This window comes from Heloderma suspectum, chromosome 6, assembly GCF_057233095.1.
Source record: "Heloderma suspectum isolate Gila_16-S chromosome 6, 16-S_ref, whole genome shotgun sequence".
Lineage (NCBI taxonomy): Eukaryota > Metazoa > Chordata > Lepidosauria > Squamata > Helodermatidae > Heloderma > Heloderma suspectum.
In genome coordinates, this window is record NC_139463.1 from 116,615,563 (window position 1) to 116,758,786 (window position 143,224).

Sequence of the window (143,224 nt, forward strand, 5' to 3'; positions counted from 1 at the left end):
CATTTGTGCTGCTTTGCGAATGGCGCCTGCCTCTGCGGCTGCCATTCACTTCCCCATTTAGGCCGTGATAGGCTACATAAGTACTTACGTAGCCTATTACGGCTAACGCAGGGACGCCATTTGAGTCCCTGCGGAGGCCATGATCAGCTACGTAAATATTTACGTAGCCTATCACAGAAAAAAAACCAGGGGCACAAATGGCATAGCGTCCACCATTTATGATTGTGTCTTTCGCCGTGATAGGTTACGTAAATATTTACGTAGCCTATCATGGCCAAAACCAGGAATGCAAACGGCAGCGCCATGGCCGCTGCCATTTGCATCCGCAGGCTCCACATGCTTGCGAATGCACCCAGCTGGCGGCTCTGCGGAGTTGCTGCGGAGCAGAGCTGGCCGAGTTAGGATTTCGGGGGGAGGTGCAGAGCACCTCCTCCCCACCGCAAAGCACCCCTGAGAAAAGGTAAGTGACTTTCATACATTCCTACTTGGATATTGTCATATTTTTGATTAGAAAACAATATTCAGTTTTCATTGAGAAAGAATTACAATATTTTCAAAAAAGTAGCACTCTAATATTACATCACTTTTGTTTTATGAAAATATAACAAAACAAGAAACTTTATTCCAACTACAACACAATCTAGAATGTGGGCAACCATCAAACAGTGAAGGAAAAACACACCCAGAGACAACTAGGAGGGATAGGAAGTGAGTTTCTTCAGGGTACGTTCACATACAAATCCTGCAACATTTTAGCTTGAGCTGAGTTAAAACTGGTGGCCAGTGCAACTGACACAACACTGGTTGGAGATCCTCCCCATCACCACTCCCACTTCCACAACCAACTTACCACATGGTGAAGTCGATGAGGGTTGTGTCAACCTGGTGCTGTTCATTCTGAATTCCCACCCCACCGTTTCACCAGAGCAGCCTTCATCTCCTTGTTCCTAAGTGTGTATATGACCGGGTTCAACAACGGGGTGACTGTGGTGTAGAACATGCTCACCACTCCATCTACTGAGCCTTGAGTAGCTGGCCTCAAGTAGTGATGAACCACAGGCAAGTAATATATGCCCACCACAGTAACGTGGGCAGTGCAAGCTGAGAAGGCCCGCCGCCGCCCTTCACTGCTGCTGATCCTCAGAATCGCTGAGATGATGTACACGTAGGAGATCAGGATCAGGAGGAAGCATGTCATGGCCACAAGGCCAATGTCAACAAAGACCACCATCTCATTGAGTTTTGTGTCAGCACAAGCCAGCTTTAAGATGGCAGGGATGTCACAGAAGATGTAGTCAACATGGTTTCTTTGTCCGTAGGGCAAGAGAAAGGTCATGGTTGTCTCCAACACTGAATTCAGGCAGCCTCCAATCACTGTCCCTAAGGAGAGGATGAGGCAGACTTTCCAGCTCATGAGGCTGCTATAATGGAGGGGCTTGCAAATGGCCAAGAAGCGGTCATAAGCCATCAAGGTGTAAAGCAGACTTTCTGCACATCCAAGAAAGTTGAGGAAGAATATCTGGGACACACATCCCACAAAAGAGATGACCTTTCCACCAGGAATGAATCCTGCAATCACTTTGGGAACAACCACAGAGGAGAAGGCCATGTCCAGAATGGACAGATGGCACAGGAACCAGTACATGGGCTTGTGCAACTGGAGGTCAGATGCCACCACCCAAAGGATCAAGGAATTCCCCAAAAGTGTCAGTATAAACATGAGGCAGAAGAAGAGGAACAATGGGACCTTCATCTCTCCTGGGTACGGTAACCCAGAGAGGACAAATACAGGGGGTGCTGTTTGATTTGGACACTCCATGGACAGAATATTGCTACGTTCAACCCACTTCTCAGAGTGGTGAGAAGTTTCAGTGGTGCAGCATTTATTTAGGTTTGGTTCCCTTTGGAAGGAGGGCATAGAAGTCTTATTGGCATTTTGTAATATTTGAGTTTATTTATGCAAATTGAGCATAGATGGAGGCATAGCTTAAACATTCAGTCAGATAGCTGAAGTCCATTGCTCCCACCTTCAGATCTCCAGGGAGACAGCCAGCACCCGAAGATGCTTTCAGAGCCCAAACTCAGCTTTCTGTGCCTTAAGTCATAAATAATCTCTCTCTTAACTGAAGCAGCAGTTTCTCTTCACATGCAGACACATAGATCACATCATCCTTGGGAGGTGGAGGGAGAGGTATCCCCTTGTCAGGTATTTCCTAGCCTTTCACAGCTATTGAAAGCAACTGGCCAATCTCCATAACAAAAGGAAGGTACTTGGCAACCTTGCTAGGACATTTAAGTCATCTTCTAGTAGTATATTTGGTTCCATTAATCCCCACCTGCCCAAACTTCCAAATTTGCAATAGTATTTGTATCAACAAGATAAAATCAGTGATCAGTTGGGTTAGTGAATGAAAAACAAAGCTGTATAAAACAGTGTTTCTCAAAGCATGGGGCAACTATACAGAGGAAGTGAAGTTCCAGGAAGGGTTAGGATCCAGAGAAGGAGGTAATGTTCTCTTCCCCCAACAGGGAAGATTTTCATAGATGACGTAATGAACCTTACAATGAATCATTACAGATTAGCACTAGATTTATGGGGGTGACCTCGTCCTCACCCTCCCAATGTGATTTAGTAAGAAGAGAGCTGAGAAGGAGATCCCATCTTTTCCTACTGTTTCCCCACATGTGGCTTTAGAGAGGGTGGGAGAGATTCTATTCTAATCTGTCTTTAAGTTGCAGTATGGAATATCCATCCTCATCCATATCAACTTGGGTAAAACAATAAGGGGTATGTACGTGATTTCTTACAAGGAAGGATCTCTACACATTCACCTGTAGACCTGGGGTTAGATCCAGATTTAGGCTGGGTCAACTGTGCTGGCAAAAATGAATGTCCCTGCCCCTTCCTTTTCACAGCAGCCCGTCCACACCCCTGGAAATGTTGCACAGGGAGTCAGGAGTGAGCTGCAGTGTGTGTGGAGAGGGGATCCCCCTTCCTCTCAAGAAAGGCAGACCCTGGATCCAACTCCCGAATATATGTGCCAGGGTTGGAGGCTCTGGAAGATAGCACAAATATGGAAGGGAGCCTGATATTTAAAAGTTTGCAAAATATTGGCAAGAATAAAAGCGAATCAATGCCAGATGAACTGACGGAAATCTGTTATCTCAGTAATCACCCTGAAAACACATTTCCCATCTAGTCAGGAACACTATTCATGGATATGGTGTTGCAGCAGATACCATTACACATGTCTCAGTTGGACATTATCTTGTAACAAAACAAGGAAGTCCCACTTTCCTCCATCCAAAGATTAGGAGAACCCCATCCCTGAAGTCCAGATTTCTATACCCTTTGCCTGAGCTTGTTAGACTTCAAATCAGGAAAAAGATTTCTGAAGATCAGAAATCATCCAGGAGAACATTACAATCAGCCTTTCACCCACATGATGTTTTTGCTCTGATCTGCCTCTTCAAAGGCTATTAGGACATATGTAAATGCATTTAGAAGGAGCTATACAATTCAGATTCCAACGTCCCTGAGAGTATGGACACTAATGCTAACTGGCGAAATGCATACAGGCGAAATGACGTCTTTGATGAGGAGAGGTGCCTGCTTCAGACTTTCTGATGAGACTGCTTGGAAGACTTGATACAGAACTGTTGATCAGTTTTTGGAATCACTTGGATGCTTAACAAGACATGATTAGCAAAAACTTGCAGAAGCTTTCTTGTTACCTTTATATCATTCCAACTTTTTTTTTCCATTCAGAAGATTGGTTTTCCTCATGGTAGATCTGCTTCCTCAATGACAGCAATGTCATCTGAGTGGCCCCAAACATACCTTTACCCAAACTTAGCATTGGCTAGATGTGCATGGAAAGAAGATCCCCAAACCCAGATTTCCTTCCAGGGAGAGAGCTGTGTGAATCTGTTGCAGGAAAATCAACCAAGGGTGTTGGACACTTGAAAAGGCCATCAGGTGAAATGTGGATTAAGCTGTTGTGGGCTGGAATACAGCAGGTCAGGTCTCCTTCCATTCATATTTGTTCTGTCTAACTTGCATTGAGATGTTTCTTTAGCCTTCCACATCTAGTATACCTAGAGATGTCATTTTGAGGACAATAACATTGCCACTTCTTTAATTCAGTCTCACTGTAGGGGATAATGTGTTGGCCCAATGTTCTTCACCAGCAGGGTCACATTTCCTTTCCCTCCCATGTCTTTATAACATCGTATCTCCTGTGAGTCCCACACCTCCTCCTTGCTCATTATTACCCCAGAGTTACAGACATGTGCACTCTTGAGAACATGTCTATGACCTATCTTTCCATCAAATTCCAGTGAATGTAATTAAAAAAGATTGTTTATTTGAAAGAAAGGTAATTATTGTTGCATGATTGATAATTATCGGGGACCAATACATGTAAACAGTGGTTTGGGTCCAAGACAAAGTTAAGTCCCATTGAAATCAATGAACCAACTTCTTTGAAGTCCCAGTGATTTCAATGGAAACTGAGTGCAGGTAACGGTATTAATTTCTATCAAGGGTGTGGAAGTTGGGCCCAGATGGCAGGCTAATCTGCTGTCTGGCAGGCACAAGATTTTTAAGGTGCTACCACACAGCTAGTGCTCACGTGAATCGGTCCAAAGCAAGTGGAGAATTTGCCTGCTTCCTTTAAAGCTCGTTGGTTAAAGGATGTGTCCAGAATCATAGACTAAGGATCCAGGCTGCACCCAGTCCTGTTCACCACTCACTCATCTTCTACTGAGATCAATGCTCTTAAATTTGTTCAGGAATGATCTGCAATTAGGGATGAGCCTTGAGAGAACCCAGTCTGCCGATGATGTCATAACAAATTATACAGAAGGGTGAAAACCCAGCAAGTGGGTTGAGAAGAGCTCCAAAACGATCTCTACAGACCAGGGCAACCAAATGGCAAATGGTGTTCAGTATAAGAGTACGGGAATGCACCTGGGGGAAAACATCCTGAGATTGAGCCAGTGTGGTGGAGCAGTTGGTGTGTTGGACTAGAGCAGGAGTGGGTCACTTGTGGTCCTCCAGAAGGACTGCAACTCCCATCATCCTTCCCCATTGACTATGCTGGCTAGGGCTGATGGGAGTTGCAGTGAAATAACACCTGGAGGCAAACAAGTTGCTCACCTCTGGAATAGAGTCCGAGAGAGCTGGGTTCAAATCCCCACTCATCCATGAAGCTCAGTGGGTGACCTTGGGCCACTTATTCACTGTCTCTCAGTGTACTCTACCACACAGGGCTGTTGTGAGGATAAAATGGAGGGAAAGGAACCATGCATGTGGTCTTGAGCACCTTGGAGAAAAGGTGGAGTATACATGCAGTAACTCAATCAATCACTCCACATTGACACTGAAAGGACCTTGAGTAACCAGGAGTGTGATCATGGTGGATCACTCAACTTCATCTTGGTGTGTGGAAACAGCGATGAAGACTCCTGATATGACAGAGATCCTGAGGGTGGGAGGTCTTAGACTTGGCTTGCTTGCCTGGTCTGGACACAGTATCACTACCTCTGCAGAAGCAAGTACATAAAGTCGGAAGCGACTGACCGAATAAAAAACAACGTGCTCTGAGATCCATCCATATCACTGGAGGCCCACCTGTGACCTTAGTGGCCCAGAGTGCTCATTACCAAATTCATTGGATTTGGCCCTTGGGCTGAAAGAGCTTCCACACATCTGCTTTATGGTCTGGTCGTGGGGGTGATTGGGTTGTCCCTTCCATTTGCACTCCTGAAATTATTACATCAAGGAAAAATGTGGAAGTCACGCGGCCATCTGAGGACTGTGCAGCAGACCCAGCAAAGACTTCTCAGAGTGCTTCCACATTTGCTCACTTTTAACAGGGCATCTAAACAATGCCATCATCCCATCATTGCCATCCTCCTGTGGGTCTTTTTTCTCCTGTGTGTCTCTTTTCTCAGACTGCAGGAAGTCTGACTCTTTTCAGAAGAACAGAGGAGCAGTGCAACCTCCACAGGTGCAGATGCCATCAGCAATACTCTTCTGCCTTTCTGAAAGGGTGGGGGTTTGCCATGGGCACAGAATGCTGCACTAGTAGACCCTTCTTCTGATCCAGCTCTTCTCATGTTCTTATGTCAATGGCATAGTCCTGAATGCTATATGCTATGTCCAATATAAGAGGCAGTATGCCTATGTACACCAGTTGTGTGTGTGTGTGGGGGGCATGGGTGGGTTGGTACTGTTCCACTCATGTCTGACAGGCAAGGAAGGCAATGAGCAAGTAGACAGTGGCATTCACTGATCCTCTTTCTCACCACCTTCATTGTCTGGGTCAGAGCGAGAGGCAGGTAAATAAGCAGATTGCTATGGCAAAGAGAAGGACTGACTCCAAAGGTCTCTTGTCAGTGGGCCCCTGCTGGGTGTGGGCCCTTGGCAGATGCCCAATCATGCACACCCTTGACTCTGTTCCTGGTTCTATCCATGCATTACAAAATGGGTGACAAGAGAAATTAAGCATAATGTAACTGATAGAGGCCTGAGCCGTGGGTAGCAGTGTGATATGTGCCATGAGCCAGGAGACAAGCTCGTAGGAAGGACTGAAGAGCAAGTCAGGACCAAAAGACAAACCACAAGGCAGGACTGAAGAACAAGCCAGAAGTGAGACTGAAGAACAAGCCAGAACCAGAGGAGAAACGGGGAGGCAGGATGTATTGTATGTATGTATCTATGTATGTATGTATGTATTTAATATCAAATTTAAAAATAGAATCTTGATTAAAACATAAAATCTAAGAGACTGAAAGCACAATTAAAAAAAGAACAATAAAAGACTTGAGCAGCACCAAACAAAATAAAGCTCTTCAGCCATAAATCAGCCTAAATGCCAAAGGCCTGCCTACATGGAAATGTCTTTGCCTGCCGCTGGAAGAACAGTGGGGAGGGAACAAGCTTAGCCACCCCCAGCAGGGTGTTCCAGAGTGTGGAAGCAGCCACATAGAAGGCTGTCCCTTGCATCTTTGCCAAGCGTACCTTGGACGGTGGTGGGTCTGAGACATCTTAGTCTGGATATCTTAAACCTGGACAGGCTTGTATGGGAGAAGGTGGTCTTTCAGGGAGCTGGGGGAAGGCAGTCTTTTGGGTAGCTGTATAGGGCCTTCTAGGTCATAACCAGCATTTTGGATTGTGCTCATAAAAGACCAGTGGCCAGTGAAGCTGTTGTAACAAAGGAGTTGTGTCTTCCCTGTAACTGGCCCCAGTCAACTGTCTGGCCACAGGGTTGAGGAGCAATATAGAAATCAGAACTGAAGAATAACCAGATACAGGAATATACCAGAGCCCAGGAAGGCTCAGCTGGAAGAGGAAGGCTTCTTGTATTCCTTCCTGTCCAGGAGCATCCAGTAGCCAACCCGGGTAGGCAGGGTCAGTTCAGCGCCTGAAGGTACTTCACTGAGAACCTGCTACTTGCATTCAGCGATTCACCGGATGGCGCAGCTGTCCACAGGTCCCAGCAGCTGCTGACAATAATATAACGTAACAATGGGGAGCAGGGATACTTTGGCACTTTGTGCTTCTCACGACCAGGGGCTCCTTCACACAGAGCTTTCATCCTGCTATTGAGATTGCTCACTCATGGAAGTGCGCGGGCCCTTTAGATGACATCGTGGACCTCCAGGAGCTCTCCTGCACTAAGTGGCCTTTATTCCATTTCTTAAAAGATCAGGGATAATGAGTCATCGAATTACAGAGCTTGAGTTGCTCCTGAGTTCCCTTGTGAAAAGAGGAAAAGTGGCAAGAAGAGGAGACAGACCAATGAAACATATGGAAGACTCAGATAAGGGGGAGGAGGAGGGGGAAAGGGGGGGGGAACGGAAGCATGTGTGATGGGAGTCCGCTGTGATCCTGCATTTAAAACGGAAGCAGAAAGCCCTGTTTTAAATGCAGGATTTTAGGCTAGTGTAGAGATGCTGCATGTTGCTCTCTGCAAAAATATCTCATCCTGAGTCCTATCAGCAGTATCCAGATTGACACTAGTGCTAATGTAAGTTACATCACACTAGTGTAAGGGACTTCAGGTGCAATCGCATTAGCATTAGCTGGCTTGACTCGTTTTCTGGGGAATCCCATCATGCCAGTTAATGTTACTGGTGCTGTGCTAGAGGTCCCTCATGCTATTGCAATGTATTTTATGTTAGTGCTTAGGTCAACCTGGATATTGCCCTATGTTTTATTCGAAACCAATCTTCAGTTTTCATTGAAAAAGAATTACCAAATATTTTCAAAGAAGTAGCACTCTAATATTATATGAAAATATAACAAAACAGCAAACTGTATATGCCAGCTACAACACAATCTAGAATGTGGGCAACCATCAAAGAGCGAAGGAAAGACACACCCAGAGACAACTGGAAGGGATAGGAAGTGGGTTTCTTCAGGGTACGTTGACATACAAGCCATCCAACAGTTTGATTTGAGCTGAGTCAAAAAGAGGCAGCCAGTGCAACTGACACAACACTGGTTGGAGATCCTCCCCGTCACCACTCCCACTTCCACAATCAACTCACCACATGGTGAAGTGGATGTGAGTTGACTTTTTGACCACAGCACAGGAGAAGAGGGTTGTGTCAACCTGGTGCTGTTCATTCTGAATTCCCACCCCACCGTTTCACTAGAGCAGCCTTCATCTCCTTGTTCCTAAGTGTGTATATGACCGGGTTCAACAACGGGGTGACTGTGGTGTAGAACATGCTCACCACTCCATCTACTGAGCCTTGAGTAGCTGGCCTCAAGTAGTGATGAACCACAGGCAAGTAATATATGCCCACCACAGTAACGTGGGCAGTGCAAGCTGAGAAGGCCCGCCGCCGCCCTTCACTGCTGCTGATCCTCAGAATCGCTGAGATGATGTACACGTAGGAGATCAGGATCAGGAGGAAGCATGTCATGGCCACAAGGCCAATGTCAACAAAGACCACCATCTCATTGAGTTTTGTGTCAGCACAAGCCAGCTTTAAGATGGCAGGGATGTCACAGAAGATGTAGTCAACATGGTTTCTTTGTCCGTAGGGCAAGAGAAAGGTCATGGTTGTCTCCAACACTGAATTCAGACAGCCTCCAATCACTGTCCCTAAGGAGAGGATGAGGCAGACTTTCCAGCTCATGAGGCTGCTATAATGGAGGGGCTTGCAAATGGCCAAGAAGCGGTCATAAGCCATCAAGGTGTAAAGCAGACTTTCTGCACATCCAAGAAATTGGAAGAAGAATATCTGGGATACACATCCCGCAAAAGAGGTGACCTTTCCACCAGGAATGAATCCTGCAATCACTTTGGGAACAACCACAGAGGTGAAGGCCATGTCCAGAATGGACAGATGGCACAGGAACCAGTACATGGGCTTGTGCAACTGGAGGTCAGATGCCAACACCCAGAGGATCAAGGAATTCCCCAAAAGCGTCAGTATAAACATGAGGCAGAAGAAGAGGAACAATGGGACCTTCATCTCTCCTGGGTATGGTAACCCAGAGAGGACAAATTCAGGAGGTGCTGTTTGATTCGGACACTCCATGGACAGAATATTGCTATGCTCAACCCACTTCTCAGAGTGGTGAGAAGTTTCAGTGTTGCAGCATTTATTTAGGTTTGGTTCCCTTTGGAAGGAGGGCATAGAAGTCTTATTGGCATTTTGTAATATATGTGTTTATTTATGCAAATTGAGCATAGATGGAGGCATAGCTTAAACATTCAGTCAGACAGCTGAAGTCCATTGCTTCAGATCTCCAGGGAAACAGCCAGCACCCAAAGATGCTTTCAGAGCCCAAACTCAACTTTCTGTGCTTTAAATCATAGATAATCACTCTCTTAACTGAAGCAGCAGTTTCTCTTCACATGCAGACACATAGATCACATCATCCTTGGCTGGGGTGGAGGGAGAGGTGTCCCGCTGTCAGGTATTTCCTAGCCGTTGGGAATGACAGTTGTAGAGAGCAATTGGTCAGTCTCTGTAACAGAGGGAAAGTAGTTGGCAACTTCGTTAGGACATTTAAGTTAGCCTCTACTAGTACATCTGGTTCCATTAATCCTCTCCTGCCCAACCTTCCAATTTTGCACAATTCTTTTTAACAGCAAGTAAAAACCAGTGATCAGTTGGGTTAGTGAATGAAAAACAAAGCTATATAAAACAATGTTTCTCAAAGCATGGGACACTTATACAGAGGAAGTGAAGTTCCAGGAAGGGATAGGATCCAGAGAAGGAGGTGATGTACTCTTCCTCCAACAAGGAAGATTTTCGTAGATGAAGTAATGAACCTTGCAATGGATCCTTCCTTACAGATCCGCACTAGATTTATGGGGGTGACCTCGTCCTCACCCTCACAATGTGATTTGGTAAGAAGGGAGCTGGCAAGGAGGCCACACCATTACCTACTGTTTCCCGATGTGTGGCTTTAGAGAGGGTGGGAGAGATTCTATTCTAATCCGTCTTTAAGTTGCAGTATGGAATATCCATCCTCATCTATATCAACTTGGATTAAACAGCAAGGGGTATGTACATGACTGCTTACAAGGATCTCTACACATTCACCTGTAGACCTGGGGTTAGATCCAGATTTATGCTGGGTCAACAGTGCTGGCAAAAGTGGACTTCCCTGTCCTCTCCTTCCCACAGCAGCCCCTCTATACCCCTCTACAATGCTGCACAGAGAGTCAGGAGCCACTGCTGAATGGAGTGAGCTGCAGTGTGTGTGGAGAGGGGATCCCAAAAATCCAGTTGAGTGACCTTCCAAGAACAAAGCCTTACCTCTTGAGGAAGGCTGCTTCCTCTCAAGAAAGGCAGACCTTGGATCCAACCCATGATTATTTGTGCCAGGGTTGGAAGCTCTGGAAGATGGCACAAGAATGGAAGGGAGCCTGATATTTAAAAGTTTGCAAAATATTGGCAAGAAAAGAAACCAAATCAATGCCAGGTGAACTGATGAAAATCTGTTATCTCAGTAGTCAACCTGAAAACACATGTCCCATCTAGTCAGAAACACTCTTCATGGATATGGTGTTGAAACAGATACCTCTACACGTGCCTCAACTGAACATTGTCTTGTAACAAAACATGACAGTCCCACTTTCCTCCATCCAAAGATTAGGAGAACCCTATCCCCAAAGTCCAGATTTCTACACCCTTTGCCCAAGCTTAATAGACTTCAGTGATAAACTGGAAAAAGATTTCTGAAGACACAAGAATCATCCAGGAGAACATTACAGTCAGCCTTTCAATGACGTAACATTTTTCTCTGATCTACCTCTTCAAAGATTATCACAACATCTCTAAATGCATTTAGAAGGAGCTATACAATCCAAATTCCCATGTCCCTGAGAGTATGAACACTAATGCTAACTGATAGATACTGGTGAAATGACCTCTTTGAAGAGGAGAGGTGCCTGCTTCAGACTTTCTGATGAGACTTGGAAGACTTTATTTGGAACTGTTGATCAGTTTTTGGAATCACTTGGATGCTTAACAAGACATGATTAGCAAAAACTTGCAGAAGCTTTCTTGTCACCTTTATATCATTCCAACTTTTTTTTTCCATTCAGAAGATTGGTTTTCCTCATGGTAGATCTGCTTCCTCAATGACAGCAATGTCATCTGAGTGGCCCCAAACATACCTTCACCCAAACTTAGCATTGGCTAGATGTGCATGGAAAGAAGATCCCCAACCCAGACTTCCTTCCAGGGAGAGAGCTGTGTGAATCTGTCACAGGAAAATCAACCAAGGGTGTTCAACACCTGAAAGGCCATCAGGTGAAATGTGGATTAAGCTGTTGTGGGCTGGAATACAGCAGGTCAGGTCTCCTTCCATTTGTATTTGTTCTTTCTAACTTGCATTGAGATGTTTCTTTAGCCTTCCACATCTAGTATACCTAGACATGTCATTTTGAGGACAATAACATCGCCACTTCTTTAATTCAGTCTCACTATAGGGGATAATGTGTTGGCCCAATGTTCTTCACCAGCAGGGTCACATTTCCTTTCCCTCCCATGTCTTTATAACATCGCATCTCCTGTGAGTCCCACAACTCCTCCTTGCTCATTATTACCCCAGAGTTACAGACATGTGCACTCTTGAGAACATGTCTATGACCTATCTTTCCATCAAATTCCAGTGAGTGTAATTAAAAAAGATTGTTTATTTGAAAGAAAGGTAATTATTGTTGCATGATTGATAATTATCGGGGACCAATACATGTAAACAGTGGTTTGGGTCCAGGACAAAGTTAAGTCCCATTGAAATCAATGAACCAACTTCTTTGAAGTCCCAGTGATTTCAATGGAAACTGAGTGCAGGTAACTGTACTCATTTCTATCAAGGGTGTGGAAGTTGGGCTCAGATGGCAGGCTAATCTGCTGTCTGGCAGGCACAAGATTTTTAAGGTGCTACCACACAGCTAGTGCTCACGTGAATCGGTCCAAAGCAAGTGGAGAATTTGCCCGCTTCCTTTAAAGCTCGTTGGTTAAAGGATGTGTCCAGAATCATAGACTAAGGATCCAGGCTGCACCCAATCCTGTTCACCACCCACTCATCTTCTACTGAGAACGGTGCTCTTAAATTTGTTCAGGAATGATCTGCAATTAGGGATGAGCCTTGAGAGAACCCAGTCTGCCGATGATGTCATAACAAATTATACAGAAGGGTGAAAACCCAGCAAGTGGGTTGAGAAGAGCTCCAAAACGATCTCTACAGACCAGGGCAACCAAATGGCAAATGGTGTTCAGTATAAGAGTACGGGAATGCACCTGGGGGAAAACATCCTGAGATTGAGCCAGTGTGGTGGAGCAGTTGGCGTGTTGGACTAGAGCAGGAGTGGGTCACTTGTGGTCCTCCAGAAGGACTGCAACTCCCATCATCCTTCCCCATTGACTATGCTGGCTAGGGCTGATGGGAGTTGCAGTGAAATAACACCTGGGGGCCAACAAGTTGCTCACCTCTGGAAGAGAGTCCAAGAGAGCTGGGTTCAAATCCCCACTCATCCATGAAGCTCAGTGGGTGACCTTGGGCCACTTATTCACTGTCTCTCAGTGTACTCTACCACACAGGGCTGTTGTGAGGATAAAATGGAGGGAAAGGAACCGTGCATGCGGTCTTGAGCTCCTTGGAGAAAAGGTGGAGTATAAATATAGTAAATAAATTAATCACTTCACATAGACCCTGAAGTGACCCTGAGTAACCAGGAGTGTGATCATGGTGGATCACTCAACATCATCTTGGTGTGTGGAAACAGCTACGAAGACTCCTGATATGACAGAGACCCTGAGGGTGGGTGGTACTCAGGTCTGAGAATTGGCTTGCTTGCCTGTTCATGACACAGTTGCACTACCTCTGCAGGAGCAGGTATATAGTTTTTTTGTTTGGGGTGGGTGCTCCGAGATCCATCTACATCACTGGAGGCCCACGTGTGACCTTAGTGGCCCAGAGTGCTCATTACCAAATTCATTGGATTTGGCCCTTGGGCTGAAAGAGCTTCCACACATCTGCTTTATGGTCTGGTCGTGGGGGTGATTGGGTTGTCCCATCCATTTTGACTTCTGAAATTATTACATCAAGGAAAAATGTGGAAGGCAAGCGGCCATCTGAGCACTGTGCAGCAGAACCAGCAAAGACTTCTCAGAGCACTTCCACATTCACTCACTTTGAACAGGGCATCGAAAGATGCCATCATCTTATCGTTGCCATCCTCCTGTGAGTCTTTTTTCTCAGACTCCAGAAAGTCTGACTTTTTCCAGAAGAACAGAGGAGCAGTGCAACCTCCACAGGTGCAGATGCCATCAGCAATACTCTTCTGCCTTTCTGAAAGGGTGGGAGTTTGCCATGGGCACAGAATGCTGGACTAGATGGACCCTTCGTCTGATCCAGCAAGGCTCTTCTCAAGTTCTTATGTCAATGGCATAGTCCTGATGGCTATATGCTACATCCAGTATCAGAGGCAGTATGCCTATGTTTACCAGTTGCGGGGGAACATGGGCGGGATGGTGCTGTTCCACTCATGTCTGACAGGCAAGGAAGGCAATGAGCAAGTAGACAGTGGCATTCACTGATCCTCTTTCTCAACACCTTCATTGTCTGGGTCAGAACGAGAGGCAGGTAAATAAGCAGGTTGCTATGGTAAAGAGAAGGACTGACTCTAAAGGTCTCTTGTCAGTGGGCCCCTGCTGGGTGTGGGCCCAATCAAGCCCATCCTTGATGCTGGTCCTGGTTCTATCCATGCATTACAAAATGGGTGACAAGAGAAATTAAGCATAATGTAACTGATAGAGGCCTGAGCTGTAGGTAGCAGTGTGAGATGTTCCAAGAGCCAGGAGACAAGCTCGTAGGAAGGACTGAAGAACAAGTCAGGACCAAAAGACAAACCACAAGGCAGGACTGAAGAACAAGCCAGCCCAGAAGTGAGACTGAAGAACAAGCCAGAACCCAAGGACGAACTGGGAGGCAGGATGTACTTTACTTACTGCCTTACTTACTTATTTAATATCCAGTTTGAAAATAGAATCTTCATTAAAACATAAAATTTGAGACTGAAAACACAATTAAAAACAGAACAGTAAAAGACATGAGCAGCACCAAACAAAATAAAGCTCTTCAACCATAAATCAGCCTAAATGCCAAAGGCCTGCCTACATGGAATTGTCTTTGCCTGCCGCTGGAAGAACAGTGGGGAGGAAGCACACTTAGCCACGCTCAGCAGGGTGTTCCAGAGTGTGGAAGCAGCCACATAGAAGGTCGTCCCTTACATCTCTGCCAAGCGTACCTTGGATGGTGGTGGGAATGAGAGAAGGGCCTGTGCTGGATATCTTAAAACCTGGACAGGCTTGTATGGGAGAAGGTGGTCTTTCAGGGAGCTGGGGGAAGGCAGTCTTTTGGGTAGCTGTATAGGGCCTTCTAGGTCATTACCAGCATTTTGGATTGTGCCCAGAAAAGGCCGGTGAAGCTGCTGTAACAAAGGAGTCGTGTCTTCCCTGTAACTGGCCCCAGTCAACTGTCTGGCTGCAGGGTTGAGGAGCAATATAGAAATCAGAACTGAAGAATAACCAGATACAGGAATATACCAGAGCCCAGGAAGGCTCAGCTGGAAGAGGAAGGCTTCTTGTATTCCTTCCTGTCCAGGAGCATCCAGTAGCCAACCCGGGTAGGCAGGGTCAGTTCAGCACCTGAAGGTACTTCACTGAGAACCTCCTACTTGCATTCAGCGATTCACCGGATGGCGCAGCTGTCCACAGGTCCCAGCAGCTCCTGACAATAATATAACGTAACAATGAGGAGCAGGGATACTTCGACACATTGTGCTTCTCACGACCAGGGGCTCCTTCACACAGAGCTTTCATCCTGCTATTGAGATTGCTCACTCATGGAAGTGCGCGGGCCCTTTAGATGACATCGTGGACCTCCAGGAGCTCTCCTGCACTAAGTGGCCTTTATTCCATTTCTTAAAAGATCAAGGATAATGAGTCATCGAATTACAGAGCTTGAGTTGCTCCTGAGTTCCCTTGTGAAAAGAGGAAAAGTGGCAAGAAGAGGAGACAGACCAATGAAACATATGGAAGACTCAGGTAAGGGGGAGGAGGAGGGGGAAAGGGGAGGGGGAATGGAAGCATGTGCGATGGGAGTCCGCTGTGATCCTGCATTTAAAACGGAAGCAGAAAGCCCTGTTTTAAATGCAGGATTTTAGGCTAGTGTAGAGATGCTGCATGTTGCTCTCTGCAAAAATATCTCATCCTGAGTCCTATCAGCAGTATCCAGATTGACACTAGTGTTAATGTAAGTTACATCACACTAGTGTAAGGGACTTCAGGTGCAATCGCATTAGCATTAGCTGGCTTGACTCGTTTTCTGGGGAATCCCATCATGCCAGTTAATGTTACTGGTGTTGTGCTAGAGGTCCCTCACGCTATTGCAATGTAATTCTTATTAGCTCTTAGGTCAACTTGGATATATGGATGTCAGAGAATTCCGCCATGGATCTCAGTGAGGCCGAATGCCAGTACATTCAGTCCCCCGAAATCTGTTGCGGAACGAAGCCCCCCGCTCCCCCCCACTAAAGGCACGCGAAACGGAGCACTTACCTGGTGCCATTTGTGCTGCTTTGCGAATGGCGCCTGCCTCTGCGGCTGCCATTCACTTCCCCATTTAGGCCGTGATAGGCTACATAAGTACTTACGTAGCCTATTACGGCTAACGCAGGGACGCCATTTGAGTCCCTGCGGAGGCCATGATCAGCTACGTAAATATTTACGTAGCCTATCACAGAAAAAAAACCAGGGGCACAAATGGCATAGCGTCCACCATTTATGATTGTGTCTTTCGCCGTGATAGGTTACGTAAATATTTACGTAGCCTATCATGGCCAAAACCAGGAATGCAAACGGCAGCGCCATGGCCGCTGCCATTTGCATCCGCAGGCTCCACATGCTTGCGAATGCACCCAGCTGGCGGCTCTGCGGAGTTGCTGCGGAGCAGAGCTGGCCGAGTTAGGATTTCGGGGGGAGGTGCAGAGCACCTCCTCCCCACCGCAAAGCACCCCTGAGAAAAGGTAAGTGACTTTCATACATTCCTACTTGGATATTGTCATATTTTTGATTAGAAAACAATATTCAGTTTTCATTGAGAAAGAATTACAATATTTTCAAAAAAGTAGCACTCTAATATTACATCACTTTTGTTTTATGAAAATATAACAAAACAAGAAACTTTATTCCAACTACAACACAATCTAGAATGTGGGCAACCATCAAACAGTGAAGGAAAAACACACCCAGAGACAACTAGGAGGGATAGGAAGTGAGTTTCTTCAGGGTACGTTCACATACAAATCCTGCAACATTTTAGCTTGAGCTGAGTTAAAACTGGTGGCCAGTGCAACTGACACAACACTGGTTGGAGATCCTCCCCATCACCACTCCCACTTCCACAACCAACTTACCACATGGTGAAGTCGATGAGGGTTGTGTCAACCTGGTGCTGTTCATTCTGAATTCCCACCCCACCGTTTCACCAGAGCAGCCTTCATCTCCTTGTTCCTAAGTGTGTATATGACCGGGTTCAACAACGGGGTGACTGTGGTGTAGAACATGCTCACCACTCCATCTACTGAGCCTTGAGTAGCTGGCCTCAAGTAGTGATGAACCACAGGCAAGTAATATATGCCCACCACAGTAACGTGGGCAGTGCAAGCTGAGAAGGCCCGCCGCCGCCCTTCACTGCTGCTGATCCTCAGAATCGCTGAGATGATGTACACGTAGGAGATCAGGATCAGGAGGAAGCATGTCATGGCCACAAGGCCAATGTCAACAAAGACCACCATCTCATTGAGTTTTGTGTCAGCACAAGCCAGCTTTAAGATGGCAGGGATGTCACAGAAGATGTAGTCAACATGGTTTCTTTGTCCGTAGGGCAAGAGAAAGGTCATGGTTGTCTCCAACACTGAATTCAGGCAGCCTCCAATCACTGTCCCTAAGGAGAGGATGAGGCAGACTTTCCAGCTCATGAGGCTGCTATAATGGAGGGGCTTGCAAATGGCCAAGAAGCGGTCATAAGCCATCAAGGTGTAAAGCAGACTTTCTGCACATCCAAGAAAGTTGAGGAAGAATATCTGGGACACACATCCCACAAAAGAGATGACCTTTCCACCAGGAATGAATCCTGCAATCACTTTGGGAACAACCACAGAGGAGAAGGCCATGTCCAGAATGGACAGATGGCACAGGAACCAGTACATGGGCTTGTGCAACTGGAGGTCAGATGCCACCACCCAAAGGATCAAGGAATTCCCCAAAAGTGTCAGTATAAACATGAGGCAGAAGAAGAGGAACAATGGGACCTTCATCTCTCCTGGGTACGGTAACCCAGAGAGGACAAATACAGGGGGTGCTGTTTGATTTGGACACTCCATGGACAGAATATTGCTACGTTCAACCCACTTCTCAGAGTGGTGAGAAGTTTCAGTGGTGCAGCATTTATTTAGGTTTGGTTCCCTTTGGAAGGAGGGCATAGAAGTCTTATTGGCATTTTGTAATATTTGAGTTTATTTATGCAAATTGAGCATAGATGGAGGCATAGCTTAAACATTCAGTCAGATAGCTGAAGTCCATTGCTCCCACCTTCAGATCTCCAGGGAGACAGCCAGCACCCGAAGATGCTTTCAGAGCCCAAACTCAGCTTTCTGTGCCTTAAGTCATAAATAATCTCTCTCTTAACTGAAGCAGCAGTTTCTCTTCACATGCAGACACATAGATCACATCATCCTTGGGAGGTGGAGGGAGAGGTATCCCCTTGTCAGGTATTTCCTAGCCTTTCACAGCTATTGAAAGCAACTGGCCAATCTCCATAACAAAAGGAAGGTACTTGGCAACCTTGCTAGGACATTTAAGTCATCTTCTAGTAGTATATTTGGTTCCATTAATCCCCACCTGCCCAAACTTCCAAATTTGCAATAGTATTTGTATCAACAAGATAAAATCAGTGATCAGTTGGGTTAGTGAATGAAAAACAAAGCTGTATAAAACAGTGTTTCTCAAAGCATGGGGCAACTATACAGAGGAAGTGAAGTTCCAGGAAGGGTTAGGATCCAGAGAAGGAGGTAATGTTCTCTTCCCCCAACAGGGAAGATTTTCATAGATGACGTAATGAACCTTACAATGAATCATTACAGATTAGCACTAGATTTATGGGGGTGACCTCGTCCTCACCCTCCCAATGTGATTTAGTAAGAAGAGAGCTGAGAAGGAGATCCCATCTTTTCCTACTGTTTCCCCACATGTGGCTTTAGAGAGGGTGGGAGAGATTCTATTCTAATCTGTCTTTAAGTTGCAGTATGGAATATCCATCCTCATCCATATCAACTTGGGTAAAACAATAAGGGGTATGTACGTGATTTCTTACAAGGAAGGATCTCTACACATTCACCTGTAGACCTGGGGTTAGATCCAGATTTAGGCTGGGTCAACTGTGCTGGCAAAAATGAATGTCCCTGCCCCTTCCTTTTCACAGCAGCCCGTCCACACCCCTGGAAATGTTGCACAGGGAGTCAGGAGTGAGCTGCAGTGTGTGTGGAGAGGGGATCCCCCTTCCTCTCAAGAAAGGCAGACCCTGGATCCAACTCCCGAATATATGTGCCAGGGTTGGAGGCTCTGGAAGATAGCACAAATATGGAAGGGAGCCTGATATTTAAAAGTTTGCAAAATATTGGCAAGAATAAAAGCGAATCAATGCCAGATGAACTGATGGAAATCTGTTATCTCAGTAATCACCCTGAAAACACATTTCCCATCTAGTCAGGAACACTATTCATGGATATGGTGTTGCAGCAGATACCATTACACATGTCTCAGTTGGACATTATCTTGTAACAAAACAAGGAAGTCCCACTTTCCTCCATCCAAAGATTAGGAGAACCCCATCCCTGAAGTCCAGATTTCTATACCCTTTGCCTGAGCTTGTTAGACTTCAAATCAGGAAAAAGATTTCTGAAGATCAGAAATCATCCAGGAGAACATTACAATCAGCCTTTCACCCACATGATGTTTTTGCTCTGATCTGCCTCTTCAAAGGCTATTAGGACATATGTAAATGCATTTAGAAGGAGCTATACAATTCAGATTCCAACGTCCCTGAGAGTATGGACACTAATGCTAACTGGCGAAATGCATACAGGCGAAATGACGTCTTTGATGAGGAGAGGTGCCTGCTTCAGACTTTCTGATGAGACTGCTTGGAAGACTTGATACAGAACTGTTGATCAGTTTTTGGAATCACTTGGATGCTTAACAAGACATGATTAGCAAAAACTTGCAGAAGCTTTCTTGTTACCTTTATATCATTCCAACTTTTTTTTTCCATTCAGAAGATTGGTTTTCCTCATGGTAGATCTGCTTCCTCAATGACAGCAATGTCATCTGAGTGGCCCCAAACATACCTTTACCCAAACTTAGCATTGGCTAGATGTGCATGGAAAGAAGATCCCCAAACCCAGATTTCCTTCCAGGGAGAGAGCTGTGTGAATCTGTTGCAGGAAAATCAACCAAGGGTGTTGGACACTTGAAAAGGCCATCAGGTGAAATGTGGATTAAGCTGTTGTGGGCTGGAATACAGCAGGTCAGGTCTCCTTCCATTCATATTTGTTCTGTCTAACTTGCATTGAGATGTTTCTTTAGCCTTCCACATCTAGTATACCTAGAGATGTCATTTTGAGGACAATAACATTGCCACTTCTTTAATTCAGTCTCACTGTAGGGGATAATGTGTTGGCCCAATGTTCTTCACCAGCAGGGTCACATTTCCTTTCCCTCCCATGTCTTTATAACATCGTATCTCCTGTGAGTCCCACACCTCCTCCTTGCTCATTATTACCCCAGAGTTACAGACATGTGCACTCTTGAGAACATGTCTATGACCTATCTTTCCATCAAATTCCAGTGAATGTAATTAAAAAAGATTGTTTATTTGAAAGAAAGGTAATTATTGTTGCATGATTGATAATTATCGGGGACCAATACATGTAAACAGTGGTTTGGGTCCAAGACAAAGTTAAGTCCCATTGAAATCAATGAACCAACTTCTTTGAAGTCCCAGTGATTTCAATGGAAACTGAGTGCAGGTAACGGTATTAATTTCTATCAAGGGTGTGGAAGTTGGGCCCAGATGGCAGGCTAATCTGCTGTCTGGCAGGCACAAGATTTTTAAGGTGCTACCACACAGCTAGTGCTCACGTGAATCGGTCCAAAGCAAGTGGAGAATTTGCCTGCTTCCTTTAAAGCTCGTTGGTTAAAGGATGTGTCCAGAATCATAGACTAAGGATCCAGGCTGCACCCAGTCCTGTTCACCACTCACTCATCTTCTACTGAGATCAATGCTCTTAAATTTGTTCAGGAATGATCTGCAATTAGGGATGAGCCTTGAGAGAACCCAGTCTGCCGATGATGTCATAACAAATTATACAGAAGGGTGAAAACCCAGCAAGTGGGTTGAGAAGAGCTCCAAAACGATCTCTACAGACCAGGGCAACCAAATGGCAAATGGTGTTCAGTATAAGAGTACGGGAATGCACCTGGGGGAAAACATCCTGAGATTGAGCCAGTGTGGTGGAGCAGTTGGTGTGTTGGACTAGAGCAGGAGTGGGTCACTTGTGGTCCTCCAGAAGGACTGCAACTCCCATCATCCTTCCCCATTGACTATGCTGGCTAGGGCTGATGGGAGTTGCAGTGAAATAACACCTGGAGGCAAACAAGTTGCTCACCTCTGGAATAGAGTCCGAGAGAGCTGGGTTCAAATCCCCACTCATCCATGAAGCTCAGTGGGTGACCTTGGGCCACTTATTCACTGTCTCTCAGTGTACTCTACCACACAGGGCTGTTGTGAGGATAAAATGGAGGGAAAGGAACCATGCATGTGGTCTTGAGCACCTTGGAGAAAAGGTGGAGTATACATGCAGTAACTCAATCAATCACTCCACATTGACACTGAAAGGACCTTGAGTAACCAGGAGTGTGATCATGGTGGATCACTCAACTTCATCTTGGTGTGTGGAAACAGCGATGAAGACTCCTGATATGACAGAGATCCTGAGGGTGGGAGGTCTTAGACTTGGCTTGCTTGCCTGGTCTGGACACAGTATCACTACCTCTGCAGAAGCAAGTACATAAAGTCGGAAGCGACTGACCGAATAAAAAACAACGTGCTCTGAGATCCATCCATATCACTGGAGGCCCACCTGTGACCTTAGTGGCCCAGAGTGCTCATTACCAAATTCATTGGATTTGGCCCTTGGGCTGAAAGAGCTTCCACACATCTGCTTTATGGTCTGGTCGTGGGGGTGATTGGGTTGTCCCTTCCATTTGCACTCCTGAAATTATTACATCAAGGAAAAATGTGGAAGTCACGCGGCCATCTGAGGACTGTGCAGCAGACCCAGCAAAGACTTCTCAGAGTGCTTCCACATTTGCTCACTTTTAACAGGGCATCTAAACAATGCCATCATCCCATCATTGCCATCCTCCTGTGGGTCTTTTTTCTCCTGTGTGTCTCTTTTCTCAGACTGCAGGAAGTCTGACTCTTTTCAGAAGAACAGAGGAGCAGTGCAACCTCCACAGGTGCAGATGCCATCAGCAATACTCTTCTGCCTTTCTGAAAGGGTGGGGGTTTGCCATGGGCACAGAATGCTGCACTAGTAGACCCTTCTTCTGATCCAGCTCTTCTCATGTTCTTATGTCAATGGCATAGTCCTGAATGCTATATGCTATGTCCAATATAAGAGGCAGTATGCCTATGTACACCAGTTGTGTGTGTGTGTGGGGGGCATGGGTGGGTTGGTACTGTTCCACTCATGTCTGACAGGCAAGGAAGGCAATGAGCAAGTAGACAGTGGCATTCACTGATCCTCTTTCTCACCACCTTCATTGTCTGGGTCAGAGCGAGAGGCAGGTAAATAAGCAGATTGCTATGGCAAAGAGAAGGACTGACTCCAAAGGTCTCTTGTCAGTGGGCCCCTGCTGGGTGTGGGCCCTTGGCAGATGCCCAATCATGCACACCCTTGACTCTGTTCCTGGTTCTATCCATGCATTACAAAATGGGTGACAAGAGAAATTAAGCATAATGTAACTGATAGAGGCCTGAGCCGTGGGTAGCAGTGTGATATGTGCCATGAGCCAGGAGACAAGCTCGTAGGAAGGACTGAAGAGCAAGTCAGGACCAAAAGACAAACCACAAGGCAGGACTGAAGAACAAGCCAGAAGTGAGACTGAAGAACAAGCCAGAACCAGAGGAGAAACGGGGAGGCAGGATGTATTGTATGTATGTATCTATGTATGTATGTATGTATTTAATATCAAATTTAAAAATAGAATCTTGATTAAAACATAAAATCTAAGAGACTGAAAGCACAATTAAAAAAAGAACAATAAAAGACTTGAGCAGCACCAAACAAAATAAAGCTCTTCAGCCATAAATCAGCCTAAATGCCAAAGGCCTGCCTACATGGAAATGTCTTTGCCTGCCGCTGGAAGAACAGTGGGGAGGGAACAAGCTTAGCCACCCCCAGCAGGGTGTTCCAGAGTGTGGAAGCAGCCACATAGAAGGCTGTCCCTTGCATCTTTGCCAAGCGTACCTTGGACGGTGGTGGGTCTGAGACATCTTAGTCTGGATATCTTAAACCTGGACAGGCTTGTATGGGAGAAGGTGGTCTTTCAGGGAGCTGGGGGAAGGCAGTCTTTTGGGTAGCTGTATAGGGCCTTCTAGGTCATAACCAGCATTTTGGATTGTGCTCATAAAAGACCAGTGGCCAGTGAAGCTGTTGTAACAAAGGAGTTGTGTCTTCCCTGTAACTGGCCCCAGTCAACTGTCTGGCCACAGGGTTGAGGAGCAATATAGAAATCAGAACTGAAGAATAACCAGATACAGGAATATACCAGAGCCCAGGAAGGCTCAGCTGGAAGAGGAAGGCTTCTTGTATTCCTTCCTGTCCAGGAGCATCCAGTAGCCAACCCGGGTAGGCAGGGTCAGTTCAGCGCCTGAAGGTACTTCACTGAGAACCTGCTACTTGCATTCAGCGATTCACCGGATGGCGCAGCTGTCCACAGGTCCCAGCAGCTGCTGACAATAATATAACGTAACAATGGGGAGCAGGGATACTTTGGCACTTTGTGCTTCTCACGACCAGGGGCTCCTTCACACAGAGCTTTCATCCTGCTATTGAGATTGCTCACTCATGGAAGTGCGCGGGCCCTTTAGATGACATCGTGGACCTCCAGGAGCTCTCCTGCACTAAGTGGCCTTTATTCCATTTCTTAAAAGATCAGGGATAATGAGTCATCGAATTACAGAGCTTGAGTTGCTCCTGAGTTCCCTTGTGAAAAGAGGAAAAGTGGCAAGAAGAGGAGACAGACCAATGAAACATATGGAAGACTCAGATAAGGGGGAGGAGGAGGGGGAAAGGGGGGGGGGAACGGAAGCATGTGTGATGGGAGTCCGCTGTGATCCTGCATTTAAAACGGAAGCAGAAAGCCCTGTTTTAAATGCAGGATTTTAGGCTAGTGTAGAGATGCTGCATGTTGCTCTCTGCAAAAATATCTCATCCTGAGTCCTATCAGCAGTATCCAGATTGACACTAGTGCTAATGTAAGTTACATCACACTAGTGTAAGGGACTTCAGGTGCAATCGCATTAGCATTAGCTGGCTTGACTCGTTTTCTGGGGAATCCCATCATGCCAGTTAATGTTACTGGTGCTGTGCTAGAGGTCCCTCATGCTATTGCAATGTATTTTATGTTAGTGCTTAGGTCAACCTGGATATTGCCCTATGTTTTATTCGAAACCAATCTTCAGTTTTCATTGAAAAAGAATTACCAAATATTTTCAAAGAAGTAGCACTCTAATATTATATGAAAATATAACAAAACAGCAAACTGTATATGCCAGCTACAACACAATCTAGAATGTGGGCAACCATCAAAGAGCGAAGGAAAGACACACCCAGAGACAACTGGAAGGGATAGGAAGTGGGTTTCTTCAGGGTACGTTGACATACAAGCCATCCAACAGTTTGATTTGAGCTGAGTCAAAAAGAGGCAGCCAGTGCAACTGACACAACACTGGTTGGAGATCCTCCCCGTCACCACTCCCACTTCCACAATCAACTCACCACATGGTGAAGTGGATGTGAGTTGACTTTTTGACCACAGCACAGGAGAAGAGGGTTGTGTCAACCTGGTGCTGTTCATTCTGAATTCCCACCCCACCTTTTCACTAGAGCAGCCTTCATCTCCTTGTTCCTAAGTGTGTATATGACCGGGTTCAACAACGGGGTGACTGTGGTGTAGAACATGCTCACCACTCCATCTACTGAGCTTTGAGTAGCTGGCCTCAAGTAGTGATGAACCACAGGCAAGTAATATATGCCCACCACAGTAACGTGGGCAGTGCAAGCTGAGAAGGCCCGCCGCCGCCCTTCACTGCTGCTGATCCTCAGAATCGCTGAGATGATGTACACGTAGGAGATCAGGATCAGGAGGAAGCATGTCATGGCCACAAGGCCAATGTCAACAAAGACCACCATCTCATTGAGTTTTGTGTCAGCACAAGCCAGCTTTAAGATGGCAGGGATGTCACAGAAGATGTAGTCAACATGGTTTCTTTGTCCGTAGGGCAAGAGAAAGGTCATGGTTGTCTCCAACACTGAATTCAGACAGCCTCCAATCACTGTCCCTAAGGAGAGGATGAGGCAGACTTTCCAGCTCATGAGGCTGCTATAATGGAGGGGCTTGCAAATGGCCAAGAAGTGGTCATAAGCCATCAAGGTGTAAAGCAGACTTTCTGCACATCCAAGAAATTGGAAGAAGAATATCTGGGATACACATCCCGCAAAAGAGGTGACCTTTCCACCAGGAATGAATCCTGCAATCACTTTGGGAACAACCACAGAGGTGAAGGCCATGTCCAGAATGGACAGATGGCACAGGAACCAGTACATGGGCTTGTGCAACTGGAGGTCAGATGCCAACACCCAGAGGATCAAGGAATTCCCCAAAAGTGTCAGTATAAACATGAGGCAGAAGAAGAGGAACAATGGGACCTTCATCTCTCCTGGGTATGGTAACCCAGAGAGGACAAATTCAGGAGGTGCTGTTTGATTCGGACACTCCATGGACAGAATATTGCTATGCTCAACCCACTTCTCAGAGTGGTGAGAAGTTTCAGTGTTGCAGCATTTATTTAGGTTTGGTTCCCTTTGGAAGGAGGGCATAGAAGTCTTATTGGTATTTTGTAATATATGTGTTTATTTATTCAAATTGAGCATAGGTGGAGGCATAGCTTAAACACTTGGTCAGATAGCTGAAGTTCATTGCTCCCACCTTCACATCTCCAGGGAGACAGCCAGCACCCTTTCAGAGCCCAAACTCAACTTTCTGTGCCTTAAATCATAGATAATCTCTCTCTTAACTGAAGCAGCAGTTTCTCTTCACATGCAGACACATAGATCACATCATCCTTGGCTGGGGTGGAGGGAGAGGTGTCCTGCCGTCAGGTATTTCCTAGCCCTTGGGAATGACAATTATAGAGAGCTCCATAACAATCTCCATAACAGAGGGAAGGTAGTTGGCAACTTCGTTAGGACATTTAAGGTAGCCTCTAGCAGTACATCTGGTTCCATTAATCCTCTCCTGCCCAACCTTCCAATTTTGCACAACTATTTATAACAGCAAGTAAAAATCAGTGATCAGTTGGGTTAGTGAATGAAAAACAAAGCTATATAAAAAAGTGTTTTTCGAAGCATGGGACACCGATAAGGAGGAAGTGATGTTCCAGGAAGGGATAGGATCCAGAGAAGGAGGTGATGTACTCTTCCTCCAACAAGGAAGATTTTCGTAGATGACGTAATGAACCTTGCAATGGATCCTTCCTTAGAGATCAGCACTAGATTTATGGGGGTGACCTCATCCTCACCCTCACAATGCGATTTGGTAAGAAGGGAGCTGGCAAGGAGACCACACCATTACCTACTGTTTCCTGATGTGTGGCTTTAGAGAGGGTGGGAGAGATTCTATTCTAATCTGTCTTTAAGTTGCAGTATGGAATATTCATCCTCATCCATATCAACTTGGGTTAAACAGCAAGGGGTATGTACCTGATTTCTTACACATTCACCAATAGACCTGGGCTTAGATCCAGATTTATGCTGGATCAACTGTGATGGCAAAAATGAATGTCCTTGCCCCTTTCTTCCCACAGCAGCCCCTGTACACCCTTAAAAATGCTGCACAGAGAGTCAGGAGCCACTGCTGAATGGAGTGAGCTGCAGTGTGTGTGGAGAGAGGATCCCAAAAATCAGGTGGAGTGACCTTCCATGAACAAAGCCTTACCTCTCGAGGAAGGCTGCTTCCTCTCAAGAAAAGCAGACCCTGGATCCAACCCTTGATTATTTGTGCCAGGGTTGGAGGCTCTGGAAGATGGCACAAGAATGGAAGGGAGCCTGATATTTAAAAGTTTGCACAATATTGGCAAGAAAAGAAACCGAATCAATGCCAGATGAACTGATGAAAATCTGTTATCTCAGTAATCAACCTGAAAAGACATTTCCCATCTAGTCAGGAACACTATTCATGGATATGGTGTTGAAGAAGATACCTCTACACATGCCTCAACTGAACATTGTCTTGTAACAAAACATGACAGTCCCACTTTCCTCCATCCAAAGATTAGGAGAACCCTATCCCCGAAGTCCAGATTTCTACACCCTTTGCCTGAGCTTATTAGACTTCAAATCTGGAAAAAGATTGTTGAAGACTCAGAAATCATCCAGGAGAACATTACAGTCAGCCTTTCACCCACATGATGTTTTTGCTCTGATCTGCCTCTTCGAAGACTATTATGATGTCTGTAAATGCATTTAGAAGGAGCTATACAATTCAGATTCCCACGTCCCTGAGAGTATGGACACTAATGCTAACTGGCGAAATGCATCCTGGCAAAATGACCTCCTTGATGCGGAGAGGTGCCTGCTTCAGACTTTCTGATGAGGCTGCTTGGAAGACTTGATACAGAACTGTTGATCAGTTTTTGGAATCACTTGGATGCTTAACAAGACATGATTAGCAAAAACTTGCAGAAGCTTTCTTGTTACCTTTATATCATTCCAACTTTTTTTTTCTATTCAGAAGATTGGTTTTCCTCATGGTAGATCTGCTTCCTCAATGACAGCAATGTCATCTGAGTGGCCCCAAACATACTTTCACCCAAACTTAGCATTGGCTAGATGTGCATGGAAAGAAGATCCCCAAACCAAGACTTCCTTCCAGGGAGAGAGCTGTGTGAATCTGTCATAGGAAAATCAACCAAAGGTGTTCGACACTTGAAAAGGCCATCAGGTGAAATGTGGATTAAGCTGTTCTGGGCTGGAATACAGCAGGTCAGGTCTCCTGCATTCATCTTTGTTTTTTCTAACTTGCACTGAGATGTTTCTTTAGCCTTCCACATCTAGTATACCTAGTCATTTCATTCTGAGGACAATAACATTTATTTTGAGGACAATAACATTGCCACTTCTTTAATTCAGTCTCACTGTAGGGGATAATGTGTTGGCCCAATGTTCTTCACCAGCAGGGTCACATTTCCTTTCCCTCCCATGTCTTTATAACATCGCATCTCCTGTGAGTCCCACAACTCCTCCTTGCTCATTTTTGTTCCCCCCAGAGTTACAGGCATGTGCACTCTTGAGAACATGTCTATGACCTATCTTTCCATCAAATTCCAGTGAGTGTAATTAAAAAGTTTGTTTATTTGAAAGAAAGGTAATTATTGTTGCAGGATTGATAATTATCAGGGACATGTAAACAGTGGTTTGGGTCCAGGACAAAGTTAAGTCCCATTGAAATCAATGAACCAACTTCTTCGAAGTCCCAGTGACTTCAATGGAAACTGAGTGCAGGTAACGGTATTAATTTCTATCGAGGGTGTGGAAGTTGGGCCCAGATGGCAGGCTAATCTGCTGTCTGGCAGGCACAAGATTTTTAAGGTGCTACCACACAGCTAGTGCTCACGTGAATCGGTCCAAAGCAAGTGGAGAATTTGCCTGCTTCCTTTAAAGCTTGTTGGTTAAAGGATGTGTCCAGAATCATAGACTAAGGATCCAGGCTGCACCCCGTCTTGTTCACCACTCACTCATCTTCTACTGAGAACAGTGCTCTTTAATTTGTTCAGGAATGATCTGCAATTAGGGATGAGCCTTGAGAGAATCCAGTCTGCCGATGATGTCATAACTCATAACAAATTATACAGAAGGGTGAAAACCCAGCAAGTGGGTTGAGAAGAGCTCCAAAACGACCTCTACAGACCAGGACAACCAAATGGCAAATGGTGTTCAGTATAAGAGTACGGGAATACACCTGGGGGAAAACATCCTGAGATTGAGCCAGTGTGGTGGAGCAGTTGGCGTGTTGGACTAGAGCAGGAGTGGGTCACTTGTGGTCCTCCAGAAGGACTGCAACTCCCATCATCCTCCACCACTGGTTATGCTGGCTAGGGCTGATGGGAGTTGCAGTGAAATAACACCTGGGGGCCAACAAGTTGCCCACCTCTGGAATAGAGTCTGAGAGAGCTGGGTTCAAATCCCCACTCATCCATGAAGCTCAGCAGGTGACCTTGGGCCACTTATTCACTGTCTCTCAGTGTACTGTACCTCACAGGGCTGTTGTGAGGATAAAATGGAGGGAAAGAAACCGTGCATGCGGTCTTGAGCACCTTGGAGGAAAGGTGGAGTATACATGCATTAACTTAATCAATCACTCCTAGGGATGTATGAAAGTCACTTACCTTTTTGAAGGGTGACATTTGAGGTGGGGGGGAGGCGCTCCATCCCTCCCCCCGAAATTCTCTCCGGCTGGCTCCATGGAGATTTCACAGAGTCGCTGGCCAGGGCCACCCACAGCCAGACATCCGGCTGCTGGGCACCCTGCAGGGACGCAAATGGTGGCTGCTGTAGCTGCTGTCATTTGCGTCCCTGTATTTTGCCATGATAGGCTACGTAAATATTTACGTAGCCTATCATGGCAACCCCCCCAAAAAACAGCAGACGCAAATGGCGGCGGCTATGGCAGCTGCCATTTGCGTTCCTTTTGTTTCCCGCCGTAATAGCCAATGTAAATATTTACGTAGGCTAAAACGGCAAAAAAAAGGGAATGCAAATGGTGGCCGCCATTTGCATCTGCTGTTTTTTTTTGGGGGGGAACGCAAATGGCATCCCTGTGTTAGCCGTGATAAGCTACATAATTATTTACGTAGCCTATCACAGCTATAATGAGGAAACGAATGGTGGCCGCATCTGCGGCCGCCATTCGCAAGTCAGCATGGACGGCAGCAGGTAAGTGCTCTGTTTCGCGTGCCTTTTGTGAGGTGGGTGGGCGGGGGGCTTCGTTCCGCCATGGATTTCGGGGAATGCATGAATGCACTGGCATTCGGCCTTACCGAGATCCATGGCGGAATTCTCTGACATCCCTAATCACTCCACATTGAAACTGAAAGGACTCTGAGTAACCAGGAGTGTGATCATGGTGGATAACTCAGCATCATCTTGGTGTGTGGAAACAGCTATAAAGGCTCCTGACATAATAGAGAGCATGTGGGTGGGTGGTACTCAGGTCTGAGGATTGGGTTGCTTGCCTGTTGTGGACACTGTGGACACAGTTGCACTACCTCTGCAGGAGCAGGTACATAGTTGTTTTTTTTTGAGGGGGGGGGTGCTCTGAGATTCATCCACATCACTAGAGGCCCACCTGTGACCTTAGTGGCCCAGAGTGCTCATTACCAACTTTGGGCAGTAACCAACGCTCCTACTGCCTTGTATCCTGTTTTCCCGCATCTTGCCTTGAGGTTGAACCCTACTGACCTTGGATTCCTTCTTAGCTCTGCTTCTGGGACCACATCATGTGTCTGACTGCTTATCTGTGTTTTGACTTTGGCTGCTCTTCAAACCAGTTTTGGATTTCTCCCTCTTGTCTGGCACAATTGCACTTTTGACCATTGCTTGCTGATTAACTTGATTTTGGGTTGCCTGTTAGTTTAACCTCAGCCTGATCCAGCCATAGCAGAACATTGGCATTCAGAGCCCTTAAGAATGTGAGACCAGGATACCTAGCTGACCACATTCCCCTCGGGACCAGGATGCCTAGCCGGCACGAAGTCGAGCCCTGAGATATTCAGAGCAGGTCGTAGTGGTCATGCCACAACCAACAGAACGTTGCCAGGTCATAGCAAGCAAGTGGGCCTTCTCTGTATTGATGCCCATCCTCAGGAACACTCTCCCGTGTGTGATCCAAGAGGCAGAAACTGTGGCAAGCTTCAAATGCCTGTTGAAAACCTATTTGCTTACCCAGATGTAGGGATGTTGGAGGATATCCGGTTGGGGCTTGAGGTGATGGATTTCTTGCCAGGTCGGCCCCCTGGATGCTAGTCTGTGGATCCTTGCACTTGCCCGATTCATCCTGAGTCAGGCAACTGCGGGGGACCCTGCTGACCCGTGAGTGGACTGGATTTTGCATACAAATCATGGATAAACTGCATACGGAAATCACAATCTCCACAAATTGGCAGCCATAAATACTGCCATTCATTAGGGCTGTGCAGGGCCTCCCCGAGCCTACTTGGAAGCTGCTTCGTGGCTTTGGAGGCGGGCCCTATTTGGCTCGGGCCGATTCAGGGCCCTCTGACTCGATTCGGCCCCGAACCCGAAGAGCCATCCAAATCCCCCTTCAGGCCCCCCTGATGCCCCCACACAACCTCAGCTCCTTCCCTTGCCGCCACTCCCCCTCCCCCTCCTCCATTGCCACAGCCTTCTCCTCTGCCTCCCCTGCCTCCACCTTCTCGTATCCACTACCTCTTCCTCCACCACCTCCTCCATTGCCACCACCATCATTGCTGCCCTCAGCACCTGAGGCCTGGACATGTGCTGGCTCTTATCTCAGGGAGTCACCATTTTTGAAAAGGCAACTTCCTGCAGTAAGCGCTGGTGCGTGTCCAGGCCTCAGGATCTGGCAGCACTGACGACGTCAGCGGCGAGAACGGCGGCACAGTGGTGGAAATGGCAGCAACGGTGGTAGTGACAGCCAGCGGTGGTGGCAATGGAGGCGGCAGTGGAGGCGGCGGTAGATGTGGTGACGGGTGGCTCAGGTAAGGATCTGGAGGCACCAAGGCACTGGGCCAGGGGTACCAAAATTCCAAAGTGCACCGAGGCACTTCGGAGAGCCCCCGACCCACTCCGGGTCACTTTGTGCCCCCTCCGCTTCACCTCGGAAGGGGCTCAAAGTGGCCCAAAGCAGACTGCTTTGACTCAGGCTTCAGGTCTCAGGCCAAAACGATGTCCAGCCTTACCGTTTTTGCAAAATTGCAGGCGTGAGTGGCCTAATTAGACCATTTCTACCTGTAATTTTTTGTAAATGGCGCTATTTGAAGCCACTATTTTGTGGAAATTGTGATTTATGTAGGTAGCTTACCCATGATTTCTAGGCAAAAGGGCCTCTTGCGGGAAGAAGAGGAATCCTGCTGCCCTCTGGGAACCTGCATACCATCTGGTGGCTTGCCCAACATGCCTCACAGGGTCAGGTAAGTAGCAGGGTTCCAACGAGTGGGGTGTGGGTGGGAATGGGGCGGGGTCACCCATCCCTACACAGCTGTTGCCTGCCTGTAATGGACAATGACACTGCTGCTCTGTTTTCTTTTGCTTTGCTGTTATGTTTTAAATCATTTTGTATTTAATATTGTTTTGATATATGGGGCAGAGGAATCCCACAAGTTCAAAATGTTCAAGCAGTTGTTGTGATAGTTCCACGCTCCATTCAGGCAATACATGTCACAGCAGAACAAAAGTCATGGTGAATGATTGCCACAAACCCGACGTCAACTAAGATCAGCACCTCATGGTTGGTTGCGCCCGTGCAAACGAGCTTCAGTCCAGATATTCCCCAAGAAGTATGGCAAATAGAGAGTGGGTTATTGCGGGTGACATCGAGATTTTAAACCACACCTCCAATGCTCAGAGGCAGTTTTAGGATATTTGGTGCCCAGCAACATCTTGACTCATGCACTTGCAAATTTAGCTGGAATGTGTCCCAGGTGGTTCTCACCCCTCTACTGTCCAGCAGAGAATGTTATACCCCTTCTTCTGGAGCAGCAAGGTTTGTTTGCTGTATTGAGCAAAGCACTGATTCCTCAAGATGGGTGATCACTGATATTTATTCCTCCTGTGGTTACAGTCAGTCAATCCAGTACTCACCTTGTATATGTAAAAAATGGGTCCATACCCTTCAGTGGAGTTGAGAGTGGTTCCGTCAGCTGAAGATATTGGTGAGGATAATAAATACATGAAACTAGGGCCGCGGTGGCTTAGTGGTTAAGATGCTGAACTGCAGACCGGAAGGTCAGCAGGACAGCAGTTCGAGACCCGAGTGCCGCGTGACAGAGTGAGCTCCCGTCTTCAGTCCCAGCTCCTGCCAACCTAGCAGTTCGAAAGCAGGAAATTGCAAGTAGATAAATAGGTACCGCTTCAGCGGGAAAGGTAACAGTGTTCTGTGCACCTCGGTGTACAGTCATGCTGGCCACATGACCACGGAAGTGTCTTTGGACAGCGCTGGCTCTTCAGCTTAGAAATGGAGATGAGCACCACATCCTAGAGTCGGACACGACTGGTTGGGGACACCTTTTGGAATACTTTTAAAAGAATCCAGTCTCCATTAGTTTCTCTATTCTCACTCCAGCATTTTTACACAAGAGATCTCATGTCCAGTTCTACTCCTTAGTTCTGTTCCCTGGACTGTCTTTTTATTCCTCAAAAGGTCCTTTCCCAACATTATGAAGCAAGGAAGAGATTGCTTTGCTAACAATAAACAAACAGGCACTGCATTGGGTTGCCAACAACTAAGCTATTATCTAAGGTCTGAGGTGTTCAAAGGAAGCACCCACCTGATAAAAAAAGGGAACTCTATTTTGGCAAGAGAATACTTCATCCTAGGAAGCAGTCTTTCTCCTGAACACTTGACCTCTATTGCTGGTCTATCTTTATACCTCATGCACATTCCTTTCTTTACCTTCCTCCTCTGTTCTCTCCTCATTCTGTGTCCCTCAGGACACAGGGACTTAAGTATGTGAGACTTGGGTTGTTCTTGAGTTAATGATGATAGTAGTTGAAACACCAGAGGGCATCATTAAGTCATTGCTTTCTTTGGGGTAACACAAGGAAACCATTCCAAGATGTAACCCTTTGTTCAGTTATGCACATTTCAGTCATATTCAGGAGAAGGCTATCCATGGCTGCTAATCCTGATGGCTATATGCTTCCTTCAGTTTCAGAGGTAGTATTCCTTTGTACACCAGGTGCTAGGGAACATGGGTGGGAGGATGCTGTTGCACTCATGTCCTGCTTGTGGGTTTCCTGTGGGCAGCTCGTTGGCCACTGTATGAACAAGATGCCAGACTAGATGGACCCTTTGGTCTGATCCAGCAGGGCTCTTATGTTCTTAGGGACACTTTATGGTACGGGTGGAGAACCTGTCCTTATAATCGTGTTCTCTGAATGCATGCACTGGTAAAACTGAATTGCATCAGCTGGACCACCTCTTCCTATACACCAGGGATGCTGAACTTCAGGCCAGGTACCAAATATGGCCTACCTGGGTTCCAATCTGTCCCCAGATGGCCAAGCCTCATTCTTCTGGTCCCTCCCCCATTGATATGTGTCCCCTAAGGCTTAGTTCTTGGCAGTAATAGCTTTAAGCTAAAATTTGCTGGTGTTTTTGGCATTTTGACTCCACTCCTTTGCCTTTGGTCCTGCCACATTTTGCCTTTGGCCCTGCCCAGGACTGGAATGCGGCCCACGAGAGCTTGCCCGAAATTGGATTTAGCCCTTGGGCTGAAAGAGCTTCCACACATCTCCTTTATGGTCTGGTTGTGGGGGTGATTGGGTTGTCCCATCCATTTTGACTCCTGAAATTATTATATCAAGGAAAAATGTGGAAGGCAAGCTTAGCCATCTGAGCACTGTGCAGCAGACCCAGCAAAGACTTCTCAGAGTGCTTCCACATTCGCTCACTTTGAACAGGATGTTTAAACGATGCCATCATCCCATCATTGTCATCCTGTATTTCTCCTGTGGGTCTTCCATTTTTTCTCAGACTGCAGAAAGTCTGACTTTTTCCAGAAGAACAGAGGAGCAGTGCAACCTCCACAGGTGCAGATGCCATCAGCAATACTCTTCTGCCTTTCTGAAAGGGTGGGGGTTTGACATGGGCACAGAATGCTGCACTAGATGGACCCTTCATCTGATCCAGCAAGGCTCTTCTCAAGTTCTTATATCAATGGCATAGTCCTGATGGCTATATGCTACATCCAGTATCAGAGGCAATATGCCTATGTTTACCAGTTGCGGGGGAACATGGGCGGGATGGTGCTGTTCCACTCATGTCTGACAGGCAAGGAAGGCAATGAGCAAATAGACAGTGGCATTCACTGATCCTCTTTCTCAACACCTTCATTGTCTGGGTCAGAACGAGAGGCAGGTAAATAAGCAGGTTGCTATGGTAAAGAGAAGGACCGACTCCAAAGGTCTCTTGTCAGTGGGCCCCTGCTGGGTGTGGGCCCTTGGCAGATGCCCAATCATGCCTACCCTTGACTCTGGTCCTGGTTCTATCCATGCATTACAAAATGGGTGACAAGAGAAAATTAACCATAATGAAACAGCCAGGGGCCTGGGCCATGGGTAGCAGTGTGAGATGTGCCAGGAGCCAGGAGACAAGCTAGTAGGCAGGACTGAAGAGCAAGTCAGGACCAAAAGACAGACCACAAGGCAGGACTGAAGAACAAGCCAGAACCAGAGGAGAAGCTGGGAGGCAGGATGTACTTTATTTATTTATATATTTATTTAATGTCCAATTTAAAAATGGAAACTTAATTAAAACATACAATCTAAGCGACTGAAAACACAATTAGAAACATAACAGTAAAAGACATGAGCAGCACCAAACAAAATAAAGCTCTTCAGCCATAAATCAGCCTAAATGCCAAAGGCCTGCCTACATGGAAATGGCTTTGCCTGCCACTGGAAGAACAGTGGGGAAGGCCCTGGGACGCCATACCACCCAGTGGCTTGCCCAACACGTTGAACAGGGTTGAGTAAGCGGTGGGGGTCAGGCGAGCAGTGTGTGGGGTGGGCACGTGGTGGGGGGTTTGCCCATCCCTATACAGCTGTTCCCTGGCCTGTAATGGACAATGACACCCCTCTGTTCTATTCTTGCTTTTGTTATAATGTTTTAAATAATTTCTTATTTAATATTGTTTGGTATATGGATTTTAGTGTGAGCCACTTAGAGATGTTATTATATTAAACAGTGTAGAAATATTCTAAAATAAATAAATAAATAAATAAATAAATAAATAAAGCAAGCAAGCAAGCAAGCAAGCCAAGGTCAAACACAGTGGAGCTATCCAAGGATAGGTGGGGTTCCAGAAGCAAGTTATTAGCTGGAGTCAGTCAGGGTAGGGAGCAGGGACAGGCCACCTGAGGACCTGTGTTGTTCCTGCAGCTAACAGACATCAGTTGGGAGGTTATAAAGCCTGGTTTCCCCAACCCTGTCCAGGTCCAGGCCTAGCTAAAACCAGTTAGCCTAGACTTAGAGGTTCCCTACTCCTGAGGGATCCTTTACTTCTGAGGAGCCTGGATCTTCTGGGCCTGGAGGTGCTGCTCCATCAGTGAGTGACTGCCTGCATCTGCACCTTCTGATGTTGGTGTTCCCTGAAGTTGGGAGGCAGGCTGACCTCCCTCTTGATTCTGCAGGGGAGACAGCTGTTGCTGGTGAGTGGGAAACCCCATCTGTGAGCTTCTCCATGTCCTTGGCTGCAAATGGGACTGGTGTAGCATGCCGTAGGTGTTTGGGCCAGAGGGCTCCACAGGGTCTTCAGATGTTGTAATACCAGGTTCTTCATCTGAGAAGGGGTCAGTCTGGCTCAGATCTGGGTCAGGCATGACACTGTCCCATAAAACTACAATTCCCAGCATCCTGTGGGAAGAGAGAATGACCACCTTAAGCCCATGGTGCAGAAATATCCCAAGATTATCACCTGCCCTGCACTGATAACAGCTGATAATGAGCCTTTATTCTGCTGGTTCAAATCTTGCTTGGTGCCTCAGTCTGTGCAGAGCAGCCTTCATCTCCTTGTTCCTCAGAGTGTAGATCAGTGGGTTCAGTAAAGGGGTGAGGATAGTATAAAAAACAGACACAATCCTATCAAGGGTGCTTTTCGAGTGGGGACGCATATAGGTGAAGACACAAGGGATGTAGAAGCACGCCACAGCTGTGAAATGGGATGCACAAGTGGAAAATGCATGGTATCTTCCTTCTGTATGACCAAGCTTCAAGATGACTCTCAAAATACTCCCATAGGAAAGCAGAATGAGGAGAAGGCAGACCAAGGCCACCACACCAATACTGAAGAAGATCATGGTTTCATTGACAGAGGTGTTCTCACATGCCAATTCCAAGAGGGCTGTTGGGTCACAGAAGAAATGGTCTATCTTCAGAAGTCCACAATAGGTTAGGTGGAATGTCAAGGATGTATGCAGGAGAGAATGGAGAAAACCCATGACCCATGTGACAACAACCAGACGGATGGACATCAACCTGTCCATGATGGAGCTGTAGTGCAGTGGTTGGCAGATGGCCAAATACCGGTCAAAGGACATGATTGTGTAGAGGAAACACTCAGTGCTTCCCAGCAGTTGGGAGAAATACAGCTGGACAAGACAACCCATGAAGGAAATGACTTTGCCTCCAGGTTCCAGGAAGCCCTGGACCATTTTAGGAAGGGTGACAGTGGAGAACCAGAAGTCAAGGAAAGAGAGGTTCCCTAAAAAGAAGTACATAGGTTTGTGTAGGCGGGAGTCAACACAGATGGCCACCAAAATCAGAGAGTTTCCCATTAAGGTAAAAAAGTAGATGATCAAAAACAGCAAAAAGAGAAAGGCCTTCATCTCTGGAACATGGGGAAGGCCCATCAGAATGAATTCAAACTTGGCAGTCCCGTTCTTGCTATCTACAAAGTCAGTTTCTGGGAAGCACATTGGGATGAACTCTGTTGTCATAGTCCAGTCATCCATGGCAGAAAGGGAGAAGCAAACAATTATGTTGTTAATTGCACACTGGTAACATTGTATGCTGGTGTTGCATGTGTGTGTGTGTGTGTGTGTGTGTGTCTACCTACCTACCTACCTATCTATCTCCATTAAATACATATATATTCATAGAACCATAGCATCACAGGGTTGGAAGGGGCCTACAAGACCATCGAGTCCAATCCCCTGCTCAATGCAGGAAGCCTGATTCCCAGGCGGTCTCCCATCCAAGTACTAACCAGGGCGGACCCTGCTTAGCTTCCAAGATCAGACAAGATCAGGCACATACCGTTAGCATTGTATACTGGCATTGCATATGTAATCAATATCTATGTATCATGAATACCAAGGGCAAAAACAAAGGAAATTAAGCCTAATAACAAAAGGTAGACAAGATGGGGTATGTAATATCAATAATAATAATAATAATGATGATGATGATGATGATGAATTTCACAAACACCTTACAAATTCTTATCAGTTTTTTTAATCTACAAAAACTAAAAGCAAGCAGCTTGATGCATCTCATGAATAAAGTTCAAATAAAAAATGACAAACAACAAATGTGTCTACCAAGCTCTGTTGATATCTGAGTTCCTAGTGGTGCTAGGAGTGTGGATATATAGGGCTGTGGTGGAATGGATAGAACGTTGGATCAGAGAAATTTTGGTTCAGATCTCTAGTCAGCCATAAATCAAACTGGGTTATCTTGGATTAGTCAGTGTCTCTCTCAGCCCAACCTACTTCACAGGGCTGTTGTGAGCATAACATGTGATAATCTCCATGTACATCTCATCAAGTTGCTTGGAAGAAGGGTGGAATGAGATAGAGATAGATAGATCGACAGATCGATAGATCGATAGATGATAGATAGATAGATGAATGGATAGATAGATAAATGAGGACCCCGAGAATGTATTATTTAAGTATTTATAACATGCCTTACCATCCTGAAATAGGATCCTCGAAGTCGCAATTAACCAAACAGCAAAACCATACAACCAAAATAAAAACCAGCAGCTGCAAGTAAATCACAACAGATATTAAAGGCACAATCCTATGCATGTTTACAGAAAAAAGGTCTACCAGCATGACCCAGCCAGCAGGGCTGGATGGGGCATGCTCAGAGTTGTAGGCCTTTGTTCTGCGTAAAGTTGCATAGGATTGTGCCCTAAATTGTCTAGGAGTGCCCCTACTGAAAACAGTATCAACATAAAGTTATTTTCTTGTACATGTGAATCAGCTTTGTAAGCACATTATTTAGCTAGCTAATGAGCTAAATTCAAATCACTTTCTGGGGGGGGATGAGCAAATGCAATGCAATGAACCTTAGCAGCCTGATTCAGTACTTGATAGATACCTGGCAGTGAAGATGGCTGTGTGACATTTCCTTCTAAATTCGGGATGGAAATATCAGGGACATCGGAATACAGATGGCTGCTGTGGGTCATGTAAAAAGCACAGGATATACATCTCTGATTTTCAGGAGGAACCACAGAACAGTTCCTTAAGTAGTTCTCAAGGTACCAAATGTGCAGAGATGCTGGTGTAATTATGCAAGATACTAGAACTTGGCCACTGAGACCTGGCTTCCCAAAGGGATGTCATGAAGAAGTTCAGCAAATGAAGGGTGCTTATTCAATTCCAGACTAAATGGAGATATACATTAGAAGGGACGTTACTTTTGATATACACTGGACAGAGCAGGTTGAGGGGTGTGGGGAGTTAGTTGGTGACTGAGAGATGAAAATATAAGCAGGAGTAATGTGAAGACAGAGGCACAATGATGACCGGAGGTCCATCATAAAGTATGTCATCATAGGGAAATGGGTTTGGGCCATTTCTGTGCCATTGCAAACCTGTGTCTCAGGATTCTTTTGTGCAAAAATAATCAGATGATGATGATTGGAACACTATATACATTTATAAAGGTTGGTTGGAAGCTTATTACATCAGATCTGGGAATTTCCTCCCATTTCTTTACCCAGCTGCACCATGAACCTTGCATAGCAACTGCTGGCAAGCTGCTTGGCACAGAGCATGTACAGACATCCCACCACAGTATTGGGCAGGATATGGTGCGGCCACTTCTCCAGCCTAGCACAGAGAACATCAAGGTGTACAAAACCTATGGGGCTAGTGACTTTGCCAGGGGGGCTTCAACTCCTGGTCATGTACTCCAGTCCAGATTTAGCAATAACACCTAATCAAGTAGCATTAGATTAAATGGCCGATAGCTGGTGTAGGCACAGCAATCAGGAGTTGAAGGCACAATCCTATGCACGTTTGGCCAATGGGTTCTTTAGACAATGACCCTCTAGTTTCACTTCTGTGTCTAACCAGCACTTTTGGTGAGTTTTTTAAGAGCAGGGAAAATGTGGCATTTAATTGTGAAAGCGAAAGGGAGCACTAGTTTTTCTTATGTATTTGTGCTATGTTGCTATACCACAGGGCCACCTAGAGGTTATGTAGCAGAAAAACAGGAAAGGTAATGCTCCTTGTGTAATGCTCAGATATCAGTTCTGCGATGAAATCAAACGTAGACGCAGTGAATTAAAAGCTAATTAGCAGCCTTATGTCGAAAAGCTCTTGAACGGAAAGGGCTATAAAGGCTTCCAGTTTGGGCTTGGACCTTTCCTGAGGAATAAGGTTACCCTGGCTCTGGAATGTTTCTGTGTGTTCCTTGGCTGTGAAGCCAGGGTGGGGCATTTGCTCTGGTTCCCATCTTTCTGAAACTCAAACAGAAGGACCCTCAGTGTGTGTGTGTGTGTTGTACAATACTGTGGAAGAGATTTCTATGGGCAAGGCAGCAAGGATTCCCAGTCCCCATTGGTCAAGGACTCAGTTCTGCCTCCCCTCCAGTGGTGTAGCGGTAGATTCTGAACTTCAGGTGCTCATCATGATGGTCTCCATAGCCAAGACCCCAAGGACAGTCCAAAAACGCAGGCAGCTTTATAGACCCATATCAACAAACCAGTTCTAGCAGTTTTCATTTCCTGCAGGAACATGTCTTTTGTAAAGCTTCTTCTTCTTCTTCTTCTTCTTCTTATTATTATTATTATTATTATTACATTTATATCCCACTTTTTTCCACTTGCAAGGAACCCAAGGTAGCTTACATGGCCCTCCTCCTCTCCATTTTATCCTCACAACAACCCTGTGAGGTGGTTTCAGCTGAGAGTCAGGGACTGGCCTAAATTCTACCAGTGAGCTTCATGGCCGATGGGAGACTAGAACCCAGATCTCCCAAGTCTCAGTCCAACACTCTAACCACTACACCACACTGTCTTTCAATAATACATTAGCCTTCCTCTCTAACCAACTCCTGCTGCCTATGCAGTGTGGTCATGCTACAGGGTGGTCAAGCAAACAGGCACTGGGCCGCCTGCAGCACTGAGACGCACTTGAAGGTTGGCTGAGATCCACTGTTCGAGAAAGTTACCCAGTGAACTTCATGGCCAAGTGGGGACTAGAACTGGGATCTCCAAGTCCCAGTCCAACACTCTAACCACTATGCCACACTGGCTCTCCCAGTGGCTCTTATTTGCCTATTCAAGGCCAAGTCACCCCCAAATATTTTGCAGTACAACAAGGATAGCTCACAGCAATATATTGCTACTAGGAAAATCCATCCCCTCTCCCTTGTTACTGTGCAGATTACACCTAAGCTCAGAGGGAAAAGGGAAGCCTGAGGGGGGTGAGGTGGGGGTGGCAGATGAACGTCCCTGCTAATCAAAAAGTCCTGGTGCTTCAATCCTGCGAGTCCTGGCTCCGCTACAACACTGCTCCCCTCCAATCTTCGTGAAATAGCCAAGCTCTTGCAAGAAGCTCTGGTCTGTTCTAGCCATTCAGGTTGTAGTAGGGATGTTGGAGGAATCCCTCCAAGGGATGCAGTTCACCAAGCTTCCAGCAGTTTGGCCCACCAGACTTCGGCTCACTTACCCATGAGGTGGTCCAACTCAATCTGCATCGAGTCAGGCCAGCTCATGGATTTTCTGGTTCTTTCCCCCCATCAATGGAAAGTTGTACAAGTTGCAGGCGCAATTCACATAATTTGCACAAATTCTGGCTGTAATTTGTGAATTTTTTTAAAAAGTACGGCTAGAATTTGCGCAAATCATGCACATTGCACCTGCTATTTGCACAGCTTTCTATCGACGAGAAAAAAATGGAAAATGTCCCCAGATTTCAGGAACAGCCTGCTGCTTGGCTTGCGAATGCAAGCTACGCTAGGCGGGCAGCAGGGATCCGTTGGGCCCCCGAAGAGCTGGATTTTTAAAGGATGGCCATCTTTATCATGCCCCTTGCAACTGTGACTTGGAAAAAAGTGGTGGGGAAACAATACAGGTTTTGGCAGCCCTGCCCATGATCCTGTTAAGCCAAAGTCTGGACTGAATGCCTCTAGCATCAGTAAATGAACAAAGAAACTTAAGAGTGTATTTTAATATTTTTCAAAATATTATTTTGCGTAGTATGTTTCTACTGGCTCCAGTGATTGCTTACTGAAGCCCCAGCTTCCATGCTCATTAGGGAATCCCCCCACCCCCGGGAGGCATTGGATGTTAATAAAACATTTGTGTTGTATGGAGCTATATTTCCAGCCAGATCACGAACAACAAACCTAACTACAGCGTCTTCATAAATCCTTCATGGAGGCAAAACAATCAGCCGTGATTTATTAGGAATTTAGAAGAGACTTGCAATGACTTTTCATCCAGACATGGATGATTTTCTGCAGCCGCATCTTCTGAAGCCTTTTGTACACTGGTCGGTCTTGCGGAAAGGAAACTGGGTATCGTAAACCAAGGTGTGTGTGCATGTTGAGCGTCAGAATTAATGCATAGTCATCAAGCTGCAATCCAGAGGATTGAAAGGGATTCATTTGAAAGGGATTTCAGAATATGCTGCACCCATTCTTTCTATGTATTGCTGGAGAATCTGGATTTACTTTTTTTTTAAAGGTTGCTTGGTTGGATATCAACATGAGCATATAGAATGGCCAGTGCTAAAGCAGACTGCTGGTTCTTCTAGCCCGCAAGCTTTTTTTGCTGTTATCTCCAATCACTGATAATTGATCAGAGACAAGAGGGTATTGAAGGACCATTCACCTTTACATATCCTGCAGACAGCTGCTGTAAAGATTTGGAGGTGTGTATTTTGCAGGCAGGAGACCTGCTGCACAGAACTGGGTCTAGGCTAGGGTATCAAGGGGAGCTTCTTCTGAGCCCTGTTGCCGGATATCCATTTCACCGGGGATGCTGGCCAGTGGCAACTGAAACTGGGACCTCCTGCATGCGAAAGATATGTCCCGTCATGGAGCTGTGACTTCTCAGAGGTGTAGCTGCTCTTTCTCACAGTTCATGGGCTTGCCTGGGAAACCGAACCAGGACCTCTCACATCTGAGACCAGAACCTACAAGCCTGATCCAAAGGCCTGGTGTGCAAGCAAAAGACTCTTTTGCCCCAACGTGCTTGTGGAAATAACTTCTGGGCATGCACACAGATCTTTGGATCCAAGCCACAATCTATTCATCATTCTTTAGTGGCTTGGAAATGTAGTTTTGCTGACTTCTGAAGTGGGACCCCCCCCCTTTTTTAGAGCGGTTAACTTAGAACTTAAAAAAAGTAGCCCTTGCTGCTCTGAACCCCCGAACTCGGAGGCTTCCAAGATTCCTATGCCCTGCTGGGCTCAAGCTGGCAGGGCGGGAGGGGTGGTGGAGGGGATCTTTGCCTCCCTGCCTTCTCTTCTTTATGTTTTCTCTAGATGGGCTTTTCAGCCCTTTTCAGCCCGTCTAGTGAGGGCACTTTGGAGGGGGAGGGAAGGAAGCTGGAGGAGGCTCAGGAAAAATCATACCCTGGCCTCTCCAGTCTCCTCCCCTCCCTGCTCACTGGAACACTCCCTTTTCTCCCTCTCCGAGGTTGAGTTTCTGACCTCGGAGAGGGAGCCAGTGCAGTTTATTCCATGCTGGCTTTGAGGGGGCATGGGAGGGGGGCCAGATCTCTGACTCTTCCTTCCAAGGTTGGAGTGCTGTCTCTGACCTCAGATGGGGGAATCCAAACCATCCTATGGTCTCTGGGACACTCACCCAGGGACCTTAGGCTTGCTCTCTTAACAACTCAGCCCTCCATCAACTCTTGGATACTCACAGTGCAATCTTACACCCATCTACTCAGAAGTAAGTCCCATTATGCTCCATGAAGCTTACTCCCAGGTAAGTGGGTATAGGACTGTAGACTTTGTGAGGAAGAGGAAGTATGGTGAGGGTCACACTGGTGAGAGCCAGTGTGGTGTAGTGGCAAAAGTGTTGGACTAGGAGCCGGGAGATCCGGGTTCTAGTCCCCACTCGGCCATGGAAGCTCACTGGGTGACTTTGGGCCAGTCACAGACTCTCAGCCCAACCCACCCCACAGGGTTATTGTTGTGAGGATAAAATGGAGAGGAGGAGGATAATGTAAGCCGCCTTGGGTTCCTTGCAAGAGGAAAAAAGGCGGGATATAAGTGCAATCAATCAATCAATCAATCAATCAATCTCTTCTCTGGATACTTGATGCTGCCTGTTTCCCCATGGTTGATGTCCCAGATTTTTGATGTACCCAAAGCAAATTATGCTGATATTTCCATTTTAACTTGAAATTGTTTGCTGTCCGTATAGAACACCTATGGAAGCTTCCACCCCACTACGCCTCCCTCACTATCCCATACTCCAGGGTGGGCACCACTGGGTCTCTGGACACCTTTCTTGATGCTCACCAACCTGCCCTACCCCTCCCACTTTTTAAAAAGACATTTTCTTACTGGCATCTGGGATTGCTGTGAAAGAGGTTTCTGTTGGTGCTGAAAACTGTGGGTTCAAAGCAGTTGGTTAGTGTGTTGGGGCTCAGACCCTACCTCTGCCTTGATCTCAGCCTTTTGGGGCAGCTTAGTTGTCTTTTGTCATGCATGCCTTCCATGGCAACCATTTTGTGGTGGTGTGCAGGACAGTTTCTCAAATTGCCAAATGTGCCCATAGCCCCAAAACATTGCCTACCCCTGCTTTGCTCCTTTTCTAAACCTTTCTATTCCATACAGATGTCTTAAGAACATAAGAACATAAGAGCCCTGCTGGATCAGACCCAGGGTCCATATTGTCCAGCGTTCTGTTCACACAGTGGCCAACCAGCTGTCGACCAGGAACCGGACAAGCAGGGCATGAGCACAACAGCACCCTCCCACCCATGTTCCCCAGCAACTGGTGTACATAGGCTCACTGCCTCTGGTACTGGAGGTAGCACATAGCCATCAGGACTAGTAGCCACCGACAGCCTTTTCCTCCAGGAATTTGTCCAACCCCCCTTTAAAGCCATCAAATTCATGGCCATCACTATGTCCTGTGGTAGCGAATTCCCTTCCTTCCTTCCTTCCTTCCTTCCTTCCTTCCTTCCTCCATCCCTCCCTCCCTCCCTCCCTCCCTCCATTCCTGCCTGCCTGCCTGCCTGCCTCCCTCCTACTGACATCTCTGTACCTTTACCTATGCCTGAAAGAGCCCCATCCCTGAACATTAGCCCCCTTCCCCACCACTCCAGCGCTGTGCCGAAAATTTCTCCCATTTTTCCCCTCGACCATTTTCATTCAATGTGCTAGAGAATACTGAAGGAATTTCGGAAAAATTCTCATGGGTTGGGTTTGGGTTTCTTTGGCTTACCTTACTTAGGAGGTGGCCAAGGAGTGAGCACAAGAGTCCTGTCTTTCATTGTACAACCATCCCTTTGGCAGCCTGTAGCCTCCTCAGCTCCCTACACTTCAACTGAAGCCCAGCAGAAGGCATTATGAGCTAATTCTTCCCATGGGGCCTTTTCAGATCAGGACGTGCGGGCAGCCTGGGAGGCTAGATAAGCTCAAAAACACCACCAAAAGAAATTCGACATAATTTATAGGCTGTCCTGAGAATGAGGCAGAACAAAGGAAGTCCCTTTCACGGGGGAAGAATGTTTTCTGGAAACTGGAGGACAGATTTTGGCAAAGCACTAAGTCAACCTCATCCCTGGAGCTTGACACAACAGGCCCTCCCCACACACACACTTTCATTGTTGTGGATGCAAAATGGGGGCCAGCCTGCCATGACAATTGATGCTGTTGCAGCATGGAACCCCCCAAACCCTTACCCCAAACAAAAGACACTGTGCTACAAGCCCTGCCAATGGTGAGCCCTTCCTGTGGGAAACTGCTGAGAATTTCTCCTTCCCTTGGAGAAATTTGGTGAAATTGTCTCCCAAATTTCTCTGCCCACAAATAAGGTGGAGAATTTGAGTGGCCATCTGCGCACAGCTCTACTGAACTCCTTATTTCCTCCTTTAACTCCCCCTTCAAGCAATGCTTTTTCACCAAAGCTTTTGCTGAACTAACCTATCCTATCTTTGCCAACATCTCTGCTACACACCGGTCATCATCATCATTCAACGGTTCCTCATGTTTTCTTCCACCTCGTCTCATCCATCCAACGTACAGCACGAACACTCTTTGCTGTGTTCTATACAGTCCCCGTAGGAGGCTGGTATAACGAACCAAACTACACATCATGCATTTAATGTGTCTGTGTCTGTTTAAATTTTTTTCTTAATGGCAGCCATGGTGGTGGTGGTGGCAAGTTCAGGACTGAGTCTGTGGCATGTGAGGAGTGGAGCTGAACCCATTTTCCCCATGCCACAATCTCAACGAACATGGGGGAATCAGAAAATCTCCTCTGAAATATTATTTTTCGAATTTCCCTTTTCTTGCTTAGGCACGAAGTTACTAAGATCATCTTCGGAGGCTGTCCTCTGGGTACTGCCACCCACAGGATCATGAGGTCCTAAGATCTGGAATACAACCGCTATTAAATGAAGATGCCCAACATCACTGCTGGGATTCAATTCACCCTCCTTGGGTTTTCTGACAGTTTGGAGCTCCAGCTTCTCTTTTTTGTGGTCTTCCTATCCATCTACCTGTTGACCCTTCTTGGCAACATCCTCATAGTCCTTGTTGTCCATTCCAGCCCTCAGCTCCATTCTCCCATGTACTATTTCCTCTGTGAGCTCTCTCTGTTGGATGTGTTGTATTCCAGTACCACTGTGCCCAAGATGCTGACTGGCTTCCTGACGGGTTCCCGAGCCATTTCCTTTGAGGGCTGTGTAGCTCAGCTCTATTCCTTCCACTTCTTTGGAGGCACTGAGTGTTTCCTGCTCACCGTCATGGCGTATGACCGGTATGTGGCCATATGCAACCCCCTCCACTATGCTGGTATCATGAGCAGGGTAGCTTGTGTCAGGCTGGTGGCTGCAACATGCCTGGTTGGCTCGCTCCATTCCACCCTTCAGACCATGCTAACCTTCCACCTCCCTTACTGTGGGCCTTACCAACTTGACTACTATTTCTGTGATGTTCCACCCTTGCTGAAGGTGGCCTGTGCAAAAACCTCTCTTAACCAGACCATCGTGGTAGTGAACATTGGCGTTGTGGCATTGAGCAGTTTCACTTTGATCCTCGGTTCCTACATCTGCATTGTTGCTGCGATTCTCAAGATGGGCTCTGAAGATGGAAGGAAGAAAGCCTTCTCCACCTGTGCTTCGCATCTCACAGTGGTCATCCTTCTCTATGGCCCTTGCATTCTCATCTACATGCAACCAACAGTCAGCCACCCAATACTGAAACTTGTGGCCCTCTTCTATACATCCGTGACACCGGCCCTGAACCCCATCATCTATACCTTGAGGAATGAAGAAATCAAGAAGGCTGTGAAGAAACTGGCATTCAGCAAAATATTTTCTTGAAGGACTGGCAATACAGTTTTCTGTGGAAAGAAGCACCTTGTGTCATGATGAACTAAATCCCTATGTCTCTGTCAGGAGATGCTGGATCTGTGTGTAGCTCCACCATGTGGTGAACCATTGAACTGCTGGTGACAGCCTTCTCAGTGAAGTACCTTCAGGCCTTGAATTGACTCTGCCATTGGAACTTCCTGGATATGAAAGAGTATAAAGTGCTTCCTATTCCAGCTGAGCCTTGCTTGAGCAACAAGGTCTTCCTGAGTGCTAGTGTGTTCCTGTATCTTTAGTCCTGACTTCTGGCTTGTCCTCCAGTTCTGACTTAATTTCAGTCTTAACAACTGGTTTGTCCCACAGCTTCTGGTTCCAGGATCACCTTTATCTGCTTACCCACAGCCCAGGCCTGAAAGTTTCTGAGCGATGTAAAATTTAGGGTGTGGGGAATGTTTCATCTAATACAGCCTGCTATTCAGGGGTCAGCCAGATGCTTCCAGGAAGTTGAAAACAAACATAAAGGCAACAGCTTTCCTTGGTTGTTTGTCCCCAGGACCTAGTATTCTGTGAACGGGGTGACCTCTATGAACTGATTCAAGGTGCTGAGCACAGAACCCAGGATGCCTGGGTTCTGTACCAGGGGAAAGTGGACCCTAGCAATGTAGAGGTGTTGCATATCCAAGGAAAGGCTAAGCTAGGATCCTTCTCCCTGACTTACTCTTTATTGGTCTATTTGACATGGGGGGGGGGCCATTCACACACAGCTCCTCCACTGAAGTCTTATGCAGTATAATCCTCAGACAGCTGCACCACGTGATTCCTCTGTATGTATAGACTGTTCCTTACCAGGCAGTGGAACTCCTCAAACTGGCATCATGACAGAAAGTGACATGTGTGTGAAAGAATGCCTTGCACAAATTTAATGGCACATGGAATGTCTTTCTGGAGTGCTTTGGCTACAACAATATTGCCCCAACAGTAACTTCTTGCCATGACCTCCCAGGCCTGAGACCTTCCAGTGTGCAGCAGAGGAGATGAAGACAAGGCACAGGCTGCTTCCTCAGGGATAGGATAGTTAGTGTCTTATTCAAGGTCCTCCCAGACAGATTACTGCCATCATCCTCTGACTTAGAGGATGAGTCTCCAGCAGAACCTCCATATCCCTAGCTTTGCAGGAGCCACAGGCTACAAAATCAGACAAGAGCTCTTTAACAGTCCAGTCAGCTCCTTTGGGGTGGTGTGGAGCTGACCACACTACAGGTCTTGTCAGCCTACATAAAGCTTCATTTGGCTTTAGCTCCCTGTTGAGACAATATCCTCCTATTGTTGTAGCAGGAGAGAGATCCACTGAAAAGGATCCCTGTGGAGCTATCCAAGGTCTTATTTTCTTCTTGCCGTGTTCTAACTGCTATTGAATGCTACCAGCTTCCCCAAGCTGGTACTTATTCTACATGAATGATGCAAACATCAGTAATTGCTCATTAGATGGCTGCTCTTGCCTTTAAAATCCTTTAGGGTTTTGTCCTTGGAGCCATCAAACCAATGTCAAAACAAGTTTTTTTTGGGGGGGGGTGTTGTGTTCACATCCTGGAAAAACACAAGATACATGGTGAGGCAAAGGTTTATATAATTCCTCCAGCTACTGCAGATCAATTGACCTTGAAATGTGAATCAAGATGACGTTTCTTTTGGCCCTGTGAATCACCTGTTCGGACAAAGTTTCTTGTATCTTCCTCAGAAGTTGCAAACAGTGGCTCCTTCTTGATACCACAGAGCCACCACACAAGCTGTTGACTAGAGACACCCCAGATGTCTTATAAAGAAGACAGGGAGATCTTCTCTCAGAGTGATGCAGCTTTGCTGTGCATTTAAAGGTTAAGATCCAAGTGATCTGGTATTTAGTTTGACCACCTTGTTTGCAGTTCAGGTAAGTCCAAATGTTGCCAATTGGAAAAAAAAATCCCGTACTTAAGGAACTGATGTTCTCATAGATTGTCAACTGAGAGCCTGTGTGGTGTAGTGGATAGAGTGTTGGACTGGGAGTCAGGAGATCCGGGTTCTACTCCCCACTCAGCCATTGAACCTCACTGGGTGACTTTGGGCGAGTCACAGACTCTCAGCCCAACCCACAGGGTTGTTGTTGTGAGGATAAAATGGAGAGGGGGAGGATTGTGTATGCAGCCTTGGGTTCCTTAGGGGGAAAAAAGGTGGATATAAATGTAATAAATAAATAAATAAATAAATAAATAAAACATGCATGTGAGTTTGGTAGCACTATCTCTGCCACACACCCAGCCCAGATGGAGAATACGCTTGTTCTGTTTTGAGACGATACAGTCCAAATAGGAAAAAAAAATGGAAAGCAACACTTTCTTTGGAACAGCTTAGAAGTGTCAGGGTGGAAACTGAGCCGACAGAACCCCAGAGCAGTTCTGATTCTGAGGAGGATCAGCAATCCGTGGGAGAGGAGCCAGCTCATCCTTCACAGGCACAGCAGCTGGCAGAGATTCCTCCTGCCGGCATTTCTGAGATAGATAGTGATCCTAGCAGTGAGAAAATGTGGGAATGGGGCTTGCTAGATGCTCGACGCAGACGCAGGGAGTGACAAGTGATGGAGGGCGCGGAAAGGAGGCGTAGCACCCGTTTGGTGCACAAGCAACGGCCGCCTCCTGTGGACCCAAGGGAAAGAGGGAGGATCTCTCCCTAGCCCATAAGTTCAGGGTCTTCAAGTGACTCTCCTTCAAATGGGGATGAACTGCCTACTCGGAGCATAAGCTACTCTGCTGTTCCTTGCTTAGTTGCTGGTGATTAGCATCTGAAAGAGTCATTAAGTTGTAAAAGGAATTAAAGCTTTGAAAAGAATCCTTTTGTCTGTGTCTTGAGTTGGCTATTGGAGTCCACTGAAAGAGGCCGCCAGGGCGCTCCTGACAACAAGGTACAGCTGAAATAGATCACTTTTGTTGGCCCTCAGTCTATTCCTGAGCCCAGCTTGGTATCAGAATGGTAGACTCTTCCCACATGTACCTTGAGGGCATCATCTGAGGCCCTTCTCTGAGTGCCCCTGCCAAATAAGGCATAGGAGTCCAAGCATGAAACAAACTTTTCAGCAGTGGCTCCTCTACTGCGGAAGGCCCTCCCCAGGGAGTTCTGCCTGGCACCTACTTTAATGTCTTTTTCAGGGGAAGGCAAAGACCTTTATATTTCCAGTCCTTTTAATTTATATTGTGCTTTAGTAGAGTTTTTGTTCTTGTTTATTTGGTCAGTCGCTTCCGACTCTTCGTGACTTCATGGACCAGCCCATGCCAGAGCTTCCTGTCAGCCGTCGCCACCCCCAGGTCCCCCAAGGTCGAGTCTGTCACCTCCAGAATATCATCCATCCATCTTGCCCTTGGTCGGCCCCTCTTCCTTTGGCCTTCCACTGTCCCTAGCATCAGCATCTTCTCCAGGGTATCCTGTCTTCTCATTATGTGGCCAAAGTACTTCAGTTTTGCCTTTAATATCATTCCCTCAAGTGAGCAGTCTGGCTTGATTTCCTGGAGTATGGACTGGTTTGATCTTCTTGCAGTCTAAGGCACTCTCAGAATTTTCCTCCAGCACCACAGTTCAAAAGCATCTATCTTCCTTCGCTCAGCCTTCCTTATGGTCCAGCTCTTGCAGCCATAGGTTACTACGGGGAATACTATTGCCTTAACTATGCAGACCTTTGTTGTCAGTGTGATGTCTCTGCTCTTCACTATTTGATCAAGATTTGTCATTGCTGTCCTCCCAAGAAGTAAACGTCTTCTGATTTCCTGGCTGCAGTCAGCGTCTGCAGTAATCTTTGCACCTAGAAAGACAAAGTCTGTCACTGCCTCCACATTTTCTCCCTCTATTTGCCAGTTCTCAATCAAGCTGGTTGCCATAATCTTGGTTTTTTTGAGGTTGAACTGCAACCCAAGCTTTTGCACTTTCTTCTTTCACCTTCGTCATGAGGTTCCTCAGCTCCTCCTCACTTTCAGCCATCAAAGTGATATCATCTGCTTATCTGAGATTGTTAATGTTTCTTCCAGTGATTTTAACTCCAGCCTTGGCTTCATCAAACCTATGATGAATAAGGGCTATTTGCGTTGCCCTTATTTTCGCCGTAGTCTACGTAAATCTTTACGTAGACTACAGGGACCAAATAAGGAATGCAAATGGCGGCACCCTATGGGGGCCGCCATTTGCGTACACGCTTTTTTTTTTCAAAGTCACCCGTGATAGGCTACGTGACGATTATCGTAGCCTATCACGGCTGACTTGGGAAATCTAGCCGTGATAGGCTACGTAAATCGTTACGTAGCCTATCATGGGGTTTTGTTTTTGTTTTTACTTTTTTTTTTGCGGCCGGGTAGATGGGGCGCTTCTACCTGGCCTGAATTTCGCTGGCGAGGGATGGGGCACCTCCCCCCAGCCTGAATTTCGGCCGGGAGAGGCGGGGCACCTCCCCCCTTGCATGAACTTCAGGGGGAGAACCGAAGCGCCTCCCCCCCACCGCGAAGCAAGCTTCGAGAACAGGTAAGGGACTTTCGTCCATCCCTAGTTACAGGGCACCCTATAAATCAGAGGTAGACAACCCTCTCTGGATGTTTGGAACTACAACTCCCATAACCCCTATTGTATTGCCGCATTTGCTGGGGCAGATGGGAGTTGGTGTCCAAAACATCTGGAGGGTAGCAGGTTGCCTACCTCTGCTATTAATGGTACAAATATATAAATAAATTCCCCATCAATTTTGAACTTTGTTACACTTGAATCTACATGGTTGACTGTACGTGATTTGAAAGGTCTGTGAACACAGATCTCCCTTTGCTTTTTAAAAAACAAGCTCGCTTCAAAGCAGCTGCATATGGCTGCTAATTCGATTTGGGAAATGGTACTGCAGGAGATGGAGTTTAATCCATTCTTCCCATATGCCATGTCCTCTGATCTAAATTCCCCCACCCTCTGACAAAAGCTGATATTTGCCCCATGGGTGCTTTAACAACAACAACAACAGCAGTCAGAATAGACAATACTAGGCCGACAAACAAGTACTCTGATGTTGTATAAGGCAGCTCCCTAATTTCCTGATCATGGATTTCCTACATCACATCAGGTTTGGCCCTACAATGCCAAATTCTGGTTTTAAAATTCAACTTTGAGTGAATCTTAATTCTTGGGGAATAAAAGAAATGAAGGCCATGGTCCTCAACCAAGACATATCTGGGTCTTCAGCCAAGACATATCTGGGTGTATGTCAGCTGTTTCTTTCCTTCCAACAATGGCAACATGCTGGATAAAGGAATTTATTATTATACGACTCCATTTGCTCCATCAGAAGGAAATAGGGATGCTTACTGTCAACATTTAGGGTGGATGGGGAACCCCAATGTGCATACTGGAGTCCTTGCAGCCATAAAATGGCCAGATTGCAGCGTTCGCTTTTACGGTCACATTTCACAGCACCTAATAAACCCAGGCAAATCTTTGATGTGAATTATAAAAATGAAGTAGTAGATTTTCAGTCTTCAAGCAGTTCTGATGGTTTCCCCCTCCCCAACTTTTACCATTTCCTCATTCAGGTGTGCATTAACATCAACAACACAGTCAATCAGTCAATCAATCAATTCAGGAGCAGATGAAGAGAGCTAACGTCACTCTGGTGATTAAATTCACTCTCCTGGGTTTTTCTGAAGTACAGGGTCTTCAGATCTTATTTTTCACTCTCTTCCTAGCCATATACCTCTTGGCCTTGCTTGGGAATGCCGTCATATTTCTCACGATTTGCCTGAGCCCTCAGCTCCATTCCCCGATGTACTATTACCTCTCTGAACCATCCCTTCTAGATGTGTGCTATGCCACTTCCACCGTCCCGAAGATGCTGGCTGGCTTCATTGGTGGCTCCCAAAGCATTTCCTACTGGAGTTGCATGGCTCAGCTTTATTTCTTCCACTTCTTTGGGGGCACAGAAGGCTTCCTCCTCACTGTCATGGCATTCGACCGATATGTAGCCATATGCAACCCCCTCCGTTACACTACCATTATGAGAAAGATGGTTTGTGGCCAGTTGATGCTTGGAACATGTCTTGTCGGAACCTTCCATTCCACAATTCAGACTGTACTCACTTTCCAGCTCCCTTACTGTGGTCCCTATGAGCTTGAACACTACTTTTGCGATGTCCCGCCTTTGCTCAAGGTGGCCTGTGCTGACACTTCTCTAAACAAAGTTGTCATCATGATCAACGTTGGTGTGGTGGCCCTTAGTTGCTTCCTGCTAATCATGGGCTCCTACATCCGTATTGTCACCACTATACTCAAGATGCGCTCTGAGGAGGGGAAGAAAAAAGCCTTCTCCACCTGCACGGCCCACCTCATTGTGGTCCTGACCCTCTATGTGCCATGCATCCTCATATACTTGCAACCAGCCACGACCAACTCAGTTCAGAAAGTGATGGCTGTTTTCTACACTGCCATCACCCCGGCGCTAAACCCAGTCATCTATTCTTTGAGGAGCGAAGAAATAAAAAAGGCGGTGAAGAAACTTGTATTTTGACAGGTATTTTTGTGATGGTTCTTTATAGGACAATCTGAGATAGGTATTGGACAAATTGCAGCAGACATTGGTAAACGTTAGCAATATTTATAAATGTTAAGAGAATTGCAATTTTTATTAACATTAATAAAAAAAACTGAAAGTACTCTAATATCCCTATAATATCTAATAACTCTAGCCATTGTTACAATTCACTTTCTGGCTTTCCTTTTCATTGAAGATCTCTTTCTTGTTCCTTAAGACAGCTGGTGATGTGTTTTTCTCTGACTCATTCTTTAGCTGCAGGTCTCCCAATCTACCTGCTCCTCACAGTCATTCTGTCCCACATCATTCTCTCCACATCCAGTTCTTCACTGTCTGCAGTGCTCTCCAAATCCAGTTCCTTTCCAGTCCTACTGGCCAACTCAACTCCCTCCTCACCACATCAGGCTTAATTATCCTCCCTCCTTCCAACTGCCTCTTAACTGTTCCCCCTGTCCATCCTTCTCCTTCCCAACATTCCATTACTGTAGCAGGTGCCACATTTTCTTGTAGAAAAGATGGGGAGGAGAGGGAGAGAGTCAGACAACAATGCGGTCAAGCAATCACTAACCATATTTTTTGACATTGTATGTTATTATAGAGGTTCAGAACCCCTAGCCTATGGGTCTTATCTGTCCAGCTGGTTTCCTTAATCTGGCCCACCACGAATCCATAGGTTCCCATCCCCTGGAGGAACCAAAGCATTACCTAAAAGGGTTGTCTGGCTCAGCATTATTTCTTTCACTTCTTTGGGGGCATGGAGGGCTTCGTCCTCACTGTCATGACATTTGACCTATACATGGCCATATGCAACCCCCTCCGCTACACTACCAGTATGAGCAAGATGGTTTGTGGCCAGTTGATGCTTGGAACGTGTCTCGTGGGAACCTTCCATTCCACAATTCAGAATGGCTTCATGTGGTGACCTTCATGTGGGGACATGAAGGTCACCACATGAAGGGGACATGTGGTGAGTGTGTGGTGACATGTGATGACCCATGGGGACATGTGGTGAAGAAGACATGTGGTGCCATGTGCTAACATGAAGGAGACATGTGGTGACCATGTGGTGACCCCATGGGGGACATGTGGTGACCTTTCTGACTGTTAGAGCAATACAACAATGGAACCAGTTCCCTAGGGAGGTGGTGGGCTCTCCCACACTGGAGGCATTCAAGATGAAGCTGGACAGCCATCTGTCAGGGATACTTTGACATTGAGCGAGGGGCTGGATTTGATGGTCTTATAGGCCCCTTCCAACCCTACTATTCTATGATTCTATGACCTTCATGTGGGGACATGAAGGTGAAAACATGAAGGGGAAATGTGGTGACCATGTGGTGACATGTGATGACCCATGGGGGACATGTGGTGACTTCATGTAGTTTTCTTCATGTGCTGACCCCATGGGGACACCAGGTGCCACACAAAGCCAGGTCAGCTGGTGCTCAGAGGAGTGTCTGCTCCTCCCAGCACTGGCCGATTTTTTTTTGTCATGCTGAGAGGCACAGAACTCCCTGCCTCTCTCAGGATGGAGAAAGGCTAAAATGGCTGGGGTGGTTACTTCAGTGAGTGTGCCACACCCACTGATGTCATTGGGCTGGGTGGAGGGCAATCCAGCTCCTACACATCCATAACACTGTGTTATGAGAATATTGCAGACAAGGGCATTGTCCAAGGGTGTGTGATGCAGCCTCCTTGCTGAAGTTAAGCAGGTCTGGATCTGGTCAGGAACCAACTGCCCAAGGCAATGTGTTGCTGCACCTCCAAGTTGGGTGTGTTGATGACGCTCAGTTTTTTAAGGAAGGCTTTGGTGAGACTGGTGATGGTGTATCTGCTGCTTACTGTTATAATATTCTACCATCGTTTGTTTTAAATTTGGGAAGAGGGTGTGGCTACTATTTTTATCGGGTGCTTTTAGAGGTTCTTTCTGTTTGGCTTTCAGTGTGTTTGTCATCTGCTCAGAGCTGTGGGAGTGGTGGCTAAAAAGGTTTCAAATGAATGCATGAATAAATAAATGAAAGCTCTGTTGCACGATTTTTGATGTCTGACATTTGTTACATACAAACACATGCAAACTCACTTCCCAAAACACATGATATTTCTTAAGGCCAGGATTCCCGGAAGCTCTGTAGCTCTCATGCTTCAGCCCCAGCCAGAACAACAAATCACTAACACCTAGTGGCCGTTATCACCTCATTATTGATGTATTATCGATTTATGTACCCTTTCCATATTTAAAAAAACCCAACCTCTTATTTCACACAGCATCCCAAGGCAAAAGTTGCATCACCAAAGGTTTGCACTCGTGCAGTCCTGTCTTGAGAACATCTGCTGGGAAAGTCAGGTTATAAAGTTGACAAATAAATAACCCGAGTGTAACCCGAGTGTCAAGAATGAAGGCCTGCTTTCTGCCATGAGAATAGGCCGGGCTGTCACCTCCGAATCAACCACCTGGAGTTAAGTGTTATCTAATGGTTTCTCGGCTCTGCAGCTCGAGGACAGCTACCCTGGAAGGCCCATACCTTGGCATGTGTAGGATAGACCAGTTAGCTTTATTATTTTGTTCTTGGGGGCGCATATAAAGGCTCTCTGCATTTCTGAGTATTTCTTGTACTTGTAACCTTGCTTGTAATCTCCTGTATGATGTACTATGTCTCCCCTTCCCTTCCACATTGTTCTTTCCCTTAATAAACTTTTCCAAACTTTTGGTTGGTGTTAGGGATGTATGGACTGTGTGAAATCCACTCTGTCTGTGTTTCGCAGATTATCAGGTGCCTTTCGTTCTGTCATCCACCCACAGATGGATGTGAATGTTGTTTCTTTGTCATGTGGAAAAATATGGAAATATTTATGTAAATTATGTAAGTATTTACATATGTATTTACATAATTTACCTCAGTACGTAACATTTAGTGTATTGTCCTCCATTCCATTCAACGTTTCCTCAGCAGAAATGTATTTTTCTACAGATTTCTATGTGTAAATTTTGGGAAAGTAAAAAAATCACCCAAAAGTCCACGGACTCCACATTGTTAGATAAAAAGTTCTTGCTTCTGGTTGAAAGAAAGGATGCCAGGCAGGCAGCAGTGGATCCAACACTATTTTATTAGTCGTTTTGCAAAACGGGTGCAGAGCAGTCTGGATCCCGAGCTAAGCGTGCATAAGTCTTTTTATACCTCCGCCCCCTATACATTTTTGCTAGTGATAAGATATTTTAACCGACTAAGCTACTAGCTGACACAGCAGAAGCATGACCTGCAGATGTACAATGAGATAATGTCGGCATGTTTATTTTTGTGATTATGCTTATGTGCCTGTCCTAACCATGTTTTACGACTTCCCTTTTTAACAAATGTACATTCCCACTGGACATGTGTCCGGTGGGCTCAATAATTATGACTAATAGCTCAAAGGTCTAGCAAAGAGCTGACAGCCAAAGAATAAGAGGACAATCTTTTTCTAACAATTCCCTCCTTTAAGTCTTTACTCATGTCTTAAAGCATTTTAGAACGGAGTTTCTTTATCAGCACAATAAAGCAAGAGCATTTGTTTTGACAAAGCAGTTTCAATTAATCGCTGGGATTTATAAACAAGAGGCGATTGTGGCTCCTGGATGGCTTCTTTGCCTGTGTCCCTGGCAGCTTCCGGGGGGGTGCCAGGGAGCAGAGGACTGTTGCCCGTGTCCTCCTGTTCTTTCTGGGTGACAGGACGAGGCAGGGGTTATCTAAATGGCTTTAACCAGCTGCAATGTGTCCATTTGCTAGAATCTACAAGTTTCACACATGAATGGCTGGTTGGTCCCACCAGGTAGGCCCTTCTCACCCTTCTTTTAGAGCTTCTTTATTCTACTTTTTCAACAACACTTTGTCTCTTGGCTGGAAGAGATGGATGGGAGCATCTAGCGGCAACCTCTGGAATGGGACGGAGTAAGCTCGTAGCTGTGAAAGAACGGACTATAGAGTAGTCAACTGGCCCCTCAACATCTGATCCCCCATTTCCCAGTTGACTTCTTCCCTCCTTCCGCATTGTACCCGGGGCGGGAATCTAAACATTAGCTCAAAGGGGGACAACTTTATGTCTTTTCTTGGCATTCTTTGAAGCTTTGTTAGAGCTATTGGCAAAGCCTCAATCTAAGTAAGCTTTACCCCTTGCTGGAGCTTGGTTAGGGTCTCCTTGAGACTCCGATTAGTTCTTTTAACCTGTCCACTCGCCTGGGGTTTTCAGGGGCAATGTAAGTGCCACTCTACTCCCAGAGCCTGTGCCAGCCCCCGTGTAATAACTGAGGTGAAGTGTGAGCCCTGATCGGACTCTATAACTTCAGGCAGGGAGAACCGGGGCACCACCTCCTGTAACAACTTAACAACAACAGTTTTAGCTTGGCAGTTTCTACATGGAAACGCCTCTACCCACCCTGTCATTTGACACACTATTACAAGCAAATACCTGTAACCCCTACATGGTGGCATTTCAGCAAAATCAATCTGCACCCTCTGGAAGGGATAATACACCCATGGTCGCCCTCCCCTTGGTGGAGGGGGTGCCCTGGGGGAATTAATTTTCTGGCAAACCTCACATGTTGCTGCTAATCGATGGGTGCGTACAGTTAGGCCAGGAGAGACGAACAGCCTCTTGCAATAGTTAATCATGGCTGATGCCCCAGGGTGTCCAAGAGAATGATGCACTTGCTCTAAGATAGCTCCCTGCAGGCTCTGTGGTAGGAGCAGCCTCCCATCTGTCATCTGGATCCATCTGTCGCCACGGGGACTTACTCTGTGTTCTTGCGCCATCTGTAACTTGGAAGGGGAGTATGCGGGGGGCTCCTCTCTTCTGGGTAAGACGAGAAATGTCCCTTGGATTCTTTCCTTGGCTGCCCTCTTTGCGGCCTTATTTGCCCTTAAGCAACTCAGCCAGCCTCTTGCCACGACATCAAGGACCTTGGAGTAATATCCCACCGGCCTCCAGGAGGGGCCCTTTTGCTGGCAAATTACTCCCTAGGCTACGCCTTTATTCTCATGCACATAGAGTCTAAATGGTCAACTGGGATTTGGTATGGCTAGGGCAGGTGGCAACACAAGGGCAGCTTTGAGACTGAGGAAAGACTTATTCATTTTTTTTTTAGTCCATTTCCATTTATCTAATTTATTTTTTTGCAGCGCCTCATACAGCGGTCGCACCGTCTCCCCATCCATGTAGACAAGAGGGTGGGCAGCTGGCTGGGGTTGAGGCACATGGAGATCCACCCAGGAGGAGATTTTATATCCCACAGAGTTGCGTCAGGGCAGGGCCCCTAGAGGTCTTCATCACCAATGCCCTCAAAGGCGTAGTTGCCATGGAAGTTGTTGGCCCCAATGTCAGCAGAAGAGCTGGAGTGGCTGATGGCACGCAGACTGACGGAGCCCAGTTTGCTCGAGACCTTTGCAATAGACTCCCTGCTTGCATCAGGAGAATCCAAAAGAGGGGAAGCCGTACTTCTATCCTTCCGTCAGAAGTGAAAGCAATCTCAATTTGGAGCTTAGTCAATAAGTCCCTTCTTAACAATGCCACCGGACAGGAGGGGTTACAGACAAAGGCGTGTTCTAGGTGTGTTTTCCCAACCTTGGTGAGCAAGGGACAAGAAAGGGGCACTTGGGTTGCCCTTCCCTCAACCCCCATTATGGTGGTAGATCCCCCACTTCCCGTTGGTGGTTGGCTAAGGGGGGAGGATGGACAGGGCGGCCCCTGTATCTACAAGGGCATTGTAGGAGCGGCCCCCAACTTTAATTTTGACTATGGGGTCCCGTCTTGCCTCAGAGATAGCTAAGAGGGGGCCGGGCCCCGGTCTGTCTTAGTCTCTTTCTTGTTCATGCAAAATCCTTTCTGCCCCTCCCCCCCCCCGCACCCTCCTCTCTCTCTTTTTGCTTCAAGGCTTCATAGTCACGCTTCTAGTGCCTAATTTTCTTACAGAAGGCACTCTGGTTTCTTCTCAGGGAGGACCCCTCCCTCCCTCCTTTTCTTCTCTTTTTAGCTCCTCCTTTGTCGGGTCTGAGAACCACAGCAAAGAGCTTTGCTTGCCTCTTGTCTTTCATAAACTTTCTGAGCTACCTCTACTAAAACACCTAGGTCAGCCGCCAATCCTCTCTCAACTTTCTGCAACTTCTTTCTGATGTCTTGGCAACTATTTCCCACGAACTGAGTTGTGAGAATCTTTAAATTATTTGGGTCATTCAAGTCAATATCAGTATACTTGGCGAAGGCTTCCCTTTTGTCTCTCCACCCTTTTAGGGGGCCCTTTCCTGTGACGAGGGTCCCCATGTGTCCTCTAGTATTTCTAACTTTTTTTCAAGGGAATTTAGACGATCTTGCAAAGTGTCCTGGAACTCAACTAGAGGGATGGGGTCCTCTGGCACCACTTCGCGAGAGGTGTCCTCCTTGGGGGCATTTGGCCGCCGAGTGGGCTCCTCAGGAGATGGTGGTGCATGTAACGGGCATGGTCGCCCTGCGACAGCTGTCCCATAGGGAGGAGGAAGCAATGGGTCCTCCGGTGCCGTGGCCATGAACCTAGGTGGTCCCTCTTTTGGTGGTTTCGTTTTGACCACCATGGGAAGGGCCAGGGACATGCATTCAACAACCCACGGAGCGGGTCTGCCGCCAAGGGGTACACAAGTTGCCCATGAATCGATATAGGAGAACTGGTCTCAACTTCCCCTTTGTGTTACTATTATACGCACAACAGATGCCAGGGTTGGGTCAAAAGACCCCTCGGGTGGCCATTTGGGCTCTAATATCGGCCATTCCCGGGCACAAAGAAGGACAAGGCGATCCTTTGTCATCTTAGTTCCATAATCTTGCTTAAAATGTGACCAATTGCGCAAACAACACTCTAAGGGCATAGGGGACTCTTCTTCAGGCTTGGATTGGGACCCGCCCATGACGGTGGTAATTTCAATCAACAAGTCTTGCGCTTCGCCCTCCCCTGACCCAGCCCATCACTGGGGTAGGGAAATGCAGATCGGGGCTCCTCACTCGCTTCGCCCGTAGGCGTCTCACACAAGCACAAACACACCACCGTCCCGCGTTTATCCCCTAATGTATGCTGTTTCACTTACCCCAAAGGCCTCTTCTGTCCCGCCCGCAGCTGCGTCCAGCTGCTTTATTGATCCACTGCTGGTGCCTAAAAGGAGTGATCACGTCTCCCTCTTCCTCTGGCGTTGGTCCCCAAGCGCCTTCACCGCTGCCGACGTGAGGAGAAGGCAGTGTAAAACAACCGCCTGTGGCCACTTCTCCTCCGCAGCCCCTCGGTTCAGTGCAAAGGGGACGCGCCCCGAAGCAGGATCCGAGTCACGGCACCAAATTGTTAGATAAAAAGTTCTTGCTTCTGGTTGAAAGAAAGGATGCCAGGCAGGCAGCAGTGGATCCAACACTATTTTATTAGTCGTTTTGCAAAACGGGTGCAGAGCAGTCTGGACCCTGAGGTAAGCGTGCATAAGTCTTTTTATACCTCCGCCCCCTATACATTTTTGCTAGTGATAAGATATTTTAACCGACTAAGCTACTAGCTGACACAGCAGAAGCATGACCTGCAGATGTACAATGAGATAATGTCGGCATGTTTATTTTTGTGATTATGCTTATGTGCCTGTCCTAACCATGTTTTACGACTTCCCTTTTTAACAAATGTACATTCCCACTGGACATGTGTCCGGTGGGCTCAAGAATTATGACTAATAGCTCAAAGGTCTAGCAAAGAGGTGACAGCCAAAGAATAAGAGGACAATCTTTTTCTAACAGCATGGCCTGACCGGGGCGCTCCGCAGTAGATTCTGCAGGTTGGATTCTTAGAAATGCAGGCTCATTTTAACCTGTCTGGAATTTCTCCAGCATCCCTAGCTGGTGTGTGTGTCTGAATAACTTCAATGCTAAATTCAATGCCTATTGGCCAGGGTAGGAGGCTACTAAGTTATTGGGGGAATCCGTAGCCAGGTTTGGCCAGTCCTACCTTGCAGGGTTGTTGGGTCTAGGCCCAACTATCCTTCACACCAAGTCTTCCCATTTAACCCCAGGCAGTCAGACTTACTCACAGACCTAGACAGTGGCAAATCAATTAACAAAGGATTGATTATTACATACTAGGCAAATACCATGTTCCCAACAGAACATCAAGGCCCCCCCTGATAAGCCCTTTGCAGGATGGCCAAATCCAGCTGAGAAGCATAACTCAATGCATCATATCTCCACAGGCAGATTCATCCCAAATGTCACAGACTAGAGCTGTGCACTGATGGCCTCTCAAAATTCTCTAGCCTATTTGTGGGCAGAGAAATTGGGAGGACAATTCCTCCGAATTCCTCCGAATTCCTCCTAGGGGAGGAGAAATTCTCCAGCTGTTTCTCACAGATAGGGCTCCCTATTGGCAGGGGCTGTAGCACAGGTTATTTCATTTTTCCTAAGGGTTTTTGGTTTATTGCACTACTTCTGTAGGTGGCAACAGCATCAACTGTGTTGAGGCTCCCACTCTTCTGAGGCAGGATTTTGAATTTCTTTTGGTGGTATTTTTGAGCTTTCCTAATCACTGCAAGGTGGCCGAGGGCGTGGGTGTGTTTTCTCTCTCTGTTACACATCTTTCCATTGCTGTGTAGCCTCCCAGGCCACCTGCACTTCCTGAACTGAAAAAACCCCATGGGAAGAATGGCCTCATGACGCCTTCCTCAAGATGGCTTTAACTGAAGTGTTGGAAGCTGAGGAGGCTACAGGCTGCCGCAGAGATGACTGTACTGTGGCAGACAGGACACTCACGCACATTCCTCAGCCACACAAGAACCCCAAGCCCAACCCATGAGAATTTCTCCGAAATTTCTCTTGCTTCTAATTGCTTTTCAAAAGCAATTTATTTTCTATCAAATTGAATGAGAATGGTCAAAAAAACATGTGGGATAAATTTTCAGCACAGCATTATCACTGAATCTCATAGCAGTCACAAAAAGGTAGCAATATGGATTGCTACCTTTCTTGGCTCTGTCTTGAAGGACAACCCGTAGTAACCCAAGTAACCCGTCTTGGCTCTGGGAGAGGCAGGCAAACCTCCAGATTCCAGCTCTGTAGTAGCCACCAGGTCCCAGTCTGCAATGACTGATTTCTCACTCCTTGAAGAAAAATGCTCTCTCGGCTTCTGCTTGGAGGCAGTCTGCGGCCATGGTAGGGATGTCAGAGAATTCCGCCACAGATCTCGGTGAGGCCGAATGCCAGTGCATTCAGCCCCCCGAAATCTGTGGCGGAACGAAGTCCTCGCCCCCCCAACCCACGAAAGGCACACAAAATGGAGCACTTACCTGCTGCCGTCCACGATGACTTGTGAGTGGCGGCTGCCCTGCGGCCGCCATTCACGTCCTCATCATAGCCGTGATAGGCTGTGTAAGTATTTACGTAGCCTATCATGGCAAACCGAAAAAACAACAACAGCATACGCAAATGGCGGTGGCTACGGCGGCCGCCATTTGGGTTCCTTATTTTTAGCCGTTTTAGCCTACATAAATATTTACGTAGGCTATTACGAAAAAAAGGGGAACACAAATAGTGTAGTGGGCGCTATTTGCCTTACTTTTTTTCCTGCCGTAATAGCCTACGTAAATATTTACGTAGGCTAAAACGGCTAAAAATAGGGAACGCAAATGGCGGCCGCCATAGCCGCCGCCATTTGCGTACGCTGGTTTGTTTTTTTTTGGCTTGCCATGATAGGCTACGTAAATACTTACATAGTCTATCATGGCAGCTTCGCAGGATGCAAATGGCGGCCGCAGCAGCCCATCCACGGCCGGAACTCTAGCTGCAGACGGCCTTGGCTGGCGGCTCTGCGGAGCCGCTGTGGAGCGGAGCCAGCCAGGGAAGATTCCGGGGGGAGGGACGGAGCGCCTCCCCCCCCCGAATCACATCTGCGAAAAGGTAAGTGACTTTTGTACATCCCTAGGTCTTGGCAGAATTAGCACAGCAGTCTTTCTTCTCCGGAAAGCACAAACATTTACGATGGCACTCCTCGATTCCTTATTGTAGCCTCTCACACTCTGTCCATAAACCTCTTCTTCTTCCAACACCCTTTCTGAAGAAGAACTAGCAATAACTGCAGGAATGCATCCCCCCTTTCCTTTCTGCCTCAGGGCTTTGGCTTAACTGCACACCTGCTCATCCTAATGTGGATGAGCACACCCACATTAACGCCCAATTAACTCCTATTTGCTGTTTCCAACTTCAAGGACTCCATCTGCTACATGAGAATAAACTAAGAACCAAGGTAGGTGGCAGCTCTGTGTATTTATTTATTTATTTATTTCATTTATATTCCACCTTTTTCCTCCTTAAGGAACTCAAGGAGGCATACATAATCCTCCTCCTCTCCATTTTAGCCTCAAAACAATAACCCTGTGAGGTAGGTTGGGCCAAGAATCTGTGACTGGCCTAAAGTCACCCAGTGAGCTTCCATGACCGAGGGGGGACTAGAACCCAGATCTCCCAGCTCCCAGTCCAATACTCTCGCCACTACACCACACTGGCTCTTAGACATAGAATGGCCCCAGTCATGTTGAAAGAGGGCCTTCTCAAACTGGGGACTGGTAACGAGCAAGGTAGCGCAGGGCTCAGTCCTGGGCCTAGTGCTCTTCAGCATTTGTATTAATGACTTGGAGGACGAGGTGCAGGGAATGCTGATCAAATTTGCAGATGACACAGAATTGGGTGGGATACTAGGGATGGACGAAAGTCCCTTACCTGGTCCCGCAGCTTGCTTTGCGGTGGGGGGGAGGCGCCCCATCCCTCCCCACCGAAATTCTGGCTGAGGGGGAGGCGCCCCATCCCTCCGGCCGCGAATCTCATCTTCTGCCAGGACGCAAATGGTGGCGGCGGTAGCCGCCGCCGTTTGCGTCCCTGCAGTCAGCCATGATAGGCTACGTTAATCCTTACGTAGCCTATCACAGCTGACTTTGGGGGGGAAAAAAGCGCGTACGCAAATGGCGGCGCCCATGGGTGCCGCCATTTGCGTACGTGCTTTTTTTCCCCCAAGTCAGCCGTGATAGGCTACATAAGGATTTACGTAGCCTATCACGGTGTTTTTTGAAAATCTAGCCATGATAGGCTACGTAAATCTTTACATAGCCTATCACGTTTGCTTGAGGTTTTTTTTTTTTTACTGAGAAATGGCGGCGGCGGCAGCCGGTCAGAAGACTGGCTGCTGCCACCGCCGAACCGCCGCCAAACCGCCACTGGGAGCCGCCAGCGCCCGGGACATTTGGGAAAGGTAAGTCCCATCCCGGGGGGGGGGGGGTGGCGGACCGTTTCTCCACTAATTTTGGGGGGCCGAATGCGTTGGCATTCGGCCTCCCAGAGATTCGTGGAGAAATTCTCCGCCATCCCTATGGGATACCCTGGAAGACAGAAGCAGAATTCAAAGTGATCTTGACAGGCTGGAGTGCTGGGCAGGAAACAACAGAATGACATTTAACAGGGATAAATGCCAACTTCTGCACCTAGGAAAAAGAAACCAAATTCACAGTTACAAGATGGGGGATACGTGGCTCAACAACACAACAAGCGAGAAGGATCTTGGAATTGTTGTCCATCACAAGCTGAATATGAGCCAACAATGTGATGTGGCTGCAAAAAAGGCAAATGCTATTTGGGGCTCCATTAATAGAAGTATAGCTTCCAAATCCTGGGAAGTACTAGTTCCCCTCTACTCAGCACTGGTTAGGCCTCGTCTGGAGTACTGCGTCCAGTCCTGGGCACCACGCTTGAAGAAGGATGCAGACAAACTGGAGAGGGTTCAGAAGAGGGCAACAAAGATTATCAGGGGACTGGAAACAAAGCCCTATGAGGAGAGACTGAAAGAACTGGGCATGTCTAGCCTTGAGAAGAGAAGACTGAGGGGAGATATGATAGCGCTCTTCAAGGACTTGAAAGGTTGTCACAGAGAAGAAGGCCAGGATCTCTATCATCCCACAGTGCAGGACATGGAATAATGGGCTCAAGTGACAGGAAGCCAGATTCTAGCTGAACATCAGGAAACACTTCCTGACTGTTACAGCAATATGACAATGGAACCAATGACCTAGGAAGGTGGTGGGTTCTCCCACACTGGAGGCATTCAAGATGAAGCTGGTCCTGGACAGTCACTTGTCAGGGATGCTTTGACTTGGATTCCTGCAATGAGCAGGGTGTTGGACTCGATTGTCTTGTAGGCCCCTTCCAAACCCACTATTCTATGATTCTGTGATTCTATGTGTATGTGTTAGGGATTTTGGAGAAATCTGCCACAGAACCAAATGAATTCGGATTTTCATGAATCCAACCCACGGATCCCACAGCTGGCCAGCATTTGCTCTGTTGGGTGGGCTCTGTGGACTTGTTTTCTAACTTTCCCAAATTTTGGGCAAATTTCGTGGTAGAAAAACACACTTTTTTTTTTAATGACCAAAATGTGCATTTCCCCTATAGGCTAAAGCATGAATATGCACATTTGGGGGGAATCTGTGTGCATTTTTGGAAATGAAGAAAAAATCAGATTCCATTGATGGGTGGACGATGGAACGAAAGGCCCCTGACAATCTGTGAAACACAGACAGAACGGATTTTACACAATCCATATATCCCTAGTGTCTGTGTCCAGTCCAAATCCAGTTTAATGATAAAGAACCATAAGAAAGCAGCAGGGGCCTTGAAGTTGCCCATCTATAGTTAGTGCCTGGACAGCAGAAGGAGGTCATTGCCTTCTCCACTATGGTGTGATGTACTGTATTTCTGTTTTAATGATAGCCATTTCTAAACATGCACCTATCTGTATAAATCATCTTATGCAAATGTGTGTCCTCTTTTGTCCTCTGCTGTGTGATGTGCAAATGGCCACCCTACTTAAGGATGGACGAAAGTCCCTTACCTGGTCCCGCAGCTGTTTTCGGTGTGGGGGGGGAGGCGCGCCATTTCTCCCTCCGAAATTCAGGCCGGGGGGAGGCACCCCATCCCTCGCCGCCGAAATTCAGGCCGGGGGGGAGCGCCCCGTCTCCCCGGCCGCAAAATAAAAAAGTAAATTGAAAAAAAAAAAAAGTGATAGGCTACGTAACCATTTATGTAGCCTATCACGGCTAGATTTTCAAAGTCAGCCGTGACAGGCTAGGTAAATCGTTATGTATCCTATCACGGCTGACTTTGGGGGGAAAAAAAGCGCGTACACAAATGGTGGTGCCCATGGACGCCGCCATTTGCGTTCCTTATTTGGGCACGGGTAGTCTACGTAAAGATTTACGTAGACTATGGAGAAAATAAGGGCAACGCAAATTAGTTGCCCTTATTTTCGCCATAGTCTATGTAAATCTTTACGTAGACTACCCGTGCCCAAATAAGGAACGCAAATGGCGGCGCCCATGGGCACCGCCATTTGCGTACGCGCTTTTTTTTCCCCCCAAAGTCAGCCGTGATAGAATAAAACCTAGCAGCAATGCAGAAATTTAAGATACAGATTTAAAATGGGGAAGCTAAAAGCCTAGAAAGCTAAAATGCTAAAATGCCTGGGAAAATAAAAAGGTCTTCACCTGGCACCAGAAGGAATGCAATGTAGGTGCCAGGCGAACCTCACTAGGGAGTTCATTCCATAGCTGAGGTGCCACGGCAGAAAAGGCTCTCCTCCTAGTAGCCACCCGCCTCATTTCCTTTGGCAGGGGCTAATGGAGAAGGACCGCTGAGGATGATCTGAAGGTCTGGGCAGGCACATATGGGAGGAAGCGGTCCTTCAGATAACCTGGCCCCAAGCCGTGAAGGGCTTGGAATATTAATACCAGCACTTTGAATCGGGCCCGGAAATGGACTGGCAGCCAGTGCAGCTGGAAAAGTACCGGCATAGTATGAGCTCATTGGCCAGTCCCTGTTAACAATCTTGCTGCCCTATTTTGGACTAGCTGAAGTTTCCGGACCATTTTCAAAGGCAGCACCACTCTTAAGTAGGGTGACTGTATCCATATAAATACTATGAACGTTAACAGGGTGGTATTCTACCTTTGCCTTGTCAACAGAGTGGTCTTCATGCTGAGTGATGATACTTTGCCTCCACCCCTCAGCTGTGACTCCAGAAGCCCTGGCTTGGAAAGCACCCTCTCCATTTCTTTATTTGGGTACACCAGACAGGATCTCACCATCGCAAGTACTTTGTTGTTCCGAGGACATCTTGAGTCAGCACAGGAAGAATCTGTTGAATTCCCCATCTCATAAGCTGGCGTGAAATCAGAATATAAATCGGAAAGCTGTTGGAGGATTTCATGCCTTCAACTCCATTTCATCACTAGTTTGTATGGCAAATATTGCCAATTATTCGCTAGTTAATGAAGATTTTAACTAACTCTCACTTGGGTCTGCCAATTTATTTATTTGGAAAACAAATGAAATCCCCATTGCTAGCTGTGGGCGATCTTGAGGGAAACAGATGAACGAAATGGGAAATGATGGTGATAAAGCATGACGACATCCATTGCCCTGATCCTGATGCAACGATCTACGAGGGCTGATAGAATGCCAGAACCGGTTGGCAAAACACACAAGACAGAGAGAGGTTATTATTTTCACCTCAGCATGGTTTCTGAAGGGGCACACGTTGCCTTCTGAGCAGAGAACTTGAAACTGGTTCTTTTGGAAGTTGTATTAAAGGGATGTGATGAAGTCAGCTTGTTGTTATTTTCTCACCTAGGCATTGGCCTTTGTTAGAGAGTGGTGGCTGCCCTGAATTGTTGAGAAAGAACAGCAAGGGGACACTCCAGAGTACTGCAGTACAAATTAACGGTAGCTTCAGCCTCTGCAAGCTTCAAAACACTCTGCTTTGCACCAAGTGGAAAGGTAAGATGCTATGGGCTGGTTTGGATGCAATGCTAATGCCAATTACAAGAAGAAGCCTAGCCTCCCACACAGTTTGTGGGGCTTCCCTTCCCCTTCTCCTCCAATATGGCCATAAGGAGGAGTTCAGAAGCATATTGTGGTCAACCATTGTTAGTGGAGACAAACCAACTTTAAACCATAGATTATGAGGGTGGCTCATTTTCACTTCTTAAGAATGACCATAGTTTAAGGTGCAGATCACATGCTGAAGTGTGGTTAATCTAACATGGGGGAAGAAGTTTCTGATTTTTTTCAGAAAAAAAGTTTTTTTCTTTGTGGCCATAGCAGAGGAGGAGAGGAGAGAGGGCAGTGCATGAGGCCAGGCTAAGATTGTGTCCATACATAATGCTAAGCCATGGTTTATGTTCACCATAATTTGTTGCTTTAGCCATGAATTACCTTGCAAACAGCCAACCAACTGGAACTTTACTAACTTAAGTCCCACTGATTTCATTCGGTCCACTCTAAGTATGACGATATCTGGATCCAACCTCAAATGTTTTATTTCACAGAACTTACCCTTATTTGAGCAATTGATGTGGCATGCCAACTACATCTGTCCTTTGTATTTTGCAGACTAATAATTCACATCATAAAGGTGATCCCTGACTCCCCAGCAGACTGTGCATGAATGGAGTGTGAAAACCGATCAGGACTGTATCATTTTGTCATAGTTGGGTTCCCTTACCCCCATGAGCTACGTGTCCCATTGTTCCTCTTCTTTTTGCTCATCTACCTGCTGACCTTCTTAGGGAACCTCCTGATCCTTTTGGCTGTGGTGTTTGAACCCCAATTGCACAAGCCCATGTATTGGTTCCTTTGCCACTTGTCCCTCTTGGACATGACTGTCTCCTCTGTGGTGGTACCCAAAGTAGTTGCTGGATTCATAGAAGGTGGAGGGGTCATTTCCTTTGGCGGCTGTGTGACCCAGCTATTCTTCTTCCACTTCCTGGGCTGCACAGAATGTTTCCTCTACACTGTGATGGCCTATGACCGCTTTCTGGCCATCTGCAAGCCACTCCACTATGGCACCATCATGAACCGCAAAGCCTGCCTTTGCCTCTCCTTTGGAACCTGGTTTGGGGGCTCCTTGCACTCCATGATACAGACCACCCTTACTTTCCATTTGCCCTATGGTCATGGGAACCAAGTGGGTTACATCTTCTGTGACATCCCAGCTGTATTGAAACTGGCCTGTGCCAACACAATGCTCAATGAGATGGTGACCTTTGTAGACATTGGCTTCTTGGCCATGACCTGCTTCCTCCTCATCATTACATCCTATGTGTACATAATCTCAGCCATCCTGAGGATCCGTAGTATTGAGGGGCGCCACCAGGCATTCTCCACTTGTGCTGCCCACATCACAGTGGTGGTGACTTACTATGTCCCTCTAGTGTTCATCTATCTAAGGCCAGGGTCTCAGGACCCACTGGATGGAGTGGTAGCTGTGTTTTACACCACTGTGACTCCACTCCTGAATCCCATCATATATACCCTGAGGAACAAAGAGATGAAATGTGCTTTAAGAAAGCTGTGGGGCAGGAAGATGTCCTCACCAGTTGAATGACTCACTGTGCATCCAACAAGATTTCACTGGCCATTCATTGTGCTTGTGCACAAAATGGGCATAACACTTTGTTGGCGCATAATACAAGTCTTTCCATTTTCCAGTGGGTCATGAGGATAATTCCATGGTGAGGAAGCACTTGGATGACCCAAATAATGTTTCTTTTTTTAATGATGATGATGATATACGTAGATGTCCAACCTAAGCCTTATCTCCTATCTTCCCTACCAATACCCATCTTAATTTCTTCTACAATGTTCCAAATAAAACACCATAAATACATATGGTAATGGGCCTAAATGTGAATATATAATCATAAAAATCCATTCAGACATTGACATAAAAAGTAATAAATAGTCCATTAATCATCATTAAGAATCATAAATGGTCATAAATATTCAACAAAGCAGTATACAAAATCATATTTTGTATACTGGAGCCAGTGTAGTGTAGTGGTGAGAGTGACGGACTGGGAGCCGGGAGATCTGGGTTCTAGTCCCCACTTGGCCATGGAAGCTTACTGGGTGACTTTGGGCCAGTCACAGACTCTCAGCCCAACCTACCTCACAGGGTTGTTGTTGTGAGGATACAATGGTGAGGAGGAGGATAATGTAAGCCGCCTTGAGTTCCTTGCAAGAGGGAGAAAGGCGGGATATAAATGCAATAAATAAAATAAATAAAATAATAAATAAAATATTTAAATAGTCATTAAGGGAGTAACCATATCAATTGTGCCCTTGCTGCTCAGAAGACCCCGGACCTGGAGGCTTCCAAGATTCCTATGCCCGGCCGGGCTGAAGTCAGCAGGACAGGAGGAGGCATGGAGGGGATCTTTGCCTCCCCGTCCTCTGCCTTTGTCAATTTTCGCTAGATGGGCTTTTCAGCCCATCTAGCGATGGAGCTTCAGAGCGGGAGGGAAGGAAGCTGGAGAAGACTCTGGATATTTCGTACCCCGGCCTCTCCGGTCTCCTTCCCTCCCAGCCCACATGTGGCTGCGTTCTTTTTAGGATCCGGAGACATGGACACACTAATGGGTGACTGCTACAGATATTTTCATTGATATGATTTGCAGCAGCAGTAGTAGAAGCAAAAAACAGCAACATGAAACCTTAGGAAAAATTAAAGGAGTTGTGGTACCGCCACTGGTAATGGAGAGCCCCTCCCCTAAAAAACTGTTGGAGAATGTTTCCTCCCCTGGAAACATTTCATGACATGATTCCCTCAGTTTCTCTAACCACAAATAAGGTGAAGAATTTTGAGAGGACATCTGTGCACAGCGCTATTAAAACTTCATCTCTTGGGACTCTTCACCTCAGAGAAGGGACTCTGAACAATCCTACAGTCCTGCAGATGCTGTCTAGGGGACATAGGATTGCTCCCTCCATCATGTTTATACATTCCTGCAAGGTCAAATGATTAGCCTTAGTGTGGGGCAAGCAGCCAGCACAGATAACTACATGACCAGCCCTTATTCCCAAATTGTTCCATCTTGGGCAAATAGCTAATTCTGAAAAAGCATACGAAAAGCATAATAGATGACTTCAAGGATTCAAGGCCCCGAGGGAGCTCTGTATATCACTAAACTCTTCGATATACAATTGTGTTCTGTTCATTCAGCTGGGTCACCAGCTACGGCCTCTCCTGGACAGGGATAGCCTGGCCACAGTGGTAACCTCAACGCTGGTAACCTCAAGACTGGATTACTGCAATGTACTCTATGTGGGGCTGCCCTTAAGGCTGTTCTGGAAGCTGGGGCTAGTGCAGAAAGCAGCTCGGCTGTTGTCAGGAGCTGCCCCTTTCCATCATGTAACTCCTTTGCTGAGGGAACTGCACTAGCTGCCTGTTTGCTACTGGGCCAGGTTTAAGGTTCTAGCACTAGTGTACGAAGCCCTAAACAACCTGGGACCAGGATACCTGAGAGAAGACCTTCTCCTTTACCAACTTACCCAGTCACTGAGGTCATCAGAGGGCATGCTCCTGCTGGTTCCACATGGACCTATGGCCTGATTGGAGTCCACCAGGAGAAAAGTCTTCAGTGTGATGGCCCCCTTCCTTTGGAATTCCCTGCCCCAAGAGGTCAGGCAGACACCAACATTGTGCTGTTTCCTGCACCTCCTGAAAACAGCACTGTTCCAGGAGGCCTTACTGAATGCCCCGGCTGTGGGCTGCTAAGGTTTGGAGGAGCCGAGAAAGTGTGAGCCAGATCCAGGTTTACTGACAAGGAGACGTTATTGAGTACTTACAGCACACAGGCATACCCAATGGTTGGATCAGACAGCTTCTCTGAACCCAGAGCCAGGGGGTAAAATGGGTTTTATACCATACATGTTAGCAGTGAGGCAGCATGACAGAAGCAAGTGTTAATTAGTGTTCATTTGCAACTTTCCCAGCATAGAGTAACAGTGTTTATTCAGAAGGAAAACAATCAGAACTTTCCCAGCACAGACACTTGTAGCTTAGGCTAAACAGAGCCTCACTTCTCAGGCACATCCTAGGCCCTGATAAGATAAATGGTTCAGAGCTTGTTAGCATGGAATGTGCTGAGGCGGCGATATCGACCTTTGACTCATCTTACCAGCCAAGAGGCCCACTAGCATGAGAATTGCACTAATAATGAATCAAAGCAGAAAGCATTATGGATCTCTAGGCCCCTCTAAAACTATTCGTGACTTGGTTACAGGTCTGGGGCCATTACACTTACTTAATTGCCCAGTACGGTTTTTATTGGGATTCTGTTTTTTTTTTTTTAATAGCATAATTTGAATCTGGCATTTTAATCTTTTTATCCCTTTACTGTTTCATCTCTTGTGCTCACCGCTCCAAAATCTGTTCTACATATGGAGCAGTATATATAAATATTGTAAATAAAATAAATAGAATTTCCACTACAGAAGGGGATTTTTATTTTGGAGGTGTGTGTGGGGGGGAGGTATTGCCGCATGAGGGAAGGGAAGAGTTAACACTCCCCTCCCCTTGCCAGCTACAATCCCCCTTGAAAGCTGCCACATGAGGAGCAATTAAGCTGAAAGAAAAGCCTGCATTTGGCACCATGAAACTGATTTCGGCCCAGGCCTAGCAATGTCCCTGCTCCTCTCTCCTTCCACGTGCTTTTGTCTTCATTGCAACTAATGCTCTGTTTCTTGTTTTAATTTTCAAACTCCTTCTAACTGTGGGAGAATCTCAGTCAATCCTTGGGGAATATTCAGCAAAATGTCCTCCCCAGTTTCCCTCTCTGCAAATAAACTGGAGAATCTGGGGTTCCACTGTGGGTTAGGGATGTCGGAGAAACCTGCAATGGAATCAAATGACTTCAGATTTCTGTAAATTTGACTCATAGATCCCACAGAGGATTGGCTTTTCCCAAGTTGCATGGTTGGACTTGTGGACCAGTTTTTTATTTTTTTATTTCCTGGAATTTTCTGCAAATTTATTCATAGAAAAATATATAAAATATAAAAAAGAGCGGCCAAAAAATGTGCATTTTTCACATAGGCCAAAACGTAAAACTGTGCATTTGGGGGGAATCCACACATTTTGGGGGGATTTGCACATTTTTGCAAGTGCGAACTTGTGCAACTACACGCAAACACAACTTTGGGCAATGGAAAAAAATCCAATGCTGTCAATGAGCAGATGATGGAGCAAAAGGTGCCTGATAATCCACGAAACACAGATGGAATGGATTTTACAAAATCTGTACATCCCTACTGTGGATCCAGTTCTAGTATTGTTTAGCCTTAAAGATGTTGCAGGAAGCAACCGGTTTGGCCTTTATGCCTTCCAGCTTTCCACTGTTAGCCCATTGCTTCCTTCATCCACCAATATGTACTAACAATAGAGTTCCTTTTGACTTTAAGTGAACTGAAATTTTCTGTGACATTTTCTGAGCATTTTCTATTTTGCCCCGGCCAAATTATTCAAGAAGTCCACATCTCTCATCCCATATTTTACCACCCACCAATAGCAGGCAGAATTTTGCTCTACGTGCAAAGCATCCCATCTATGCGCACCAGTGCATGTGGGAGCCAAATCCCCCTTTCCTTGGTCCCAGCCTCTTTTCCCCTATCGCTGATCCAGGCCAGTTCCAGGCTTTTGTGCAAGTTCCCCCAAACATTTTAAAAGGTCGAAATGCCTCTCCTAAGGCTTAGTTAGTGGCAGTAAGAACTTGAAGATAAAATGTGCTGGTATTTGGGGTCCTGACTCTTTTGCCTTTAGCCCCACCAACTACTGGAGTGCGGCCCCTAAAAGCTTCCCCAAGAGTAGCTCAACGGTGCTTTAACTACCACAGGTAAAGAAAACAGTCCGTGATGATTTTTAAGTATATAGCAGCATTCATGCACACTTTGCACAGAATGAGAAGACAGGTTCCTGCCCCAAGGGCCTTACAATCTAGAAAATGACCCAAGGGGAGGCGGAAGAAATGGAGGCAGGGATAAACATGGGTATAATAGGTTAATATGCAGTTAAATGGACGCATGATTACTTATGGCTTCTACACTTGTTCCATAGATATTCTGTGGTTCCTACCTAGAGATCTTTGGGCATATTGGTGGGCTGTGAGTGCAATTCAACCTGTGAGGCTCTCCCTTGTCAAACCGATGGGACTGGATTCATGCTTTAGTCCCACTGATATTAACAGGATAAGCTAATCATGACTAACAGAAGTTCTATTTGTTTCAATGGGACTGAAGCATGGCTGACACTGTCAGCATCCAACCAATGGCCAATTAACCTTTAACCTGGTCGGTCACCTCCTGCAGAAGAGAGCAGGAAGGGCATGGTTGGGCGTAGCTCAGTGGTACAGCAGAAGGCTCCAGGGTCAATTCTTAGCATCTTCAAATAGGGCAGAAAACCCCAGAGAGCTGCTCCAGCCAGTGCCAACAATGTTTGTGAACTGCCCAGAGAGTTTTGGCTGGTGGGTGGTATAGAAAGCAAGCAAGCAAACAAACAAACAAACAAGCAAATAAATACTGGGCTAGATGGATCAATGGTGTGACTTAGTCTAAGGGAGCTTCCTACATTCATAATCATTTACTCCACCCCCAAGAGGGAATCGTCACCAACACAAGAGCATTGTATGCACATTTCTAGATGTTGTACGTATATGGGATCCTCCTAGGATACAGCACCTGCAAAGACTTTACTTAGCTTCTTTAACAGCAATCTAAGCAGGGAATACCTTGACTAGCATTCATAGTAGGGATGTACGGACTGTGTAAAATCTGTTCTGTCTGCATGTTGTGGGTTGTCAGGCGCCTTTTGTTTTGTCATCCACTCGTTGACAGAATTGGATTTTTTCTTTTGTTTCTGAATTTGCGCCAATTCGCACGTGCACAAATTCACACTCAGAAAAATGTGCTAATCCCCACCCAAACTGTGCATTTGCATGCTTTAGCCTATGTGGGAAATGCACATTTTAGGCCATTTTTTTTTAAAATGTGCATATTTTTCTATTACTAAATCTGTGGAAACTTCCAGAAGGTTAGAAAATGGTCCGCAGGTCTGTAGAATCTGCCCAACTGGAGAAAAGCTGGTCCACTCTGGAATCTGTTAGTTGGATTCCTAACAATCCAAACTCATTTGATTCCATTGTTCAATTTCTCTGACATCCTTAATTCATAGTACAGAACTATAAAGATTCGTAAGTGGTGATGACCATTAAATTAATCTCTCTCTCCCTCTTTCTCTCTCTGTCCAGTCCAAACACAGACACACACAAAATTTTACTTTTACTTTTAAAATTTACATTAATTTTAATTTTACATTAAATGTATCTATCTATCTATCTATCTATCTATCATCTCTCTCTCTCTCTCTCTCTCTCTCACACACACACACACACACACACACATCTGTCTGTCTGTCTGTCTGTCTGTCTGTCTATCCAGTCCAAACACAGACACAGACACAGACACACACACTTTTGCTTTCAACTTGGATGACAGAGCAGGGAATTCAAAAACAGGACATAGACCTTTAAGGCTGAAGTCCTATGCACATTTACTTGGGAGTAAGCCTAATTGAATGCAATGGGTCTTACTTCTGAGTATACATCTCATAGGATTGTGCTGCACGTTTTTCACGTTGGGACAACCCCCCCGCCCATTGCACACACACAAACGGAAGATTTTCACTTATGGATTTCAGCCCATCACAAATTTGGTATGTCAAGAAGAATTGATGATCGTGTTTATTCGCCATCACGAGACATATAATTATCATTTTATTTTCAGATGAAAACTTTGATGTGATTATGGCATGTTCAGACCCCTGAAGTGTTAGAATAAGCAATAGCCATAAGCTAAACCATACTGTATGGAGAGAAAAATTATTGGTTGAAAAGCCACAAAATGCAATTTTCCCGGGCATCTGGAAAATTATGGCTATCTCCTCCTAGGGCTGTCTGAGTCCCTGGCTTCACACGACATGCAGCGTTCCCATGGGGCAGCTGTGCATTGTGGGAAGCCACTCAGACAGTGGCAGGAGGAGTGTCCCTCTTCCCCGTGCAGGCCGAGTCATCTTTCTCTTTTCTCTTACCACCTCCGATGGTTGGAGTTAACAGCAAGGTTTCTTCTATGGGGGATTCCTCTAGGAAGCTCAGCAGGCCAGATGTAGAAACTCTACTGGCCAGATTAGGCCTGCAGGAAGATATTCTGTATCGCTGTGGTAAAGCTTTATTTGTTTATTGGTTTTGTTTTTAAAGGAGAAACCATTGGCCACTTCATCTTTACCAGTAAATCTATCCCACACCTGGACATTTTCCCCAAATTTGCCAACTCCTCCCCCCCCCCTTGAAACTTCTGAAGAAGTTTGGGCAGAAGTATTTGGGCCAGATTTACAAACATGTGCCTATTTCTGCATGTGAAATGTTGGGTGGCATGGCTTGGCCACAGATGAAGACTGTGCTGGGAAAGGAGGAGTCAAAGGCAGTTTGTATGTTGTACCTGGTGGTGATGGAAGTATCACTGAGGCTGAAAGAGACTGTCTTTCTGAAGACCACCTACAGAGCTCTAGGGGTGTGCAAGAATCTTTCTTTGTTCATTATTCTGTTCATTTTTGTTATTAAAGACCACATTTCTTTTGTTAATAAACTGTGAAAATCACGTCTGCTTCATTATTTATCTGTTGAAAGTGCATTCATCCCACTATGGGCCCCCAGTTCTACCTCAGCAATGCCTGGAATGATGCAAAGCCTGAGGCATTCTGGGTAAATAAAATGGAGGCTCCAGGAGATGAGCACCACGAAAAGGTCTTCTACCACCAGAAAAAGGTACCAACCCCAGTGATACAAATGGACATGAGTAGTGAAAAATGTACCCATTTGTTTCTAAATGCATTTCTTTCAGAACAGAATGGGCCCAATTTGTTTGAACTTTTCATTTGTTCCAAAACAAATACATACCCCCCTACTGAGCAGAGTTGAGATTCAAACTCAGAACTCCCTGGTTCATCACCCAATCTCTTAGCCAATGGGAATTAATCAAGCAGATTTGTTGAGTTCCTGGCAAAATACCCAGAGGTGGCTGTTATATTTATCTTAAATTGTTATGTCCCTGCTAAGAGCAGAAACACATTGGTGCTTTATCAGCCATGTCAGACAAGAGGCAGAGAGCACTGAGATCCCTCCTAAAGAAGGAAGTCTTCTTGGTTTGTCTCTGAACATCAGGCAAAGCTCTCTCAGGTAATCTGTTCCCATATGGCTGTGCTTTTAGCTACACAAGTATATGGTACAGATGCCAAAGAACTGTGTCATATTGCAAGCAATCCGTCATTACATTAGACCTTTACCAGAGGTGAGTGTATCTATTCCTCTGTCATGAATATATGCATTCAAAATCTGGGATACATGGTAGCTGGTGCTTTTTGTTTTTAATTTTTAAGGATTTTAAAAATTAAAAACAGGGTTGTTGTTGTTTTTAAACTGGGAGGCTGACATACTGCAAAGTGAGGTGCCAACTTCCAGTGCCATTTTTATTTGCAAGAATGTCTCTGGCCCCCACATGAGTCCCAGAGGCATTCTTAGAAGATAAAAATAACATGGCCCAGAAAAAAATAAGCTGGGGTAGTGGTGGTGGTGGGGAGTCCCCATAAAGATTTTCTGCTTTTCTGAAAACCTTGGGGTTCTCTTGTTTCTCAGTTTTAACTACAATCCTGTTGGCATGCAACACCTGATTTTGCAATAATAATAATAATAATAATAATAATAATAATAATAATAATAATAATATATAAAGATAGCTCTATACATTTTCCAAAGCACTTAACATACATTACCACTGTATCCTTAGAACAACCTTGTAAGGAAGGTCAGTTTTATTATCTCCAAGTTGCAGATGGAGGGTCCGCAGCTGAAAGAGAAGGGCTTGTCAAAGGCCATTCAGTGAGCTCATGGTTGATACAAGATTTAAACCCACACCTCCCAGGTGGCGACTCATTCCTTACGCCACTGCACTACATGAACATAATTGATGATACACCTTAACATGAACACTCGCCTGCCGTGCTCTGCTAGAAAAGATCAGTAGGGAAAACTGGCCGCACGAGATTTTTTTAAAACTTAAATTGGTGGCAAAGTTTTTACATTGGTGAATTCAGATTAATTTCTCTAAATCTCAATTTTATTTTACAACATTCCCCATGACAGAAAGTGATGGAATTTAGGAAGAGGATTCTAGAAATTCAGCGGGGGGCAGGGCAGGAGGGTGTCCGGCAAGTTAACTGACAAATATCATTGCTTAAGGGCGCAATCCTATCGAGATAGGCAACTGCCTCTGACTCGGAGGTGACCGCCAATCCAATGCAGGGCAGGAGAAGCACAGAGGGGATTGTTCCCCCCGAGCTTCTCCTGCCCTGCTTTTTCTGCTAGACAGCCAACTGCAGCTATCTAGCTGCAGAAGCACGGAGTGGGGAAGGAGGCTGCTGTATGAAACATTGGATGTGTCGTACCAGCAGCTACGCCCTCCCCGCCTCAGAACACCCCCAGAACACCCCTTTCTGGCTGCTCCACGCTCCTCTTACAAGCACAGAGGGTGGAGCTGTTCCACACTGCCTCTGAGGCAGCGCAGAAGTGGGGGGAAGTTGGTTCTCCAGGAACCGACTTCAGAATGCGGGCTCCAAGGTCACTTCTGGAAAACAGCATATCCTATGGCCATCTAGCCACTGTCTAGCGGCCATAGAATTGCTCCCTTAATCTTCATTGAGAAAATGTGACATTTTATTTGAAGTTTTCTATATTAATTTGTTGTTAATTGAGCCACATCACAAATTTATGTGATATTTTATTTCAGCTATGTGCTCTACGGACCTTTTCTTTGCAGCCCTGACCAACCCCAAATCACCACTACTGCCAGATTTTGTTGGTGCTCACAGGCAGTAATAAAAAAACTGCATTTCCCCTTTAAAACAAGGCACACAGGCATAAAGAGCACAATTTTAATGGAAAATTGTGCAAAAAAGAATTAGTGCAAAATTTTAATGCAAAATCACACTCTCCTCGGGCTTCTGGGAGTGTGGTTTTGCATTAAACAAAGTGTGCATTCCCTGTGCATCCTGTTTTAAAGGGAAATGTGGCTTCTGTATTGCCACTGAATGGCCACATGAATTTGGTGGCAATTTTGCAGTGACAATTACTGCTTGGGAAGAGGGGGCAAAAATTGGCCCCAAAACCTTGGAAGTTGTTCACCTGTGCACTAGGCACTCATGGTGTTGTTGTTGTTTTTAAGAAAGATCATGCAATGACTGATGGCCATTTTTCATTTCCATTCTTCATTAGAATTATAGAGTTATTTTCTTCTTCTCAGGAGCTGCTGGGGCTCAAACTGAGAAACTTTGGGTATGCATGTGGTGAGTCACTGCCCAGGAAGATTAGTATCCTCAGACCCTGAACTGACCCCACCTGCCAAGGCTGGTAATTGGATGGATCTACCTGGACAGGAAAGACTATCAGAGGCCTCTGTGTTTCAGTTAAGCCTAGCCTGAGCCACAAGGTTTTCCTGTATGTTCCTGTGTCCTTTGGTTATCCTAAGTACTGGTTTCTCCTCAATCTTGACTCCAGAATTGTTCTTTGGTTCTGACTTTTGGCATGCCCCTTGATCCTGTCCTCTTGGTTTGTCCTTCAGTCTTGACTTATTCTCTAGTCCTGACTCCTGGCTTCTTCCAACTGACTCCTGGTTCTCAGCTCCCTGGGTCCTGGTTCTCAGCTCACTGACTACTGGTTTCTTCCTACTGGCTCCTGGATTTCAGCTCACCTTGGACTACTGTCCACCACCCAGCCCTGACACTTTTGTCAGATGGAACCAGACAACCAAACAGAAGTGAATGTGTTCATCCTTGGTGGGCTGCCAAACACGGCACAACTCCCCCTTCTATTCTTCCTCATCTTCTTGGTCATCTACTTACTGACAGTGCTGGGGAACCTCCTCATCCTGTTCACTATCTTGTTTGAACCTCAGCTTCATGGCCTCCCCATGTATTTCTTCCTTTGCAACCTCTCCCTCCTAGACACTGGTCTCTCCTCTGTCACTGTGCCCAAAATCTTGGCCGGTTTCATAGCGTCGAGCTACAGAGCCATCTCCTTTGGAGGCTGCATCATCCAACTCTATGCCTTCCACTTCCTGGCAAGCACCGAGTGTTTCCTCTACACCGTCATGGCTTACGACCGCTATCTTGCCATCTGCCATCCACTGAACTATGCCATGCTGATGAACAGGAGAATCTCCTATGGCCTTGCTGCTGGTACATGGTTCACTGGTTCTTTTCATGCGGCAATACATACCAGCCTAACTTTCTGTCTGTCCTACTGTGGTCCTAACCAAGTTGACTACTTCTTTTGTGACATACCCCCAGTGCTAAAGCTGGCCTGTGCTGACACAGCTGTGAACTATACCTTCACACAGGCCAACATTGGTGTGGTGGCTGCTGGCTGCTTTGGACTCATATGCATCTCCTACGCCTACATTGCATCCGCCATTTTGAAAATCCAAACCGTGGAAGGGAGACATCGGGCCATCTCCACTTGCAGCACTCACCTTACAGTGGTGGTGCTATACTATGGGCCCCCTGTCTTTATATACATGTGCCCATCTTCGAGCGACACCACCTATGGGACACTGGCCGTGTTCTACACCATCATCACCCCAATGCTGAACCCGTTCATATACACACTGAGGAACAAGGAAGTGAAAAGAGCTTTGAGGAAATTGTTTGATGGGCACGTTGTTTCTCAGGGGAGATAGGATGGGCAGCTGAACAGAGGAATTAGAGAAGCAGCAATATCTATTTCACATAGGGATGATTTCTAATTTCTTTGGCAGAAACACAGAGCCCATGGAGTGCAGTGGAAATGCAGAAGAGAATTGTTAGATTGAGGAGTTTGCTTCCTCAAATATCAAGGTCCCAAGCCGCTTTGGGCTTTAAATGTCATCGCTAGCACCTTGAATCTGACTGGAAGCATATTGGCACGCAGTGCAATTCCTTTCACATAGAGGTGATTTCTCATTTCTGTGGCAGAAGCACAGAGCCCAAGGAGTGTAGTGGAAATGCAGAAGAGAATTGTTAGATCGAGGAGTTTAGTGGTGAACCCCAATTACTCCCTGCTGTGGCTAGACTTCCGGTTGGGCTTGTTGCTTTAAGTAGCCTACTATGCTTCTTGCTTTTTAAAATATTGTTCAGAACCAGCTGTTTGTCTGCATTGTTCAGAGCCAGCTGGTAGGGCTACAGAGCCTAGTATTTACCTTTAGATAGTGTTTGGGGCCTACAGAAGCAAAAAGGGGGGGGGGAGGTTAGGCTTAGAGGCCTGGACCTTTCTGTTGGGAGGGGGTAACTCTGAGAGTAGTTTCATTTCTCCAGTTCAGTGTCTGTTTCATTTCTCCTCTTAAGTTCCATTTATTCAGGTCTGAAGCAGAACTTTGGTTTTGAGGGAGGGGGGTATATAAGGAGAGGGAAAGAGCCAGTAAGAGTCAGGAAGACCAGGCTGCAGCCATAGTCTAGACAGAGCAAGAGCAGAGAGACAGCCAGAGGCTGAAGTGAGAGCAGAGTCTGAAGAGTGAACAGGAAGAAGCAGCCTAGAAAAGTCTAAGGACAGCTATGGTAAAGGAACTGGCGTTTTGCAAATTTTCTTTCTTTTTTAATGTCTTCTGTATCACTCAGCTCTACTGTGTAAAAACCTTTAGTTGTGATTTGCTAGCTTTAATTGATTAGTAAACTGTTGTGGTTAAACCCTGCGTCTAGGGTGTTAGTCACTCCACAACTGCAGCCTAACCCCCACTTTATTAGAAAGGGGAAGTTTAAAAGAAGGAAGTGGGTCTCTTAAGGAGGCAAGAGATGCTTAAGGAGTTGCTCAGGAGGCCAGGTCGTAAGTGAAAACTTGATGGATAGGCTGTGGCGAGATCTCAAGGTTAGCCACTTGTTATGGGATTGTCTGGGATGGTCATATCTGTACTGGCTGCTTGGCATTTCCTAGGGCGAATCCTTTCACTTTGTGAGAATGCTTAAGTATCCTCAAGGTTATTGGAGTATAGCCAGAGTATAGGTGGGATTAATGTGAGCATAGTCAATATATGTGTCCCTGGGGCCTTCCCAACTGAGAACCTCAATGCAGGCAGAAGGTGCTGCATACCAGGCTGTCACTGGAGTTTGTTCATCACTGATTCTAATGGGGTTCCCAGTGACTGTAGGACTGTTAGATAACCTTGCTTTGTAGTTTCTTGGTGCAATTATTGCCTTGTAGTGTTATGCTTTCTTGATATGTTCTGCTTAATAAAATCTTTAGCCTTCTCCCATTGGTTTGTTCATTGTTTCTGAAACCTAAAAAGAACTGTTGCCTCTTGGCCCTCCAAGTGGCAGTACATGGAGGGCCCTGTGAGGAACGTTTTGCCCCCTCCCTCCCAAATTAGGTTCTGCACCCCTGCTCTATGGGGTGAAGAATCTCGGCGCAGATTTAGGAGCTCCCTCAGATGGATTGGGATACAGAATCGAAAGGAGAGGCACCTTATCCCACCCTGGAGTTCCACCTGAATAGCCCCCCCCAAACCAAACAATGCTATGGGTTGCACCGAGGGATGCTGGAGTAATTCGAGACAGACTCAAATGACTTGGATTCCTAAGAACCTGGAATCCTCTCGGAAGCAACCCCCTCAAGCTGCATGGAGTCTGTGGACTTCTGGATGTATTTTTACTCTCCTGAAATTTTCCATATATTTATTTGTAGGAAAATATATACATTTCTGCTGAGAAAAAGTTGAATGGAATGGGGGATGGTACACTAATTGAGACATACTAAGGTAAATTCTGTCAATTGTTCTGAAAGCCCATATGTAATTATTTGTGTGTTTTTCTGCATGACGAAAAAAACAATTTGCCCCCGTCTGTGAGCGGACGATGGAATAAAAGGTGCCTGATACTCCACGAAACACAGATGGAGCAGATCTTAGACGTCCCTACGTCCCTAGCTGGACCTTCTTGGATACCCGATCTTCCAAGATGGTATGACCCATACATCGGATGACACAGTTGGGAGCAATCTGAATGCTCTTGTGGTTGCTGCCAGCCATGGTGCACCTTCCCCCTGAAGTGGTTGAGAGACTTTGGGCAAGAAGCCATAGACCTGGCTGCAGAGCTAATTTCCCTCCCTGTAGGGATGGCGAGGGTGCCTGATTCTGTCTGGGAATCTGGCAGAACCCCCCCTGCCCACAATCCCGAGCCCCGCTCACTGAGCCCCTGCCAGCGCTCGGCCCCTGCCTGCAAGCGGTCTGCATTCACCCCGGCAGCCACATCGAGCTCTGCAATCGCCATTTTTTGAAAAACAAAATGGTGATCGCAAGTATGTGCATATCTGTGTATGTGTAAAAATGCGCATTTTTGCAAATGCACATTTTTGTGTATGCGCAAAATCTTCATATTTGCACATGCATATATTTGCGCATGCGCAAAACACACATTTCACAAAAATGCACATTCGTAAAATGTGCATTTTCACACATATGCAGATATGTGCATTTGCAAAATGCATATTTCCATGCATAGGCAAATGTGCACATTTTTGTGATTGCCATTTTATTTTTTAGAAAATGGCAACCGTGGAGCTCACCGAGACTGCTGGGGTGAGTGTGGGCTGTTCGGCAAGCATGGGAGGGGCTCGAGCATGGTCCGGGGACTGGCAAGTGGTGGAAGGAGCTGGGAGGGTGCTCGGAGAGGCCAGGCGGGGCTGGGTTCAAACATCCCTATTCCACACACTATGGAATTCCTGGGGAGGGGGTCCAGGCATCTCTGATTTTAAGGTTATTGAGCAACCAAGTTCTTTCATTCACTATGAAAATCTAGTGCCGTGCAAAGAAAAAGTGATCTAAGACTCCTACTACATCAAGGGTTCCCAGTCCCTATTGTCCATGGCACTCAGATCTAGGGATGGTGGAGAATTCCTCCATGGACCCAAAGAATCCAACCTCCAGAGTCTATGGCGGAGGGGCTGCACTTACCTCCAGGTCCAGAAGGGTTCACGTGGGTGGCTCTCCAGCTCTCTATAAGATGTGATATGCCAATGGCAGCTGCCATTAGCTTATCGCAGGAAAGTTACAGCCATAAATGTCGTACGCCATTTGCGTCTGTAAAGCACTGACTTTGACCTAAATACAGCCATAAATAGCTGCAATTTAGATGTGCAATTGAAAGGTTTTATTAAGCAGAAGCAAATTAACATAGCAGGAGATGAAAGCAGAAGACTGAAATGGAATGATTGCAGCCAGCAACTACAGTGCATGGACATCAGAAGAGCTGTGCTGGGTCAGACCAAGGGTCCATCTAGTCCAGCATTCTGTTTACACAGTGGCCATCAGCTGTTGACTAAGAACCCATAGCCATCAGGACTAGTAGGTCATCAGCTTACGTCCCTACTGCCACTGGGAAGCCCCCCCCACCCAATCAGTGGTGAATGGACTCCCACGGCCTGCCTTATGCAGCACTTTTCTGGATTGTCCTGCATCAAGGTTCTGAAATGGGAGGGTCCCAGGAACACCTACTGTATATGATCCCATGGATCCCTCCTATCCTGCCTCTGCTTCACTGACTTTGAGAATGTTTATTAGTTCGTACAAGCTGAGAAAATTAGCCCTAACAACTGGCGAGCAGCCAGCCCAGGATAAATAGCTGCCATCCCTGCTACTCTGCTGACAACAAGCGGCCAACCTAGACATCTTGCCAGAGGCTTAACTACCAGCCTTGAACTGCACATTCTCAAACAGTTAATTGGCTGTGGGAACTCAAGGGGAAGAAGCATAGTTAACCAACTAAAAGCAACTGGCTGAAATGTAACTCTAGACATGAGAAGGAGCTACTTGTGCACCACTAGCTCCTTGAAATGACAATGGCCTTCTGCGTTTCTGTGACATCGCTTAAGCTTGTGCAATCGTATCCATGTTTAGACAGAAAAAAGTCCTAGAACATCCAGAATTCCTCAGCCAGCCATGCTGGCTGTGGAATGCTGCAAGTTGTGGGACTTCATTTTTGACTGTCTAAACATGCATTGGATTGTGCCCCAAAGCTCTTTCTGTCAGTAACTAAGCCTTGCTAAGGTTACAGCAGCTGGGATTGTTTAGCTTGAAAAAAAGGAGGGTGAGGGGAGACATGATAGAGGTCTACAAAATTATGCATGGTATGGAGAATGTGGATAGGGAGACATTTTTCTCCCTCTCTCAAAATACTAGAACCCAGTGGGGTCATCCCCTAAAGCTGATTGGTGGGAGATTCGGGACAGAGAAAAGGAAGGACTTCTTCATGCAGCGCACAGTTATGGAATTCGCTACCACAGGATGTAGTGATGGCCACCCATTTGGATGGCTTAAAAAGGGGGTTGGACAAATTCCTGGAGGAGAAGGCTATCAATGGCTACTAGTCTGGATGGCTCTGTGCTACCTCCAGTACCAGAGGCAGTGAGCCTGTGTACACCAGTTGCTGGGGAAGATGGGTGGGAGGGTGCAGTTGCGCTCATGCCCTGCTTGTGGGTTCCTGGTTGGCAGCTGGTTGGCCACTGTGAGAACAGAATGCTGGGCCAGATGGACCCTTGGTGTGATCCAGCAAGGCACTTCTGATGTTCTTATGTTCTTAGAGGAGGCATTTCAACCTTTTAGAATGGGGGTGGGGGGGAAACTGCACAAAAGCTGGGGACCTACCAAACCACTGGTGGTTATGAGAAAGGGGGTGGAGCCAGGGAAAGGGGGCATGGCCAACTGGGGATCCCAGGAGGGCTGGATTTGGCCCTAGGCTGTATGCCTTTGCACTCCTATTCTTGAGTGCCAGGAGCAGCCTCTGATGTGGTGGGTGGGTGGTTGAGCAGAGATGGTTGCTGGCATTAAAATGAAACTTAGTAAGTTTAAATTTAAATAAACTTAATAACTACAGATGTATCTCTAGGTTAGAGGCATTGATTTTACAGCAATGTGTGTGTGTGTGTGTGTGTGTGTGTATTTTCAAGTGTGAGGCCTTGTGCCTCTGGGTTAGGCTGGAATGATGTATCTAAATAGATACAATAAAGAAGAGCTAAAACGAAGAAGATGCGATATATCTGTGTTGATGGATTACCTGCAATATCACTGAAGCTTGTATTTACTTGGCTGGGACTGGCTGGGAATGTGAACAGCTTCAGCTCGTAATCTCGGCCTGCATTTTGAATTGAGTACCATCATCTCCTAGAAAAGTTCTTCCCAGGCTTGACACGTGAATCAAGCATCTGGGCATGCTCAGATCAGCAAGGAGTCCTGGGACATGTCGTTTTCCAAGGTGCCTGAATATTCAGTATGGACTGGGGCTATGCAGGGACCCCCCAATCCGACTTGGAAGCCGCTTTGCAGCTTTGGAGGTGAGCTCGATTCGGCTCGGGCTGATTCGCCCCCCTGACTCGGCCCTGAAGCCTTGGGACCCCCCCTGATGCCCCCGCGCAATCCCCTAGCTCCTCACCTTGCCTCCACCTTATCCTCCTCCTCTGCTGCCACCACCTTTGCTGCTGCCTTCTCCTCACTGCCGCCTTCTCCGCCTTGTCCTAGCCACTGCCGCACCCCAACTCTTAGGGAGTTGCCATTTTTAAAATGGCCACCTCCTGGAAGTTCCTGGACGTTGCCATTTTTATAATGACGACTCCCTGCGGTAAGAGTCAGTGCTCATCCAGTCCCCAGGACCTGGCAGCGGCGGCGATGATGGTGGAGGAGGCGGAGGACAAGGAGAAGGCATTGGAGGCGATGGCAGTGGCAGAGAAGGCAGCAGCGGCGAGGAGGCAGAGATGGAAGTGGTGGTGGAGGTGGCGGCAGAAGAGGTGGTAGGCTTAGGTAAGGACCTGGAGGTGCTGGCGTGGCTGTGCCAGGGGTGTTGAAGTTCCAAAGTGCTCCCAGCACTTTGGAGAGCCCCCGACCTGCTCTGGGGTGCTTCGTGCCCCTTCTGCTTCTCCTTGGAAGGGGCTCAAAGTGATCTGGAGCAGCCCACTTTGACTTGGGGTTCGGGCCTTGGGCTGAAGCAGTGCACAGCTGTAGTATGGACATCACGCACCTTGGAGACTACTTGTACTGAGATACTTCTGAGCATGTCCATGACAGTTCCAGGCACAAGGAGCCCTGGGACATACAGTTCCCAAGGCACCTGATGTCCCTAATGAGTACTAAGGTGCCCTGGTAAAACTATATGCCCCAGGGTCCCTGCTACACTAGGGAGTAATGGAGACCTTGCAGAGCTTGCCGTTGCCATTTCTGTCACCATCAAGTAAGGTTTGGGTGTAGGGAAGGGGGCAAGGCTAGGGAAGTATGAGAGATTTGTTTAAGTTTGTTTTTGATCAGGATTTACCCAGTTCACACTTTCCAGACTGAACATGGACTCAAATGCAATCTGTGGCTGAAGTCTGTACATTTCCAAGTCTGCAATGTGGACTTATGGAACAAAAAAACAACTTTTCAACAGTGTGTGTACATTTGCAAGATGAGCATGAAAATGTGTACTTTTGAGAAATGGACACAAAAACATGCTTTAATTACTGGGAGAGGAATGAGTACATTTCAGAGATGGGCACAACTGACGTGTACATTTGGAAGAATATGCATGAAAATATGTGCAAATTTTCATGCAAAAAGAAAAAAACAAAGCTCGCAAGCTGATATGGAGTCAGAACGAACTTCAGTGAACTTCAGTTTTGCTGATTTACACATCCCTAGGCAAGGCTCTGAACTGTGGTGCTGGAGGAAAATTCTGAGAGTGCCTTGGACTGCAACAAGATCAAACCAGTTCATACTCCAGGAAATAAAGCCAGACTGCTCACTTGAGGGAATGATATTAAAGGCAAAACTGAAGTACTTTGGCCACATCATGAGAAGACAGGATACCCTGGAGAAGATGCTGATGCTAGGGAAAGTGGAAGGCAAAAGAAAGAGGGGCTGACCAAGGGCAAGGTGGATGGATGATATTCTGGAGGTGACGGACTCGACCTTGGGGGACCTGGGGGTGGCGACGGCCGACAGGAAGCTCTGGCGTGGGCTGGTCCATGAAGTCACAAAGAGGCGGAAGCGACTGACCAAATAAACAACAAAGGCAAGGCTCATGGGCAGGGAATTGGGGAGCTCTTTTGGACCCCATCAGACTCCCAATGATGTTGTAAGGAACACAGTAGTGTTTCTAGATTTCAGAACTGGGCTTGGAAAAAGCAACACTATCTGACATTCCAGAAAAAAGTCCAGTATTCCTCATCGAGCCGGATGTCTTCCCAACATCACTAGACTGTATCATTTCAGATTGCAGATGGCAGATGGAGAGTTTGCGAATGGTTCCTCACCCCCGTTAAAACAAAGCCCTTACGTGTACAAAACTCACATGTTAGGGAGGAGGTTCTTGATTAGCCTTTTCCCTTACATATCAGTTTTTCTTTGCATAAGAACTTTTTTACATGGTGACGCGTTGAATTGTTCCAATGTTCCCCACTTACAGCTTGAAACAGTACATCCCTGGAATTGGTACATCACAGAGTGAGCTCATTGGTTGTAGCTGTGGAGGATGGCATTCCTACAATCACTCCACGACCACACCAAATGAGGTGCCAGCATCCCCGAGAGAAGTGAGGTGCTTGTTTTTAATTCCCTAGCATGCCACAATCCAGACGTTTATGGTAGGCCATTTCGTTTGGAAATGTTACATGATACACTTTCTCCTGTCCTCAACTGGCTCAACATCTGTTCACCAGCCCAGCCCAGCTCTTCAAGAAACATCCATTGGGACAAAAGCTCCATATCGTTCATGGCACTAATGAAACCAAGAAAATGACCTCTGATTTGGCGTAATTGAACACTGAACCCACCAGTGCCTATGACAAGGTTCCAATTCATGGCAACCACACACCTGCCCCTCTGATATATCTGTTGCTACCTTGTTACTGTGTAATTGGCCCAAAGGGAACCGCAAGACTTTTAACTGTTTTGATTTGGCTTTGGCTGAGTTCCATTTCTGTCGAGCCAGAAATTGCATGGTGCATTGAATTCTCACTGTGGCACCCAGAGCATCAGTGCGCTCAGAGACTTCCCCTAACTGGATGCTGGGAGACTGTAATTATGGATGGTCTTTAATTAGCCGGTGGAGAATTGCATGATCCGAAAGCCATTTGTGGCAAAGGGGACAATTAAAGATTCAGCAAAGTTAAGAGCTGGGAGATCTCATGTGTGCACTTAATGAACTCCACCAAGGATAAGAAATTAACATGGAAACAGTTTGTCGTAGCAACGGGGAAAATATGAGTTGAAGTAGTTTAAGTACAACTGCCTTAATGTATCTGGTGTCAGAAACTTGAATGCCTAACCATCGGTGACATTAGCTTAATACTATAAATGTGCTGCATTTCTGTGGGATCACGGAAAAACCGCTGTGTGGCATTGTGAGATAATTTTTTGCTTCAGGTATTTTTTTAACCTACACACACACACACACACACACACACACTTTAAAAAAATCACATACAAGTTGTAAAAAACAAACAGACAACATAGCGTAAATAGAAAGGATAACAAAAACCACGCAGTTAACAGTGCAGTCCTGTACGTATCTGCTCAGATGTAAGCCCCACTGAATTCAATGGGACTTACTTGTAGCTAAGTGTGTATAGGATGGCAGCTGAAAAGCATAACGTAAAATAAGAAGGAAAGAAAATGTACAAGAAAGACAACAAACTCACTGTCATATAACTATTGAAAAAGGAAGTCCTTCTTCTTTACCAACCAGCCCGGTCGCTCAGGTCACTGGAGGGCTTGCTCCTGGTGGTTCCACATGGAAAAGGGCCTTCAGTGTGGTGGCCCCCTTCCTGTGGAAATCCCTGCCTTTGGAGGTCAGGCAGGTGCCAATGTTGTGTTACTTTCAGCACCTCCTGAATGCATTGTTATTTCGAGAGGCCTTCCCTGAATGACCAGCCGTGGTTTATTAAGTTCAGAATCTGTTCTTTTAAAATGTTTAAATTGTTTTAATTATGGGCTTTTATTCTTTTATCTTGCTGTTCACCGCTCCAAAATCTTTGATGTGGAATGGTATATAAATATTATTAAATAAATAGTCAGCGTAGAACCTTAGACGATATAGCAGGGGCATTGAACCTCTTCCAGCCCGAGTGCCAAATTTGGGGGCCACATTCCAGCGGTGAGCGAGGCCAATGTAAAGGGGGCAGAGCCAAAGGCAAAAAGGGGTGGACCCCAAATGCCCCAAATCCCCAAAAGCTCTAACTGCCAGTAACAGCAGACTGAGCAGGCATGCAGGTCCTACGGACACAGGCTTCCTTACTATGGTGATATAGATTGTATTTCTATTTAAGGGAGCAATCCTATGGCCACTAGACTCTGTCTAGAGGGCCATAGGATATGCTCATTTCTGGGAACCGACCTCCCCCCTAATCTGCACTACCTTGAAGGCAGCGCAGAGAAGCCCTGTCCTCCATGCTCAGAAGAGGAGTGCGAAGTGACTGAAAAGGGGCATTCGGGGGGGGGGGCATTCTGGGGTGGGGAGAGTGGAGCTGCGCATACGACGCATCCAATGTGTCGTATGGCAGCTTCCTCTCTCGGTCAGCCCCCCCGCCACTAGACAACCAAAAACAGCTGTCTAGCAAAAAATAGCAAGGCAGGAGAGACGCAGAGGGAACGATCCCCCGTGCCTCTCCTGCCTTGCTTTGGATAGGTGATCGCCTCCGAGTTTGGAGGCGGCCACCTATCTAGTTAGGATTGCACAAATTATAGCAATTATTTCTAGACTTTCATCTCTCTAAATAAATTAGCATATGCACATTTTATGCAAACGTGGGCAGAATCCAAAGGGGTGCTTACATCCCACTGATTTTCTTGCACCCCGCAGAGTTTGTTGGGCATGTGGGTGGGTCCTGCCAATTCCGTTGTGCGAATGGGACCCATCGCTTGTGCAACGGAGATTTAGCACTTCTTAGAGGAAGCCCTGAAATGAGCATTTCTCGAATGTGATGGGTGGGAGGAGCTCCCTTATGTGCGCTCTGCCAACCTGCCCCATTCGAGAAACAAGCACTTTTGCTTGTTTCAGGCTTTCCCAGAAGCACTAAATCTTTGTTCCACATGCGGTGGGCACCAGTTGCTGATGGGAATTGGTGGGGTGCAAGGGAATTGGTGGGGGCATAAGGGCCCCATTGGATTCTGCCCCATGTGTCCTCTTTTGCAGTGATGAATGTCTTCTTTTTGGGCCATGTAGAAGTGGGCACCGCCTTAGGAGGATGGGAATGGGAGCCATTCAGGGGGAATGGCAGTGGGATGACAACCCCCCCCCATTTACCAACTAAGCCAACCACTTCAAATTGGTTCAACCATTGATTCTGAAGGCAAAAGGAGAAGGGGATGGCAGAGGATGAGATGGCTAGATAGCATCACTAATGCAATGAATATGGACTTGAGCATGCTCCAGGAGAGTGCGCAGGACAGGAAGGCCTGGTGTGCTATGGTCCATGGGGTCACGAAGAGTCAGACACGACTGAACGACTGAACAACAACAACAAAATGGGGACAAGATGTTGGTAATTTGCAGGTGTGTGTGTGTATGGGGGGGTGTATGTATCAAAGGTGTTTTATTGACAGTGGCACTGCTTTTCTGGGTAGCTTGAGGCCACCATTTTGATTTTCCATAAGAAGCTTCCATCTTCAACTCAAGAAATGTAATGGAGGGAGCAATCCTATAGCCGCTAGTCAGCAGCTAGATGGCCATAGGATACCTTGTTTTCTGGGAACCGACCTCAGAGCCCATGCTCCAAGGTTTGTTCCTGGAGAACTGACCTCCCCGCACTTCTGTGCTGCCTTGGAGACAGCATGGAGAAGCCCTGTCCTCTGTGCTCGCAAGAGGACCATGGAGCGGCTGAAAAGGGGCGTGTCTGGGGGTGTTCCGGGGTGGGGATGGTGGAAATGCCTGTACGACACATCCAATGTAGGCAATGCCTGTACAACACATCCTTGTAGGCCCCTTCCAGCCCTACTATTCTATGATTCTGTGATTCCTACCCCGCTCGCCCCCCTTCCCCGTGGCTAGACAGCCAAAAATGCAGGGCATCTGAAGCGCAGAGGGAATGATCCCCTCCATGCTTCTCCTACCCTGCATTGGATAGGCGGTTGCCTCTGAGGTTGGAGGCGGCCGCCTATCTGAATAGGATTACACCCGTCTGTATGTATGTATGTATGTATTACATTTCTATTCCCTCCCATTAGCCAAATGTGTCTTGAAGAGAACCTGGGGAAAGAGCTGGACCCTGAAGACAATGTTAGCAATTCATGCTAACAATATATTTTTTAACAGTTCTCCTCAATTTTCCTGCCCAAAATAATATGTCTGGGACAAAAATATTGCCAGCGATTTACCAGGGACAGAAAAAATCAGGACAGTTGGTCTATTTGCTCTTGGGAGTCTCCCTAAAAGCATCGTAGGGACCGTAGCTCAGTGGTGGAGCACTTGCTTTGCATGCAGAAGGTTCTAGGTTTGATGCTCGGCATCTCTGGATAGGGCTGGGAAAGAAGCCTGCCTGAAACCCTGGAAAGCCAGTCAGTGTCAGCGATACTGGGCTAGATGGACCAATGGACTGATCCGGTAGAAGGTAGTTTCTGATATTCCTAATCAAATAAAGTCTGAGCATCCCTGTTTGAGGTTGCTATACCTGGGCAGCGTCAAAGCAGCAAGCTGAGTAGCTGTTCAAGGATTATTATTTTTTTACCCTCTGCTGCCACCCACCAAACTCGCTGAGTTCTAGAATGGCATACAGCTACATCAAGGGTCTCCTCTCCTACCACCCAAGGGACACTGGAAACTGCCATTTTGGCTGGGTGCGCTGAATGGTCCAGTAGAAGTCTCTCGCTCCACATGGAACTACAATTCCTAGGATTCCTTAGGAAAGAACCTGAAGTGGTTAAACGAGTGGAGGCTTGTAATGTCTAGACAGGACCTTCAAAGATACCTCTCTGGGGTTACTGGACATATAATTGAACACATCTTTCCAAAGGGATGCAGTAGATGCACACAGGTGTTTTTTGGCAGGTTGGGTGAACTAAGTGAAGAGAAATGAATTAAATGTGCCTGCAGAACCTCTCTTGGTGCCTACCAGCTCCTTGCCGCCCGATTTTTAAAAATGATTATCTATCTATCTATCTATCTATCTATCTATCTATCTATCTATCTATCATCACACACACAATGTTTATATATATATATATATATATATATATATATATATATATAAATATAATGAGAGCCAGCATGGTGTAGTGGCGAGAGTGTTGGACTGGGAGCTGGGAGATCCGGGTTCTAGTCCCTGCTCGGCCATGGAAGCTCACTGGGTGACTTTGGGCCAATCACGGACTCTCAGCCCAGCCTACCTCACAGGGTTGTTGTTGTGAGGATAAAATGGACAGGAGGAGGAGGAGGAGAATGTAAGCTGCCTTAGGTTCCTTGCAAGAGGAAAAAAGGCGGGATATAAATGCAATAAATTTATATATATATATATATATATATATATATATATATATATATTAGTGTTATACACACACACACATATCAAAGCCCTAAGCATCTTGGGGCCAGGTTATCTGAAGGATTGCCTCCTCCCATATGTACTTGCCCATATGTAGCTGCCCTAAGATCATCTTCAAGGGTCCTTCTCCGAGAGCCCCTGCCAAAGAAAGTGAGGCAGGTGGCTACCAAGAAGAGGGCCTTTTCTGCTGTGGCACCCTGGCTATGGAATAAGCTCTTTAGAGAGGTTTGCCTGGTGCCTACATTATACTCTTTCAGGTGCCAGGTGAAGACCTTTTTATTCTCCCAGCATCTTAGCATCAAAGTCTTTTAGCTCTGCTGTTTTAAACCTGTATTTTAAATCTCTGCATTGCTGTTGGATTTTATTCTGGTTGTACTTTTATATTGCAGTTTTAAGCTTTCATATTTTATATTGTTTTATGCTGTACCTTGTGGTTTTAATTTTTGTGAACTGCTCAGAGAGCTTCGGCTATTGGATGGTATAGAAATGAAATGAATGAATGAATGAATAAATAAAGGCAATCCTATGGCCGCTAGTCAGCAGCTAGTTGGCCATAGGATATGTGGTTTTCCGGGAACCAACCTTCCCCCCCTTCTGTGCTGCCTTGCAGGCAGCATGGAATGGCCTCACGCTCCTTGCTCGGAAAAGTAGCATGGAGCAGCCAAAATGGGGCATTCGGGGTGGGGGGGCGTTCCGAGGGGGGAGGGTGGAAATGCTGGTACATCCTATGTGTCGTCCAGCAGCCTCCTCTCCCGCTCCACCTTCCCACGGCTAGACAGCTGAAATCGGCTGTCTAGCCGCAAATGCAGGGTGGCTGAAGCATGGAGGGGACAATCCTCTCCACTCTTCTCCTGCCCTGCATTGGATAGGCGGTTGCCTCCGAGTTTGGAGGCGGCTGCCTATCCCCATAGGATTGCACCCTAAATAAGTTTAAAGTGCTAGGCTGGCATGCTGCAACATGAAGAATCCAATCTCCAGCACTGTCAATTTACAAGAATGCCTCTGGGCCCCAGAGGCATCCTTAGAAAATAAAACGGTGGGCAGCTGCAGCCCAGCACTTTGTTTTGAAGCATGCCCATCCACACCCGAAAAAGAAAAAGCTGGGGGCTAGCAGGGAGCATCCTGGGGGGCTGTGGGGTGGGGAGTGAGGGAGGTGTGTTGCCTGTTTTTTTTTTTGGTGGGGGTGTGTGTTAGTGTTTCTCTGAACTTCACCAGTTTGCCTTCCGTAAAATGGGTATTTTGTTGTGCTTTGTGTTGCGAGTGTGTGTGTGGGATAAATATATGATTTGGCATTTGAGGTATGGTCTCCAGCTCTGCCTTGTTCTCTTTCTTGGCCAAGTGACTTATCTGCGATTACTATCAGTTTGCCTTCCGTGAAATGGGTAGGGATGTCCATCAATGGGAAATTCAGTTCTTTTTTGACTCAATGAGGTTCTGCTGCATGTATGTCTTGCTTTGCATTTGCGAGCCAAGCTGTGGGCTTTTTCCTGAACTCCAGGAACATTTTTGCGCATTTTTGTGCAGCTGCTGCAATCTGCCCAAATTTCTGAGCAATTTGCGCCAATTTCTAAGCAGTTTGCACAAATTATAGCCGAATTTACGCAAATTCGGCCAAATGGCACAAGTTCAGCCAAATTGCACAAATTCAGCCATAATTTGCATACATTCCTGAGAAATTTGCACACATTGCAGCACCTGTGGGGGAAAATGTGCAAAATGCCTGGAAAAATCTGCAAACTGGCCCAACATCCTGCAGATCAAGTTGGGCGCCACAGCAGGAACTGAAAGGAAGTCTCGGTGCCAAACCTCAGAAAACCCATTGAACTCCACCCCCCCAATGGATTTCTCCAACATCCTTAGAAGTGGGTGTAGGAGTAAAAAATTTGGGGTTTAAAAGGCTGGGTCCCCTTCCTGCTTTGTACTTAGGTTTTTGGGTAAGCTGTTGTTCTTTAAGCCTCACCAGCTTGCCTTCTCATTAAAGGGTGTTTTGTGACTAGCCATGACTGCCACCACAGCCATTTTGTGAATGGGCAAGCCCCCCATGGAAGCCATTTTGTGAAAGCACCCATGACACTCTCTCAAAATTCAAAATATGCCCACTGGGCCAAAAAGGTTGGGGATCGCTGACCTAGCCATTTATAGCTGAATTCCCCCCCCCTTCAACCCTCTTCTTTCCTGTTGTGGGAAGAAGCCTGCTGTGATTGACTGAGCACAGTAGCAAGGCCAGTATCTGAATTATGATTCCATAGAGGATATGATGTTCTCTGTGTTCTCTCGGCATCAGCTATTGTGCATGGTTTTCACAGGGGTAAACAAGGACAGCAATGGAGATATCCCTGTGGGTCCTGTTGATGCTGTGGTCAGCAGTGTGGGGTGGTAGGTACTGAGTGCTTCCTCCCTTTTAAAAATATCTACTCTCTGCCAGTGCAGAATGCTCTGCATTTTAAGGGCTTATCCGTGATCTAATTTCTGCTAATTAGATCTAATTTCTACCACATATAAAGGACATCACCAGAAAGTCTATGTCAAGGAAGTCCAATCCACTGACTTCCAAGATCTTTGCCTCTGGACCAAATGTGGAGCTTGAAAGTGTCTTCACTGAATTTTTTTAAAATACACTGCTATATCTTTCCTACACAGGGGTCAGAGGCCAGGAGAAGGTGCATCAGAAACCCTTGGAAGTCAGTAAAGAAGGCGAGAATACTGCAAATGTCTGCCGGTATGAAATATCCAATTTTTGGAGCTTGTACTGGTACAGGCAGTACCCAGGAGGGACACCAGCAGTTCTACTGCTGTTAACAACACGGGCAGAGACTGACAGGAAGGAGCCCAACCTCAGTGCCGAGCTGAATACAAAGAACCAGTCGAGTTACCTGCACATCAGAGGTGTCCAGCTCAGAGATTCAGCTACCTACTTCTGTGCTTTGGAATCACAGCAATGCAGATGCATTTGCAGCCTCTACAAAAACTCTGAAAGACAGTGGAGCAGGGTAAGGGCTGTAGCACAGCAGTACAGCACCTGCTTTGCATGCGAAAGTTTCCAGGTTGGGCTGGGAAAACCCCTGGAGAGCTGCTGCCAGTCAGTGTTGACAATATTGGCTTAGATGGACCCATGGTCTGATTCAGTACAAGGCAGCTTCCTAGATTTGTTTTGCTTTTTAAATAAGTATCCAGTGTTTTTCAACTTGCAATCAAGTTGCAATCAAGCTGAATATGAGCCAACAATGTGATGTGGCTGCAAAAAAGGCAAACGTTATTTGGGGCTGCATTAAGAGAATTATAGCTTCCAAATCCCATGAAGTACTAGTTCCCCTCTACTCAGCACTGGTTAGGCCTCATCTGGAATACTGTGTTCAGTTCTGGGCACCACACTTTAAGAAGGATGCAGACAAACTGGAGAGGGTTCAGAGGAGGGCAACGAAGATTATCACGGGGCTGGAAACAAAGCCCTATGAGGACAGACTGAAAGAACTGGGCATGTTTAGCCTTAAGAAGAGAAGACTGAGGGGAGATATGACAGCGCTCTTCAAGTACTTGAAAGGTTGTCACAGAGAGGAAGGCCAGGATCTCTTCTCGATCATCCCACAGTGCAGGACACGGAATAACGGGCTGAAGTTACAGGAAGCCAGATTCCGTCTGAACATCAGGAAAAAACTTCCTGACTATTAGAGCAATATGACAATGGAACCAATTACCTAGGGAGGTGGTGGGCTCTCCCACACTGGAGGCATTCAAGATGAGGCTGGACAGCCACTTGTCAGGGATGCTCTGACTTGGATTCCTGCATTGAGCAGGGGGTTGGACTCGATGGTCGGATAGGCCCCTTCCAACCCTACTATTGTATGATTCAAAGTATAGCCCTTTTGAAAGTATTTTAACACTTTTAACAATTGATGAGCCACTTTTGGAGTTAGCCAGATAAATGCTGTGTGGCACCCTTTTTCTCCTAAATCATGCTGGCTTTCTGCCACTAGATGGCAGCAGAAACTACCCCTTTCTCAGAGGTTTCTGTAGGGATGTACGAAAGTCACCTTTCGCGGATTATGTTGATGGTTGTGGGGGAGGCGTTCTGTCCCTCCCCCAGGAATCCTCGAAGGGGGGAGGCGCTCTGTTCCTCCCCCTCGGAATCCTCCGTGGCTGGCTGTGCTCCGCGGCAGCTCCGCGGAGCAGCCGGCCAGGCCCAGCCAGGCCAGAGCCGTCCGCAGCCGGATTTCCGGCCGCGGAGGGCTCTGGGAAAAAACAAAACAAAACTGCGTATGTCTGCGTATTTGGTCGCTGTAGTCTACGTAAAGATTATGTAGACTACAGCGACCAAATAAGGAATGCGAATGGCGGCTCCCTATGGGGGCCGCCATTTGCGTACGCACTTTTTTTTTTTTTTTAAGTCACCCGTGATAGGCTACGTGACGATTAACCTAGCCTATCACGGCTGACTTTGCAGATCTAGCCGTGATAGGCTACGTTAATCGTCACGTAGCCTATCACGGGGGCGTTTTTTTTTTAACTTTTTATTTCACGGCCGGGCGAGGCGAGGCGCCTCCTCCCCGGCCTGAATTTTGGCCGGGCGAGGAGGGAAGCCTCCCCCCCCCGGCCTGAACTTCGGGGGGAGCAGCGAAGCACCTCCCCCCCGCCGCGAAGCAAGCTGTGAGACCAGGTAAGTGGCTTTCATGCACCCCTACTTCTCGGTTCCACAACCCCTCCACAGGGGTGGAGGACCCATTAAAATGGTCCGCTCCAGGCGTCTTATGGATCCAAATGGATTCCTGAACGCACTTGGGGATTCTCTGGGGCATGCCAACGGCCACTCGGTCGAGACCCTGGTGGGTGGGTGGCTGGAATGCCGCAATCACTGGGGCACTAGATCAGGTGGCTCCGAAACGCCCTCTCCCCCTGAACAGGGCTCGGACTGCACCATGGTTCAATCCATGGTTACGAGCTCTGAAACAGGAGGTGAGACAGCTAGAGCGCCGGTGGCGGAAGTCTCACTCCAAAGACGATCAGACATGGGCTAGAGCTGTATCTTCAGCCTATCACGTGGCGGTGAAGGCAGCAAAAAAGGAATATTATGCTGCCTGTATCGCGTCTGCAGAGTGCTGTCCCAGGAGGCTGTTCCAAGTGGTCTGGAGCCTGGTCGGTCCTGTGGCTCCTGAACCACTAGAGCATTCTAAGGCCTCCTGTGAGGCCTTGGCAAGGCACTTTGCAGATAAAATTGATCAGATTAAGAGTGTTACTCTGCACACTGTGGATACAGTTAGTGAGCAGGAGGCAGCCTGTGGCAAACCGGTTTTGTGGGATCGGTTCTAGCTTCTTCCTCCTGATGAAGTGGACAAGGTGCTTTCATCTGTAAGGCCGACCACCTGCTTACTTGATTCTTGCCCATCTTGGCTCATTATGGGCTGCAGAGAGAGACTGGGTGAGGGGCTCAGGGCGGTGGTGAACGCCTCCCTTGAGGAGGGAGTGATGCCATGCCATCAGTCCTCAAGGAGGCAGTGATAAGACCGCTCTTAAAGAAGCCCTCCTTGGATCCTCAAGTTCTGAACAACTTTCGCCCAGTCTCAAATCTGCCATTTTGGGGCAAGGTGATTGAGCGGGTGGTGGTGATGCAGTTGAAGGCACACTTGGAAGAAACTGATTATCTAGACCTATTTCAGTCAGGCCTCAGGCTTGGACATGGGACAGAAACGGCCTTGGTCACTTTGGTGGATGATATGAGGAGGGCTCTGGATAGGGGTGAATGCTCCTTCCTTGTTCTCCTCAACCTCTCAGCGGCTTTTGATACTGTTGACCACGGTATCCTCCTGGACCGCCTGGAGGGGTTGGGCATTGGAGACACCGTATTGCGGTGGTTCCGGTCCTTCGTCTCCGGCAGGTACCAGAGGGTAGCACTGGGAGAGGAGGTTTTGGACCCATGGCCACTCACTTGTGGGGTGCCACAGGGTTCCATCCTCTCCCTGATGCTATTTTAACATCTATGTGAAGCCACTGGGGGCTATCATCAGGAGGTTTGGGGTGCGGTGTCATCAATATGCGGATGACACGCAGCTCTACCTCTCGTTCAAATCTTCACCAAGGTTAACCGTAGAATAGAATCCCTGTCCAAATGTCTGGAGACGGTGAGTGGCTGGATGGGGAGGAATAAGCTGAAGCTGAACCCTGACAAGACCAAGGTACTTTTGGTGGGAGACAAGAGGATGCTGGGGGATGTTGACCTGGTGTTGAATGGGGTACGGCTACCCTTGGAAGACCAGGTCCGCAGCCTGGGGGTCATTTTGGACTCCCAGCTGTCCATGGAGGCTCAGGTGTCAGCTGTGAGCCGGACAGCACTGTATCAACTCCATCTGATACAGCGGCTGCGCCCCTTCCTTCCCGACCATCTGCTCCCATCGGTAGTACATGCCCTGGTCTCCTCCCGTTTAGACAACTGTAATGCACTCTACGTGGGGTTACCCTTGAAGACGGTTCGGAAACTGCAGCTGGTACAGAATGCGGCGGCTCGCCTGATTAAAGGCAGCCGCTGGCGAGATCACATCACTCTAGTGCTGAAGGAGTTGCACTGGTTACCAGTTGTTTTCCAGGCCAAATTCAAGGTGTTGGTTTTGACCTTTAAAACCCTATGTGGTTCCGGCCCAGCCTATCTTAAGGAGCGCCTCCAGCAACACCAGACAGGCCGCTTAACAAGATCAGCCTCGGATGGCCTTCTCTCTGTCCCATCAGCCAGGACAGCTAGACTGGTGGGGACGAGGGAGAGGGCCTTTTCTGTGGTGGCCCCCACTCTGTGGAACTCCCTCCCTAGGGAACTCTGCCTTGCCCCCTCTTTAATGAGCTTCCGTCGTGCATTAAAAACGTGGTTGTTCAGGCAGGCATTTGGGGTGGGTTAGGGTATTTTAGAAAATGTTTTTATTGTAGAATTTTATTGTTTTAAACCGTTTTATTGTGTGCTGTACATCGCCCAGAGTGGCTGGGTGACCAGCCAGATGGGCGATTAATAAATTTAATAATAAATAAAAATAATAAAAAATAAATGAATTGACATACGGGTGGCATGCTTATTTGTGGTATGATAAAACAAAAGGGAATGTAGATTTTAATCATCATTATATAAGAAGGGCTGTATTAAGAATTTGGAATAAATATAAATTAAGATTCTATCAAAAGATACCATGATGGATATCTTCACAAGAAGCAGTGCATAGAAGACAATCTGATAGCATGCATAAATGGATAAGATATAATGATTTACTGGAACTGTCACAAGGGGAATATAAGTTAAAATCAAGGGAAAGCTTATTGGAAGAAGGTCATGTCTGTCAGTGGTTCTCATATTTGCAAATTAAAGAAAGGTTTAAAATAGATGAGGAAAATGGTGGATTTGAACAAACAGAATCTGAGTTTGAAACAGCACTGTGTACAAATGATGAACATATTATTGCTAAACTGTATAAATTACCATTAGGGTATGAGACAGAGGATGAACAAGTAAAAGATAGTATGATAAAATGGGCAGAAAATGTTGGTCATAATATATCAATGGAAGAATGGGAAAGCATGTGGGGAAAAGATTTAAAATTTACTTTATGTACAAGTCTTAAAGAGAATTTTTATAAGATGATGTATAGATGGTATATGTCACCATTTAAATTGTCTAAAATGTATAAAGGTGTTTCTGGAAAATGTTGGAAATGTGAAGATCAAGAGGGAACATTTTATCATTTATGGTGGACTTGTAAAAACGCTACAACATTTTGGAAATGAATACAGTCTTTAGCTCAAAGAATATTAAAGACTACTAAAGCCAGAAACTTTTTTATTGGGACTAATAGAGAAACACGTAAAAGAGAAGGGGGGAACCCTCTTTCTCTACATGACAACAACTGCAAGGTTATCGTATGCACAAAAGCGGAAGAATGAAACAGTACCAACTGTGAGCGAGTGGATCATGAAAATGATGGCGCTGGCAGAGATGGCAAACCTTACTATTATAATTAAAGAAGGATCAACAACTAAATTTATGTTAGATTGGAAAACTTTTATAGAATTTGTACAAGAAATAGAGGAAAATGATATCTATGTTTGTGAATTTTGAACTTTGAGATGGTTAATTCTCTTTTGTTGTTGTTGTTGTTGTTAAAAATAGGAGAGAAATGAGATAATGTCTGTGAACTCAATGTATGATAGGCAACTAAGATAAGAACTAGAGAATAATAATAATGAGCATTTGTTGTGTAAGGGGAGCCAAAGGTAGATCTCTTACAATCTTAAGAGATATTATAGTGTATGTGTATTGTGTGTTTATGTTGTTGTGGTGTTGTGTTGTGTTTTTCTTTTTTAATTATTATATCAGAGAATGGAGAACTGCCCTGAGAAATCTGACGGATGCGGTAAGGGTCTGGAGAAATCCATGGGGCCCCAAGCAGCCTGGATTTCCCCACAGCAGACTCCTCTGGACTGGACCTCAGGGAGTTCATACATCCCTGCTACATCCCTGTTCTTATGCCTTGACTCAATGACCCTTTGCTCTGATTTGGAAAAGCTCCTCTGTTGTCGTCAGTGAGGCTGAATGAGGAGCGTATAAGCTTTAAGTATTCCTCTCTGTCTCAGCCCATCAACCCTCTTGCTCTTTGTTGTGGCAAGAGGCTTCCTTCCAATTGGCTGAGTACAGGAGGATGAGACAGATGTGAATTATGACGGATGTTTCCTGCCCTTAGAGGTTCAGCATCAACTATAACTTGTGGCTTCCACAGAAATAATCAAAGGCAGCGATGGAGATGTTCCCATCATGGGCCCTGCTGATGCTGCTGTCAGTAGTTTTCAGGGGTAGGCCTCAAACGTTTTGTAATTTCTGACTCTCTGTCTGTGCACAGTTTAAAAGGGTGTCGTTCCTGATCCAGCGCATTAAGTCCTATGGAATATCAGTGTCGTCCTTGCAGTTTGGAGGACAGATCATGAAAAACAAGGGTGATCCATTGATTTGGGAGGCGCCCCGATCTGCCCAGTTGTTGTTCAAAAGGTCCTTTCCATGCACGGAATTGTTCTATGTTTCCCCCACACAGCAGTCAGATGTCAGGATAATGTGGAGCTGCAACCCATATTGATAAGCGAAGCAGGAGAGAATTCCACCATCACCTACCTGTACGGCTCGAGAAATCTCAACGGCTTGCACTGGTACAGGCAACACCCAGGAGGGAGACCAGCATTTCTGCTGCTGTTAATGAGAGGGAAAGAGACTGCCAGGAAGGAGCCCAACCTCAGCGCTGAGCTGAATATAAGGAACCACTTCAGTCACCTGCACATCTGAGGTGTCCAGCCACCTATTTCTGTGCCGTGGAAGCACAGCCATGCAGATGTATTTGCAGCCAGCACAAAAACTCTGAAAGATAACAGAGGAGGGGAAGGGCTGCAGCACTGTGGTAGAGGGCCTGTTTTGCATGCAAAAGGTCCCAGGTTCAATTCCCGACATCCCTAGATAACACTGAGATAGACTCCTACCTGAAACCACAGAGAGCTGCTGTCAGTCACCTTAGGAAATACTCGCCTAGACGGAATAATTGTTTGACTCAATATAAGGCATTTGGAAAAGGAGATCCTGGAGATCTAACCTATGTTTAGAGTGCAATCCTGAGCATGTTTAGACAGAAAAAAGTCCTACAACCCCCCCCCCCCGCCCGCGTTATTGCACCCTTTAAAAAGAAGCATCTAGTCTTCTGCAACTCCTAACTGAGTATACTTCTTTTGGAACTATATTTCACCCCCCTTTTCCTTGCTAATTTGTGTTTTGTAAGCTGTGAGTATCTTTTTTTGAAATTTTTTCTCCTCCCCAAATATTTTATTATCACACTACACTGGGTCCTTCCATTGATTATTCTTGTTTAAATATTACGTATGCACAAAACCAAATATCATCACAATGAAAAGTTGTTATTGTTTTAAATCTGGGTGATGGGGTTTGCTTGCGGCTTTTTGTTTGGAAAATGGATCTATGATGATAATTCAATAATAGTTTTTTTTTAAAGTTGCAGATGCCAAAGATTAACACATGGCCTATGTTTTATACAATACAGTATAGTTTCAGTTGATAGCAATATATAATTATTTTTATTGTAAAATTTCAACGAAGCAAAACAAAAAAGAGAAAAATAAAAATTGCAGCCAGGTAGATTTGAATATATCAATTTCAATGCATACACAGGAAATGTGTTTGTGCGTGTGTGCGCATGTGTTTATTGACATTTATTACCGAAATGTATTTATTCATTTATTACCAAAACTGGAGCCACCAGCCCCCACTGAATTTAAGAGGACAGAAGAACATAAGAAGAGCCGTGCTGGATCACACCGAGGGTCCATCTAGTCCGGCATTCTGTTCACGCCGTGGCCAACCGGCTGTCGACCAGGAACCCACAAGCAGGGTATGAGTGCAACAGCACCCTCCCACCCATGTTCCCCAGCAACTGGTGTACATAGGCTCACTGCCTCTGGTACTGGAGGGGGCACATAGCCATCAAGACTAGTAGCCATGGACAACCTTCTCCTCCAGGAATTTTCCAACCCCCTTTAGAGCCATCTAAATTGGTGGCCATCACTACATCCTGTGGTAGTGAATTCCATAGTTTATGCGCTGTGTGAAGAAGGCCTAACTTGTATCTGTCCTGAATCTCCCACCCATCAGCTTTCTAGGATGACCTCAGGTCCTATTTTTTTGAAAGTGGGAGGAAAATGTCCCTCTAGGACATGTACATCAGTAAATATTCATAACAATATATAGTTTGATTTTATATGTTTTTTAAAGTTTTTTTTAGGGATAGGACTTTGCAAGAACCTTTTAGAATAGAAACGTTAGCTCTTGTTCATGAAGTTTTATTATCTTCTTGCAAAATCTGATAAATAGGCCTTATGTTTCCTCCCCACTTCACCCTGCTAGGAAGAAACCCATCTTCTGACAGAATGGCATCCCACTCCCCCCTTCAGCTCCTTCCAAATCTGCTCTGGAGGGCTGGGTAACCTTCAAGAGCAGATTTGGGGGGGGGATGCCTGGGGGGGCCAGAAAGGACAGGAATGGTCTGTTGCAGGAGTATAAGTCCAGTCATGGGACGCTGGATATAGCCCATAAATCAGGGTGTAAAACTTCATGCCTGTGGGCCAAAACTGTCCCAGTTGTACCCTCTGTGGTTCCCCACATGGCCACACACCCTTTCCCCCAATCACCAATCATTTCATGGTTTCCTAGGTTTTGTGCAGTTTTTTCCCCATTCTAAAAGGTTGAATTGCCTCTCCTATGGCTTAGTTACTGGAAGTAGAACTTGAAGCTACAATTTGCTGGTATTTTGGCCCTGCCACCTTTTGCCTTTGGCCCCACCCACCACTGGAACGCGGCCCCCAAGAGCTTCTCTGATATTGAATTTGACACTCAGAGTGAAAGAGGTTCAACACCTCCGTTCCAGCAGTACGAGCTGTCCCCTGACTCTTTGTATCTGATGCTGCCAAGTGGCTTTCAAAAACAAGGAGAAGTTCAGCGAAATCTCTCCGTGCTTTCCTTCAGCTGCAACTCACACTTCCGGACTTGAGTTTCCTATAGGCTGCACAGAGGTTCTACAGGCCAGCCACATCCTGTGGTCTACCATCCCTCTGCTTTGAGCATCCAAGTCTGTGTGTTTTTATAAATTCCGTACCGAGAGGAAGGAGTCGGCTGCATTTCATCACATCTTCTCGCAGGGTGGATGATGCAGCGCAAGTCGAGGAGCTGAACAGCAGTTCCAGCATCCTTCTGCTCATTTCCTAGTTCTGTCCTGGTTCTTCCTGCCCTTCCTCCAAGAAGATGTCTCTCCTTTGGGCTTTGGCTGTGTTAATGATGTCTGTCTTAAGTAAGTCGGGGTTGACTCATCCCCCTCTCCTTGAATATCCTGATGTCTTTGAAACCAAAATTAATCAAACTATTGCATTGGTGCAGCAAGGATTGGACCACAACCCAGGGGGCGCCCAAATGACCATACCACACAGGGGAGTGGCACACAAGCCCAACATCAGCACCTGGGCTGATAAGGGCATGCTGAGCCCCGCCGGGGTCAACACTGGTTTTTCCAGAGTCCTTTCTTCTGTCTTGCATTTAAAGATATTTTATGGTCGGGGGCTAGCCAGGGACATACATGTTATGAATGCTCTGTTTCTTATTTATACTTAAAAAAAAATATAGTCTTCTATAACCAAATGGTGCTTATTCCCAAGTAGACCTCTTTAGCATCAGGAGAGCAGAAGCAAACTCCATTCTGTTCCCGTAGTCACAATGATGCCACCATGTAAGTACATTTAAAATGCAAAATTGCACATGCTCAGAGCGGTTCTTTCCTTTCCTTTCCTTTTCAAATCAGGTTTAGCAAATGGCTTTTGAAAATGTTTGTTTGCTTGCTCTAATGTGTCAGGAGTGTAGAAGCAATTCTAAAGCAGGAATGGCAATGTGTGCGTGCGGGAGAGGAATATGACTTTCGTGCTTCACAACTGAATACGCATGGCCATCTAAAGGTGGGCTGCCATAAGGCCATTAAGTACAAGGGCTAAAACAGAGGTGTCGAACCTCTTTCAGCCTGCTGGCTGAATCCCATTGGGAAGAAGCTCTCAGTAGCTGCATTCCACTCGTGGGCTGAACTCCAGAGAGCCAGATTGAGACCCTGGCTCTAAGGGTCTACACCCCTGGTCTAAATTTACCTATCTGCACCACTGAGAAGAAGCCAAGGTAGCCATTCTGAAGTTGTCCATTTATTCTTCCCCTTGCTGCCATCTAACCCATCTCTTATCCAGTTATTCTCTCCACAGAAGGCCGTGTTGGAAGGTCAGTGACCCAAATGGAAGGTCCTGTCTCTGTCACCCAGGGGGATCCGATTTCTCTCAAATGTACCTACGAATCGTTGGGCCTAACCTATCTGTTCTGGTACATCCAGCCACCTGGCCAGCCTCCCAAGTTCTTCCTGAGGAATTTTGGACTGGAGATTTCAGACGAGGGCCTCCGTCGAGGTTTCAGACCCAAACATGATAAGAACCAGAAGACCTTCAAGATGGAGAAACCCGACAGCTGGCTAAGTGACTCTTTGGTCTATTTCTGTGCCGTGAGCTTCACAGTGAGAATGGCCAGCAGAGAAGCAGAGTAAAAACATGAAAGCAGAAACTTGCAGAGCAGAGGGGTTCACAATATAGTCACGGGTTTCAGCTGGAGCTGTGCGCAAATGGCCTCTTGAAATTCTCCACCTTACTTGTGGACAGAGAAATTTGGGAGACAATTTCACCAAATTTATCCGGCGGGAGGAGAAATTCTACACAGTTTCTCCCAGGCAGGGCCCCCCATTGGGAGGGCTTGTAGCACAACTTCTTTCTCTTTTGGTAAGGGGCTTAGGGTTTTTTATGCTGCAACTGCATTGACTGTCTTGGCAGGCTGGCCCCCAGTTTGCATGATCCATCACAATGCAGATGGGGGTAGCGTTGTGTCTAACTCCAGGGATGAGTTTGAGTTAGTGCTCTGCCAAAATCTGTCCTCCAATTTCTGGGAAGTTTTCTCCCCCCGTCCCCATGAAAGAAGCTTCCCACATTCTGCCTTATTCAGGATGTTTTATAAAGTGTTTTTGTGGTGTTTTTGAGCTTACTTGATCACAGCTAGCCTCCCAGGCTGCCTGCACGTCCGGATCTGAAAAAGCCCTATGGGGGGAATTACCTCATGGGGCCTTCCACTGGGCTTTAACTGAAGTGTAGGAAGCTGAGGAGGCTACAGGCTGCCAGAGAGATGAATGTACAATGAAAAACAGGACACTTGAGCTCACTCCTCGGCCACCTCCTAAGTAAGGTAAGCCCAAGAAACTCAGACCCAACCCATGAGAATTTCTCTGAAATTTCTTCAGTATTGAATTTCTTTTCAAATGCCATTTCTCTTCTATCATATGGAATGAGAATGGTCGAAAAAAAAAAGTAGAATAAATTTTTGGCATGGCACTTATTTCAGCAGCAGCCCTATGCATGTTTCCCTGGGAGTAGAGCTGAGCTGGAATTTCTCAGAAGACATTTGTTTTTCTGGAAACATTTCTGAGATGGATCTGTTTCTCACTTTCCTAGAAAATGAAGGCTACCTCGACGAATTTCCTCAGAATATTGCCCACCATTTTTTGTAATGGCTGCCAATCCCCACATACATACAATGCCCTGGATGATGCTAGGCTCAGGGTATTCTGGAGGATGCAAGATGGCGGCCAAGTTGAAGTAAGAAGAAAGAAAGAAAAAAAGAAAGAAAGAAAGGGCAAAAAACATTAGAAGCTGTACTACAGCCACTGTTAATGGTAAGCCCCACCCAGTGGAAGCTGGTGGCTCCTATTTCAGTGGGGCAGTGAATCTGCTCTGGGTTTCAGTCAGAACCCTTCAGAACTCTAAAGCAGCTATCCAGAATGCTGAACCCCATCCCCAAATGGGTTCGGCATCTTGGATAGCTCCTTCAGAGTTAAGGCTGGTTCTGCCTGAAAGCCAGAATGGTCCACAGCCTCACCGAAATTGGAGCCACCAGCCTCTACTGGCCCCACCCCTGAGAAACAGTTAAATGATTTCTCCTCTCCCTAGAAAAATTTGGAACCCCTGAGAGCCAGACTGGGAGCACAGGTGGGCCAGATTTGTCCCACGGGCCTGAAGTTTGACATCCCTACTTTATGAGCTCCGAGGCAGAAGGAGAAAAAGACAGAGCAGCGCCTTTCAGATAGAGTGGTGACCTCCAAAGGTCCCTCTGTCCACCAACCTCAGGACTATCCATGGCTACAAGCCCTGAGGGCTGTATGCTACCTGCAGTATCTGAGGCAGTATGCCTATGTGTACCAGTTGGTGGGGAACATGGGTGGAAGGATGCTGTTGCACTCTTGTTGTGCTTGTGGGTTTCCCCTGGGCAGCTGGTTGGCCATCGTGTAAACAGAATGCTGGACTACATGGACCATTGGTCTCTTCCAGCAGGGCTCTTCTTATATTCTTGCCTTCCCATCAAATAGGAGATTGGACCACATTTTCCCTTCACATGGCAGAATCACAGGATGATAGAGTTGGATGGGATCTCAGTGGTCATCCATTCCATCTCCTGGTTGATGCAGGAAATCCCGAGGTCATCCTGAAAGTAGGGATGTCAGAGAATTCCGCCACGGATCTCCGGGAGGCCGAATGCCAGTGCATTCGGCCCCCCAAAATCGGTGGCGGAACAGCCTGCCACCCCCCTACCCCCCCGGGACGAGACTTACCTGGGGCGGATCTTCCGGGCGGCGGCGGCTCCGGTGGCGGCTCTGGCGGTGGTTCGGCGGCGGCAGCGGCCGGTCTTCCGACTGGCTGCCACCGCCGCCATTTCCAGTTAAAAAAAAAAAAAGAAGTGATAGGCTACGTTAATCTTTACGTAGCCTATCATGGCTAGGTTTACAAAAAAAACCCGTGATAGGCTACGTAAATGTTTACGTAGCCTATCATGTCTGACTTTAAAAAAAAACCAAACCCACACGTACGCAAATGGCGGTGGCCACGGCCGCCGCCATTTGCGTTCCTTATTTTGGCACATCTTAGTCTACGTCAAGATTTACGTAGACTAAGACGGCGAAAATAAGGGGAACGCAAATAGCGTAGCATCTGCTACGCTATTTGCGTTCCCCTTATTTTCGCCGTCTTAGTCTATGTAAATCTTGACGTAGACTAAGACGTGCCAAAATAAGGAACGCAAATGGTGGCGGCCGTGGCCACCGCCATTTGCGTACGCACATTGTTTTGGGTTTTTTTTTAAAGTCAGACATCATAGGCTACGTAAACTTTTACGTAGCCTATCATGGCTGACTGCAGGGATGCAAACGGCGGCAGCTACGGCCGCCACCATTTGCGACCCTGCTAGCCAGCGGCCGGATGTCTGGCTGCTGGTGGAGCTGGCCGGCGGCTCCGCAGAATCCCTGCGGAGCGGAGCCGGCCGGCGAGGATTCCAAGGGGAGGGACGGAATGCCTCCCCCCCACCATCAACATAATCCGCGAACAGGTAAGTGACTTTCGTACATCCCTACCTGAAAGATTGCCTGTGTCTCCACATGTGCCTGTCCATAAACTAAGGCCCTGATCGAAGCCCCTTCTCCTGTTACTTATTTATTTATTTATTTATTTATTTATTTCATATTCTATACTGCCCAGTAGCTGAAGCTCTCTGGGCGGCTCACAGAAATTAAAACCCAAAAGCACAGCATAAAATAATATAAATATGAAAGCTTAAAACCACAATATAGCAGTACAGCCTGAATAAAACCTAGTAGTAATGCAGAGATTTAAAATACAGATTTAAAACACCAAAGCTAAAAGACTAGGAAGCTAACATGCTAAAATATTGGGAGAATAAAAAGGTCTTCACCTGGCACCGGAAGGAGTACAACGTGGGTGCCAGGTGAACCTCTCTAGGGAGCTCATTCCACAGCTGGGGTGCCACAGCAGAAAAGGCCCTCTTCCTGGCAGCCACGCACCTTACTTCCTTTGGCTGGGGCTCACGGGGAGGGACTGCTGAGGATGATGTTAGGGTCGGGGCAGGCAGATATGGGAGCAGGCAATCCTTCAGATAACCTGGCCCCAAGCCGTTAAGGGCTTTGAATGTTAATATCAACACTTTGGTTTTCCTGCGGGCCAGAGGGTCCCTCACTTTGTTCTAAGTCATGCATGTTTTTTTTCTCCACTAGATGGCATGAAGGATCCGTTCTCTCTCAGAAGAAGGCAGAAGTTCACCAGCAGAGTTCCCCCCCTCCTCACCCCAACTCTGTTAAGATAACCACAAAGCTTTTTCTTCTGCCTGGCGGATGAGAGCAAGCGACTCAATTCATTGAGTCTGAGGGAAAGAGAAACCTTTGTTTCTTCTCTTAGACATCACCAAACCATCTCATAGGAGGAAGACACCCAGCAGGAGAAGTAGCATTCATCTCCTTCAGAATGGTCTCAAGAACTTGGCGAGCTCAATGGAGGCCTCTCTTTGGGCTCCTCTTCCTATGTAAGTGCAGAAATCCGTAGAGGAAATCTTAGTAGCTCTCAGTGGGAAAGAATAGCTGGGTAATGCCATCCCCCCCACACTCTCTCATTGTCTCCTTGACTGGGGAGACTGTCTCCATCTCCATGTTACTAATCAACAAATAGATGGACTAATGGAAGGATGAAAGGAAATACGGGCAAGCCAGATGGAAGATTATTGGTGCTTATTTGGGTTTTATTCTGTTTCAAACTTTTAAAAGTGTTGTTAATATTATGTTTTATTAAATTGTTTTATTTTATGATTTTAAGTTTCGTGAACTGCCCAGAGAACTTTGGTTAGTGGGTGGTAGAGTAATCTAATAAATAAATAATAAAGGAGATGGAGGGAGGGAAAGACCATGCCTTAGACCAAATCTCTTTTCATGTGGAAGTCTGAAGAAAGAAAGGGAAGAAAATATACTCAAGTGGTTACAGACTAGGTGTTCATCTTCTTTCGCACTAACTGGATGGATGGAGTGGGAGATACGAGAATGGATGAATGACCAGAAGAATGACAGGCAGACGGGGGTGGGGGGTGGGATCTATGCATGTGAGAGAATTGATGGACATTTCTGAAAAGTGCTGGTTGTCCAGAGTAATGTAAAAAGTTGCTATTTCATTTAACCTACCAGGACAGAAAGGTGGACAGAGATATATATCTATCTGCAAGAGAGAGACAGACAGACAGAGAGAAACAGAGAGAGATTGAGAGAGAGAGAGAGAGAGAGAGAGAGAGAGAGAGAGAGATCTGTGTGCCTGTTTATCCATCTGTCTTCCACATTTGTACCTTTTGCAGATTAAATTTGGTTTTATGTTTTGGAATCATTTCATGTCTTCCTTCCACTGAAGAATGACCACTGTGTTGAAGACCAACCGTTGCCATGTAGAACAGGCCATCACTTCCTTTTTAATCATGTCTCCCTGCAGTCTGTATCTTGGAGTCCCAAGTGACTCAGGTACCCTCAACCCAGGACGTCCAGGAAGGAGACTGGTTCACAATCACCTGCAGCAACTCCGCTTTCTACAGTTCCTTTTTTTTGGTACCTCCAGCTGCCTGGAACAGCACCCTCCCTTCTTTTGCAGATAACTTCCGAGAAGAAAGTCACTAAAGAACCTTTCACAGCGGAGTACCTGGAGCAGGGGAAGAAAAGCTGTCTGCATCTCTCTGGTGCTCAGGTTCAAAATTCAGGGACCTACTTCTGTGCCACTGTGCACAGTGATACAGGAAGGGGCAGGCTCCCTTCCGCAATCTCAAACGTCAGGTGGTACACAATGGAGGCTGGTGGCTCTGGTTTTGGTGGGGTTGTGAATCCAATCTGGGTGTCAGCCAGAACCAGCCAGCACTCCAAAGGAGCTGTTCAAGGGGCTGATCCCCATCCCCAGAATAGGTTCAGCACCTTGGATAGCTCCTTTAGAGTTAAGGCTGGTTCCGACTGAAACCCAGAATGGTTGCACAGCCCCACCAAAATCTGAGCCACCAGCCTCCTCTGGCACCATATTTATTCTATTATTTATGCGCAAGGATGGCGCATGTGTGGCCCTGAGTAACCCTCATTAAATAAATACATGAGGCATTTATTGGGTGCTCTTACTTCCTTACTCACTGTTTTTATGGGTTCTTTAGATGACATTGTGATCCTCCAGTTTTGCTTGTGTATTTTAGAGCACATTCCCGGGTTTTATAAATGTTTCATATAGAAAATGTCTGGTCAATAAATGTCTCATATAGAAATAAATAAATGTCTCGTATAGAAATAAATAAATGTCTCATATAGAAAAGCTCTGGTCTATTCTAGCATCTTTTCCACCTAGGGCATACCCACTTTTTTCCACTAGAGGGCACTGGAGACTATTCCTTTCTTGGGGGAAGAAGACTAGGGATGGGGGAGAATTCCGCCACGGACCCCAATGAGGCTGGATTCCAAGAATCCAGCCCCATTGGGACCCATGGTGGCATGGAGTACTCACCTCCGCCTCCCCCTGGAATCCATCCAGGTCGGCTCCCTCCATGCGTTGATCCTGCGGAACTGGCCACCTGCTCCGCATCGTTGTTGATACGGCCGGCAGCCATTGCCGTGCCGTATTGCTGTGCTAAGCCTCCGGACGCAAATGGCATAGTGGGCCCCATCTGCGGCCGTAAAGCTGTTAGATTAGCCTAAATGCAGCCATTTACAGCTGCATTAGGTTCATCTACCAGCTTTATGGCCACAAATGGCATCCACTACACCATTTGCGTCCCTGTTTTTTCACATGATAGGCTACGCAAATGTTTGCATAGCCTATCACGTGGATGCAAATGGCTCCCACTACGCCATTTGCGCCCAGAGACTTAGCACAGTGATACGTCACAGCAATGGCTGCCAGCCGTATCGCCAGCGATGCAGAACAGGTGGCCGGCTCCGCAGGATCGACGCGGAGCAGAGCCGGCCTGGATGGATTCCGGGGGGAGGGACGGATCGCCTCCCCCCGCCTGCGGACCCCCCCAGCTGGAACAGGGTAAGTGATCCGCCCATCCCTAAGGAAGACAGAAAGACGTTCAGCTGAGTGCTGTGGTTTTTTTTGTCTGCATTGTATTGAATTCACCTAGTGGTGCAGCTTGGCAGAGGATGAGATGGCTAGATAGCATAGATGCAATGAATATGAACTTGAGCACACTCCGGGAGAGAGCGGAGGACAGGAAGGCCTGGCGTGCTATGGTCCATGGGGTCACGAAGAGTTGGACACGACTGAACGACTGAACAACAACAAAGTGGTGCAGCTAGGGGTCTTGGGGCTAAAGTCCAGGACACTGCATCTCGTGGGCTTCCCAAATGACCACCTGGAGAGCGACAGGTGATAAGAGCATCACAGCAGCAGAAAAAAGCTCCATTTTATTTCTGTCATTATGATGATGCTATCAAGGGTCTGGAGCACTTCCCCTATGAGAGAAGGTTACAACAGCTGGGATTGTTTAGTTTGGAAAAAGGAGGGTAAGGGGAGACATGATAGAGGTCTACAGCATTATGCCTGATGAGGAGAATGTGGATAGGGAGACCTTTTTCTCCCTGTCTCAAAATACTAGAACCCGCTGGGGTCATCCCATGAAGCTGATTGGTAGGAGATTCAGGACAAATCAAAGGAAGGACTTCTTCACACAGCGCATAGTTAAGTTACACAGTACGTAGTGATGGCCACCAATTTGGATGGCTTTAAAAGGGGGTTGGTCAAATTCCTGGAGGAAATGGCTATCCACGACTACTAGTCTTGATCATAGAATAATAGGGTTGTAAGAGGCCTACAAGACCATCGAGTCCAACCCCCAATGGGGTTGTGCTACCTCCAGTATCAGAGCAGAGGCAGTGAGCCTATGCATACCAGTTGCTGGGGAACATGGGCGGAAGGGTGCTGTTGCGCTTATGCCCTGCTTGTGGGTTCCCGGTCACTATGTGAACAGAATGCTGGGCTAGATGGACCCTTGGTCTGATCCAGCAGGGCTCTTCTTACGCAGTTATGTACTTATTTAAGTGAGTTTAAAATACAAAACTGCACATGCTCAGAGTAGGTTTAAAAATAAAAATCAGGGTGGGCAGACCATTTTGTTGCTGTTCTACCATACCAGGAACGTAGACACAGTTGTAAAGCATGTTATGGCAGTTGGGTTGGTGGGGGGAGAAGATAAAAATTAGTTATGTAATATACATGGCTGTCTAAAGGGGTTTCTGTTAAAGGTGCAATTCTATGCATGTTGAGAAAGAAAAAAAGTCATACCACTCCCAGCATTCCCCAGCCAGCATGTAGGACTTTTTCCTGCCTAACCATTCAAAGGATTGCATCCTAAATCCATAGTCTAAAATTATCTACCTCCACTGCTGAATTAATCTATTGAAAAACGAACAGTAGAAGTTAATTATAGTCTTAATTATAGCCAGAGGTGATGAGCCTATGTATACCAGTTCCTGGGGAACACGGACAGGAGGGTGCTATTGCACACATCCCTGCTTGTGGGTTCCCGGTCGACAGCTGATTGGCCACTGTGTGAACAGAATGCTGGGTCTGATCCTGCACGGCTCGTCTTATGTTCTTAGAGCTGATAATACTGCTAGGGCTGAACTGGAACTTCTCTTCAGATAGCATTCACCTTGAAAGTTTAGGACAGGTGGCCCAGTCTTATCCTCCTTTACTCAAGACTTCAATTTTACACTTTCAAATACTGAACATTTTCAAATGTCCCTTTCCAAATTTGAACTGGAGAGAAACCCGGAACTTAAATGTGGTTTACACATTTTGAGGTGATACCAACAGATGTTGATTGAGAAATGGAAGCTGTCATGTTAGATGATGTTAGATTGCAGTTTATGTTTTCATGGGAAAATGCTGAAGGTATGGGATATAAATGAGTAATATACATGATGTGCTTGTTGGTTTGTTTTTGCGGTTAAAAATGTCATCCCAAATGGGACTGCTGATCAAGAAATGAGGGAGGAGGTTATGGATTTGGGGGGGGGGGAGGGAAGCAACAACATTTGAAAATAAGAAAAAAATTTGCTTGATTTCACACTAGGGTTTCCCATGGAGAGAGCCAGTTGCTTGAGCAGCTTTGGAAATGGGGCATTGGCAAAGTCATGGCAGATTGGTCTATCAAGAGCTATGAAACATGACTACTCAATGGGACCTCCATATGCAAGAGCAGTGTGCCTTTAAATACACATTTGCTGGGGTAAAAAAAAAAAAAAGGAATGATATTGCATTACTGTCCTGATTCCTGGAGACATCTGGTCACTGGCTGGTGAACTAACTGGATCTTTGGTCTGACCCAGCAATGCTCTTTTTCTGTTCTTATTGGGAAGGCCAGGAGGCTGAGATGAGGGGCCTACAGCCATTCCATTGCCACATCCCCCTTCTTTTGGCTCTCAGTCTGTGTTGTGGTGAGGGAGTGGCTTCTGATTGGCTGGGAAAAGTTAGCAGCTGGAGAAGAAGGGGAAGTGTGATTCACGGGAGGTTAGGGGCTTTGCTCAGGTTGAGACTTCAGCACCCACCAATGCCATTTCCTTCCACGGAGAGAATCAAGGGCAGAGATGGTGATGCACAAATTAGCCTTGCTGATGCTGACATCTGTAGTTTTGCAAGGTAGGTGTTGGGTATTTTCTCCCTTTCCTTATTTCCACCAGTACATAATTGTCCAGATTTCTAAAATGTCTTTCCTCATACGGCAACACTCAGTCCTGTAGACTGGGGTGGGTGGAAATGTTGGCCCTCCAGGTGCTCTGAGACTCCAACTCCCATCAGCCCCAGCCACTATGGCCAGAGTGCTGGGAGTTATAGTCCTGCAGCATCTGGAGGGCCACCAGTTACCCACGCCTGACGTACACTATATAACTGACATAGGAGTTGGAGTAGCCTTCTTTGACTTGGTGCCCTCCAGATATCTGGGACTACAGCTCCCATCATCCCTGCCATTGGCCACGCTTAGCCCTTTCCCCAGCACTGTTTCCATGACCAAAATCTTAACTTCACCTACGTTCCCGCTTGTCCTATAGGGGAAATGTACAATTTGGCAAGGAAGGGTAAATCCACGCGTTTCTAAGGCCGCCATAGCTGACCCAATGGAGGGCTGTCAAACAGGCCCTTGAAATGCACCGAATTACTCGCATGCCATTTCCACACAGGGGTCAGATGCCAGGACACCATGGAGCAGCAACCCTCCCTGATAGGCAAAGCAGGGGAGAATTCCACCATCGCTTGCCAGTACAAGACCAGCAGTTTCAAAGGCTTGCACTGGTACAGGCAATACCCGGGAGGGAGGCCTACGTATCTGCTGCAGCTGGTGCTGGACAGACCGCGGGAGGAAGAGAACCTCTCTGCCAGACTCAACAAACAGGAGCGTCTGAGCAACTTGACGATCAGGGCGGTTCAGCTCAGGGCCGCCGCCACCTACTTCTGTGCCTTGGCAGCACAGCGACACAGGTGCCCCGGCAGGCTGTGCAAAAACCCGAGGAAGTTCCAGCTTCATCTCTGTAGAGGGAGGACTGGTCTTGATGCTTCCAATAAGTGTACTTTTTTATGGTCTTCTAAATACTCCCGTCCTTGCTAATTTGTATGTCCATCCCACCCACTTTCCCTCCTTATTCTAAATGCCTTAATTAAAGTACTCCAGTGGGTACTTTTTAAAATGTCCTTTTAATGTTAATGTCAGTTTGCTTTTATATTGAATTTTCTCTGATTCTCTAAAAATAATTGTACACTTCCATTTCTAATTTACCATCTCATTTTCAAAAAAGGTGTCTATGCATTCCCCCCTGCCAAAAAAACAACAAACTATTAAAAAAACCCACGTTCCCCAAGAGGAGGTTTGCTGGTGTCTCCTTCATAGTAAACTGTATCTGCAAACTTGGTAGCACCTAAACGGGGTTCAAAAGGAGGGACCAGATAAAGGAGTCTTTAATTGGTAACCAAGGATTTTGGACTACAACACCCATCACTCTTGACCATGGGCCATGCTGGTTGGGGTTTTTAAAATGTCCTTTTAATGTAAAGTTACTGTTAGTTTGCTTTTATATTGAATTTTCTCTTGTTTTCTAAAAATGATTGTACACTTCCATTTCTAATTTATGGTCTTTTTTTTTTTTAAAGGTTTGTATGTATCCCCCCCCCCCTTAAAAATGCATGTTAGAAAAAAAAAAAAAAAAAACTTCTCCAAGAGGAGATTTGCTGGTGTCCCCTTCATAGTCAAGTATGTGTGCAAACCTGGTAGTTCCTAAATGGGGTTCAAAAGGAGGGACCAGATAAAGGAGGCTTTAACTGGTAATTTGGGCTACAACACCCATCATCCATGACCATGGGGCATGCTGTCTGAGGTTGATGGGAGTTGCCGTCCCAAACATCTGTAGGGCACCAGCTTGGGGGAGGCTGGGTTAGGGTGTCAGACCAAGAACGGGGAGAGCCATGTTCAGATCTCCACTCCGCCATGAAGCCCACTGCCTGGCCAACTCTCAGCCTAACCTACCTCACAGGGTTGTTGTAAGGCTAAAATTGGGTTGCTGGGGAGAGGACCGTGTATGCCAGAGGGGATCATATGTGATGCTGTGTGCTTCTGGGAAGAAAGTGTGGATTATAAATATAAAAAATAAAATATCTCTTCTCCATACTTTCCTCGTGCTGCTTCTTCCTCCAAGGAGTTACCAAAGGATATTGCTCCTTTCATTTGAACTTCTCTAAAAATCATTTTTTTAAAATCCTGTCCAAAACGGAGAAGCTTGATATTACGGTAGACTCAAGGGAATCTCTGATGTGTTTCGATCTTCTATCCATTTCTTTGCAGCTTCACTCTCATGGCTTCCACCAAAGCATTCTGGGAACTCACAGTTGGGAAATATCCATGGTTCTTAGCACCCATCTCTACATTATACAAGAGAACAGTGATCGCTCATCTGGCTTTCTTCTCTCCCGAGCCCCGAAATATGGCCTCTGTGTCTGTGCCAATTTCTTTAGAGCTAAGGGATGGAAGCTGAGTGTGTCACCCTTCCTCCTGCACCGTTCTCCTGATCAAAATCATCTTCCCACTCAAGCTGCTGTTTTCCCTTTAGGGGAATTGTACAGCTGCCTCCCAATACTTGCATTTCAGTAAAATAACATTTAAATTTATTTTTAGAATGCTGGAGAGGAATCCACCATGTGAAGGGGACCGCTCTTCCTTCCTCATGCATCATACCTGCTTCTCACCACCAGAGGGTATTAAAGAGTCTGGCTTTCTCAAAGTTCACCCGCTGAGGTTTTTTCTGTCCACAAACTCAGACTCTCCTTTTGAATTGGAGATGAAAGCAAGCAGCAGCACCGATTGGAGGTTGGTGAGGATGCTAAACAGAGGAAGTAAGCCACCAGGCCACGTTTACGGTGTCGTTAATATCTAAAGCGTCAAACAACATGGGACCAGGTTACCTTAGGGATTGCCTCACCCCTTATGTCTCTTCCCTGTCTCCGTGATCTTCAGAGGGTGCACTTCTGATGGAATCACATGGTCCTGAGGTTCACTGGAGGAGTAGGGATATGGATCTTCTTAAATCCCTTCCGTCTGTGTTTCCCAGATTGTCTGTCGTCTTTCGTTCTGTCATCCATTCATTGATGGAATTGGATTTTTCTCAGTTTGCTGAACTTGCCTTCACTTTGGAAAGTGTGCAGTAATGGAAATGTGTGCTTTGGCAGATGAATACTTTGAGAAATGTGCAAATCTTTCTGCTTCCGTTTTAATGCAGGGTCACAATGGACTCCCTTTACACATGCTTCCTTTTCCCCGTCCTCTTTCCCCCTCCTTCTCCCCATTAACTGAGTCTTCCATTTGTTTCATTGATCTAACTCCTCTTCTTGCGGATTTTCCTTTTTCATGGAAGGAAGTAAAGGCAACACAAGCAGAGTAATTTCATACCCCATTATCACCACTCTATCTGAAATGGAATGAAGGTCATTTAGTGCAGGAGAATTCCTGGAGGTTCGTGGAATCATCTAAAGGGCCCTCAAACTTCTGTGAGTGAGCCATCTCAATAGCAGAGTGCATTGTTTGATTGCTAATTATGCCATATTTTACTGGCAATTATGTTGTCTGCTCACTGCTTTGATAACCTCATGGAAAGCAATGTATACATTTGTATGGTAAGTAGATAAATAAATAAGTAAATAAACAAGTAAGTAACAACCCCAGTTAAGTTAAATTGACAAAGAGTCTTGTGCCACCCTTAAAGGCTAACTCGTGTATTATGGGATAAGTTTATATGGACTAGAGTTCACTTCCTGAGATACATGAAGGGTAGTCCCCATGAGGCAGGGACAACACAGAGGTGTACAAATAATCAGTGTGGTCAGAAAGAAATAAAATGCAAAAAGATGGAGATGGTATCAAATACTTCAGAGCAAGGGTGTTGAGCCTCTTTCAGCCTCGGGGCTGAATTCCAATTTGGAGAAGCGCTCAGGGGGCACATTCCAGTGGCAGACAGGACTAAAGGCAAACGTGGTCCAACAGAGCAAACATACCAGCATCTATTAGGTTGAAGCTCTTCCTGTCCATGACTAAGCCATAGGATATGAATTTCAATATCTTAGAATTGGGGAAGAAAATAGCAAAAGCTGGGGAGCCTCCAAATGCTCAGTGGTCTGGGGAAAGTGGGTGGGGCCAGGGGAAGGCGCCTTGGCATTTGGGGAACCCTGGAGGGCCAAAATGGGACCCGAGGGAGGCCAGATTTCCCCCAGGGCCTGAGATGCTGCACCCCTATTTTAAAGGTTAAATGTGTAAAACCATTACAGCGACCATTTACAAAGCAGTATTGATGATAAGACGAGCTTTCGAGCAATGAGAAGCTCATTAACTCCAGTAGTGGAATAAACACCCATTTTTTCGATTCATGCCATAGGTGATAGAAATGAACTTCTTGGTAATTGTCAATGCAGCAGTTTTATTTTGGAGAATCAACTTTATTAGTTCATTTAATATCAGCATGTTCTGGGAGGTGGAAATATTCTCCCACAGCTTTCTGAATACTGCCCTTTTTGATGTCAGATGTGTCCCATGTATTGTCTTGCGTAGAGACTGGCCTCTTACCTCTGTGCATAATGCCAAAGGGCATTGCTGACAGTTGATAGCATATATCACTTTGGAAGCTGAGCACGTGGATGAACCCTTGATGTCGTGGTGGCATATTCACTCCTATAATAATATTTTGCATCGGGAGGTATGGGGACAGAGTTGGCATTGGGATTTGCTGCAGTCCAGGGACTCAGTACACACTCTGGAGCTCCTTCCATTTATGATACATTCTTGTTCTGCTATAAGTTAAACATGGAATTCTCCCAATGCGTTTTTGATGTGACATTCTGCAAGTGGCATGTTTTCCCCTTTAGTCATGCTTGCTCTTTTCCACTTGGTGGCACTAGAGAGCATTATTTTCTTGAGGAAAGATGATGACACCCAACTGCTGAGTCTTCTGACAAGGATCACAACATCTGTTGTGTAGATGAGAGCAAGCAGCAGCAGGCACAAGTGGGGAATGAATTCAGTTCTGCTTCATTTCAGAGCCATAAATTAGTACGAGGACACCCCAACTGACCCCAACTGGATCATTAGTACGATGACCCCAACTGGATCATCTGTGTCCTTCAGGATGGTCTCAAGAGCCTGGCTAGACCCTTGGCGGCCTCTCTTTGGGCTTCTCTTCTTAAGTAAGTGATGAAATCAGCAGAAAGTCTTAGCCGTTACTCATAAGACAGGAGAGCTGGAGAGTTCACTACCAAGGACAGAGGCTATAAAAGATTACAAGATTAATAAATACTGAAGAGAAAGAGGGGGCAGGAAAGGAGGGAGACTAGAGATGGATGGATGGATGGATGGATGGATGGATGATGATGGGGTGAACAGCTGCATGGAGCGGGGGGAGGGAGAGAGAGAGAGAGAGAGAATTGATTGGAAAAGAGTGGAGCTCAAGGAGGAAAGAAGCTGAGTAACCAGGCAAATAGAAGGAAGAAAAGTCATGGAATGATGGTGATTTATTCTAGGCATGGAAATCTCTGGTGATATTTCTCAGCCTCCCGAAGTCTCCGCGTCTGTGGGAAAGACTGCACAGATCCCGTGTAATCACAGTCGAACTGCATCTAGACTGTTCTGGTACAAGCAAAGCCAAGACTCAACCCCTCGCTCCATCATCGATGGTTTCTCTGACCCCGTGGATTTAGGTCATTTGAGGATGGCGATTGGCCAAGGCCGCCAGTCTACCCAGCTCTCCATCAGCCCGGTGGAGATGGGAGATGCCGGGACCTATTACTGTGCCGTGAGTGACACAGTGGTGGGACTTGGAAGTGGAGCTGAGCATAAACTGAACAACGAGCAGGGGGGAGTGGCTTAGACTGTCTTCCCTGAGCCAGAGGTTCCCTTCAAGGATACCCAGCTGCCTGCATGCCTCACACTGCCAGTGAATGAATCATGCGCTTGTGCTGGATGACAAATTGCATCCGTGTTTGGCTCATCTTTATCATACTAGCTTTCCACTGTGCTAAAATGCTAGGTGAAGTCTCCAGTCGTTTGTGTGGAGCACCAAGGGAAGGTCCCCATCTGGAACTCAGAGGAAATCCCACAGCTCCAGAAAGAAACTCTGTCTTGATTTTGGGTAGGAGAAGATCACTGGGGCAAACACTACTTTCTGCTCCTCAGCCATGGAAATGTATCATTTGGCATCTTTTTCTTTTAGCCAAACAAGCACTTTGTTGCGCTTGGGAAAAGGTGGCTAAATTCGGACACAAAGTGGAGACATTGGGCGTGTTCTACTCACATTGTGAGCTAGGTGCAAGTGAGGTTTCAAACTTTGATCCCCCCCCACCCCTTATCGCATGCAAGGAAATCCTGGCGAAAAGCTGGATCCTTTGCTCTAACGTCCTCCTGTTTGCTGTTTCAACATTTGTGTATGCTCTCTGTGTATGCTTTGTGTGTGTTTTAGAAGTTCCCAATGAAGAGTGAAAATTCAGCTGTTTTCGATCACATCTTATTCTGTGGATTGCGTAGAGGATGATCAGAAGAACACAGAAGAACCCTCTGGTTGTTTCTAAAACCCTTCTTAGTTGTATCCCTGCTTGACGCAGGAATATGCCTCTCTCCTGGACCGTGGTTCTGTTAACCATGATAGCCTTCTTAAGGCACTGATGGATGATTCTGCCACCAAGAGTGTTACTGCACATGTGAATGGAAATAATGCAAGACAGAAAGTGGGCATTTGGAAATCCAACATGCTTTATAACCAAAGCAGGGTTTACATCTGCAGGGGTGTGGAGCCATTCTATTGCCACACACCCCTTCTCTTCAGTCTTGGTCTGTATTGTGGCAAGGGACTTGCTTCTGATTGGACGGGCATAGTTAGTGCCAGGACGAGAAGGGGAAGTGAGATTCACTGGAGATCTGCTCAGGTTGGGATTTCAGCACCCACCCCTGCGATTTCCTTCCACAGAGAGAATCAAGGGCAGAGATGCTGATATGCAAGTTGGCCTTGCTGATGCTGATGTCTGTAGTTTTGCAAGGTAGGTGTTGGATATTTTCTCCCTTTCCTTCTTTCTGCTAGTGCATAATTGTGCATATTTCTAAAGGGTCCCTCCTGTTACAGCAACATTCAGTCCTGTAGACTGGGGTGGTGGTGGGGGAACATTGGCCCTCTTGGTTGTCGAGGACTCCAACTCCATAGACATAGACATAGAATGGACATAGAATCCTTGGGTTGAAAGGGGCCTAGAAGACCATTGAGACCAACTCCTCACTCAGTGCAGGATGCCTGATTCCCAGGCATCCTCCCATCCAAGTCCCAGACAGTATGGCTAATTGGAAAGGCTGCTGGCAGTTGTTTTCCATCAACATCTGGAGGGCCACGAGTTACCCACAATTGGTGTAGGCTGTAGAACTGACATAGTGGTTACAGCAGCCTTCCCCAACCTTGTGACCTCCAGATGTTTGGGACTACAACTCCCATCATCCCTGGCCATTGACCATACTTTACATTTTCTCCTGCACAGGTTGCCCGATCAAAATCATAATCGCACCTGAGCTGCTGTTTGTCCTGTTGTGGAAATGTAGAATTTGAGATGGGGCGGTAAATTCATGGATTTTGAAGACTTTTCTATCCGTCCCAATGGAGGGCTGTCAAAAAGGTCCTTGGAATGCACCGAATTACTCACATGTCGCATCCACACAGGGGTCAGATGCCAGGATAGCGTGGAGCAGAACCCCTCCCTGATAAGCAAAGCAGGAGAGAATTCCACCATCGTCTGCCCGTACAAGACAAGCTATTTCTACAGCTTGCACTAGTACAGGCAATACCCGGGAGGGAGGCCAACATTTCTGCTGCAGTTGGCAGTGGATGGATCCCGGAAGGAAGACAACTTGGATGCAGATCTTAACAAACAGCAGCAGCTGAGCAACTTGACCATCAGGGCGGTTCAGCTCAGGGACGCCACCACCTACTTCTGTGCCTTGGCAGCACAATGAAACAGGTGCGCCGGCTGTGCAAGAACCTGAGGAAGTTCCAGATTCATCTCTTCAGAGGGAGAACTGGTCTTGATACTTGACTTTTCTGGTTTGAGAAATGGTGTGCAATGATTGACTTCACTGAAACCGAATCTGATTCCTGCAATTATACTAATTATACTTCATTATGGACTTTTAAAATACCCCTTTCTTTCTCATTTGTATTTTTACCCTTTATCCTCCCTTACTCTAAATGTCTTAAAGTACCCCAGGAGTTATGTTTTTAACACTTGATTTTAATGTTATGTGAACTTTAGTTTGTTTTTATATTGAATATTCTCTTTTCTAAAAATAATTGTACACTTCCTTTTATATTTTCCTGCCTCATTAAAAAAAAAAAGCATTGCTCCCTATAAAAACTAATGTTAAAAACACACATTCTGCAATATGTGATTGCTGGGGTCTCCTTTGTAGTAAACCATAGGTATGAATTTGGTAGTACATAAATGGGGTTCTATAGTAGGGCACTAATAAAGGAGGCTTTCACTTGTAAGAAAGGCTTTTGGACTACAACTCCCATCATCGCTGACCATGGGCAATGCTGGCTGGGGTTGGTGGGAGTTGTCATTCCATACATCTGGAGGGCACCAGTTTGGGGCTGGCTCACCTCAGGCGTAGGGATGTATGGATTTGGTTCAACCCATACCGTCTGTGTTTCACAGATTGTCAGGTGTCTTTCGATCTGTCATCTGTCCATTGACAGAATCAGATGTTTCTAAATTTTGGGAGAAGAAGGGAATCTCAGATGTGTCCCCTGTTTCTATCTGCTTCTTACCAGCTTCACTCACGCGGCTCCCCCCGCCCCACATTGGGAAGGGTGCCATGGTGCTTGGCGCCCATCACTGTGTTATACAAGACAATAGTGATTGCCCGTCCAGCCCCCCCCCCCAAGTATGGCCTCTGTGTCTGTGCCGAGTTGTACAAAGTTCAGGAATGGAAGATGGGTGCTTAACCCTTCCTCCTGCATGGTTTTCCTGATGAAAATCATATTCCCACCCAAGCTGCTGTCTGCCCCGTTGGGGAAATGTTCAGCTGCCTCGCTCCCTTTCATTTGAGTAAAATAACATTTGAATTCATTTTAAAATACCGCAGAGGAGTCACGGATCTTCCATGGGAAGCGGACTTGCGGTATCTGCCCTCCACATGCGCTATGCCTGCTTCTTACCATGAGAGAGCAGTGAAGGGTTATCCTCGAAATTCACCAGCATCGGAGGTTTTTTCCTGAACATCTGAAGAATGTTCAGGAAAAACATTCCATCCATCCATCCATCCATCCATCCATCCATCCATCCATCCATCTATCTATCTATCTATCTATCTATCTATCTATCTATCTATCTATCTCATCTATCATTTCTTGGCCACCTTTCAGGGCAGAAGCCCTGTCAAGGCAGCTAACAACAAGAAAATACATAAAAACAGTTAAAATATGAAGAAGATAAGAATATAAAGACAGTAAAACACCAACAAACAGAACAAGAAAAGCCAACGTAAAATCAGCAGCCATCACAGCGGCAGTCATATCGAGAGAAATCATCCGTTTCTAAGGCCTTCTTCGAGGCCTGCATGGCGGGGCATGGCGGACCTCCGGCAGCAGCTTCTTCCAAAGGTGTGGGGCCTCTCAGCACACTGCAGTGTAAAAAATTACAGGACTACTAAAGAGAGAAGAGGATGCAGGGGCAGGAGAGGAGAGAGACTAGAGGACGCGGTGGCGAGAAAAGACGGATGGATGGGTGGCGTAAACAGCTGCATTGTGTGGAGAGAATGTTAGAGCAGGTTGGAAAAGCGTGGAGCTTGAAGGGGAAGAAAGATGAGTAAACAGGCAGATGAAGGCAAGGAATGTCATGGAATGATGGTGGTTATCTTTTTGATGTGTTCTGTGTGGAAACGTCATCTGTGTGAATCAGGTGGATCTTTGCTCTGAGGCCGCAATGCTCTTCTTCTGATCTTACTGGGGAGGCCAGGAGGCTTGGAAGAGGGGCGTACAGCGATTCTATTGCCACACACCCTTCTCTTCGCTCTCGGTCTGTGTTGTGGTGAGGGGCTTGCTTCTGATTGGCTGGGCACAGCTCGCAGCAGGGGAAGAAGGGGAAGTGTGATTCACTGAAGGGTCAGAGGTTTGCTCAGGTCCGGGCTTCAGCAAGCACCACCGTTGTTTCTTTCCACAGGGACAGTCAAGGGCAGAGATGGCGATGCACAAGTTGGCCTTGCTGATGTTGGCATCTGCACTTTGGCAAGGTAGGGGCCGGGTATTTTCTCCCTTTCCTTGCTTCTGCCAGTGCATCATGGTCCATATTTTTAAAGGGTCCTTCCTGATACAGCAACATTCGGTCCTGCAGACAGGGGCGGGCAGAAACTTTGGCCCTCTCAGTGTTGTGATGCCCATCAGTCCCAGGCAGTATGGCCAACAGTCAGGGATGATAGGAGTTGTAGTCCAACAACATCTGGAGGGCCACTGGTCCCCCCCTGTGCTGCAGACTACGGAACTGACATAGCAGTTAGAGCAGCCTCCCCCAACCTGGTGCCCTCCAGATGTTTGGAACTACAACTCCCATCACCCGACCGCTGAATATGCTTAGCCCTTTATCTTGCACAGGCTGCCTGATCAAAATCATAATCACACCCGAGCTGCTGTTTGCCCTATAGGGGAAATGTAGAATTTGACAGGGGGGCAGTAAATTCATGGATTTTGAAGACTTTTCTATCCGTCGGAATGGAGGGCTGTCGAAAAGGTCCTTGAAATGCACCGAATTACTCACATGTTGCTTCCACACAGGGGTCAGATGCCAGGACAGCGTGGAGCAGAACCCCTCTTTGATAAGCAAAGCAGGAGAGAATCCCACCATCGCTTGCCGGTACAAGACCAGCAATTTCAAAGGCTTACACTGGTACAGGCAACACCCGGGACAGGGGCCTATGTACCTTCTGCAGCTGGTGCTGGATGGACTGCAGGAGAAGGACAACCTCTCTGCTAACCTCAACGAAGAGCAGCGTCTGAGCAACTTGACCATCAGGGCGGTTCAGCTCAGGGATGCCGCCACCTACTTTTGTGCCTTGGTAGCACAATGATACAGGTGCACCAGCAGGCTGTGCAAAAACCCGAGGAAGTTCCAGATTCATCTCTTCAGAGGGAGAAGTGGTCTCGAGACTTGACTTTTCTGGTTTGAGAAATGGTGTGCAATGATTGACTTCACTGAAACCGAATCTGATGCCTGCAATTATACTGATTATACTTCATTATGGACTTTTAAAATACCCTTTTCCTTCTTATTTGTATTTATACCCTTTCCTCCCTTATTCTAAATGTCTTAAAGTACCCCAGGAGTTATGTTTTTAACACTTAATTTTAATGTTATGTTAATGTCAGTTTGCTTTTATATTGAATTTTCTCTGGCTTTCTACAAATAATTGTACACTTCCTTTTCTATTTTCCTGTCTCATTAAAAAAAGAGAAAAGCGCTGCTCCCTATAAAAACTAATGTCAAAAACACACATTTTTCAATATGTGATTGCCGGGGTCTCCTTCGTAGTAAACCGTAGGTGCGAATTTGGTAGGGCATAAATGGGGTTGATAAGTAGGGAGCCAATACAAGAGGCTTTGATGTGTAAGAAAGGCTTTTGGACTACAACTCCCATCATCGCTGACCGTGGGTCATGCTGGCTGGGGTTGACAGGGTTGTAGTCCCAAGCATCTGGAGGGCGCCAGCTTGGGGCTGGCTGGGTTGGGGTGTCAGACCAGGAGTGGGGAAAGCCATGTTCAGTTCTCCACTCCGCCATGAAGCCCACGGCCTGACCAGCTCTAAGCCTAACCTGCCTCACAGGGTTGTTGTAAGGCTAAAATTGTGCAGCTGGGGAGAGGACCATGGGAGCTTGGGGAGGATGCTGAACAGGGGAAATAAGCTTCCAGGCCAAGGTTACGGTGTTGTTGTTATCACAGAAAGCCCCAGCGAATGTAGGACCAGGTTACCTGAGGGATTGCCTCCCCCCGAATGTTTCTTCCCCGTCTCCTGAGGCTCACCTCAGGCATAGGGATGCATGGATTTGGTTCAACCCATACTGTCTGTGTTTCGCAGATTGTCAGGTGTCTTTCGATCCGTCATCTGTCTATGGACAGAATCAGATGTTTCTAAATTTCCCGCAGCCGCCTTCCCCCTTGAGCAAATGTGCCCTTCAAAAAATGTGCAGATGCTCCAAAAACGTGCATTTTCACACTTTACCTATGGAGCAAAATGCCCATTCTCGGTGGATCCTTTCCAAATGTTTTGTATTTTTGTATAACTAACCTTGCGTGCAATTCCGGAAAGGGGAAAACAAGAACAACTCCTTGTCTGGAAGACGGCAGAATCTGTGTGATGCAGAAAAAGCCGGTCTTCTGCAGAATGTGTGGGCCACAGTTCCCCCCTGGGCCTGAGACTCGGCACCATGAGTTCTTCTTCATTTCATTCCGGAAACTAGGAGGAAGGCACCCCAAGATGACTTAGTGGGAGAGCACCTGCGTTGTGTGCAGAAACGTGCCGGTTCAATCCCCAACATCTCCAGGTAGGGCTGGATATATCCCTTTCTGGAAGCCTGGAGAGCCACTGCCGGCCAGAGTCGAAAATGCTGGGCAAGGCGGACCATGGTCTGACTCAGTGTAAGGAAGCTTCCAACGTCCCTTTGTTCCAATGATTATCTATGTCCTTCAGGATGGACTCAAGTGCCTGGTTTGCACAGTGATGCCTCTGTTCAAGCTATTCTTCTGACAGATTTGATCACATTGGTATGAAATCTTAGCTGTTAGTGATCAGAAAGGATAGCTGGAGACTTTATTACCAAGGACAGAAGATAAGATATCCATCTATCATATCTATCTATCTATCTATCTATCTATCTATCTATCTATCTATCTATCTATCTATCTATCTATCATCTATATCTACCTATCTATCTCATCTATCATTTCTTGGCCACCTTTCAGGGCAGAAGTCCTGTCAAGGCAGCTAACAACAAGAAAATACAAAAAACCAGTTAAAATATGAAGAAGATAAGAATATAAAGACAGTAAAACACCAACAAACAGAACAAGAAAGGCAATGATAAAATCAGCAGCCATCACAGCGGCAGTCATATCGAGAGAAATCATCCGTTTCTAAGGCCTTCTTCGAGGCCTGCGTGGCGGGGCATGGCGGACCTCCGGCAGCAGCTTCTTCCAAAGGTGTGGGGCCTGAGCACACTGTAGTGTAAAAGATTACAGGACTACTAAAGAGAGAAAAGGATGCAGGGGCAGGAGAGGAGAGAGACTAGAGGACGCGGTAGCGAGAAAGGATGGACGGATGGGTGGCATAAACAGCTGCATTGTGTGGAGAGAAAGAGAAAGTTAGAGCCGGTTGGAAAAGCGTGGAGCTTGAAGGGGAAGAAAGATGAGTAAACAGGCAGATGAAGGCAAGGAATGTCATGGAATGATGGTGATTATCTTTTTGATGTGTCCTGTGTGGAAACGTCATCTGTGTGAATCAGGTGGATCTTTGCTCTGAGGCCGCAATGCTCTTCTTCTGATCTTACTGGGGAGGCCAGGAGGCTTGGAAGAGGGGCGTACAGCGATTCTATTGCCACACACCCTTCTCTTCGCTCTCGGTCTGTGTTGTGGTGAGGGGCTTGCTTCTGATTGGCTGGGCACAGCTCGCAGCAGGGGAAGAAGGGGAAGTGTGATTCACTGGAGGGTCGGAGGTTTGCTCAGGTCGGGGCTTCAGCAAGCACCACCGTTGTTTCCTTCCACGGGGACAGTCAAGGGCAGAGATGGCGATGCACAAGTTGGCCTTGCTGATGTTGGCATCTGCACTTTGGCAAGGTAGGGGCTGGGTATTTTCTCCCTTTCTTTGCATCATGGTCCATATTTTTAAAGGGTCCTTCCTGATACAGCAACATTCGGTCCTGTAGACAGGGGCAGGCAGAAACTTTGGCCCTCTCAGTGTTGTGATGCCCATCAGTCCCAGGCAGTATGGCCAATAGTCAGGGATGATAGGAGTAGTAGTCCAACAACATCTGGAGGGCCACTGGTCCCCCCCTGTGCTGCAGACTACGGAACTGACATAGCAGTTAGAGCAGCCTCCCCCAGCCTAGTGCTTTCCAGATGTTTGGAACTACAACTCCCATCACCCCAACCGCTGAATATGCTTAGCCCTTTCTCCTGCACAGGCTGCCTGATCAAAATCATAATCACACCTGAGTTGCTGTTTGCCTTATAGGGGAAATGTAGAATTTGACAGGGGGCAGTAAATTCATGGATTTAAAGACTTTTGTATCCATCCCAATGGAGGGCTGTCAAAAAGGTCCTTGAAATGCACCAAATTACTCACATGTTGCTTCCACACAGGGGTCAGATGCCAGGACAGCGTGGAGCAGAACCCCTCTTTGATAAGCAAAGCAGGAGAGAATCCCACCATCGCCTGCCGGTACAAGACCAGCACTTTCTATGGCTTGCACTGGTACAGGCAACACCCGGGACAGGGGCCTATGTACCTTCTGCAGCTGGTGCTGGACGGACCGCAGGAGGAGGAGAACCTCTTTGCCACCCTCAACAAACAGCAGCGTCTGAGCAACTTGACCATCAGGGCGGTTCAGCTCAGGGCCGCCGCCAGCTACTTCTGTGCCTTGGCAGCACAGCGACACAGGTGCACCGGCAGGCTGTGCAAAAACCGGAGGAAGTTGCAGATTCATCTCTTCAGAGGGAGAACTGGTCTTGATGCTTGACTTTTCTGGTTTGAGAAATGGTGTGCAATGACTGACTTCATTGAAACAGAATCTGATGCCTGCAATTATACTGATTATACTTCATTCTAGACTTTTAAAATACCCCTTTCCTTTCTCATTTGTATTTTTACCCTTTCCCCCCTTATTCTAAATGTCTTAAAGCACTCCATGTTTTTTAAACTTAATGTTAATGTTTAGTTAATGTTAGTTTGCTTTTATATTGAACTTTCTCCTCTTTTCTAAAAATAATTGTACAGTTTCATTACTAGTTTTGGTTCTTGTTTTTTTTTTTTTTAAATATTTGTAGTTATTTTTTCCAATAAAAAGTAATGTTAAAAAATACATGTTCTGCAATATGAGATTTGCTGGTCTCTCCATAGTAAATTGTCAGGGCGAATTGTGTAGTACGTAAATGGAGTTCATGAATAGGGAACTGGTAAGGAAGGCTTTCATTTGTACAGAGGGAATTTGGACTACAACTCCCGTCATCCCTGAACATGGGCCATGCTGGCTGGGGTTGATAGGGGTTGTAGTCCCACACATTTGGAGGGTGCCAGATTGGGGGATGCTGGGTTACGGTGTCAGACTACGAGTAGGGAAAGCCATGTTCAGATCTCCACTCCGCCATGAAGCCCACTGCCTGACCAGTTCTCAGCCTAACTTGCCTTGCAGGGTTGTTGTAAGGCTAAAATTGTGTGGTTGGGGAGACGACCATGTAAGCCACACAGGATCATATATCCTGCTTTGAGCTGGGAGGAAAGAGCAGGAGATAAATAGAAAAAAGACAATATTTCTTCACCATGCTGCCTTCTTCAGCTCCTTCATCCAAGCGGGTACCAAAGCATATTGCTTCTTCCAATTGAACTTCTCTAAAAAAAAACATTTTATTTATTTATTTATTTATTTCATTTCATTTCTATACCGTCCAATAGCCGAAGCTCTCGGAAGAAGAAAATCCTGTCCAAAAAGAAGAAGCTTCATATTAGAATAGTCTCAAAGGGACTCTGAAGTGTTTAAACTTTGATCTGTTCCTTAGCAGCTTCACTCTCATGGCTTCCCCCCAAAGCATTCTGGGAACTGTCCACTGGGAAAGGTTCTGTCCCCACCGTTCTCAGCACCAATCTCTACATTATAGAAGAGATCAGTGATGGTTGGTCCAGCTACACACACACACACACACACACACACACACACACAGTATGGCCTCTGTGTGTGTGCCTAGTTGTATAGAGTTAAGGAATGGAAGATGGGTGTTTATTGTTTAACCCTTTCTCCTGCACCATTTCCCTGATCAAAATCATATCCTCACTAGTTTCTTAGCAGCTTCACTCTCATGGCTTCCCCCAAAGCATTCTGGGAACTGCGGTTTGGGAAGTGTTCTGTCCCCATGGTTCTTAATGCCCATCCCTATGGGCTTCTCCACATTAATGGAAAATCCCACTGTCTTATTGGGGCTTTCTGCTTCCGGATTCTTCGTAGGATTACAATCGGCTCCATGACATGCGCTGACACAGGCGACCACCTAGTTTGAATAGAAACCTTTGGTTTGGGCACTTTCCCTATGTTTTCCTTTGCACTGCGCCATCTAGTGGCTGAAATATAGCGCTACGGTGGCATTGCATACTACTGATTCTGAGTATTTTTTTTTAAATACCAGACTTAGTCTGGTGTTTTTTTACAGCAGCATAAACCTGAAATAGTGTGGGAGGGGCCTTGGATGTTGACAATGTCATGTAATGGACCTGCAGACTTCCATGAGTTGCCAATCACAAGTGTGCAATAAATTGCTGGTTCAGAGAAGCTCTAAATTATACAAGCGAACAGTGGTTCTTTGTCCAGTCCCCCCCCACCTCCCCAATATGGCCTCTCAGTGTGTGCCATTTTGTTTAGAGGTAATGAATGGAAGATGGGTGTTTAACCCTTTCTCCTGCACCATTTTCTTGATCAAAATCATATCCCCACCCAAGATGCTGTCTGCCCAGTAGGGGAAATGTACAGCTGCCTCCCACACTTGCATTTCAGTAAAATAGCATTTAATTTTATTTTTAGAATACTGGAGAGGAATCTCGGATCTACCATGGAAAGTGGACTTACAGTACCTTTTCTCCACATGCGCCATGCCTGCTTCTTACCACGAGAGGACAGTAAAGACTTATCCTCAATGTTCACCTGCTGAGGTTTTTCTTCTGAATATCTAAAGATAACCACAGACTCAGAGTCTCTGTCTGGCTTGCAGATGAGTGCAAGTAGCAGCAGAAATTGGAGACTGGTGAGGATGCTAAGCAGAGGCAATAAGCTACTAGGCCAACATTAAGGTGTCGTTCTTATCATTTCAAGCCTTACACAACATGGTTACCTTAGGGATTGCCTCACCCAGTGAGTCCCTCCCCGGTCTCTGTGATTTTCAGAGGGAACACTCCTGATGGGGCTACATGGTCCTGGGGTTTACCTCAGGCATAGGGATGTATGGATTTTGTTAAATCTGTCTATGTTTCACAGATTATGTCTGTCTTTCATTCCATTGTCCATTCATTGATGGAATCAGATTTTTTTCAGTTTCCTGAGCTGACCTTCTCATTGGAAAGTATGAACTTGCAGAAATGTGCACTTCCAAAAATGCGCAAATCCCCCCAAAATTTTCATGCTTAACCTATGGGAAGAAAATGCCCATTCTCCAATTATCTTGTTAAACGTCTTCGTATTTTTGTACAACTAAATTTGTGTACAGTTCCTGTAAGTAAAAAACTGGTCTGCACGTCCGTGGAACCCATGAGACTCAGAAAAAAACTGGTATGCTGCAGGATCTGGGGCTCAAATTCACAGAACCCCAATCATTTGAATCCATCACAGATTTTTCCATCACACCTACTCTGGAGCCCTTGCAGCAAAACATTTAATGTTGCGGCACCCGCCCTCTGGAACGCATTACCAGTTGTCATTAGACAGGCATCCACTGTTCTCGACTTTTAGACATCTTCTTCAGGCCCGTCTTCACACACAGCCTTTCCCTGAGCTATGACCCAGCCTGGTGTAGCCTGCAACACACACAGCAGAGTGTATAGTTTGATTGCTAATGAGTAATTATTTATCATTCTTTTGCTGATTTTCATGGTTCAATTTTACTGGGAGTGACAATGCATGTTCACCGCTTTGTTAACTTCATGGAAAACAGCATATCCATTTGTATCATGAATTTAAAAAGTGACACCTGTTAAGTCAAAATGACACGGAGCCTTGTGGCACCTTGAAAGCTTACGTATTTATTATGGCATCGGCTTTCACGGACTGCAGTTCACTTCATGAGATACATGAAGAGTAGTCCTCATGAGGCAGGGACAACACCTAGGCCAGTGGGGTCAGAGAGAAATGGAATGCAAAAAATGCAGATGGTCTCCATTACTTTAGAGCAAGACAGTTGAGCCTCTTTCAGCCTCAGGGCTGAATCTCATTTCAGGGGTGCTGTCAAAGGATGCATTCCAGTGGTGGGCAGAGCTAAAGGCAAAAAGGGGCCCAACATCTTTTAGCTTGAAGCTCTTTGTGTCTGTCACTAAGCCCTAGGAGAGCCATTTCAATGTTTTAGAGGAGCGGGGGGGGGGACATAATGAAAGCCGGGAAACCACCAAATACTCAGTGGTCTGGGGAAGTGGGTGTCAGGAATGCCCCTGGTGCCTACTGAGTTCTCCAATAGCCAGGATCAACACTCAGACAAAAGGGCTGCTTTCCAAGGCTTGAATTCCATTTATCCTAATGAGGCATACAGATGTTAATTGCTTGAGACTTGGAGAAACTACAAAGGAACAGCCATCTAGGGGTTTCTAAGAGTTAGGATGTCAGTTGATCTCCTTTGGGGAAAAATGCAGCGAATCTCTGAACTGAAGGGGTGGGAGGGGAAGACCTCCTCCTCTCCCGTGATGCTTCTGGGTGCAGCTGTTGACGTCAAGCAATTGGGTGGAATGCTGGAGCTCGGCCCCTGCAATCTCTCGCTTGTGCCTGCATCTGCACCTCGCGTCTAAAAGTTCAGGTTGCCCCTCCCTTTCCACACCTAGTTCACTGTTGTTGTTCCCACAGGGATGTGGGAAGGGGTGGGCTCCCCCTCCAGCTGCGCCTCTGAAGTCTGAGAGAAATCCTCCCCCATGAATTGTCTCTCCTCCTCAGAATCACAGCTGCTTTGGGACTCTATGGGCTCAGATACAACCCTGACAGTGGGTGGAGCCAGGGGAAGGGGGCGTGGCCAACTGGGGAACCCTGGAGGGCCAAAATGAGACCCGAAGAAGGCAGGATTCCCCTACCCCACCCCGGGCCTGGGATGCTGCAGCCCTGCTTTAAAGGTTCAATGTGGAAACTCATTACAGTCACCATTCACAAAGCAGCATTGATGATGAGATGAACTTTCAAGCAATGTTAACCAGCTTGCTGGGGGAAAGGTAGTCACGACTGGGGAAGGCAATGGCAAACCACCCCACTATAGTCTGCCATGAAAATGCCAGTGAAAGCGGCATCCCTCTAGGACTCAGCAATGACTCGGTGCTTGCACAGGAGGAAACTTTCCTTTCCTTTAAGCTCATTAACTCCAGTAGTGGAATAAATGCCTGGTATTTTGATTCAGGCCATAGATGATAGAAATGAACTTCTTTATCACTGTCAATGCAGCGGTTTCATTTTTGAGCTTCAATTTAAAGTTTATTTCTTTGAGAATGCCTGCTTCTGTGTCAGCAGCAATATGGGAGGTGGAAATGTTCTCCCACTGCTTTCTGAATAATGCCCCTTCTAATGTCAGATGTGTGTCTATTTATTGCCTTGTGTATAGGCAAGACCTCTTAGTCTTACAGATAATGCAAAAGGGAATTGCTGGCAGTTGATAGCATATATCACGTTGGACTGGTGAGCATGCGGATGAACCCTTGATGCTGTAGTGGCATTATTCACTGCTGTAATAATATATTGTATAGGTAGGCATGGCGACAGAGTTGGCATCTGGATTTGCTGCAGCCCAGGGGCCCAGTCCATGCAGTGGAGCTCCTTCCATTTACTAGACATTCTTATTATACTCTTAGTTAAAAATGGACTTGTTCCCGTGCAAATTTCATGTGACATTCTGCAAGGGGCACTTTTTGACTTGAGTCATGCTTGCTTTATTCCACTTGATGGCAGGAGAGAGCAGTACTTTCTTGATGAAGGAAAATGACACCCAACTGCTGAGATCTCTGACAGGGATCACAACATCTGTTGTGTAGATGAGAGCGAACAGCAGCTGGCAGAAGTGGGGAATGAATTCTGTTCTGCTTCATTTCAGAGCTGTAAATTAGTACGAGGACACCCCAACTGGATCATCTGTGTCCTTCAGGATGGTCTCAAGAGCTTGGCTAGACCCTTGGAGGCCTCTGTTTGGGCTCCTCTTCTTATGTAAGTGGTGAAATCAGCAGAAAATCTCAGCCATTAGTCATAAGACAGGAGAGCTGGAGAGTTCACTACCAAGGACAGAGGCTATAAAAGATTACAAGATTAATAAATACTGAAGAGAAAGCGGGGCAGGAAAGGAGGGATTCTAGGATTGGATTAATGGATGGATGATGATGAAATGAACAGCTGCATGCGAGAGAGAGAGAGAGAGAGAGAGAGAGGGGAAGGGAGGAGAGAGAGAGAATTGATTGGAAAAGAGTGGAGCTCAAAGAGGAAGAAAGATGAATAAACAGGCAAATTGAAGAACAAAAGTCATGGAATGATGGTGATTTATTCTAGGCATGGAAATCTCTGGTGATATTTCTCAGCCTCCCAAAGTCTCCGCATCTGTGGGAAAGACTGCAGAGATCCCGTGTAATCACAGCATCTCTGCAATTGATAGACTCTTTTGGTACAAGCAAAGCTCGGAGTCAGCCCCTCGCTCCATCATCGATGGTTTCTCTGACCCCATGGATTTAGGTCATTTGTGGATGGCGATTGGCCAAGGCCGCCAGTCTACACAGCTCTCCATCAGCCCGGTGGAGATGGGAGATGCTGGGACCTATCACTGTGCCGTGAGTGACACAGTGGTGGGACTTGGAAGTGGAGCTGAACATAAACTTGCTGGGGGGAGGGGCTTAGACTATATTCTTTGAGCCAGAGGTTCACTGCAAGGACACCAGCTGCCTGCATGCCTCACACTGCCAGTGAATGAACCATAAATGATGTCCTGGATCACAAATTGTATCCCTGTTTGGCTTCTCTTAGTCGTACCATGTTCCCACCATGTTAAATTGATATATCAAGTCTCTGGACATTTTTTATTGGACCGCAATAGAAGGTCCCCATCTGGAACTCAGAGGAAATCCCACCTCTCTCCAGAAAGAAACTCTGTATTGATTAGGGCAAGGTCCTTGGGGCAAACTGTTCTTTTTGCTCTTTAGCTATGGAAATCTATCGTTTGGCATCTTGTCCTTTAGCTAAATAACTTGTGCAGTCCGTTTGGGACAAGGGGGATAGATTCAGACACAAGGTGGAGATGTTGAGCCACTTCTGCTCATATTGTGAACTAGGTTCAGATGACATTTCAGACTTTGATTTCCTCCCTTATTGCATGCACGGATATCTTGGCAGCTAACCATGTCTGTTGGTCTAACGTCCTTCTGTTTGCTGTTTTTAGGGATGTACTAAAGTGACTTACCTTTCGTGGATTATGTTGATGGTGGGGGGGAGGTGTTCCGTCCCTCCCCCCGGAATCCTCGACAGGGGGGGAGGCAATCCGTTCCTCCCCCCCGGAATCCTCGATGGCCGGCTGTGCTCCGTGGCAGCTCCGTGGAGCAGCCGGCCAGGCCCAGCCCAGCCCAGAGCCATCCGCAGCCGGATTTCCGGCCGCGAAGGGCTCGGGGGGGGGGGAACCGCGTACGCAAATGGCGGCGGCTATGGCTGCCACCATTTGCGTTCCTTATTTTTCGTCGTCTGAATCTACGTAAATACTTACGTAGACTATGACACCGAAAATAAAGGGGAACGCAAATAGCGTAGCGGGCGCTATTTGCGTCCCTTTTTGATTCACCATTTTAGCCTATGTAAATCTTTACGTAGGCTAAAACGGCGAATCAAAAAGGGACGCAAATAGCGCCCGCTACGCTATTTGCGTTCCCCTTTATTTTCGCTGTCATAGTCTACGTAAATATTTACGTAGATTCAGACGGCGAAAAATAAGGAGTGCAAATGGCGGCGGCCGTAGCCGCTGCCATTTGCGTTCGCGGTTTGTTTGTTTTTTAAACCCACCCAGCCATGATAGGCTACGTAAAGATTTACGTAGCCTATCACAACGTGTTTTTTTTTTTTAAACCTAGCCATGATAGGCTATGTAAATCTTTATGTAGCCTATCACGTCTTTTTTTTTTTTTACAAGACTGGAAATGGTGGCGGCAGCAGGAGGTCAGAAGACCAGCCGCTGCCGCTGCCGCCACCGAAGCCGCCGCCGGAGCCGCCGCCACCCGGAAGATCCGCCCTAAGTAAGTCTCGTCCCGGGGGGGATCTGCAGGGGGGGCGGGGGGGTGGCAGGCCGTTCCGCCACGGAGTTCAGGGGGCCAAATGCACTGGCATTCAGCCTCACCGAGATCTATGGTGGAATTCTCTGCCATCCCTAGCTGTTTTAATGTGTGTGCATTTTAGAAGTTCCCAATGAAAAGTAAAAATTCAGCTGTTTTCAATCACATCTTATTCTGTGGACTGTGTAGAGGATGATCAGAAGAACACAGAAGAACCCTCTGGTTGTTTCCAAAACCCTTCTTAGTTGTACCCCTGCTTGAAGCAGGAATATGCCTCTCTCCTGACCTTGGCTCTGTTCACCATGGCAGCCTTCTTAAGGAAGTGATGGTTGATTCCGCTACTAAGTGTGTGTGTGCAAATGTGAATGGAAAAAATGCGAGATGGCAAGTGGGCATTTGGAAATCCAACATGCTTTATAACCAAAGCAGGGTTTACATTTGCAAAACAGATATGGGGGAAAGCGAAAATATTCTGAATACCTTTGTAGGATCCAGACTTATTCATATTGAGAGTAGACCCACTGAAAACAACGGGACTTAAGGAAGTCATGCCTCAGTTAGGTCCCCTTGATTCTAATGAGTCTACTTGGAATATGGCTAAATCTGGATTAAGCTTATCTTGTTACAGCTCTTTTTGATGTGTCATGTGTGGAAAACATCCTACATGTGAAGTGAGTGGATCTTTGCTCTGAGACAGCAACACTCTTCTTCTGTTCTTATTGGGAAGGCCTGGAGGCTGAGAAGAGGGGCGTATAGCCCTTCTATTGCCACACACCCCTTCTCTTTGCTCTTGGTCCGTGTTGCGGTGAGGGACTTGCCTCTGATTGGCTGGGCACAGTTCGCAGCGGGGGAAGAAGGGGAAGTGTGATTCACTGGAGGGTCGGAGGCTTCAGCAAGCACCACCTTTGTTTCCTTCCATGGGCAGAATCGAGGGCAGAGATGGCGATGTACAAGGTGGCCTTGCTGATGCTGACATCTGTATTTTTGGACAGTAGGTGTTGGTCATTTTCTCCCTTTCTTAACTTCTGCCAGTGCATAATGGTCCAAAGGGTCCTTCCTGATACGGCAACACTCAGTCCTGTAGACTAGGGGTGGGGAAAAACTTTGGCCCTCTCAGTCTTGTAAGACTTCAACTCCTATCAGCCCCAGCCAGTAGGCCAGTTGTCAGGGATGATGGGAGCTGTAGCCTGACAACATCTGGAGGGCCACAGGTTTCCCACCCCAGCTGCAGATTATATAACTGATATAGTATTCAGAGCAGCCTTCCCCAACATGGTGCCCTTCAGATGTCTGGGACTACAACTTCCATCACCCATCACCATTGGCCATGCTTAACCCTTTCTCCTGCAGTTTTCCTGTTCAAAATCATAACTCCACCTAAGTTCCTATTCACTCCTTAGGGGAAATGTAGAATTTGACAAGGGGAGGTAATTTCATGGATTTTGAAGGCTTTTCTATCTGGCCCTGGAGAGGTTTGTTGAAAAGACCTTTGAAATGCACCAATTACTCGTATGTCATTTCCACACAGGGGTCAGATGCCAGGACACAGTGGAGCAGCAACCCTCCTTGATAAGCAAAGAGGGGGAGAATCCCACCATCGTCTGCCGGTACAAGACCATCGCTTTCTATGGCTTGCACTGGTACAGGCAATACCCGGGAGGGAGGCCAACATTTCTGCTGCAGTTGGCAGTGGATGGCTCCCAGAAGGAAGGCAACTTGGATGCAGATCTCAACAAACAGCAGCAGCTGAGTAACTTGACCATCTGGGCGGTTCAGCTCAGGGACACCGGCACCTACTTCTGTGCCTTGGCAGCACAGCGACACAGGTGCACTGGCAGGCTGTGCAAAAACTCAAGGAAGTTCCAGATTTATCTCTGTAGAGGGAGGACTCGTCTTGATTCTTCTTTCTTCTTGTTTGCTAAATGGTGTCTAACAATTGACTTCATTGAAAAAGAAACTATTTCCTGGAATTATATCAACAATATTTCTCTATTGACTTTTTACCAGTTTGTATTTCTCCCCCTTTCCTCCCTTACTGGAAATGTCTTAAAGTACTCCGTGTGTTCTTTTTTAAAAAATTGATTTTAGTGTTAAGCCAGAGTTAATTTGCTTTTATTTTGAATATTCCCCTGTTTTTGAAAAACAAACAAAACAATTGTGCACCTCCAGTTCTGTTTCTACCGTCACTCTTGAAAATATTTGTATGCATTTCCCCAATATAATCTAATGTCAATAATGCACATTTTGCAATGTGAGATGCAATATGAGATTTGTTGGTGTCTCCCTCGTAGGAAACTGTGTGTGTGAACTTGGTAATACTTAAATGGAGTTCAGAAGTAGGGAGCTGTTAAAAAAGGGTTTAATTTGCAAACAAGGATTTTGGACTACAACACCCACCATCCCTGACTATAGGCCACACTTGCTGGGGTTGATGGGAGTTGTAACCCCAGACATCTGGAGAATTATTTCAAAAGGCGTCACTAATACGTTTGAATTCAAATCGACAATCAATGAGTGCTGTAGTTGTGTCCCTGTGAGCCCTGGTTCCTCTACACCACTGGTGACATGTTGGAAGTGGCATCTTTTTCACTTGAGTAATGCCTGCTTGTTTCTGCCTGATGGCAATAGAGAGTGTTCTTGTCTTGAGGAAGACCGATACACACCAGCTGAGGCATTTGAGTAAGATCACCTCATCTTCCTTGCAGATGAGAGCAAACAGAGGTGGCAGAAGCAGAGAACTAATTGAGTTCTCAAGCATTTCAGAACAATCAGCTAGTAGGAAGACAACCCAACTGGATTGCCCGTGTCCTTCAGGATGGTCTCAAGAACCTGACTAGCTCTGTGGAGGACTCCCTCTGGGCTATGAGGGCTCTTCCAAAGAAAGCAAGCTACCTAAAAACTTCACTCGCTCAAGCACTCGCTCAAGCACTCACAAGCTGTACCCAAAAAGCCTTAAATCCAGAAGGGTGAAACTCAACCATTTCCCAGTTTTAATTTTAGGGGGAAATGATTCTTACTGCCCGCGGTAGTCTACGATGCATATGGGGTGTTGAAGTGCCAGGAGATTTCCTAAGAAGGATATTTTACCTCTGGATGACATGCATGCTGTCTGGTGTCCAGGACCCCAGCCACAGGCAAACTACCTGGGAGTGCCAGCCATCCCACTACTGACACCAAATTGTTGGGTTCTCTGCTCCATAAGGAATGAGGCGGGAGGTTGAGGTTGAATTAAACACCCTATAATTCATGCATGAGGTTGTTCATGATGAACAACCTCATGCATGAAATAAAGGATGTTTAAATCATCCTCGAGCTCCTGCCTCATTCCTTATTGATCAGAGAACCTGACAGCTTCTCTGTGTAAATGATGCAATCAGTAGAGAATCAGCTGTTAGTGATAAAAAAGGCTAACTAGACCCTTCCATCCCCATCTGGGCTCTTTCACTTTCTCATTCACTCAGTAGCTTGCCCCCATCTCTCTTTCTGTTAATCCCAAATACATGTACTTGAGGTAGAGCTGAAAATACTCCTGTGAGAGGGCAGTGGCTTTCCTACTAGTCCACCAACACCAGTAATAGAAAGAATCAGCAATGGTGGTAGGGTTAGGCTTTTTACAGAACTCTCTACCACAACTATGACTTCCTCTAGTTATTATTACTATCAATTACTATTTATTACACTAAATGCAAAGGATGCTCATAAAAGATTATAAGATAAATAAATAGTGAACAGGAAGTAGGGGGCCGGAAGGGAGTGAAACTAGAGATAGCTGGATGATGGGGTGAAGAGTTGTGTGGGAGAGAGACAGAGTTGGTTGGAAAAGAGTGGAGCTCAAAGGGGAAGGAAGATGAATAAGTAGGCAGATATAAAGTAAGAAAGGTCCTCGAATTATGTTGTTGTTGTTTTTTCCAGGCACATAAATCTATGGGGATATTTCTTTAGCTTCCCCTATGTCTCCACTTCTGTGGGAAAGACTCCACAGATCTCAGGTCATCCCAGCCTCTCTGCGATTCATAGCCTCTTCTGGTACAAGCAAAGCCAGGATTCACTCTCTTGCTCCATCACTGATAGTTACTCTGCAGCTGTAGATTTAGGTCAGTTGAGGATGGGCACTGCCAAGGCCGCAAGTCTACAGAGCTCTCCATCAGCATGGTGGACATGGGAGATGCTGGGACCTATTACTGCGCCGCGAATGACACAGTGTCTGGGTTGGAATGATCAGTGGGGAAAACAATGCAGCGTCAGTTGTTTCCTCTGCTCCCAGGTGCGAGCTGGTCACACTACCAGGATTACCCTAATTAACCGTGCCGTGTCGCACATTGCCGTGTCATCCGAACCCAACATGTGGTGTGGGCATAGTGCATTTTCACCCACCCCCACAACCCATGGCTTGACCCCTGTTGATCATCTGAACAAGCACATTGACTGGGTTTGCACAACATGCTAACCCACACTCAGTGGTTG

The 143,224-nt window shown here is 46.5% G+C and overlaps 9 protein-coding genes and 3 gene segments (V, D, J or C); 7 read left to right on the forward strand and 5 right to left on the reverse strand.

The window, feature by feature from the left end:
• Window positions 1-892: 892 nt before the first annotated feature.
• Window positions 893-1,819, reverse strand: LOC146342767 (olfactory receptor 10G6-like). Its single transcript, XM_084808639.1, has one exon. It carries the CDS (start codon window positions 1,817-1,819, stop codon window positions 893-895), a length of 927 nt encoding a protein of 308 aa, XP_084664765.1.
• A 6,815-nt stretch (window positions 1,820-8,634) lies between these two features.
• Window positions 8,635-9,561, reverse strand: LOC146342768 (olfactory receptor 10G6-like). Its single transcript, XM_084808640.1, has one exon. The coding sequence runs from the start codon at window positions 9,559-9,561 to the stop codon at window positions 8,635-8,637; it is 927 nt and encodes a 308-aa protein (XP_084664766.1).
• Window positions 9,562-17,003: 7,442 nt separating this feature from the next.
• On the reverse strand, window positions 17,004-17,930 carry LOC146342769 (olfactory receptor 10G6-like). Its single transcript, XM_084808641.1, has one exon. The coding sequence runs from the start codon at window positions 17,928-17,930 to the stop codon at window positions 17,004-17,006; it is 927 nt and encodes a 308-aa protein (XP_084664767.1).
• Window positions 17,931-24,746: 6,816 nt separating this feature from the next.
• Window positions 24,747-25,673, reverse strand: LOC146342770 (olfactory receptor 10G6-like). The gene has a single exon (XM_084808642.1). It carries the CDS (start codon window positions 25,671-25,673, stop codon window positions 24,747-24,749), a length of 927 nt encoding a protein of 308 aa, XP_084664768.1.
• Window positions 25,674-36,662: 10,989 nt separating this feature from the next.
• On the reverse strand, window positions 36,663-37,562 carry LOC146342771 (olfactory receptor 10G9-like). The gene has a single exon (XM_084807979.1). It carries the CDS (start codon window positions 37,560-37,562, stop codon window positions 36,663-36,665), a length of 900 nt encoding a protein of 299 aa, XP_084664105.1.
• An 8,972-nt stretch (window positions 37,563-46,534) lies between these two features.
• On the forward strand, window positions 46,535-47,464 carry LOC146342772 (olfactory receptor 10G4-like). Its single transcript, XM_084808643.1, has one exon. It carries the CDS (start codon window positions 46,535-46,537, stop codon window positions 47,462-47,464), a length of 930 nt encoding a protein of 309 aa, XP_084664769.1.
• A 5,626-nt stretch (window positions 47,465-53,090) lies between these two features.
• LOC146342773 (olfactory receptor 10G4-like) lies at window positions 53,091-54,005 on the forward strand. Its single transcript, XM_084807980.1, has one exon. The coding sequence runs from the start codon at window positions 53,091-53,093 to the stop codon at window positions 54,003-54,005; it is 915 nt and encodes a 304-aa protein (XP_084664106.1).
• Window positions 54,006-69,537: 15,532 nt separating this feature from the next.
• Window positions 69,538-70,476, forward strand: LOC146342774 (olfactory receptor 10G6-like). Its single transcript, XM_084807981.1, has one exon. It carries the CDS (start codon window positions 69,538-69,540, stop codon window positions 70,474-70,476), a length of 939 nt encoding a protein of 312 aa, XP_084664107.1.
• Window positions 70,477-80,765: 10,289 nt separating this feature from the next.
• LOC146342775 (olfactory receptor 10S1-like) lies at window positions 80,766-81,710 on the forward strand. The gene has a single exon (XM_084808645.1). It carries the CDS (start codon window positions 80,766-80,768, stop codon window positions 81,708-81,710), a length of 945 nt encoding a protein of 314 aa, XP_084664771.1.
• Window positions 81,711-122,031: 40,321 nt separating this feature from the next.
• LOC146342776 (T cell receptor alpha variable 4-like) lies at window positions 122,032-122,376 on the forward strand. The segment is given in 1 exon segment: window positions 122,032-122,376. A coding segment is annotated over 1 exon segment (345 nt).
• A 2,854-nt stretch (window positions 122,377-125,230) lies between these two features.
• On the forward strand, window positions 125,231-128,018 carry LOC146342777 (T cell receptor alpha variable 1-2-like). The segment is given in 2 exon segments: window positions 125,231-126,773; window positions 127,312-128,018. Coding segments are annotated over 2 exon segments (345 nt in total).
• A 2,214-nt stretch (window positions 128,019-130,232) lies between these two features.
• Window positions 130,233-131,598, forward strand: LOC146342778 (T cell receptor alpha variable 1-1-like). The segment is given in 2 exon segments: window positions 130,233-130,362; window positions 130,888-131,598. Coding segments are annotated over 2 exon segments (429 nt in total).
• Window positions 131,599-143,224: the final 11,626 nt, after the last annotated feature.

Bases quoted from the DNA above. Each gene is read 5' to 3' on its own strand.
- LOC146342772 (XM_084808643.1), top strand. From the start codon at position 46,535: ATGAAGATGCCCAACATCACTGCTGGGATTCAATTCACCCTCCTTGGG.
- LOC146342767 (XM_084808639.1), bottom strand. From the start codon at position 1,819: ATGGAGTGTCCAAATCAAACAGCACCCCCTGTATTTGTCCTCTCTGGG.
- LOC146342770 (XM_084808642.1), bottom strand. From the start codon at position 25,673: ATGGAGTGTCCGAATCAAACAGCACCTCCTGAATTTGTCCTCTCTGGG.
- LOC146342768 (XM_084808640.1), bottom strand. From the start codon at position 9,561: ATGGAGTGTCCGAATCAAACAGCACCTCCTGAATTTGTCCTCTCTGGG.
- LOC146342773 (XM_084807980.1), top strand. From the start codon at position 53,091: ATGAAGAGAGCTAACGTCACTCTGGTGATTAAATTCACTCTCCTGGGT.
- LOC146342769 (XM_084808641.1), bottom strand. From the start codon at position 17,930: ATGGAGTGTCCAAATCAAACAGCACCCCCTGTATTTGTCCTCTCTGGG.
- LOC146342771 (XM_084807979.1), bottom strand. From the start codon at position 37,562: ATGGGCCTTCCCCATGTTCCAGAGATGAAGGCCTTTCTCTTTTTGCTG.
- LOC146342775 (XM_084808645.1), top strand. From the start codon at position 80,766: ATGGAACCAGACAACCAAACAGAAGTGAATGTGTTCATCCTTGGTGGG.
- LOC146342774 (XM_084807981.1), top strand. From the start codon at position 69,538: ATGGAGTGTGAAAACCGATCAGGACTGTATCATTTTGTCATAGTTGGG.